General features: G+C 43.3%; 1 protein-coding gene across 2 annotated transcripts; it reads left to right on the top strand.

Annotated features, from left to right (window-relative positions):
* Window positions 1-19,498: 19,498 nt before the first annotated feature.
* LOC138651723 (BAR/IMD domain-containing adapter protein 2-like) lies at window positions 19,499-114,670 on the top strand. Of its 2 annotated transcripts, XM_069742145.1 has the most exons (15): window positions 19,499-19,637; window positions 27,427-27,625; window positions 47,555-47,630; window positions 58,560-58,646; window positions 65,230-65,291; window positions 73,889-73,960; window positions 74,075-74,212; window positions 89,809-89,961; window positions 90,910-91,119; window positions 93,742-93,979; window positions 103,052-103,253; window positions 104,341-104,412; window positions 105,459-105,630; window positions 105,936-105,976; window positions 111,110-114,670. In XM_069742145.1, the coding sequence occupies exons 2-15, from the start codon at window positions 27,578-27,580 to the stop codon at window positions 111,180-111,182; spliced, it is 1,644 nt and encodes a 547-aa protein (XP_069598246.1). In that variant the 5' UTR covers window positions 19,499-19,637; window positions 27,427-27,577; the 3' UTR covers window positions 111,183-114,670. The 2 variants fall into 2 exon arrangements, with proteins under 2 accessions (XP_069598246.1, XP_069598247.1); XM_069742146.1 differs by lacking the exon at window positions 19,499-19,637 and having other exon boundaries at window positions 27,377-27,625.
* The last annotated feature ends 6,790 nt before the right edge of the window (window positions 114,671-121,460 follow it).

A 121,460-nucleotide genomic window follows, 5' to 3' on the forward strand; every position in this document is an offset into this window, starting at 1 on the left:
CTGTTACAGCAGATTATTGCACAGTAACTTTCTGCATATACTTTATTTGGCATGTGTGTATGTGAGTATATAGCAAACAAATCAAGGACCGCCATTTAGCATATTTAGTGCAGTGTTAGCTTACACTAGATACTTGATAGATGTCCCATACTCCCCTGATGATTTGGAATAGATGAAATGTGTTGGGAGACACTATTCATGAGAGAGAGCAACCAATGGTATTTATTATTATTATTATTTATTATTATAGCGCCATTTATTCCATGGCGCTTTACATGTGAGGAGGGGTATACATAATAAAACAAGTACAATAATCTTGAACAATACAAGTCACAACTGGTACAGGAGGAGAGAGGACCCTGCCCGCGAGGGCTCACAATCTACAGTATATGTACAGTTGTCAATTAAGTAATGTACTGGTATAGTAAATATGCTACTCCACTGAGGTTGGACATCTGAACTCGGCTGCAGGAATCGGTGGGATGGCTCCGGTCTCTTGGCTGGGTATAATATGATTGACATTAACATGTACCCACTATGGGAACCTTTAACCCCTTCATGACCTTGGGATTTTTCGTTTTTCCGTGTTCGTTTTTCACTCCCCTCCTTCCCAGAGCCATAACTTTTTTATTTTTCCGTCAATATGGCCATGTGAGGGCTTATTTTTTGAGGGACGAGTTGTACTTTTGAACGACATCATTGATTTTAGCATGTCGTGTACTAGAAAACGGGAAAAAAATTCCAAGTGCGGTGAAATTGCAAAAAAAGGGCAGTCCCACACTTGTTTTTTGTTTGGCTTTTTTGCTAGGTTCACTAAATGCTAAAACTGACCTGACATTATGATTCTCCAGGTCAGTACAAGTTCATAGATACCTAACATGACTAGGTTATTTTTTACCTAAGTGGTAAAAAAAAAATTCCAAACTTTGCTAAAAAAATAAAAAATAAAATTTGCGCCATTTTCCGATACTCGTAGCGTCTCCATGTGACGGAGTCGGCGATGACGTCATTTCCGCCCGCCCGGCCGGATGCGGTAGTTACATGCCGCTGTCAGCATTTGACAGCGGCATTTAACTAGTTAATAGGTGCGGGCAGATCGCGATTCTGCCCGTGCCTATTACGGGCACATGTCAGCTGTTCAAAACAGCTGACATGTCCCGGCTTTGATGCGGGCTCACCGCTGGAGCCCGCATCAAAGAGGGGCTTCTGACTTCGGACGTACTATCCCGTCCGAGGTCAGAAAGGGGTTAAAGCGTATGCCATAGAGGTCTTAAGGGATATATAAATGTGACAGGTAGGCATCGATGAATTCTATATTCCCAAGTGTGACTATATCTGTTGCAGAATTTATTTGAATAAGGTCCAAAACAAAAAAAAGCAAATTCGCCACTGCTGCACCACCGTGGTCTCTAAAACAAATCTACAGAGACCATTCACACACTATGTTCAACATCAGGAGGAGGCATTTCGAGCCCTAAAGATGGTGCTAACTGAGTCACTTGTACTAGCCTATGCCGATTTTTCCAAACCATTTATCCTCTACACTGCTGGAAATCTACAAGGACTAGGAGCTGTGATGTCTCAAATACAAGGCAGAAAAGAGCGGGTAATCGCTTGCGCGAATTGGTCTCTCCTCGACTCTGAATGAAATCCGGACAATTACAGTTCTTTTAAACTAGAATTGCTGGTGTTGGTCTGGGAAATGACTGAGGTTTTTGCTGAATATCTGTCTGGGTCTGAAGTTCTGACAACAATCCTTTAGCCCACCTGGAGAATGCAAAATTAGGGGCTCTGGAGCAGTGTTGGGTTGCCTGGATAGTGAAATATCAGTATAAAATCACCTATCGGAAAGGAGCTGAGAACACTCACGCAGACGCTTTATCCAGAGTGACACATGAATGACCTGGCCACAACAGAGATGAAGAACTGGAGCTGAAGAAATCCCTGCGTTCTGGAACTCCACCAGGAGGATGGTGGCTACCCAGGAACAGCTGCAGACAGCATTCCGAGAATGCACCCTGGGGCAATCCCGTGATGAATGGGTACGACTCCAACAGGAAGATGGAGAACTCGCTCAAATAAGACAGTGGGTGGCCCTGAAACAGCTTCCCCATAAAGAAGAGAGACGCCCTGTCTTCAGGAACTCTGCAGATCCTTCCACATTGTGAAAGACTCCAATTGCCGAATGGCTTGTTGTATTGAAAGATTCAGCTGAGTTGGGAGCTAGGGATCACTTGGCAAGTGCTGCTCCCCAAAATGTTGCTCCACAAGGTGGTCATGGAGACCCACGAAAGAGGAGCTCACTTTGGACAAGAGAAGACATTTCAGTGGCTACAAAAGATAGTTATCATCCCCAACTGAAAGCTGCTGTGGAAGAAGCCTATCGACAGTGTAGGAGCTGTGAGTTAGCTAAACCTCCTGAACAGAGAGCTCCCTCGCAAACCATTCTGCTCCCCTGGAGGTACTGATGATAGATTATCTAACTATAGACCCAGCCTATCGTGGATATGAACATTGTCTGGTAATGACGGGCCACTTCACTAAATTTGCCTTGGTAACTCTAACCCGAGATCAGACTGCTGAATCAGGGGCTCAGGCCATCTGTAGGGATTTCATCCAAGTTTATGGCTGTCTGAAGAGAATAAACTCTGATCAAGGTGCCTGCTTTCAGGGGCGAATAATGGAAAAACTACATCGCATGTAGCAAATTGAGAAATCTCGGACAACGCCTTATCACCCCCAGGGAATTGGAGCCTGTGAACGATTCAATCGAACCTTGATCCAGGTGTTGAGGACGTTAAAGGAAAACAGAAAAGTATGCTGGCCTGACTTTGTAGCTGAACTGGTTTGGGTGTACAATAATCGAGTACTTCGTACCACTGGGTACACACCCTACACCCTGTTATTCGGCGGACTGTGAACAGAGATCCCTGAGTTGGAGTTGGACCCAGAAGAGGACTACCCACGGACGGGGGTGTCTAACTGGGTCCAAGAACATCGTCACTGTTTGCAAACACTACATCGACTTGTGTAGACCACGTTTCGAGAGCTGGAACACCCGGAGATAACTCCTCTACGAGGGACAGCTCTCAAGGTTGGAGATCATGTGCTAGTCCAAGATAAACGTCCACAAGGCAAGTTAGAGTACCGGTGGGAAAAGATCCCGTGCCAGGTTAAACGAAGGATCAAATTTGAAGTTTATGAGATTCAGCTTGAAGGTAAAGAAGATGCCCCCATTAGAGTGGTACATCGGAACATGCTACGTCCTTGCCTCTCAAAGTGTCCTGACCAAGTAGAAGAATCACCAAATACCCCTGAACCGATTCTGTCTGTTGTTGTCGATTCTGATGAAGAAGAATTTCTAGACTTACCGCACGCTGACCCAGAAGGAGAACAGGGGGGTGAAGCTTCTGAATTAGCTGTTCCTCTTGATTTGGGTGCATCCCCATCTTCACCCATTCTACCAGACTCTATCGCCCATGATTCTTTTACTCATTCTGACTTATGACGCAATGAACGTACAACAGCTGGAATTGATCTATGTACGGGCTGACAGGGGGTGTGGCTAAGCGTTACCAGGGTCAACGCAGCACGCGGGTACAAGAGTTGTTGGTGGGAAGGCAGAGCATGCTGCTGAGGAGAAGAAGAGCTCCTGCTTCAGGGACCGTTAGCTGCGAAGACACGCGCCCGGTCGTGAGGGAAATCTACTGCCGGGACTCTGATGAGAAGCCCTCCTTGTGCAGGTTGGCTCCCAGACACCGAGGTGTCAATTGCTCTTTAACAGTCAGTCCTGCGCAAGTGCCGCCTGACAGAGACTGACACAGAGACTGGGTACCGCTCCCTGAATCCCCGGTACGTACTCGTCGAGCTTCGCTTAATATTGACAGGACTGTGGCCTACACATTGCCGGCCACCGGAGTCTCCTTATTGAGGACTCCACGGGACATTTCAAAGACTTAATGTTGCCAGCGAGGAACATATCATCGCCTTCTTCAGCATCACATCGGAACCACGTCTTGCCGACAGCTGTTGGCGCCATTATTTACTCCGGAACCGTTCCTGTCAGGAGGACGCTCGATGGAGAAGCGACTTAATTGAGAACGACTTTCTTTGTTTACCTGCGTTTATTTTTCCCCAACCAAACCCCTGTATTCCCTATTCTGCCCGCATTTAACCTCACATTTTCCCTTTCTCCCTGCATGGAGTAAGACTTTGTTTTATTAAAACCTGTTAACCCTTGATCTGCCTTCTGTCGGTCACTGCATCTGCAGCCTGCTCACACTTTGAACTGGTAATACAAGTGAACGCTACTAGAATTTTTATGTATGTGAATGTTATGTGTAGGAACCCATGAACCACGAGCTATAGGCAACCGTGGATACTCACAGGATATACATAAGATCTAGGACAATCCCATACATGTTAACAAGATTGTATTTTTGAAAAATCGTGTATGAGGGACAGTACATGGTTGTAAATACCATATGCAAAAATATATGGTGGTATTCCGCTTTTTGGTCCATATGTGCACTATTTTTTTTTTTTGTTTTTGCACGGGTGCACTTTATATTTCTCGTATAATGGAAGTTTTAGAGAAACCTATTAAAGGTTATATTTTATTTAATCCGAGACTTCTACTGTTTTGGGGCTTTAGTATAGCCTCTGATTTTCTAAAGTGCCAGGATTTCCCCATGTTGATGCCATACTGACCTTTCCAGGTTACTTTTTTCACTGGTACTATAGTTATGATTTACTCATTTCCCGTTTATTTTGTGTTCAGATTGTGTGTTGTGTTAAGAACTTTAAGGACAATCGATGATTGAATGAAGAAGCGACTTCTTATGTTTCCAATGTGTCGCTACATTAGAGAACATTCACAATAGAGTGTTATATAACACAGAGGACAGAATTCAGGTTGTCATCTTCTCAGTAGGCGGTGATGATTCACAATCCGCAGCATACTTCTATATGAAGTGTGCTTCAGTCAAAAACAAAACTTCACGCTGCTGTTAGATCATTATGCACCATCTCTTTGTAAAACCTTTCCCATAAAAATTCAGCTGTTTCTGCTGCAGACCTCTCCTAATAGAAAGTTACAATTGTCAGCCATGTTACAGGCATGGTGGAGTTTACAAACCACATGACAAGAAGCTGCTCCTCACTTCTCCTCTTCTCCATATTAAATGTGCAGCGCCCCAGAGTCCTGGTCCTTGCAGTAATGTTATTCTTCCACCAGGGGGAGTGATGTTATGTCTGAAGGCAATGAAGGAGATCTTCTGTCCAGGTATCACAACCACAAAACACACTTCATACTCTAGTCCGCCAGGGGGAGCCATGCTTCTATCTATTAGGGCACTCCTCCCACTTAGGTAAAACTGGTGGGTTGGTTAGGAAGTGAGGCAGAAGCTGACTGGAGGGAGTAGGAGAGAGTCAGTGAGTCCCGACCGATATTGGCAGAGGCTGGTTGGAGTGGGTTACAGCCAGCTCCAGACTGCGGCCTGGGGAAGGCGAGGGTACACGGAGCTGCACCTGCATCCCATGCGGCAGCATCCCAAGAAAGAGACATTGAAAGGAATTGTGTTGCAGTGAGTGAGAAACAAAGTCATAGCAGTACCGGTAGCCAGAACACCGAGGGAATAAGGATCTCTATGCCATTACTTCAGAGACTGGCAGGACAGTTGATTCCACGTTGGCTGCCCAACCATACACCCAGGAGGCAGGGTGGCAACTTGTGGGGGCCGGGGCGTCTCTAGGGTTCCTATAAAAAGCCTCAGGCCACCAGTCATATGGGTTTGTCCTATCTGTCAGGGGGACAGAGAGAAAGAGACTTAACATCTACAATAGTTGTGAGGACCTTACCGAGTTGCTCAGCAGAGAGGGACTACAACGCCCAGGCGCTAGAGGAAGGCTATTGAATTCCACCTGGATAAGGGGACTCTGGATTTGCCTTCAGACCGGCCAGACTCTGCCTACCCTGTGGTCCCTACCCTGGACTGTGGATGCTGAAGCCTTCAGTAAAGGTAAAGAGACTGCAACCTTGTGTCCTCGTTATTCACTGCGCTTACATCATCCACCATCTACACTCTGGGAAGCCCTGGGGACTTACTTCACCTGTGGGAAGGTATACCATCTAGCTGCCATAACATCACCCCAGCGGCCCCGTAAGCAGCGTCGGTCACCCTGACCGAATACCACAGGTGGCGTCACAAACATTATCCCTTTAAAGACCTTTCCCCCAATTTATCAACGGACGTTCCCCGAGGGCCACGGACCGGGTCAGCCACCGTAACATCCCCACTGAGAACCGAAGAGGCCCGGCTCCGAGTATCCCACAGCCCTTGGGGGCGCTCCAAATGCATTGTCTCATAAAATGAATTCCTGTACCGGCTTGCTCTAACCACCGTATTTTGGGTCCAAGTGTGATCCAACAAAATATCAGATTGCACTCGGATCAATGTTATGCTATGGGGTGGTGCACAAGTCCAACTTTTTCCTCAATGTGTGCGTGAACACCATCGGACGGATGACATCTGAGTTCAGTCTGATTTCCAAGGACTGACAAAATAGAGAAGATGGAGACATTATATCACACTATAATCAGAGTGTCATTTGTATAATCAACCTCTCAGGTAAGAGAAGATACGGCAGTCGGAACCAAAATATTCTCTATTGGGGCGTATGACTAATAAAGAGAAGTTCTCCACTGGGGACCATTTATAATCCAGGATGGAGAATCACACTGGGGTTCAGTCAAGTACAACTCTAAAAAGTATGAAAATACAACATTAACCACCCAAGGTGGTTTGCACGTTAATGACTGGGCCAATTTTTACAATTCTGGCCAGTGTCACTTTATGAGGTAATAACTCTGGAACGCTTCAACGGATCCCAATGATTCTCAGACTGTTTTTTTCATGACATATTGTACTTCATGATAGCGGTAACATTTCTTTGATATAACTTGCATGTATTTGTGAACAAACAGAAATTTGGCAAAAATTTGGAAACGTTTTCAATTTTCAAACATTAAATTTTTATGCCCTTAAATTAGAGTGATATGTCACACAATATAGTTAATAAATAACAGTTTCCACATGCCTGCTTTACATCTGCACAATTTTTGAAACAATATATTTTTTGTTAGGACGTTATAAGGGTTAAAATTTGACCAGCGATTTCTTTCTTTTCCAACAAAATTAACAAACCATTTTTTTTAGGGATCAAATTTTAAGTCACTTTGAGGGGTCTATATGAAGGAAGATACGCAAAATGACACCATTCTAAAAACTGCACCCCTCAGGGTGCTCAAAACCACATTCAAGAAGTTTATTAACCCTTCAGGTGCTTCACAGGAATTTTTGGAATGTGGGGGAAAAACACTGTTTGGGCGCACGGCAGAGCTCTGAAGGGAAGGAGCACCATTTTAATTTTAAATGCAAAATTTGACAATGAAATGGGACAATTAGAGAACCCCATGTCACATTTCAAAAGCTCCTGATGTGCCTAAACAGTGAAAATCCCCCATAAGTGACAACATTTTGGAAACTAGACCCCTCAGGAAACTGATCTAAATGTGTGCTGAGCACACTGAACCATCAGGTGCTCCAGAGAAGTTTATAACATTGAGTAGTGAAAAAAAAATCACAGTTTCCTCACAAATATGTTTTTAGCCCCAAATTTTGCATTTTCATGGGGGTAAGAGGAGAAAGTGCACCATACAATTTGTAGGGCAATTTCTCGTGAGGACGCTGATACCCAATATGAGGGAGAAAACTACTGTTTGTGCATACGCCAGGGCTCGGAAGGGAAAGGAGCATTTCCTGGAATCATTAGTGGACACCATGTCTCGTTTGCAGAGCCCCTGATGTGCCTAAACAGTGGAAGCCCCCACATGTGGCCCTATTTTGGAAAATAGACCCCTCGTGGAATGTATTTAAATGTGTGGCGAGCATCTTGAACCCCAAGGTACTTCACAGAAGTTTATAACGTTGAGCCATGAAAATAAAAAAAAATCACATTTTCCCCACAAAAATCTTATTTTAGCCCCAAATATTGCATTTTCATAAGGGTAACAGGAGAAACTGCACCATACAATTTGTTGTGCAATTTTTCCTGAGTATGTTGATACCAAATATGAGGGAGAAAACTACTGTTTGGGCGCACGACAGGGCTTGGAAGGGAAGGAGCGTCATATCACTTTCTGAATGTAAAATTTCCTAGAATCATTAGCGGATGCCATGTCCCATTCGAAGAGCCCCTGATGTGCCTAAACAGTGGAAACCCCCACCTATAGTGCAGATTTTACTGTTATGGTGTGTGGGTGCCATGAACCACTGGGAGAGCCCCTGAGTTGTCAGAACAGCAGAACACCCCCATAAGTGACCACATTTTACAAGCTACACCTCTCAACGAATTCTTCTAGGGGTGCAGTGATCATATTGCTATGAAGGGTGTGTCATAGAATTTTATGCCACTGGGCAGTGAAGTAAAAATAACTACATTTTTATCACCAAAATTTAGCTTTAGCCCCAGATTTCACATTTCACACACGAAGTGGCTAAAAATGGCACCATAATTTGTCCCACAATTTCTACTGAACATGGCAATACCCCATATGTGGCAGTACAGTGCTGCTTAGCCACACGGACAGACTCGGGAGGGATTGAGCGCTATTTGCCTCCTGGATTGCAGATTTTCCAAGAATAGTTTACGAACTCCATATACAGAGCCCCTAATTGCTAGAAGAGCAGAATCCCCCCTTAAATGACCCCATTTTGGAAATTATACCCCTTTGAGAATTTATCCACAGGTGTAGTGACGATTTTGACTTCATGGGTGTTTTCCAGAAACAAGCAGCAATGAATGTTGCCATGTGAAAATTGCAAGACAATAAACATGGAATAGCGCAGCATGAGAAGCATCAGGTGGTTTGATTAGGATGTTGCAATGCAAGGTGGGGGGGATTAGCCTCTCATCTGGAATGGTGCACAACTCCGATAGCAGACCTCTCCGTGCAATCCTGAGACCGCTCATGTGCTTCCTGGTCTGGTCACGTGGGCCCAAGATCCAGTCACGTGATGCATCTTCACAGGATGTAACTTCACTTCAGGTCCTGTTGCCTGGAGATGAGCTCTATGGCCCCAAGCTGCTCTAGCCACAATCCCTCAAGGGGAATGTAAACTTTTTTTTGAAAAAATGTGGTCAATTTAAGGAGCGCTATGGCCATAGAGCACACTGCAATAGATTAGTGGTAAACAAACCTTCAATTGAACCACTATGCATTTTGGCAGTGTACAAATACTATGGTGGTGATCCCGGTCTGACGCTGCAGCCTCCCTTCCCAGGCTGGTGCGGTTGTAGGGCGGCGGCAGTGGTACTCCTCTGGGGCGCCGCAGGGGTTGTGATGCTCTGTTCGGCAGCGGGGCTCCGCCGGCATTCCATGAAAGGCCAGATGCCCCGCAGATCCAGTGCCTCGGTGCTCTGGCCTCCGGGAAAATGGCTGCTGGGGGCGGCGCATGCTCAGATTCAGATCTCGGCAACGAGATCTTGGGATACAGGGCAACACCATCACCGCTGCCCCACAGAGAAGCACCGCTGCCGCACAGAGGAGCACTACCACCGCCGCCGCCCCACAGAGGAGCACCACAGAGCACCACCGCCGCTGCCACCCCACAGAGGAGCACCACAGAGCACCACCACCGTACTAGCCTGGGATGGGATTTCCCAGAGGCCACCGCACCAGCTTGGACCACCGAACAAACCCTGTGACCACTCCTCCACCTATGTCAATCACCTCTTGGTAAGCTGAATTCGGACTGTAAGACGGACCCTCATTTGACACATTATATTTTTTTTCCTATTTTCCTTCTGAAAAATTGGGGTGCGTCTTATGGTCCAGTGCGTCTTAGGCTACGTGCCCACGTTGCGTTTTTTTTAAGCGTTTCCGCCTTGTTTTTCCACTGCAGAAACGCTTAAAAAACGCTAACAAAACGCATTCATTAATTTTAATTGCATTCTGCAATTGCTGTGCCCATGCTGCCTATATTTCCACAACGGAAACGCATCGTGTAAAAAAACGCAGCCATATACCTGTATTGCAGTGCATGAAGATAAAAGCATGAAAAATGCAACAAAAACGCCACAAAAACTTGACAAAAAAGCATCAAAATCTGCAAGTGTTTTCCATGGCAAGGGTGTGCGGTTTTGATGAGGAAAAATCTGCTTATATTTTGCAACGTGGGCACATAGCCTTATAGTCTGAAAAATGCGGTGTTTTATAGAAAAAATAATTATTTTTGCATTACTTTAGTCTGAGAGCTATAAATTTCTTATTTTTCCGCTGATGGAGATGTTTGGCAGCTTGATTTTTGCGGGACAACATGACGCATTCAGCTGCACCATTTTTATTTATATCTGTCTTTTTGATCGCATTTTATTCCACTTTTTGGTCGGTGGTATGATGATAAAGCATTGTTTTTTTATGGTGTTCACTAAAGGGGTTAACTAGTGGGACAATTTCATAGGTCGGGTCGCTTCGGATGCAGCAATACCAAATATGTGAACTTTTATTGTTTTTTTTCTTATAAAAAATATTAATTCATTTAGATTTTTTTATTATTAGTATTAGATTTTAAAAAAAATATTTTTACAATACAATTTTTTTTAACTTTTTTTTTAATTTGTTCCACTATGGGACTATCGTTTTTTCCTGGCTGATCGCTTGTATAGCATGGGGATGCAGTAGCATCTCTGTCTATGCAAACTGTCAGCTCTGCACTGAGAGCAGTCACACTTGTCCATTAGGTGGCGCTATAATGCAAATAATTACCGCATTCTGCTTTTATTTCTTAAATATTGTATTTTTAATTTTTTTTTTTAAATCATTCTGAATTATTAATGGTAATCTGATAAATGCTTTGTACATGTAACTTTTGCTGTTACTTTTCAGTTTAATATTTATCAGAATTTTTTGTTAATTAGAAACATTGTGTGTCTGATCCATCAGATATTAAATGGAAATGAACAAGTTAATATTTATGCTGGTCTGTGAACAACATTAAAAAAAAAGTAAAGCCTTTGTTTTACTGACTGATTTTGGTTTATATGATGTTTTCTTCACCATAGTCGTAATATTATGTCTATATAAATCCCTGACCAAATCCGCGTATGGGCTGCAATGTTCTGGCATCCCAGCATTGGAGGAGAGCTGTACATTGGGGTGGAATAGGTGGGCACTATGTAAATTATAATCTATTAATGATAGTTTAATTAAAGTATAAGTCGCCATGTTTTCCGTGGAACTCTTCTGCAGTGTAACATTCCTCTCTGTAATAGCGCCACCTTTGGTCACATATCAGTGCAGAGACTTTTCAATCAAGGTGCGATGGCATGTTTGCAGCCACTGTTCACAATGCTGTAAGTGATGACTGCAGTCTCTCCAGGCATGACTAAAAGCCAGAGACAACCAGGAGGAATAAAGTTAATTTATTCCAGGTAGACAGGCTTTCAGGGTAGATTTAGAATTCCATTGACCTGCAGATTAACCCAATATATGCTGGTTAATAGCATGTGAGGACATAACAGGTTCCATTTAAGAGATGTCACTTACCCTGCTTCTATCGCTGCACCCTGAGGTCCTATTTCAGACAAACAAGAAGAAGAAGTGTTCCCGCACTATTGATTCTAGAGAGCCGGCTATTAAAACAGCTGATGATGTGCTCTTCCGGGGTAGGGGTGATTAAATAAAGAAGTGACTCAGAAGTGGTCAAGAAGAGACTGCCTTCAAACAAAATGGCACAGTATGTGAAGTAAAAAAGCACATATAGGGAGAAGAGTACAAATAAAGCAAGCTATAAAAGTGTTAGACATTTATTAAGGGCATTTTAGGTATTGCACAATCACTTTAAGTTGTATGTATGGACCCTGCACATGTTATACGCTTATTTTAAGATTGTGGGAAGCATCTAATTTCTTATTTGGGTCCCAATTTTAGCCACTAATATAAATTTTCATGCATCTTCTACAAAACAATTCACTTTTGACACAAAATTGCAATAAGGCAACAATACAGTGGGTGTAGTGTTCTGCCATGTGTCTGCTTTCAGAAACCCTTTAAAAATGTAGGTCTTTTTTTGCAGTTTAGGTTTTTTTTGGCATGTCAAAAGTGCAAAAATTGTACAGGCAACAGAAGGCACAAAATTGTCTAAAAAGCCCTAGCAGCGAAAGGCTAAACTAAGAAAAGCAAAATACAAGAGCAATTCCACAGATCCTTCATAAATGGAAGGCATTGATTATTTGGGATCCTTTCACAAACATTGCTATTGGATCCAAAACAGAACTTCAACCTGGCCAATACAAAATGTTAATTTTGTCTTTCCTCTAAGATGAACTTGAAGGATTGTGTGTATTGTGCAGTAGATAATAGTCAAACACTCAATTACTCTTTAATGTCTTTGGTGAGATGAATCAGATTCCCATTCTGGTGCAGTATAAGAATGTTTGACATCCTTTGAAGAGGTGGTTCAAAATAAATTAATTTAATCTAATCTGATTAATGTCATAATTTAACTCTTTTCTAATATTCATTTAATTACAAATTCCCTTTCGTTCCCTTCCTAATCTGTTTTTTTTACTACTTCCTGTTGGATGAAGCTTCCTTTGGGAATCCAAGTGCATGCTGGGATACTCACACGGGATGTCATCATAAGGCAGAGGCTGCGATCAATGCCCCAGTGCCTGTCCCCTCCCTATAACAAAGCGTCGTCAGTGATGTCCTTCAAGAACTGAGATAATCCCTGCTCTATTGTGCATTTGTTGGTTGTCAATTGTGATTTATGCTCAGTAGATTCTTGTCATTGAGCAATATGTGCAGTGACAGTGCACTCCCTCGCCCATTCTGCTGAGAAATGACTAGCTAGCAAGAGAGCGCACTGTCAAACCTCATTGTATGGAGAATACCTGGCGTGTAGGAAAAGCAGAGACCAGCGCCACTGCAAGTGACAATATACAAAGCTGCTGCATACTGCCCCATGCATCACTTTTTTTCAGTTGATTGGTATATGTGCTAGTTTTCAGACCCTCATAATCTCATATTGATGACCTATCCAAAGGTCAAGTCATCTACTATATAATTGTCTAAGGGTCACTTCCGTCTGTCTGTCTTTCTGTCTGTCTGTCACGGATATTCATTGGTCGCGGCCTCTGTCTGTCCTGGAAATCCAAGTTGCTGATTGGTCGCGGCAAAACAGCCACGACCAATCAGCGACGGGCACAGTCCAGAAGAAAATGGTCGCTCCTTACTACCCGCAGTCAGTGGCCGGCGCCCGCATACTCCCCTCCACTCACCACTCACACCGGGTTAATGCCAGCAGTAACGGACCGCGTTATGCCGTGGGTAACCAACTCCGTTACCGCCGCTATTAACCCTGTGTCCCCCCAACCTTTTAGTATTGATGCTGCCTATGCGGCATCAATAGTAAAAAAATGTAATGTTAAAAATAATTAAAAAAAAAAACCTGCTATACTCACCCTCCGTTGTCCTCTGAGCCGCTCGCACCTGCCGCCATCTTCCGTTCCCAGCGATGCATTGCGAAATTACCCAGAAGACTTAGCGGTCTCCGCCTATCGCCGGAACTCCGCTGGATCACAGGAGTTGAGTATATAACTATTTTTTATTTTAATTATTTTTTTTAACAGGGATATGGTGCCCACACTGCTATATACTACGTGGGCTGTGTTACATACCGCTCTGTGCTGTATACTACATAGGCAGTGTTATATACTCCGTGGGCTGTGCTATATATTACGTGGCCATTGTTATATACTGCGTGGGTTGTGCTATATACTACGTGACTGGGCAGTATACTACGTGGCTCTGTGCTGTATACTACGTAGCTGGGCAATATACTACGTGACTGGGCAATATACTACGTGACTGGGCAATATACTACATGGCTGGGCAATATAGTACGTGGCTGGGCAATATACTACGTGACTGGGCAATATACTACGTGGCTGGGCAATATACTACGTAGCTGGGCAATATACTACGTGACTGGGCAATATACTACGTCACTGGGCAATATACTACGTGGCTGGGCAATATACTACGTCACTGGGCAATATACTACGTGGCTGGGCAATATACTACGTGGCTGGGCAATATACTACGTCACTGGGCAATATACTACGTGGCTGGGCAATATACTACGTGGCTGGGCAATATACTACGTGACTTGCCAATATACTACGTGGCTGGGCAACATACTACGTGACTGGCCAGTATACTACATGGCTGGGCAATATACTACATGGCTGGGCAATATACTATGTGACTGGGCAATATACTACGTGGCTGGGCAATATACTACGTAGCTGGGCAATATACTACATGGCTGGGCAATATACTACGTGACTGGGCAATATACTACGTGGCTGGGCAATATACTACGTGGCTGGGCAATATACTACGTGGGCTGTGTAATATACTACGTGGACATGCATATTCTAGAATACCTGATGTGTTAGAATTGGGCCACCATCTAGTCAAGAATAAGTTTGGACAACCATTTTAAAGTGTAACTTTTTCACGAGAACGTGCAGTAGACTCTCTACATCTGCCTTTAGCTCCTCCTCCTCCATCCTCTTCCTTTCTACATAGAATCTTATGAGCAGCAACTGTCATCCTATCTCAGTAACGGGAACATTTGTCGTCAGTGAATAGAGACTTTCCCATTATTGAGGTAAGAGATGACAGTTGGTGCTTATAAAGTTCTATGGAGAACTGTAACTGTGATTTCAGGAGAACTTGCAGCAGAATGGCTGTCTCCGCTTCTAGCTCCTCCCCTCTCCATAGAATTTTAAAAGCACCAACTGCTGTCTCCTATCTCAATAATTGGAAAAACTGTCTTCACCAAATACAGATTTTATCTACAATTTGAGAATGAATGATCAGTCCTGGAGGAGAAAGAAGCAGATTTCTCTGATAAGATATATTACAGCATTTCTTATTTTCAGGTGTACTATTAATTTATGAATTAAGATGACGGTTACTCTTTAAAACATTTTTTTTTGCAGCAAGAATTTTCATTCTCTTTGTTATCTATGATTGCAGTTTTTGCTTTTGATCCATGTTGCTCAATATTGTGGTTTCTGGTGAACGAGACGGTTCATTTTTTTGGCACAAGAATTCCTTTCCCTTAAAGCAGTTTGTGGTGAACCTTTGTGGTGACGGATATATTGTATATGGTGACGTTTGTTCAGAAATCTGGAGTTGAGATTGTTTTGGCCTTATTGTTTGTGAGTCGCCCACCAAGGCGGGGTACTCGGTACCGGGTCCGGTCTTAAAGGGGAAGTCACGGTGACTGCGACCCTGTCTGTGGCCCTGGGCGCCCAATTAAGGGGACGGTCTTTTAAGGGAAAAATGTTTACAAGTCTGTCGTGACGCCACCTGTGGTGCTCAGTCAATAATGGGACCGATGCTGTGTTAAAGGGGTCCTCTGGGGGATGTTATTGCAGCACTGATGGTACACTTCCCACAGGTGAACCGGGGTCCCCAGGGGTCCTAGGTTGTATGGTGGTGATGATGGTTGCCGGTAAATGAGTAAAGGACACAATTTGTAAGTCTTTACCTGGTTTACTGTAGTTGGCAGGCCACAGTCCAGGGCACCGGCAACAGGTACATAGGAGTCCAGGCAGCCCGGAAACAAGCGGAATCCCCTTGGCAAGTCAGGTTAGGAGCCTTCCACTCTGCGCTTGCTAAAGTCCCTTGCTGCCTGTAGTGTTCCAAACAAGGTCCTAATTCTTTCAGTTCTTTCTCTTGTCCTGGGACAGTTACCTGTATGGCAGGCAGCTTGAGCCGTACTTTCTGGGGTCTCTATACGGTGACTCCAGGCTCCAGGATGCTGTTGTGCCACAGGCGTAATTTGGGCAATATCCGTGTAATCCTATGCCCTCCGGTTCTGCTGAGTGTCCTACAGTTTCACTCTAGCCTCGGGCTTCCGGTACCCGGTCTCTGCGCTTCGACTCTGAGGTTTCCCAGTCACAGTTCCCCTCTGAGCCCTGTTCCTCTGCTCTGCTCCTTTCCTGTCTGTCCTTGCTCACAGACTGTCCGTACAAACTGAACCGACTCCTACTCCTCCAAACCAGGATCTTTATCCAGGGAAGCTGCCCTAATACAGGGTTTTGAGCTCCCCCTCCTGGCCTGGATTTGGAAGGTGTTGTTTGTGTGATAACCTGCCAAAGGGAATCTCACTTGTCTCCAGGCATAGCACTACCCTCCCCGACAGGAAGGCAGCACTACTGTGGTACCTGAACTCCAGGGGTGCCACATTTGCTCAGTTTGTCGAAAGAGAACTGTGGCACTGGCACCATGTTGAAAGTGCAGCGCCCCAGAGACCTGGTCGTTGCAGTAGTATCGCTCTGCCACTAAGGGGAGTGATGGTACGTCTGATGGTACTAAAGGAGTTCATCTGAACAGGTATCACCAGCACACATTACACTTCACACTCCGGCCACTAGGGGGAGCAAAAGGTTTTATTTATTAGGCCACTCCTCACACTGGTAAAACTAGGGGTTGGATAGGAGAAGTTAGTCAGAAGCTGACTGGGTTTTGTTCAGGCAACATCCCGTGGCAGGGGGTGTTGCGGGGAAAGATTCAGGGGGGTCCCTGGCAGGCGTGGGAACCTGGCAGGCACCTAGCGACAAGGATAAAACGTTACGGAGCCGCGCCTGCGCTATCTGCGGCGGCATCCAAAGAAAGGACACGAAGCGAAGGATATTGTGGACAGTGAGAAACGAGATCAAAGCACAAAGGAGAGCCAGTAGGAGTTGTGCCTGGAGAACGGCAGCATCCTACTGAGGCGCATAGCCGGTGCCCGGAACACCGAGGAAGTAACTGACTTTATGCCTTACTTCAAATACCGCAGGACAGTTAATTATAGGTTGGCTGTCTACCTTACATCACCTAAGCAGACATAGGGGGCAACGCGTGGAGAGGGGCATCTCTAGGGTCCCGGAAGAGCTCCAAGCCTTCCCGTCAAACGGGTGCGTCCTAGCCATAACAAACCTGGGGGACGGAGAATAGCAAGAACGAGAAAGAACTAGAAAGAACGAGAAAGAACGAGAACAGAAGTTGTGAGGACTATCCCGAATGCTCAGCAGGGAAGCACTACAACACACAGGCGCTAGTGGTAGGCAACGATTTCCACCTGCAAAGGGAACTCTGGATGTGCCTTCGGACCGGCCGGTCTCAGACAGCCCTGTTAACTGTGCTCTGGATTGAGGATCCCGAAGTCACCAGTAAAGAGGTAAAGAGACTGAAACCTTGTGTCCTCGTTATTGACTGCACCTCACACCATCGCCACCTACACCACTGGGAAGCCCTGGGGACACACTTCACCTGTGGGAAGGTTTACCATCTAGCTGCCATCACCTCACCCCAGTGGGCCCCAAGCAGCGCCGGTCACCCTGACCGAATACCACAGGTGGCGTCACAAAACCTTGACAGACTTGTATCACCTTTCATTGGACGCCCCTTAGCAGGGTCACGGACTGGGTCCAGCCACCGTGACAACCCCAGAACTGAGATAGAGAGGACCGGTACCGAGTAACCTGTGGCCCTGTGCCTGGGGGCGCTCCAAAAGCACTTAGTTACGTATATAGGGTGTATAGCCCCTCAAAAAGTCAAACTAGCAGTATACATTTTATTGTTGGTTGAGAAGTTAAATTTTAATCCATATGCAACACTGGCCACTAGCTGTCCACGTGACTCAGATACAACGGTAAAGAAGGACACTGCTTTAGCCAAACCCCACAGCCAGTTCACACATCCAAACCACACTTTTTACCGCCACCACTCGCTGTTTTGATAGACCAGCGAGATACCAACCCTGGGTAACACACTAGGATACGCGCCATCACGCTTTCCAAAGCACCCGATAGATACTTTTCTTGCACTCTGGTATCACAGGATAACACATCCAGGCTTAACTCTCCCTCTTCAAGATTGTGGGTACGTTTAGAGCAGAAGAAAACAAACTTATTAAATTTTAGGCTTATTATACAAATTCTAAGTACAGTGTTTAAAAGGTTACAATATGGTGAAAAAAACAAAAGGGCATACATAGAAGCAAACAGTATGGAGTACACAGGGATAAATGAAGGAACTTCTTACTATTAGATAGTTGAGAGCTTGTTTGCGGAGGACACCTTTGGACAGTATTGCAATACACGTTACTTCTCTTACGGACTGACAATGGATGTGTCTGGATGAGACATTACATAGGATCTCATCCAGACCAAGTAGGGCCTTCTGGTCAGATGAGATGATGATGGGTAACTATATGCATGGAATGTCACAGTTTAGGAAATAATGCTAATTTATTCCATATTTTCCCTTAGAAACCTCTTAGTGAAATAATAAGATCACCATATCTCCGAGTATACTGTAACCATCCTAAACACGCCAACCACAGATTCTACCAGGTATCCAGTGATAGAGATCTGTTTACCCAATTCATATCTTTGCCATAACTAATGGGTTTCAGTACCCCTTGGCATAGTCAACGCTTCCCAATTTGCATTTTTAGAACTTGTGTCCTGATTCTGACTGACAGCGCTCACTTTCTGAGATCAAGCATTACCTGAACTCAATCTGTATCCCTGCTCGTGCACACTGACACTGCAAGAGCCGAATGGAGCGCACACAGTGTCCGTGGTCCCTGGTTCCAGAAAGCAGCTGCCATACACTTGGAAATATAGCAAATGGCGGTCAAATCAGGGAGGAGGAGAGAACGGACAAAATCTCTTACATGCGGCTCCTGATGTCACTCCATCAAAGCTGATAATAATAATAATAACAATAATAATAATTCAACTGTAGCATTGCTGAATTCAGAAAAGTCTAATCTATCCAAATATAAAAATGATTAACCCGATTGGTAAACATCATAAACGGAAAAAAATCATAAATGTTATGGGTTTTTTTTTGGTAACATTAATACCTTTGCATCCTTTGTAGGTAGAATAACTTGCAGAAATCGTAAGTGTACCAAATACTTATTTTCCCCGCTGTGTATGACAGTCCATGAAAATGGGACTGAAATCAGACGGTATCCAAATGTAATCTGATTTTTTTTCACGGACCGATAAAGTTGCATTGCCCATTTTATGAGTGCTATCCTTGAAAAAACTGGACATGTGAATGAAGACATATGGGACATTTATCAACTTTTCTGCCAATAAATTATCATTTCTGATCCTATGACATTTTTCTCTATTAATAATCGCCTTATTTTTTTTTTAAATTTTTTTTAATGAAAAAATCCGGCAATGAGTGATTCTTTGGAAATAAAGCCAATGACCTGCACAACGAAAAGAAACGTGTTAACACAATCTAACCTTACGTCAAATACATTTGTCTTAAAATTGTTTTTTTACATTTTTTTTTTTTTTTTGGGCTTAGTAAAGCACATGCAGGCACGCACTCGCACATAATACTGGTCTGATCTAATATACTTCAGTTCAGATGATCACACTGCAGCACTGTTCTCAGCTGCCAGAGAGTATATTGAATCAGCCCCCTGCAAAAGAAGCTAAGCCCAGGCCTGCAGGCTGGTGGAGGAATGCCTTGTGCGGAGGTAAGAAATGCATCCTTATCATAGAAAATCATGCAGACATGCAAATGCAATATGTGCGAGCCGAATGGATTCTGTGCATGGGGGAAATGGGATTTACATGAGACGTCTGTACAGTATATATATACTCAGGATTCCATGGCTAGAGCCAAAACAATGAACCACATGCTTCAACCACATAGATTTCATTCATAGCATGAAGGATCATGCAGGTTTGTAATCAACGATGATCTGATTGATGGCTGGAGAAGTGCAAAAAAAATAATGTAATCGCACATGATTCACTGCAAGGATTCGGGAAATCTGCCAGATTTTCACATGTTCGTCCTTTCACATTCCCCCACCGGCCGACCCCTCTACTCATATTATTCTCCCCCCCTACACAGGGACAGGTCGTAATGATGGCAGTATCCAGACCCCAGAAATGGGATGGAAGTACAACACCTCTAACTTCACGCAAGGATTGGAGCTTGGTCATGGAAGAGACAATAAAAAACCTAACAAAGTCCAATAAGCTACTTGTAATACATAGCAATGGGCAGGGGGCTAATATTTAACCCTGCTGTTGTCTTCGGTCTGGGGAGACCGATTTTGAACTTTGGTATTTTTGGGGGTGTTCAAGATGCGGTTCTGAAACTTGTGGTTGATTGACTTAAATGAGGATGGGTCGGTCGGCCACGGGTTTCAGAGCCGCATCTTGAATATTTTAAAGAATATTGAAGTTCAAGGTCGGTCGTTTTTGACCGAAGACAACAGCAGGGTTAAAATAAGCAATCTATGGCGAAACCCTAGAGTAAAGTAGCACTCCGTATGGGGTTTGGGTTTTTTTTCCCTCCATTTGGTCACTTATGCCTCTACATTTATTAATCAGCTAGTATTACCTTATGATGTGGTTCCTTTCGACCTGAAAATTCATGGGTTTCTACTTTTCTCGGTGTAAATGTAAAACTTGGTACTCCGCTATATGATTTATTGAAATAGTCTGGAGAGAATCATTTTAACGTTTCGCTCCTATACATGGACCTTCATCAGAAGAAATTGAATTGCAGGAAGAGAAGAGATATGTCAAAATGGAGACGTGTGGATAGCGCTGTAGTGTGGCATCCGTCAGTACTTGTACTTGTACCACACCGCTATCCACATGTCTCCATCTGGCCATATCTCTTCTCTTCCTGTAACCCAATTCATCCTGATGAAGGTCCATGTATGGGATTGAAACGTTAAAATGATTCTCTCTGGATTGTTTCAATAAACCTGGAATAGACCTGGACTCGTTGAAGCACTCAGTGTGCAAAACGGCCGTCGTCCACCTTCTTCTCCCCGCACCCCTCAAATTACCTGCCGTTCCCATGAACTGAATTTGTTTAAACCTTTTATGGAGCAATAAAGACTACGATATCAATGAAAAAGGGTGAGTGCCGCACTTTTTCTTCTATTTCCATCTATTTACTCATTGACTTATGCTGAGCACCTATTACCCGATATTTTGCATAACTGCACGTTGGTCTAACTTACGGATCCACCATACAAATAGTGCATATGACCCTGGTGCCGTTTTTCTTTTTTTTCTTTTTCTTGCTGCTCTCCATTCTGTGACCTCGCAGAAATTGAACTGCACTCAGATGTCATCAGAGTTCAGTCCAAAATTTTCCAGGCATCGATAGACTTGAATGGGCAAATTACATTATCAGCGTCTTATAATGAAAAGGGGAGAGGGGAGAGAATGCTATCAGATACTTAGCAAACCGGTGACCCGGGACCTCACCTTTGTGTTAGTCAGATGTATGGGCAATGGCAGCATTCTAGTCCTATAAAAATATATGTATTTGTCACTATATAATGATGTCGTCCATCCTGGCCCTTTTCTGGTATAATGTCTCCCATCCTGGGCCCCTTTCGGTAATAATGCCCTCCATCCTGGGCTCCTTCTTGCAATAATGACCCTCATCCATGACCTTTCCAGTAATAATAGCCCACCTCCTGAGCTCCTTCCTGGTATAATGTCTTCCATCCTGGGCCATTTCAGCAATAATGTGCCCCATATAGGGCCACTTCCTGGGATCCTTCCCCCATCCTGGTCTCCTTTCTGGCACAATATCCCCCCATGCTAGGCCCCGTTCCTGGTGTATTATCCCCATACTGGGCCCCTTCCTGGTATATTTTCTCCCATCCTGGCCCACTTCCTAGTACAATGTCCCTCGTCCTGGTCCCCTTCCTTATATAATGTCCCCCTTACTGGGCCTTTTCCAGGGATGTCTCCCAAGCTGGGCTGCTCCTTAGTATAATGCTCCCTATCCTGGTCCCATTTCTGGTATATTGTCCCCCCATACTGGGCTCTTTCCTGGGATGTCTCCCAACCTGGGCTCCTTCTTGGTATAATGTGCCCTATCCTGGTCTTCTTCCTGGTATAATATGCACCATCTTAGTTCTCTTCCTGGTGTAATGTTCCCCTTCCTGGTATAATGTCATCCATCCTGGTTCCCTTCTTAGGCCAACGTAGGAGCTAGCAGCACACTAACATTCGCGGGCATGCCAACGTTAGCTGCAGGTCTCTGATGTTCCAGTGCCATGTATTGCAGCCCGGTGAGCCGGTGTTGTGTATCTGGTACTACAGCATCTGTTCCATTGAACTTAATGAACCTGAGAGGCACTATCACAAATGTAGTCAGTTGTGGCGCTAGTATTGCACGTAAGCTGAAATGGTTTTATCATCTTGTACAACCTCTTTTGTCAATTAAAACTTAACGATAAGTGGAGCCGACAGTTGCTGAGATCTGAGTTGAGCTGTCATGTCGTTGCAGCACTCACATCACAGTCATTTCCAATGAGCGCTCACCATGTCCAGGCTGCGGAGGTGATTTCACTCCGCTGGTGCGCTGGTGCTTGGACCTCATGATTGCTTACAAGTAACTACAGTGATCTGATTGGAGCAGACATGTCATTGTGGTATTTGGATCATAATCATTAGCAGGGACTGCACACCAAGTTCAGGCTGTGGCGGTGATTTCATACAATGATGTGTACTTGCCACTGAATGAAATCACAGCTGCAGTCCTTATGCTTGAACCTGATGAGTGCTCACAAGTAACTAGAGTGATCTGAGTGGAGCAGTCATTTCATTGTGGCTGCTCCACTCAGATCACAGTAAAAAGAGATGGATGTTCACCAAGATCGGGCAACAGATCTGCGGTGGTCAGTACACATCACTGGAATAAATTACCACTGCAGCCTTGGTGCCCAGGCCTGGGGATTGCTCACAGCTCATTAATGTGATCTGAACACCGCAATGACATGATGGCTCCACTCAGATCACAATAATTACAGGTGAAAGAGGGGGAAATACAGACCATCACATAGTGCTGGGCTACAATAAAATGGCACCAGGCTCCACTTGTAGCTGATCATGGCACAGTATAGAAGAAATGGCCTGATGACAACTGCAGTCTTCTGTGGCTGCTGTATTTGCAGTGTGTCGTGCTCTGACACTTATGCACGAAAAAATAAAAATGGCAGCATCCAGAGGCTGAGCTTCATAGTTTCAAAGGTTGAAGGTATACATAAGTTAATCAAGTTCAACCTATAACCTAACATGTTGTTTCAGAGAATGGCAAAAAACCCCATGAGGCAGCAGATGCTAATTACTATATATTAAGGGACAAATTACTTCCCAACTCCACATACTGTGAAGAGCAATAGGGTAACAAAGTTTTGACTTTCAGGTTCCATATCTCACAGTCCACTACAGCTTTGAACGTGAGACTAACATCATTTTATAGCTAATCATCTTCCCTATGTCATACATAATTTTGACTTGCAATTATTTAGCATATCATTAGTTATGCAGATTCGTGTCATGTCTCTGCGTTGTTACTGTTTTGCTCCAAAATATCTAACATTTATTTTTTATTATTTTGTAAGTATTTTGTAAATCCACCTTTGGCTTTTAACACTACTTGAATCCTTCTGGGCATGCTCTCAATCAGATTCAACCATGTGTCGACCAAAATTTTCTCCTAGGTCTCTTATACACAATCCCAAAGTTGGTTGACTCACTTGGGTATGTATACAGCTTTTTCTTCAAGTCTACCCACAAGTGTTTGATTGAGTTGAGGTCTGCGGACTGTGAGGGCCAATGCAGCACCTCTACTTCATTGTCATTGAACCATTTTTTTGCAAATCTCAACATATGCTTCGAGATGTTGTTCTGTTGGAACACTATGTTGTGATTTTCACACCCATAGTACTTGAGTGTGAAGTAAATCGCTTTGTAAGATGCTCACATATAGCTGAGCATTGAGACCACATTGATCCTGGTAAAGTATCCATTGCCTTTGGCTGTGAAATAATCCCATTTCATCATGCTTCCTCCACCGAACTTGACATTTCCTTCAATTTCTTGATCTGTTAGACCCTTTTTCCCTTGTTTCCTCCAGCCCCATTTGCACCTATCAAAGCCAAGTCTATTGACTTTCTTCTCATTGCTTCAAATCATCCGTTTCCAATCTGCTACTGTCCACTTTTTGTACTTTTATGCAATCTTGAGTAGACACTTCTTATGACAATATTGAAGATGAGGCTTCTTCACCTTTTTCGGGCCACCATTCCAGACGTCTGTGATCTCACTATTATGAAGCATACGAGCCACCTCCACTGCGTGTTTGTCCTGCCAAAATTGAAAGACCTTGTAATGAGCCGACTTGTTGACTCCGATTTTGCCTTGATGTCCACCTTTTGGCTTCTGAATGCATGGATGGTCTTCTTTTTGTATTCTTCCAACTGTCATGACACTCGCATGATGCAGTTTGACACTTTTCTTGGCCAAGAGACTGCTATAGATGTACTGGATGATGCTGTTTCTCTTTTCTTGGGAAATCATCTTCAGGGCTGCTTCTCGATTCGAACCAATGACTTTTACGCTTGGCAATCAATCTACTAACGCACTGAGCTACTATGTGAGAACAGGTTGTATTTTGTAACATTCAGGAAGAAAAATATTTTTCCACCACAAGGAGCAAAACAGCAACAATGCAGTGGCCTAACAGGAATCTGCTAACTAATCATATGTTAAATAGATGCAAATCAAAATTTAAGTCTGAGATATCCAAGATGATTGTCTATAAAATGATGACAGGTTATGCATTGTGCATGGAGCCAATGGTTTAACTTGAAACTCATGTGCGCAATGCTAAATCTCCATCAGGGTGCCCAACTATCACTGATCTTTAATATTTTTTGGCATACTTATATGGGCCAAAGGAACCTTCTTGGCCCCTCTAGGCTTCAGAATCTGGGAGCGACTGCAGCCCCTGCATTTTTGCTCTATGAGAGAATGTAGATGCTGCATGGCTCCCTACCACATAGTTCTTTTAGAGGTTGAATTCACTCATAGAGAGGCGACCTGCCAGTGGCGGTAGGATAATTGGACTGAGTTTGTTACGTTTTACCCCTGAGAAAAGGTCATTTTTTCTAGACAACCCCATATTTGAGTCATACGGAAGTACAGCACCAACCCATGCCCCTTGAGGTTCTTTGAAGCTTCAGTATTGCAGTGTGCGTGAGGCTCTTGTATAAGATCAGTGTGAATATCCTTCATTTTCCCTCCGGCAGTGTCAACTTTATTAAAGTGTTTCCTGCCGAACACTGCTTCTCTGTCTGAGAACCTTATTCCAACACTGAATACATTTAAAAGTAGCATAAATGTGCAGTTTCTGCCCTATGAATAAAATTTTTCACAAAGAAAATAGATCCTATAAGTGGCGTGTGCATGGGTGTAGTGCGGCTGAGTAAATCCTCCAAACTGTATGGCTACAGCTCCCATGTGTATGGTGTATGGGGGGGTTTATTTAACTTCGGTGCTCCTCTATGATGTCTGCTTTAGCCCATGAAAGCCCCGTTGATTCCATGAAGCTGCACATGTGAAGATCGATAACATAGCTATAATACATATATAGGAATTAAAAGTTTCTGGTACACAGGGGAAGAGGCCCTGCCATCTACAGGATCCTGGGGCAATAAACTGTAGGTTGGGGTGTAGAAGCAGCTCCGGTAATAGTGAAGTAGCATTGGGGTCATTGCAGGCTGTAGACTTTACTGATTAGAAGAGTTTTCAGGTTGTGTCTGAAGGAGTCAAATGTGGAAGACAATAGGAAGAATGGGGGATACTTGGAAAAATTTTGGAGATGATTGGTCAGGATCATTCAAGCTTGGAGGAGAGAAGTAGGTCTTATGAGGACTGGAGATTACGTTGGGGGAGGTATCAGAAAATTATTTTGGAGATCTATGGAGGAGACGGATTATGGACGACTTTGTAAACATCGTTAGTAGTTTCAACTGAATTAGTTGAGGAATTCTGGAGAGGTGCAGGAGTGTTAGTTGGTAGGCCACAGAGGGGGATATTACAGTAGTTGAGGCGGGAAATGATAGGGGCATGTACTGACATTTTAACTGATTGGCGGTTGATTGCACAAGCACTTTAGATGATTATGGAAATTTAGGCACAGCCGGGCATTTGCAATTAGTCGCCCCTTGGCTTTTTTGTTTTCTTTCTGCGTATTTTTAATTTTACTGTATCTTCTGTGGTGATTTGTGGTTACTTGGTAAACTTTTGAACTTTCAATAAAAATATATTTTTACTAATTGTACCTGGTTGCTCTTGTTTCTCCTCATATATATAAACTTTGGGAACATGTAGAAGAGACCTGAGATCAGATTTTGGTCAAGACATGCTTGAATCTGATTGAGAGCATGCACAGTAGGATTCAGGCAGTGATGAAAGCCAAAATACTAACAAAATAATTACAATTTAGATGTTTAGAAGCACAACAGTAACAATGCAGTAACATGACAAGAATCTGCATAACTAATCATATGCTAAATAGTCGCAAGTCAAATTTATGTATGATATCATGAGATATCCAAGATGATGATGGTCTCACGATCGAAGCAGAAGTTGATGGTGAGATATGGAGCCTGAAAGTCAAGAGTTCAAAACATTGCTACCCATTTGCTGGTCAGTGTAGATATAGTGGTGTAAAAGTAGGTATACGGTTGAATCAATGATGAAATTCATCACAACAGATTATATAGGTAAATGTATACACTTATAAGAAGGGTATATATATTTTATTATATTGTTTGTTTATTTCATTTTTGTGTAACGCAGTAAATCTTCCATCAATGTTCTACACCTACTTTTTAGCCACCTTATTCCTCTTCATGTCCATACTACACTGTAATAACTATTTTTGCTGACAAAGCGGTTCCTTAATATCATATAACAAAGTCCACCAGTGGATGAGGCTCTACGTGACTTATTTAGTCAGTGCCCTCTATATAGACGTAAAGTTCCCCTTCATACGAGACAAGCAAACTCTTGTCCAAGGCGACCACTTAGGAAAATCGGAAAATATTCTTTAAAACATAGCTCCATTCATTCCTGAGGACGTGGAGACTTCTGGTTCCAGGATTAAACTGTTTGCAGTGTCATGTCTCCCATTTGCAGGGGGAAATTGGTGTGTGAGGGGAAAGATGAAAGAGTCTGTGGATTAAGTCTAAGGCTTGAAGGTTAAGATACCCCTTTTCAGACTCTCCCAGATGTCTACAGAATGAGCCCCTCCTTTTCTGTCAAGCAGAATCCTCCCTTTATGCAGAGCACATAGTCAGCTGGGTGACAGCCGAGGAAAATTCTGGTTGGCTGGAAGTTTTTTTTTTTCTTTTTTTTTTTTAATTCTGAGCTGTAGAACTTTTGTCTGAGGCTGTTTTCTCCTTCCCTCCCATCCTGTTTCCTCCCCAGGCCCTTCTCCTCCCACCCACTGCCAGCCCTCCACACCAGAGCAGTGGTCAGTGGTCACCATCACAGAGACACCTTCTGTCTCCACATCTCCAGGGATCCAGCCTTGTGTCCGTCATCTAAATCCCATGTGAAGAGCATCAAGCCAAGCAACATGTCCAGGTCCGATGAGGTGAACAGACTGACGGAGAATGTGTATAGGGTAAGTGCTTCTTTGAAGAGACCCTCTCCTCCGCATGTAAGGGGGGTCTGCGCCCTTCGCATACCTTTCATTCTTCTCTTTTGCTTTTATCCTTTTTTATCCCGTTAGTTCGCATTCATTTTCGATGGAGCGGAGCTGAATTTACCAATTAATTTTTGTTTGTTTTTTTTGCATCATTTGTGCACCGTGATAACACATGATCGTTGCCATTTCACAATGATTTGTGCCAAAGGGAAAACTGTGTATTTATATGTAAAATTCTTCTGAAAATCGCAGATTTAGGGCAGACTATCTAACATGGTCACTCTGTAAGACGTTGATACACATTGATACTAAAAGTCACTTTAAAAGTATAAAGAGCCAAAAAAAAGGCAAAATAGCAATGACTTAACAATACAAATTCTAGTTTTCCTCCACGATACTCCTAAGTTTTGCTCACGGACTAATCATCTGCTAATGGGGGCTTTGTGCACGGTTCACTGTGGTCCACTTAACCCTTCTATTATTTTGGATGGGGGGAAGGGAGACATTTTTCATTGTATCCTGACCCTAACCTTGTCCTAAGTATTCCGGGTCATCTCCGTCTATCATTTCTGAAAGTTTCAGCACAAGTTCATCATGCGTCAGTAATGGGCATATTACAGGATGTGTGCTAGAGCGAACGATACATACGTTTCGCGATAAAATGCTTCCCCCGGTGGTTGTAGAAAATTCAATTTTACAAGTAAAATAGTGAAAAATATTCACACAAAAAAACATAAAACCAATGTAATTTCCATCTTCTAATGTTATGCATATAAGATGTATAAGTGTAAAAAGCTCCAATAGGGAGTCAACGTCTCCTCTCCCCATGTGATTCTGCTTTGCTCCGTCTGGAGGCACAGGACACTTCACCATTGCCTGCGGTGGATGTGCTGCAATTGTGTAGATGGTATGTGTCGGCACTGGAGCGTAGCGGTTCATTATTGTCCCCCATTGGCTCAGATTTACTCCGCTTGGAAAAAGAATGTGTCAATGAATAATTAAAATGGGAAACTAAGTTTTACCGGAGTTTCCCTTTACTCTCGATTATACATGCCACACAGGGAATTCCATTGACCGCGTCCTGCCTGTTATTTCCTCTCGTTGCGCGCAGTCATACCAGGACGGGTCGTGTTGCCTGCGTATCACAGGGCCTCATCTTGGCTAACGCTTCCTTGCGTCTCCAGCGTTTAATTGTAGGGGCTGCCAAGGAACTACGAAAAAAAGAAGAGTTTGGATTGTAGAAATAACAGATGTGAATTGATCTTCTTAAATTCCAATGGTAAAAAAACAAAACATTCTAAGTAAATATAAGCCATATGATGCGTTTCTCACGGTTATGGACTCAGGTCTGTTCTTGTAGAGCCCGAAAAATTTGTTAAATGGGGGTATGCTGGTGCAATTTACATAAGGGAGGGTGACTGCCATCTGCATTGCCTAGTTTATAGGCCGTATTTTAGCATCTATGTTATAGCCTTTTTTATGGATTTGTATATTTTCGTATTTTTTTGTATTTTATTTTATTTATTTTCATAGAAATATATTACTATATTATAACAAAAATACTCAAAGATAACAATAAATATTCCTCCTCGTAAGAAAAGACTAATACTAACAGTATATCTATCATACCGGTTTAAATCCATGCATTACGTATTTACTGCATTTTTGGAAATATCGGCTCCCCTTTGTGAGTCGCTAACCCATGTAAGTTGCAGCTAGAGAGACCGCACAATTCGCAGCCTATGGGGTCTTTGTTTGGCCAGCAGTGCTCCCTGAGAACAATGCCTAGGCTGCACGAATATTGAGGACACACCATATGCTGGATGCTGAGATTTTTTTTTTTTTCCTATTGCTTTCTTAGTTCCGAACAGTGAATGGTTTGGGGTCTTCCGAGCTGTATCTTACAAAGTGATAACATGCAGATCCTCCAGCAAGCCATTATCGTACTTCATTAGTAGGCGTCCAACAAGCTACGCTGTCAGTAACAGGTGACAGTCCGGAAATAATGAAGGTCTGGTGAAGATCTAAGTTCTACATGTTTCTGATAAGATGCATGATGTGAGATGCAATTAATTATTTGCATTCTGTGAAATCTGAATTAATTTTCATCAAAATCTCTATTTAATTCCATAATCTAAACTATTTTCTAATATACTTGAATTAAAAAATTCCTAACTGCTCTTTTTTCCCCTACTTCCTTTTTGATGATGCTTCATTTCAGAATCCCAGTGCAAGCTATGGTACTCAAATGAGTCCATCATCAGGGGGCAGAGACTTCCACAACCTCTGCTCCCTACCTCAAACAAAGCGTTATCACCGACGCTCATTTCAGAGGTTTGGCTTGTCCCAGCATGATGTGCACATTGACAGTGCGCGCTGTCGCCGACTCAGATCATCAGTAATGATTTGGCTTTGTCAGAATACCTAGCATGCAGAGTGACTTCACTCGCATGAGTAATGCTGGTCTCTGCACGCTAGGTACTCTTACAACACACTGACAGTGCACTCTGTTGCCAGCTCGTTACTGCTGATCTAAGCCAGTGAGAGAGCACACTGTCAGTGTGCAGATCGCACAGGGATTAGCCCAGCCCCTGAAACGAGTGTCACTAATGACTCTTCATTTCAGGGAGGAGGCAGGGGCTGTGGCAGTGATGACTTGTTTGAGTATCCCTGCATGCACTGGGAATTTTAAAATGAAACGTCACCAAAGAGGAAGTAGGAAAAAAAAACAATTAGTGTAGACAGGGAAGGATAGGGAATTTTTAATTCAAGAATATTAGAATAAAGTTTAGACTATGGCATTAAATAGATAGGGATTTAGGCGAATTTCAGACCACCAATTTAACGATGATATTGACCCAATATAATGTAAACTTAGACTAGACAGTCTAAGGATTTCACACATTTTGTCAAGTATAGCATGAACCACTATGACAAATCTGGCAAATTTTAAAACTAAGTCTAAGTTTGCATTGTCCAAAAATTAGACATTGATTAATATTTCCCACTATGCCCATTAAATCACCACATGGATGGTGGTTCGGCTTTTCTAGCCTGAAGGTCAAATCTGTCTAGTTACTGTATATAACCTTTCACCCAATGCATAACTTGGCAAATTTGCTGTGCAAGACTCTAAAAAAAGTCATCATGATGGCTACTACGGGAACAGGCCAACATGTTGGCTTCATACAGGTTTCTGTCTTCACGCTGGTCTCAGGAACTTAGCTCAGAAACAGAAACCATTTGTTCCACTGTCATTTAGTTCACTACTGAACTGGACCAAACCGTCCAATTCACCGCACGAACCTTGGAGCTGCATATCTCCGACTACACTTTGGTTACCACCAGCCCCTCTCAGGCTGACATTCTACACAGGTTCTACTAGGCCCAACTTTACCCTCAATAACCCTAACCAAGTTTGCACTCCACCCTAGCAGTGCACTTGGCCCATAACTTTTCAGCGGAAGCCCACACTCAGCCCTACAAGCTAGACCAGCCGGCAACTATCCCAGCCCAGTGCCCTGAAAAAGGAGTTAATCTGTTCAAGCCTAACTACCACATAGGCCAGGTCCACACCGATGCTGGCAACTCCTCCTGTAGCTAAGGACCCCATCAATCTCACTGACAGCTGATGTGACAAGTCATAGTGGCTCACCATACTATGAGGCCAAGCTCACAATACATTTCAAAATATAAATGAGTAAATTGTGAAATGTAATCTGAAGGATACAGGTACTAACCAAATAAGCAGCCATATTGTTTTCACCTTAAGGGAGGTAGTATGGCAGCCATATTGCTTGTCCAAGGCTTCTGAGGAAATGCTTGAATTTATTGATACCTTAGGTTGAATTCACATATTGTTGCTTCAAGCGGACAGTATGGAAATATCCCTATCAGAGAAGAGGTGTTGTTCTCAGGTGCTACCTATTGGATGTAGCAATCTTAAACAAGTCTTATCACATGACGTAGGATAAAATGCCTAACTTTTAGGATTGCTACATCCAATAGGTGGCACTAGAGTTCCTCTTCTCTTCCTCTCTGAAAAAGCAATTTGCATATCTAATTTCCCAGAGAAGCATTGTATGGCCTATAAGCCTTTTCATGCTGGCTTGGCTCTCTTACCTCTTAGATCCCTGTTGGAGGCCTCTCAACCAGACAAATCAGATATTTGCACAGATGAGGGGCAAAAACTGTAAAACATGTGTCTGCAAATAGTGTTTGGTTTGGCTTCTTATGCTAAGACATGTGGCAATCCTCTTTTAAAGAGTCGATATTGACTTTTTGGATTGCTAAATCCAAGAGGTGGCACTGAAGACCTGAAGGGGCCACGTGCATATTGGTACACTCTACAAGGAGAAATGTTCCCCCTTAGACCCTCAAACAAAACATGGATGAAAACACTGATGGGATTTGTTTCCTGTCCGATTGCATCACGGACCCCTTCACTGATATGAGTTTGGTCAGCCAATAGGACATGCTTCCCAACAGTTCACAAAAAAATAAGTTATTGTGAAAAAGGCCATAGACTATAATTTGTCCATATTCTTTCCATAAAAAAACAGAAAACAGCACACAGACGTGTTGATGATCCTTTAGTGCCATAGAAAAGCGGACGGACCCCCTTTAAGACCATTGACCATACATGTGATAGATGCTAAGTGCTTTTTTATTTTAGCAGTTTACATGATGTCCCTCAACATTCTCCCATAACATTATGATTAGTATCTGGATTTTGTCGACACTCAGAAGCCTAACCTGTGTATAATCTATGAGCTGTTTAACGAATTGGTGCCCTATTGCAGAAGTGTGAGCATGGACGACCACATCCACCGTGCCAAAGGAGGGCTTACGGGCTGTGATGAGATTATGGAGCCAGAACAAGTCCCATTACTGTTCCCATAGTGGTGCGGCCATGTAAAGTTGGGCAGTGTGAACAGCCTAGCCTACACACCAGGATATCCAACTGCAGGACGCACGACCTCACTACCATAGTTTTATTTTGTGTGAGTATCTTTTAGGTGGATGTGTAGCCTGAAGGCCTAGGATCCCAATAAACGAAATGTGTCGACATCACAAATTAGTCTTCATTAGAAGAATCTTTAGAATTAAACATTTTGGATCCCTTTAATTTAATTTTTGATTTGTGATTCCAGCTCTGAAGCACAAACTGCTGTTTTCAGTAAACAGCTGTTCAGAGCAAGAGGTGAAATGGCAAAAATCACAGATAACGGTATAGACCCGAGGGACAGTGCTTCATGATTTTTCACGCTCAGATCTCCAGGACAACACCTGCCGTGTACTTACAGCTGGCTCGTAATGATCCTCATATATATTTTCTTCAAGATTGGTAATCATGGATTGAATTATTTCCAAAAGACATATGGGGAAATAAAAGTGGGCAGCTGTAGTGTGTAGCTTAGGGTGTACGGACGGAGGGAAGAAGTAGATATGAGGAGTACAATTAATAAATGAGCGACTGCTCTACTGAAGTTTTCATCTTTAATGAGTTCATTGTGATTTTAATAAATATTAATATTAATTATATTTTAATGAATTCAATAGGAGCCAATTTTGTATTGGAAATTATCCTCTGTCTTTGGGTAAAACTACAAAGTATCCAGCTTGTGTATCCTGAATAAATGTGGTATAATTTACCGAACGTAGCCGCGGATTTACAGGAAGAAGCTGTTTTTGTTTGGAGAGGTGTCGTGAAGGATTTGGAGGCAGAAAGCTTGATCCGTAGAGAACGCACACGAGGAAGTTCTAGTTCATGTCTGCTGGTTCAAGACTACAAAGACCACGGAACAAATAATGTCAGCTCAGAACATCCTTGCAAGTTTGAAGCTGTTTGAGACCCCTCGGGCTGTTATGAGGTTCAGGGAAATAATGTGAAATGAGCTGCAGCTATGGAAACCTCTTCCCTGCCACCAGGATTTACGGCTCATCTTTTCAGGGCTGATCGTAACGTTGTTGGCTGTTTTGCTGGATGGATTGTAATTCTCTAAACTCCAGGGAGTCTCTATAGGGAATTCTGGAGCTTGTGTGTATAACTACCGCAGATTAACAAGAATGCTAATGTAAAGTTCATAGCCAGACCTTGGCGGCACAGGAGCATGGTCCGTGATTCCCCAACGCATACGGTGTGCACGATCCAATGCATCTTGTGTGACCCTTACTCTGCACATACAGTATTTACCCTCCGTATCCAATATATTAGTGTTATTATACACAGGGTGCCAACGCTACAGAGACTCTTTGTTAGAGACGCAGCTTGAATGTCCCAGGATAGGTGAGATTGACCAGTGGGTGTCCGACCTCTGTGATCCCCACCAATTTTCCAGAAGATAGATGATATTGACCAGTGGGCGTCCGACCTCTGTGATCCCCACCAATTTTCCAGAAGATAGATGATATTGACCAGTGGGTGTCCGACCTCTGTGATCCCCACCAATTTTCCAGAAGATAGATGATATTGACTTGTGGGTGTCCGACTTCTGTGATCCCCACCAATTGTCCCACAGGATAGATGATATTTACCAGTGGGTGTCCGACCTCTGTGATCCCTACCAATTGTCCCACAGGATAGGTGATATTGACCAGTGGGCGTCCGACCTCTGTGATCCCCACCAATTGTCCCAGAGGATAGATGATATTTACCAGTGGGTGTCCAACCTCTGTGATCCCTACCAATTGTCCCAGAGGATAGATGATATTTACCAGTGGGTGTCCGACCTCTGTGATCCCTACCAATTGTCCCAGAGGATAGATGATATTGACCAGTGGGTGTCCGACCTCTGTGATCCCTACCAATTGTCCCAGAAGATAGATGATATTGACCAATGGGCGTCCGTCCTCTGTGATCCCCACCAATTTTCCAGAGGATAGATGATATTGACCGGTGGGTGTCCGACCTCTGTGATCACCACCAATTTTTCAGAGGATAGATGATATTGACCGGTGGTGGGCGTCCAACCTCTGAGATCCCAACCAATTGTCCCAGAGGATAGGTGATATTGACCGGTGGGCATCCGACCTCTGTGATCCCCACCAGTTGTTTCAGAGGATAGATGATATTAACCGGTGGGGTCTGACCTCTGTGATCCCCACCAGTTGTTTCAAAGGATAGATGATATTAACCGGTGGGGTCTGACCTTTGTGATCCCCACCAATTGTCCCAGAGGATAGATGATATTGACCGGTGGGCATCTGACCTCTGGGATCCCCACCAATAGGCAGAATGTGAACTTATATCCCCAGTGGAGAACTTTTATCCCGGGTCCAAAGTGGAGAGGCAGGTCAGATATCCAAATGCCGCTGCATTCATTCTATATGGGGCTGTGGGAAAAAGCTGAACGCAGCTCTTGGCACCCCCATTGGAAATTAACTGGTCGACCATTCACACTGCGCTTCGTTTTAAGGGAGTAAAAGTTCCCGGTTGTGTCGATCCGTGCGGGTCCTAGAGGTCGGAAGACCACCGATCAACAAGTTATCACCGATCCTGTGAATAGGTGATAACTTCTTTTAACCAGACAAGGCCTTTAAAGAAGAACTCCCAATAATTATTTATTTTTCTAAACCTGTATAAATATGTGTGGTGCCATGTTATGTAAGTGTAATAATACTCATCGATTGTCACGTTTCCCGGTTTCCAGCGCGGTTCCAGCGCCCTTCTCTTCCCAAAACACCTGAATAAAATGCCAACTTGCCGAATCCCGCCTCATTCTCACGCTCTATAAGCTTAAATTGTAAAACAACGTCTGGCTCACACATAAACCTCTATGTGATCTGGAATGCTGTAGGTTTTTTCCGCCCGTATTTTGAGACGTTTTTGCCAATAGAACGCCCTCCAGGGCTGTGAGGTAGTCAGGTATTTAAAGGGATGTGTCACAGCAGTGGTGACCCGGTCCTTGGCCCTGGGCGTCCATGTTAAAGGGACGGTCTTTAAAGGGGTTTGAATAAAGTTTGTAAAAATAAGAAATGTTAGTGACGCCACCTGTGATATTCTGTCAGAGGTGACCGTCGCTGCTAAAAGGGGTCCTCTGGGGAGTGATGGTACTGCAGCAAAGATGGTATAGCTTCCCACAGGTGAAGCTGGCGTCCCCAGGGCTCCCGGTGTGCCCGGCAAAGATGGTGTGGTGCCAGAAACAAACAGAGGACTCAAAGTTGCAGTCCCTCCACCTTGTTTACTAATGGTAGACAGCCACATTCCAGGGTACCATCAACGGGTGTTGATCCCTTTCCCAGGTGAGGTTCCTAAGCCTTCCGTCTCGCGCTGAATACGCAAGTTCCTTGCTGCCTGTGTCTTCCGGCAAGGTCCTCTCTCTCCTGTCCTGGGACAGTATCTGCATGGTAGGTGACTCGAGCTTTTTTACAGAGTCTCTATCACGACTCAGGCTCTGTGTGTTGCTGTATCTTCAGGTTGGGGTGTGGGGAGTCGACTTAAATTTACTGTCCTCCTGTTCTGCTGTGGGACATAAAGTACTACACCGCCTCAGGCTCCCGGTGCCCGGTTCCTGCGCTTTAGCTTAGAGGGAACCCAGTCATAGCTCTCCTCCAAGCTCCTTGTTCTCCTGTGCTTCTCCCCTCTGGCACTTGCTATCAATGCAACCAGTCTGCTACTCTTCTCTCCCTCCTGGAGCTGCAGCATCACATGTGGCTACATGGCCCCAGCTCAGCTCTCACTCCTCTCTCCTCCACTGTCCACTGTCTCTCACCATCTGCCTAACACCTCCTTCAGAACAGAATATATATATATATATATATATATATATATATACATAGGGAAGCTCCCCTGAAACCGGGTTCTGAGTTCCCCCTTGTGGCCTGGAATCCGAATGTGTTGCATGTAGGTGTACTACCTGTTAAGGGGATCTTCCTTGCTTCCAGGCATGACACCACCCTCCCCGAAAGGAAGGCAACATTACTGTGTTACCTGAACTCCTGGGGTGCCACACCAAGGCGCAACATGTCAATTCTATCAGTACTTTTGCAGCGCTATATAACCATTCAAATGAATAAGGGAAAAATGTAAGCAAAAATACTGCAAAACACATGTAAAAACCCGTATATTGTCCTCTCTGGTTTTGTACTATTTTTTTTGGTGCAGAAAAAAAGGGCTGCATAAAAGCCACGTATACCTTACGTCTCTGCTGTACCTTCTACTAATCTGTTTCACATGTTTCTGAGCCTTGGATGCATAAGACGTTAGGCACAGCATGTATCTCATATTATTACAGCACATCTTTTAGACGCAGGTGTGATTTGGAATTGCTTCAGCGACTAGTAGTTCCAATTTTTTTGAGTTGCTCTTTGGCACAGTCTGCAAAATACATGTTATATTAAAAAAAAATGGAGCTGCTGCTCTTCTCTTTTAGAAAAATTGTACTGATAGAAGATCTGTGGAACTTAATATTCTGTAAAATCAATTCATTTATTGTTTTCAGTTAAAAATATAGAAGAGCAGTTGATAAAGCGTGGACGACATCTTTTGTTTGAGCTTTTCTCCATTCAGTCTGCTTCCACGCTGTGTTTGCAATATCCATTTCCCATTAAAAGGTTTATCCAGGACTACAGTCATGGCCAAAAGTATTGACACCCCTGCAATTCTGTCAGATAATACTCATTTTCTTCCTGAAAATGATTGCAAACACAAATTATTTGGTATTATTATCTTCATTTAATTTGTCTTAAATGAAAAAACACAAAAAGAATTGTCCTAAAGCCAAATTGGATATAATTCCACACCAAACATAAAAAAGGGGGTGGACAAAAGTATTGGCACTGTTCGAAAAATCATGTGATGCTTCTCTATTTTGTGTAATTAACAGCACCTGTAACTTACCTGTGGCACCTAACAGGTGTTGGCAATAACTAAATCACACTTGCAGCCAGTTGACATGGATTAAAGTTGACTCAACCTATGTCCTGTGTCCTTGTGTGTACCACATTGAGCATGGAGAAAAGAAAGAAGACCAAAGAACTGTCTGAGGACTTGAGAAACCAAATTGTGAGGAAGCATGAGCAATCTCATGGCTACAAGTCCATCTCCAAAGACCTGAATGTTCCTGTGTCTACCGTGCGCAGTGTCATCAAGAAGTGTAAAGCCCATGGCACTGTGGCTAACCTCCCTACATGTGGACGGAAAAGAAAAATTTACAAGAGATTTCAACGCAATATTGTGCGGATGTTGGCTAAAGAACCTCGACTAACATCCAAACAAGTTCAAGCTGCCCTGCAGTCCGAGGGTACAACAGTGCAAACCGTACTATCCGTCGGCGTCTGAATGAAAAGGGACTGTATGGTAGGATTCCCAGGAAGACCCCACTTCTTACCCCGAGACATAAAAAAGCCAGGCTGGAGTTTGCCAAAACTTACCTGAAAAAGCCTAAAACGTTTTGGAAGAATGTTCTCTGGTCAGATGAGACAAAAGTAGAGCTTTTTGGGCAAAGACATCATCATAGAGTTTACAGGAGAAAAAAAGAGGCATTCAAAGAAAAGAACACGGTCCCTACAGTCAAACATGGTGGAGGTTCCCTGATGTTTTGGGGTTGCTTTGCTGCCTCTGGCACTGGACTGCTTGACCGTGTGCATGGCTTTATGAAGTCTGAAGACTACCAACAAATTTTGCAGCATAATGTAGGGCCCAGTGTGAGAAAGCTGGGTCTCCCTCAGAGGTCATGGGTCTTCCAGCAGGACAATGACCCAAAACACACTTCAAAAAGCACTAGAAAATGGTTTGAGAGAAAGCACTGGAGACTTCTAAGGTGGCCAGCAATGAGTCCAGACCCGAATCCCATAGAACACCTGTGGACAGATCTAAAAATGGCAATTTGGAGAAGGCACCCTTCAAATATCAGGGAACTGGAGCAGTTTGCCAAAGAAGAATGGTCTAAAATTCCAGCAGAGCTTTGTAAGAAACTCATTGATGGTTACCGGAAGCGGTTGGTCGCAGTTATTTTGGCTAAAGGTTGTGGAACCAAGTATTAGGCAGAGGGTGCTAATACTTTTGTCTGGCCCAATTTTGGAGTTTTGTGTGAAATGATCAATGTTTTGCTTTTTGCTTCATTCTCTTTTGTGTTTTTTCATTTAAGACAAATTAAATGAAGATAATAATACCAAATAATTTGTGTTTGCAATCATTTTCAGGAAGAAACTGAGTATTATCTGACAGAATTGCAGGGGTGTCAATACTTTTGGCCATGACTGTATATATATTTTTTACCATGGGCATAAGAACTAAAATGCAGATCGTTGCTACCTACCTGTCTGTTCTGCCCAGCACAGATCTTTGCTGGCACAAAGTGGTCACAGACCACTCCTGCCGGTGTTTCTGTGGCTTCTGCTGACCTCACGTTGAAAAAGCAGCTGCTTTTCTTCTGTTCTGCTCTGCTAACAAGGCGTGACTGCCGATGTCAGGATGATTTACAGCTGGCTCCCCGCTGCCAAACTGCGGGGAGCCAAATGTCAATCAGCATGAAGTTGGCAGTCAACAGAGCAACCCCTGTGGCAGCTGTACCGCCGGTAGGAGCAGTCAGTTACCGCTTTGAGCCTACGCCAGATAGAACAGGCAGGTAGATAGCCTGTTATTCTTTTTACTATGAGATAAACAACTAAAATAGTTCTGGATAACCCCTTTAGGTGTATTTATTGGCCCTTCATCCAATGGAGGGTAAAGGAGATTCATGACGATATGTTATGATAACTTTTTCTCAAGTCTAAGGTGCTATTGCATACAAGAGCATGCAGTAAAATATTCTCCTGATGTATACCTCCAACAGATACTGCAATCGCAGTGGGTGCTTAGGCTGCATTCACACCATCCAGTTGGAGTGCAGTTAATACAAGCTTCATATCTAAGCAAAATCAGGATTTTAGTCTAAAAAAGGAAAAAGTATAGAGTAAAGCAACATAAGTGTAAACTCATGCAGGAGGCAGAAAGCCTGTATGGTGGCACACCCAATGTATCTTCGAACTACAGTAAATTACTACTACAGAGCTGTATAGGATTCTTTGCCACCAATCAATGATCAGTTGAGAGCCGAAATGTAGAGCTGCATGGGTGCCCTAAAACTGCCACGTACAGAGACATATTGAGTCCGTTACCATAAGGCCTTAAGGCAGGTTTCACACAGCCAAATAAATACATTATAGGGTCCCAATTATATCCTGCATGCTTCTATTTAGAGCAGCACAGAACATTTATTGTAGTCTTAATACTGACTCTCAATCACACTTACATAAGAGTATATGGATCAAATACACATGAGAAATATGAATAGTATTTTTGCAGTTGTTCCATTTTTGTGTACATATTCAATCCATTTTGTTAGAATATGGTCATATTGTGTTTATACCACACGTCAGCAGCACCAGCAGGGATTACGTGTGACTTGATTCGAGCGCAACCCCTGATGCTCTATTGACATTAATGGGGTAGACAGTCAGTTTGTGCGTTGTTGGGCCTCTGTTTTGGCAGTATATGACTTCTTGTTTCAAGTCTCTTAGGTGGAATAGAAAAAAAGTAAAATAAATAAAGAAGGTTTTTTTAAAAAAATTAAAAATTAGACGGCGAGGTTGTGGGTCAGGTGCGATTGTGCCTGTTGCTGGAGCTCAAGCAACACGTCTATCTACTACACATATCTTCCTGTCCCACTTTGCAAGGGGGCACGGAACACCACTTCTGAAACCACACCAGTGCAAACAGGTTGTCGGTTGGTTAGCAGATAGTGCTTCCAGCATGCTTGCGAGCACCACCCAGTCTTCCACACGGTCCATTCTTGCCAGTCAAGAGTCTGGATCACGTAAAGATCACCTAGTCCTCACCCTGATCTTCCTTCCCCCACCATGTTGAGTCCCAGGAGAACAGTAATCCCACACTAGGACATTTCGAGGAGCTCTTTACATTTCTTGATTGTCCCTCTTACCCTGCATGGAGGAGATGTGAGGGAGACACACACCATGTACAGCAGGGGGAAGGGTACACTATCAAATGACTGGGCCAATTTCATGACACACTCCAATCATCCAAGCCCTCATGACTGGGTATATTTGACATGGAGGAAAAAGTTTTTAAAGATGGTCAAGTAATACTTGGCTAACCAAACAAGTGTGCTCCCTAATTCCTCTGCACCTTTAAACTATTGGGTCTCAAAGCTGGACATCTGGCCTTGGAGGTGTTCTGCTTCCCTGCCGGTAGCATCTTATCTGAGTAGGTTTTAAGTGCCGCTGGGAGTTCCAAACAGACAAACACTTTCACCTGTGAACTAAAAATGCTAATGGGCTCACTCTGATAAAAATGTACAAAGCCTTAGCCATGACTTTTCCACACCACCAGATAACAGCAGTGAAAAAGCACATATAATACCTGATGAAGGCCGTTGTGGGCTGAAACGCATTGTGTTGTTCTTATTAAAGTGTCCTAATAAATTTGGTACTGAGCAAATGATCTCAACCTTCAAATTATCCTTGTCTTCCGGAAGCGCCTAGAAAGGAAATTTTTTTTTCTCTAACCAGATAACAGCAGATAACAGCAGCACATAAAGTTTTAATCTTCAATATTTGAATGAGGCCCTCCAGTTGTTGCCTTCAAAGGTCCATGGATGACCCTCCTTAGTGGTCTCTGGCTTTGCACTTTGTGCAGAGCCATTATGAGTGTAGAAGCACCACAACTACAATTTCTTAATATTCGAATGAGGCATTAATTGCTGCCTTCAAGTGTGTGTGGATGACCCTCCTTACAGTTTTTTTCTCGCTTTGCAATGTGTGCAGAGCCTTTATGAGTGTAAGAGTACCACAACTACACTTTGTTCACAATATTTGAACGAGGCATTACAGTCAGTCCCTTCAATGTTGTATGGATGATCCTGCCTGCCATTTTTGCCAGGCTTTGTACTGTGTGCAGAGCTTTTGATTATAGGAGTACCACAACTACACTTTGTTCACAATATTTGAATGAAGCACTACAGTTGGTGAATTCAAGGGTGTATGGATGACCCTGCTTGTAATTTTTGGCAGGCTTCGCACTTAGAGTCTAGGAGCACCACTATATGACGATTTGAACAGAATGTGTATGAGGCCCTCCTTTATGTCTAATACAAGGTGTATCTGAGTCCCTTTTCTATCTAATTTTTGTCGGTTCTGGCTTCCATCATAAATTACACTGACATTTCCAATTTTTTTAATAAACATTTCAATTTTGGTTTATTTAAATTATAATTTTTTTAATCATTTTTAAATGTTGCCTTATATACAAGTCATTATTAATGATGAGTGAGTGTGATCGTTACTCGAGTTTTCCGAGCATGCTTGTGTGTTCTCTGAGTATCCTGGGCGTGCTTGTACATTATGTTTGTGTCCCTGCAGCTACATGAATTGCGGCTGTTAGACAACCTGAATACACATGCAGGGATTGCCTGTTTGTTAGGGAATCCACACGTGTATTCAGGCTGTCTAGCAGCCGCAAATCATGCAGCTGTGGGGGACTCACACATAATCTACGAGCACACCCAAAATACTCGGTAAACACCCAAGCATGCTCTGAAAACTCGAGTAACAAGCACACTCGCTCATCAGCTCATCACTAGTCATTATACAGGAAATAATGTTTCTTAACTTTTTTTAAAAAAATGATAAAAACATATGTACTCCAAAGACCAATAAAAAGTTAAGCTCGCCATGTAAAAAACAAGATTTCTCACAGCTCTATTGATGAAAAAATAAAAAAGTTAAGTTTCTCTATGATGAATATGGGGATACAAACCTTTCTTTATTATTTACAAAGTTCTTAATTCTTTTCTAACCACCAAAATATGTATAAGAAATCTATACAAGTTTGTATCACCATAATCATACTTGACCTGTAGAATCATGCTCTCTTTGAATGTAAGGAAAAACACTTGTTTTTTTCCCACCATTTCATCCTGCGTGGAACTTTTTCTCCATTTTTCAGTATATCATATGGCAAAGTGAATGGTGTCAGTCAAAATTGCAACTTGTTTCCGCAGAAAAAGAAACCCTCTAGTTGCTAAACTCCGTGCAAACAAGCTGGACACTATATAAGATAAAAGCTTTCACAGCAGGAGAATGACAGTATGTAGAAAATGCTAAAGTTAATTGCAAACTTGCTGATTATCATGCTGTGTATCTACAAAAGCAATTTAATAACTTGAGAATTCCCCTTTAAGGAAGTTGATTAAAGTGATAGGAAAGTGTTTGTTTATATCCTAAACATTCTATAGTGCATAGTCTTTTCCCAATATTGGGAGACTTCTCTCCAGGCGCTTGCAATGAATGCACTTCACATCAGGTTGCTGTAATAGCTTAGTTATAAAATATTGTCCCTCGGAGGCATAAATCACCTGGAACCTGTTCAGCAGAGATCCAGATAATACAGAGTTGGCTTCCTTGGTTGTTTAAGGAAAATCAGAAGGAAATTCAAAATGCAAGCGTGTCATATTAGTTGCCAGGACTCATTCTTCAGCCAGTCACCTGACCTTCATCCTTCCCTGTAATATCGCACATATTCAGTTTTCATTTTATCTTTTTTTGACAAAGTAAAATTCAGTGCCCACATATACACTGCTCCTTATTAGAAAGAAAACCTCAAATCTGAATCCACATCTGTAAACTAAAAGGAATGGAAGTGTTTGTAAGCATAGTGTAAACCTTGTCTCCCCCATCACCCAACTAAACTTTATTTAAAAAACAAACGTTACTTTTCTCACCCTTCCCAGGTCCATCACTGAGTCTCCTCCGCTGCTCCTGTGTCAATTATTGTCTGCAGCACTAACATTGCATTGTCAGTGCTGAAGCCAATAACGGACCCCAGCAGCGCTGTCCGAAGTGATGACATGAGCTGCTCAGAGCCACTGAGCTCACTGATTAGCTGCAGTGCTGTCGATGGGACATCAGCACTGCAGACAATAACAAACAGCGGATACTCATTGTTGGACCAGCTGAGGGTGAGTATACCCCAGTCTTGTTTGTTTGTTTTTTGTTTTGGTAGGTGTAACAGTTAGGCATGGGTCGCTAAAATTTTGAGATAGACCGACAGTTAAAGAAGTATCAGCATTTAACCCTGCTGTTCTGTTGGTCAAAAATGACCGACTTTGAACTTCAATATTCTTTAAAATGTTCAAGATGCGGCTCTGAAACCCGTGGCCGACCGACCCATCCTCATTTAAGTCAATCAACCACAAGTTTCAGAACCCCATCTTGAACACCCCAAAAAATACCAAAGTTCAAAATAGGTCTCCCCAGACCGAACAGAACAGCAGGGTTAAACCCAAGTGTTGTCAAAGAGAAGCGGTCAGTGAGCTGGTTGAGAAAAACATCCTTGGTATTGCTGGCTGCTGGAGATCTACAACTCTGAAAAAGACCAACTGTGTGATAACTGTGAAGACTTCCGTCCTCAGAAATGAGTTGGTGACACATTAAGGATTGTATGACACCTTCAGCCCTGTAGGATGTTCTAGTGAGGCTTGTCCAAATCTCTCAGTCTTGAAATTTTGAAAGTGGCTTGTACAATTTGGGAGATTGGCTGTTCTGAGGCCGGTAAGGGGGCTCAAGTTCGATCATTTCCTGCAAGGTGGTAGACTGACTGAGAAGAACTCCAGGATAACTAATAGGGGATAGAAGTGGATACCGGAGAGCAATGTCCCTTACTGGTAAGAGCGTTGACTGTGTGATTACCTGCTGAGATGAGATTGAGTGTCATGCTTGCCTGCTTGCTAAGTCGTTTGGAATAATTCCGTTAGCTACTTACATTGTGGTCAAAAGGACAAGCTATGGGTTCTGGGAATGACCATATAAAGTGGCTAGTGCAACTCAACAAGTACTTCCAGGTGGCCAAGCTTCCCCAATAACTTGCAGTAGAACTAAAGGATTGACAAAAATCAGCACCCATACTTGGCACAACCTGACTTTCTGTGGACCAGTAGAGTATTGCATGGTCTGTGCCTCTGCAGAGAAATGCAAGGTTAAAAGGGGTTCTCTTGGACAAACAAGTAATAACCTATCCACAGAAAGTCCGAATACTGGGACCAATCCCTAGATGGGGCACTTTTATCCCTATTAGAATGGAGCGAGCAGCAATGTGCACGTCCAACTACTGCACCATTAATTCTAAACTAAGCCAGCCTATTGTTCTCTTCAGCCCCGTAAGGAATGCATGTAACGGCCGGTTTCTACTACTGCTTAATTCTTTCAGGTATAAACATTCCTTGGTCTGCTGGTTGGTGCAGGTCCACCATCCAAGCTGTCAAGCCTCATTGATCAATAAGTTATCATTTGGATGAGTAATAGCCTGTTGTAACCAGAAAGCCTCTTTAAGTTTGATAACGTTCAAGTTCAGCACATTTAAGACTATTTTGCGACCATCAAGCACACTGTTCCATTGTGTCGGCTTATATCCATCAAGTATCCATGCCTCCTTGTAAAGAAATTAAAGCCTACTGTCATTCACCACAAATTCCGCAAGCACCTCTTGGGCTTCTTTCACACTTCCGTCGGTACGGGGCTGTCACAAAGCCTCGGCGCGACGTACCGACGGATGTTGTGAAAATTCTGTGCAACGTGGGTAGTGAATGCAGTGTTTCAACGCGTCCGCTGCCCACTGTATAATCCCAGGGAGGAGGGGGCGGCGTTCCGACCGCGCATGCGCTGTTGAAATTGCAGGACCCGACGAACGAAAAAACGTTCCCTTGAACGTTTTTTCGCTACGACGGTCCGCGAAATACCGACGCATCCAGTACACGGCGTATGGAACGTGTGTCCATACGTCACGATGCGTCGGTAATACAAGTCTATGTGCAAAAAACGCAACTTTGCAGGATGTGTTTTTTGCACAGAACGACGCATTGCCCCTAAATGACGGAAGTGTGAAAGTAGCCTTAGACAAGCAGCAAGTAACATCTGTGCTAAATGTAAAATCAATACTGTACATTTACGTTTTCATAATTCTTCTGTCATCTATTTTACACTAAAAAATTGTGCTATAGGAATATAGAGAGCAAAGCAAATGTTCGGTATTGATTTTACCAAACCCCATAAATATGGAGGCGGGGAAAAAAAATTATACAAATGTGTTTAAATGCACATTTTTTGAGGAAAGAGTTTTTTTTTAAAAGTGTTTAGGAAAAAAGAAAACGAGGCTACAATTAATTACGCATCCTGTTTGATTATTCTGTATGGTCCGACATTTTCTTTCTCTTTATCTTGCTGGACAATGGCAACTCGTATAGAATAAAGCGTCATTAATACTGGGTGTGAAGGGGGATCATTTTAATAGCTAATGTGGACCCCCTGTATGTTACAGCTGATGTGTAGACGAAAAAATGGGGCTGAATTAGCGATTGAAAATGATTGTTTTTGTTATCTACTGAAAGGGGGGTTCCTACCACATATAATATTGAAGACCTACCCTTATCAATTTCAGATCAGAGGGGTTGTCGCACTTGGCAGCCCCACTAATTATCTATATATATAATTGTCTAAGGGTTTAATTGTCTGTCTGTCCTGGAAATCCCGCGTCGCTGATTGGTCGAGGCCGCCAGGCCTCGACCAATCAGCGACAGGCACAGTCTCTGATTGGTCGAGGCCAGCCGGCCTCGACCAATCAGCGACGGGCACAGTCTGCCGCGAATTCTGGAATCATCATTGTCCTCCACTGCTGTCAAGTGCCGCCATTGTGTTGTCTAAGGGTCTAATTGTCTGTCTGTCTTGGATATCAGCCAATCAGCGATATTAGTGCGGGATTTAAACACCACTGACAGCGCAACATACATACATACATACATACATACATACATATTCTAGAATACCTGATGCGTTTGAATCGGGCCAACATCTAGTCTATATATATAATTGTCTAAGGGGTACTTCCGTCTGTCTGTCTGCAACTTCCATAACGGAAATCCTGCATCGCTGATTGGTCTCGCCAGCTGCCTGTCATGGCTGTCGCGACCAATCAGCGACGGGCACAGTCCGATTAGTCCCTCCCTACTCCCCTGCAGTCAGTGCCTGGCGCCCGCATACTCCCCTCCACTCACCGCTCACACAGGGTTAATGCCAGTGGTAACGGGCCGCGGGTACCGCACTCCGTTACCACTGCTATTAACCGTGTGTGCCCCAAAATTTTTACTATTGATGCTGCCTATGCAGCATCAATAGTAGAAAGATGTAATGTTAAAAATAATAAAAAAAAAAAAACCTGCTATGCTCACCTTCCATAGTCCGACTCACCCGACGGGATCCACCGAAGCAGTCCCTATGCGCGTGGCTGCCGCCATCTTCCGTTCCCAGGATGCTTTGCGAAATTACTCAGAAGACTTAGCGGTCTCGCGAGACCGCTAAGTCATCTGGGTAATTTCGCAATGCATCCTGGGAACGGAAGATGGCGGCAGCCACGCGCATAGGGACTGCTTCGGTGGATCCCGTCGGGTGAGTATATAACTATTTTTTATTTTAATTATCTTTTTTTTAACACGGATATGTGCCCACACTGCTATATTCTACGTGGGCTGTGTTATATACTGCGTGGGCAGTGTTATATACAGCGTGGCTGCTATATACTACGTGGCCAGTGTTATATACTACGTGGGCAGTGTTACATACCGCGTGGGCTGTGTTATATACTGCGTGGGCTGCGTTATATACCGCGTGGGCTGTGTTATATACCACGTGGCTGCTATATACTACGTGGGCAGTGTTATATACCGCTGGGCAGTGTTATATACCGAGTGGGCATTGTTATATACCGTGTGGGCTGCGTTATACACCGTGTGGCTGCTATATACTACGTGGTCAGCAACTATCCAGACTTTTGCCTTCGTATAATTGGAACATTTTTGATAACCATGACATTATGGCTTTATATGGATGAGTGATATCTTCTCCTTTCTTTCACAGGTTATATTAGACCAATTCAACCCAAGTCTTAAGAACTTTGTGACGATGGGCAAGCATTACGAGAAAGCACTTTCAGGTATTATTTTTTAGTTGGACATTTCCAAAATGTATGTGTAATACTAAGTATGGTATATTATTAAAGGGGATGGATGAAAAATACACATTGTCTGTCTAGTATGGGTATGATACAGTCTAGTGGCTTTTCTTTTGATCTAACATTATGTGGAATATGTATAAGTAAATATGTATGCACTACCCACAAAAAGTTAGGGGTATTTGACTTTTGGGCAAAATTTCAGGATAAACCTAAAATGCACACTAACATTTTCAGGTGAACTTAATGTGACCTTCTCTAAACTCTTGGATTCACATGTCTAACTGTTCAATGTTTCAGTACTTTTTTGCACAACTTGCTGTTCTTGAACAAGGAGCTTCATTGTGAACAATGTCCTTCGGAACCGGATGATGACTGTCACACAACTCCAGGCACATTTAAGGGAGGTGAGGGGCACCCAAGTGTCTTGTCAGACCATTCAAAACTATTTACATCAGCGTGGTCTGTGTGCTAGACGAAGGACCAGTGGGCCTCAGTGTTGATCACCAATGAAAGTCGTTTCACGCTGAGCAGAAATGATGGCCGCCAAAGATGCTGGAGACGTCAAGGAGAGCGCTATGCATCAGCCGCCGTTGGTGGTGGTGTTACAGTGTGGGCAAGTGTGCCTAGTTAATATAGAACTACACTTTGTGACAAGCCCCGACTACTGGGATAACATCATTAATCCAGTCACTGGGCCTCTGCCTGAACCACACAGACAACAATGCTCCAGTTCATCGAGGTTGCATCATTAGGGAACTGCTACTGGAGACTGGAGGACCTCAAAAGGACTAACCTGCACTTTCTCCAGAGCTAAATCCTATAGAAAACCTGTGAGATCAGCTGATTCGCCTTTTAGAGGTTCGTAACTCTGTACCCCAGAACCTCAGAGAGCTGAGGACCGCTCTTCTAGAAGAGTGGGAAGCCATGCCTCAGCAGACAATAACTCCACTTGTGAGCAGCAGGAGATGTCGTTGTCAAACTGTAATTGATGCCCAAGGCCACATGTCAAGTTACTGAGACACTGACATTTTTGTTGGGGTATACCCACCACTGTTATTGGCTTTTGTTTCAATAAATTGTTTAAGATGAGGAAATCACCATTGCTGCTTCTGCTTAAGTGCCCGGCTGTCATAGAATATCACTGTATTGTAAACTTTTGAAGTTTTCCAAAAATTTTACCTAAAAGCCAAATATCCCTATCTTTTTGTGAGCAGTGTATATTGTGCAAACTTCGCTTGGTCTCCACTTTGTGGCTGAGTTGCAGCGGTTCCTTCCAATTTTCAATAATGTCACTCACAGGTGATAGGGAAAGATTTAGGAGGAAGAAATGTCATGAACGGACTTGTTACACCGGTGGTTCCTTTTACAGGACCACACTGGTATCAGTGAGTTCTTTACCACCAGCCATTCTGTCACATGGGCCAAATCTTATACACCGGGAGAAATGGGGCCAGATGTTATATACTGGGGTCAATGGGGCCAGATGTTATACACCGGGGGCAATGGGGCCGGATGTTATACACCGGGGAGGCGGAGAAGGGCCGGATGTTATACACCGGGGGCATATTTGGCAGGATGTTATACATCGGGGGCAATGAGGCCGGATGTTATACATTGGGGCAATGGGACAGGATGTTATACACCGGGGCAAATGGGGCCAGATGTTATACATCGGGGCAATGGGGCTGGATGTCATACACCGGGGGCAATGGGGCCGGATGTTATATATCGGGGGGCAATGGTGCCAGATGTTATATATCGGGGGCAATGGAGCCAGATGTTATACATCGGGGCAATGGTGCCAGATGTTATATATCGGGGGCAATGGGGCCGGATGTTACGCACTGGGGAGAAAGGATGGAAATTAAACATTCCAGCTCCCGGTAGCTTGTTTTCACAATGGCCTCTAATAATATATAAGGAGCTGTGTTTTATTAGCGGCTCAAAGCCATTTGCATTACTCTTTTTTTCCTTGAGCCACGCCTGAATAAAAGTTATCGTAGGGTCAAGTGAGAATAACATGTCTCATAACTGTGCCATAGTTACAGCCCATTGAATTAGTCCATTTCTGTAGGGAAAAAAACTTGACATCTATCTGAAGCATGGCAGCAGTATATGAATTTAATTTCTGGTACTTCAGCTATTGGAAACTATTAACATTACACAGAATTTGGCAGTTATAAATGTAGACATATCCAGATACAGTCCAAAGCATTAGAGATATATTAAGAAAAACTTGAAGTTGAGGACGATTGAGAAAGACGAGATTCAAAGTCTCACACGCAACACCCTGATTAGAAATGTTATTGGTGCCGGACGTCCAACACATATGGACTGAATTGTTGATCCTCTTCTGTTAAAGTAAGAAAAACCTACAATGGTCACTGAAATAACTTAAAACTAACAAAAGTCATTTTAAATTTAATGAATATCAACTAATAAAATTCAGACTTTGCTTTTTTGCTTTTGAATTTTGGTTCAGTAGAAATAAAACTAAAAAATAAACTAATGAAAATGACCTGGACAAAATGATGGCACCCTTAACTTCTCAGCCTTTTGGCTAAGATCAAAGCGTAGTATTGTTCGAAAAGGTGGCTTTGGCCTGGGACGCCCTAGTAGATTGATAAAATAATATCTGCACACTGGGTACGCTGCGATGAGCAGTATGGCAAATGGCTTATATCGTCACCTGGTGGAGACCCTCAAAGCTATTAGGCTGGGATAGTTTGAAAGCCCAAGGTGCACAGTGTCCCAGGAGAGGTTACTCTGGGGTGCTTAAACTCTCTGGTCATGGGAAACCCACTGAATTCTATGGCACATTTGCACATCACTTTTCATTGACATTTTCTGAGCACACATCCTTAATCTGGGCCTTCTGGCAAGGACGGGGGAATTTTTAAATTTCTCGACAGAAGATCCAGTCAGTTTTTATACTGTAATTTTAATTGTTTTTCACTGTGTGTCACTTTTTGCATGTGTACTGTGTCAAGGACTTGTTGAGATGCGATTTCCTTATGAACCGCCTAGGGTAGAGGGAAATGGGTGGCCATCAGGTTCCGTTTCCCCCTAAAAAAAACCCAGTCTCCCCTCCTTGGAGTCTAGTTTGACTCCTGGTTTCACTTGGGTGGCAGCTCAGGTGCATGAAGGGAACAAAACTTGGACTTTCCCTGAGCCTCAGCGAAGCAACTAGTCCTGGTCCTTTGCTGTGGCCTTCTGGCTATTATTATTATTATTTATTGTTATAGGGCCATTTATTCCATGGCGCTTTACATGTGAGGAGTATACATAATAAAAACAAGTACAATAATCTTAACAATACAAGTCATAACTGGTACAGGAGGAATGAGGACCCTGCCCGTGAAGGCTCACAATCTACAAGGGATGGGTGAGGATACAGTAGGTGAGGGTAGACCTGGTCGTGCAGCGGTTTGGTCGATCAGTGGTTACTGCAGGTTGTAGGCTTGTCGGAAGAGGTGGGTCTTCAGGTTCTTTTTGAAGGTTTCGATGGTAGGCGAGAGTCTGATGTGTGGCTCCGAGGGATAGATAATGATTTGTCGTAGGCCCTTCTCCTTCTTGGAATAGAACGCATCCTTATGCACTGTTTTTTTTCACGTGGCCCTGTCACATTTTTCAGAGCACTGTGATGAGGATAACACAATCTCAGGCTTTAAAAAAACAAAACAGGAACATCAAGCAATTTGGAGATGTGTTATAGCTTTTACCTTTAACATGCTTGTCGATAATTTTCTTTGTAATCTCCTGAAACAACTCTGTCCTTAGCTTTCTTTGGTCCATGTTCAGTATGGTACGCACCATGATACCAAACAGCACAGTGACTACTTTTCACACTTTAAATAGACGGACTTACTACAAGTTTGTAGACACCTATGATATTAATTACAGGGCAGATACTAGTTTAACATGGTCCTAAGGTCAAATTATTTCAATCTTCCTAGGGGTACCATCTTTTCTTTTTTAAATTTTTCAGTTGAGCCACAATTTAAAATCTATGTCTGATTTTTATTAGATTTAAATTGAAACAGAAGGGTACCAACAATATTTTGTCCATGCATGTACCTCATTGAGTTGTCCTCTTGAGAGAAGCTTCTTAATATCCAATTCAACCATCAACCAGACCAGTCTCAGGAAGTACCTACTGACATCAAGCCTGGCGCTGAGCGGTGGTACCAGTAGTACGGCTTGTGACCACTAGGTCCACTGCCACGGTCAGGTGCCTGCAGCTAGTCAATAAAGACAAGCAGGGAACATCGGAAAATCAGCATTCAGCTGCAGTACAGGCTTCATTTTTTTGGCCAATTTTACATTTGTATTTAATTTTTGCTGATATTTGGGAAAAATGTAACAAAAAATAAAATTGTCTGATTCACATTATTTCTTACATCTGATTTATTATATATTATTAATAGCACAAAATGCCACTAAAGCTATATCTGTATATTGTATTACCTTCTAGTGCAGTGGTTTTTATATAAGGTATGTGTAATTTTGGGTTGGTGGAGGTGCATTGCAGGTGCACAGTTAGGGCCGCAGGTCTATTAAATTCTTTATTTGGCGTTAGTATTTATGCATTTAGTTTGTTATTGTGCCCCTATCCCCCCACATGAGATCTTTGTGGGGAATTATAACAATACATTATTTTCATTATTGCTGATTTTCAATTCTGAAGCTGAAATATCAGCCACAATTACAGTGTGAATACAACCTCCGGACACGCACTGCACAGCTGATATGGATGTGCTAAGACGCAGCAGCCACAGCGGATCGAATGATCAAGTGATCGCCAGGACCAGAGCAGAAAGTGCCACAGCTACTAAAGTATATATTTGTAAATTGCACGAACAGCAATTCCCTAATAGATGTCTATTGTCAGTCCCTTATAATCATACACTATATTGTCCACGGTGTATAACATATGGCTCCATTGCCCCCGGTGTACAACATTCGGCCCTATTGTCTCGGTGTATAGTATATGGACCGATTGTCTAGGTGTATAGCATTCAGCCCTATTGTCTCGGTGTATAACATTGGGCCCTATTGTCTCGGTGTATAACATTTGGCCCTATTGTCTCGGTGTATAACATTGGGCCCTATTGTCTCAGTGTATAACATTCGGCCCCATTAACCCCGGTGTATAGCTTATGGACCCATTGTCCCGGTGCATAACTTTCGACCCTATAATCTCAGTGTATAACATATGGCTATAGCATATGGTTCCATTGTCCCTGATGTATAACATTCAGCCCTATTGTCTCGGTGTATAGCATTCGGCCCTATTGTCTCGGTGTATAACATTCGGCCCTATTACCCCCAGTGTATAACATATGGATCCATTTCCCCCGGTGTATAACATACAGCCCTATTGTACATGGTGTATAACATTCGGCCCTACAGCCCCGGGTGTATAACATCAGTCTCCTGCCATGCCGCCATACCAGCGGAGCCCTGTAATAGGAGCCACCGTAATAAAAAGTCCACAAGTCCGTTCATGACATTTCTTCCTCCTAAATATTCCTCATCGCCTGTAAATGATATTATTGAGAAGTGGAAAAGTTTAGGAATCACAGACCATGTAATGTTATAGTGCGGGGTCACCGAATGCTGAGGAGCAGAAGGCAGAAAGGTCACCAACATTCTGCTGACTCTGTAACTACAGGGTCCAAACCTCTTGTGGTATTAACATCAGCACCAACACTGCGCCCCCGCCGGGAGCTTCATGACCGAGCATCTGCATGCAGCCGTACATCGCTAAGCACAATGCCGAGCATCGGATCAAGTGGTGTAAAGCTGCCACCACTGGACGTTAGAGAAGACGTGTTCTGTGCAGTGATGGAAAGCACTTCCCTGATGGAAGAGTATGGGTTTGGTGAATGCCAGGAGACTGTTACCTGCCTGTCTGTAGACATTGTGAACACTTGTACCTTCCAACTTTGTGGGAACAGTTTGGGGAAGGCCCTATTCTGTCCTCCATGACTATGGTCAGTGTACAAGGTCCATACAGACATGGTTGTGGCAGGTTGGTGTAGAAGAACATGATTGACCGAACATAGCTCGGGCCTCAACCCCAGCAAATATCTTTGGGATGAACTAGACTAGAGATTGTGAGCCCAGCCATCTCCTCCAACATAAGGGTCTGACCTCACACATGCTCTTCTGGATGATGGGGCAAAAAATTCCCAAAGACACTTCCAAAATCTTGTAGAAAGCAATTCCCAGAAATCATCAAGGTGGAACCTATGATTAAGGGCGTTTGTTGTGCCAGAAATGCATCAGGTTTTTAGAGTTTGCTTCACGGATCCACCTGTTTTAATGAAAATCTAAATAAAGAAAACTGTTTTTATCGGATGGATGTGCCAGCAATTTGCATTTCTTATTCTCCTGCATTCTTGGAATCTGGATTCGGCACCCTCCGACAGATATCCCAGTGCCCTTATTTGACAGCAGACGTGGGCAGAACCATATTGTTCTTTTCTCAAGAAGGGACCAACTCCATATCAACGCCTATGGATTTAGAATGGATTGTCGTAAAACCCCCTGGTGGTGTTACGTATAGCTGTACCCATACTTTTGCCCATAAAGGGTATGCGATTTGGCAAGATAAGAAGCCATGAAATCTATAAGTTACATTTACACGAGCATGTTTCTATTTGAAGGCATCTGAAGGTACAAGGAACAATTCCTAAGACAGCCGTCTGGACAAGACAACCCTGCTGTTGTCTGCGGTCTGGTGAGACCGATTTTGAACTTTGGTATTTTTTGGGGTGTTCAAGATGCGGTTCTGAAACTTGTGGTTGATTGACTTAAATGAGGATGGGTCGGTCGGCCACAGGTTTCAGAGCCGCATCTTGAATATTTTAAAGAATATTGAAGTTCAAGTCGGTCATTTTTGACCGAAAACAACAGCAGGGTTAATGAACTGCTATGTTTGTGCTTCAAAACATCCTACAGATTAGGATTCTCCTTGAATGAAGATAATAAAAACCACAAGTATGTCTGGTTCTGTGGCACCTTCCCATAGATTCTCAGCAACCTGTTGGGATCTGTCTCTAATTCTTGTGCTAGTTGGTTACGAAGCCCTGGGGTAGAAAATGCGTGTCGTCTGCCAGTTCATTGTTCAGTGCTAATCACGCTGATCCTGTAAGTCAAGTATTGCTCATAAAGAGTCTCAGACAAGTGCTTATGGCAGGAACTATATTAAAGGAAATGGATTTGTGCTTGCTCTTTGCCGTGCCCTTAGGGTCAGCCTTTTTTTGGTATTGTAAACTCTTTTATTACTAACAGAATCCCCATGCAATTATGTTTTTTGGGTGTAGAGAAGAATCAGTTGAACCAGTTACTAGGTAACACAGATTATTTTATAAGAACTCTGGTGAAAACCTATCTAATGCGCATCCGTTGCTTTAGATGACCTTCCATAACAAGCTGTCATGTGTGTACGTGAGAAATTACACTACTTATGGCTATTTTATGACTTACATTGAGGTTTTTCTTCTTTAGGCACCAAAATTTTTTTTCCTACGCTTGAAGATTTCCTACACAGAAGATATCCTGCTCCCTTAACTTTCAGAATCAATTCATCAATAGCAGGAGTAGCTTGTAGGCAGTTTACCGCAGTACTAACCAGTGTAGCTGTAAATCCAGCAGTAGGGTCTGCGGATTTGTCAATTGTGCTCGTCGAATGTGAAACTGCTGATGTCATTCTTCTACTGGAGATAAGCCACCAGTCAACGCAAACGTTATCACCTCTTCGCTAAATTCTAGAGAGACAGCCCCATTAAATGCCCCCTTCGGTTATTTGAAAATGATAAGTACCTTTTCACAGTTGAATATTAATGAGGCCATGTTCACACAGAGTTTTTTTTCACATGCTTTTTTAGAGCACATCCTTCCCAAAATCCTCCTAAAAAAAACTGCTTCAAAAACTAATGGTAGGCTCATCAAGTTCACTCCTATGGGAAATCTACTTTATGTGAAGAGTTTTTGGAACTTTTTTTTCTTCTCCTGAAGAGGTTTTGAAAAACGTCTGGTGAGGAAGAAGAAAGAACATGTCACTCCTTCAGATCAGCTCCTGATGGAATCTGCTACAATCTAGTCACTGTCCAATCAAAAGGCTGCAAAAAATGCGTCAGAAAAAAAAGCCTCTTATAAAAACTCTTCCAAACCTTCCCGGGAAAAGAAGGAGTATTTCTTGAAGCTGGTTCTGCTTGGAAAATTTGGTTTAAAACACTTCAGAAATGTCTATGTGCACTGTGAGCCTAATAACTTAGACTACTAGCTCCTTCTTAACAGGTTACACAGGAAGACTCTGACGAGCGAGCACTCTTCTCGCTGAGAGACTCGGCCAAGATGGCTGCTGACCGAACATCTAATGCCTATGGGGGCACCCACTGATTAATGGTCTGATTTTGGACATGTCTGATTTTGGACTGCCAACCACTTTGTTCTCCGGGAGATAAGCCACCGTCAGAGATGCCGGTCAGCAGCTTTCTCGTAGAAAACACAGGAGTGCTCAAACGAACAAGCACTTTTGTGTATGGGACGAAGATTACTATGCCTTTAGACAATTCTCGACTGCCCATATGATGATGTTATGCGTTTGGAAGCTTCTGTAGGAGTGTGGAAAGAAACCCATGAAAACACCAGGAGAACGTGCAAAGTTCATGTTTCTAGCAACACATTGTGGTGTCCATTCTTAACTGAAGATATGAGGAGACCACATCCACTCAGATGTTGGCCATCAAAAGGAGACAAAGCTGAAGTGTTGGGCCTACATGGCCTCCAGACGTATATCCTTAGATGTGACTGAATCATGGCATAAGTGCATGTAGTAAGGTCAGACATGGCGGCTTCTGTCGGAATTCTCATTTTACTATGATTTAATTATAGTGCGCGGACCAATTCCTGACAAACTCCGACTTTATTGAGAAACCTGCGCTGTCAGGAAGTGGAGTCACTGCCAGATGGTTCTGACGGGATGAATCACGTTCAGTTATATTATTAATCACTACTAGTCCTGTCATCATTCTTAAAGGGATTTGCTCATCTTCTGAACAGGAGCCTACCACTCCTCCACCTCCCCGCTACCTTCGTGCATTCCTGTTGCATCACTGGTCGAAACTATGCGCACTCAGGTGCTACGAGACTGATGAGACCCCAGAACACCAAAACTTTCTGTAGCATCAAAGAATCACTGCAGCACTGGATCAAGACAGCTTCAGAGCAGCGCTTACAAGATCTATAGGAAAGAGCTTGTAAAAGATAGAAAACCTGATTCACAGAAGACGAGGCAACCTTCTTCCACAGTGCCATGGACCAGTTATCATGGTCATGTGCCCATCTGCCTCATACAGTATGTCCTTGGTCTCCTCTGCTGTGGATGGTATCACTATCTGGCTGGAAAGCTTAGTTTTAAGCACGACTGTAGATACTGTTGAATATCACTAGTATTATGTCCTCCCTGATTTAATTGTCATTACATGCGCTACCTCTATTAAGTGAATGAGTCATCAGACAATGAGCTATTGTTTAAATCAGGTTTCATGTTGCATGTATTTTTTAAATATTTTTGCAAATGGTATTTCTTTCCATATCATAGTGTCTTTTAATAAAAAAATAGTAATCTTGCCATTTTCACACTGACCACTGGAATTGTTTGAGACTCCTATTTCCTGTGATTTCAGGAAGAGTTTTTCAGCAGGCGCATTATCACCAGAGGCAGGATTACAATGACAGGTAACATTTCTTTCAATACAGAGCTGAAAGCACAGGATCATTCACAGATGGTAATGTCAGAGCACCTCCTGCTCCCCTTATAACAGTGTTTCCCAAATGTTGGCCCCTAACTGATCATGGTGTCAGGATTTCCTTCGTTTGGCTCCGGGGATGGAATTATTATGGAGGAGTCAGAAGCTGCCGTAGGTTCTTTCTCCAGTGTAATGCTAAGAAAAACATGATCAGTTGGGGTCCTGAGGACTGGAGTTTGGGAGACACTGCTTTACAGAAACTTTTGCACACACTCATTAGATGCTTCAATAAAAAAGCGTAAGGTCTGAGTCAGTCTGCTGCTGCTAATGTACATGTGAATCTCCAGAAAGAGCAGGAATTAGGAGTCTAGAATAACGAAGTGACCAGTGTGAAAATTGCAAGATTTTTCATTTGTAATTGGTCTATTTGATGAGTTTACTCCTTATCTGAAATGTTATATATATACGGTATATATGTATATATATACGGTTATATCTATATATACAGTATGTGCGTGCATATCTCTCTCTTCTCTATCTCTCTATATATGTATATCTATATATATATATGTGTGTGTATGTATGTATATAGTATGTGTGTATATATATATATACGGTATATATATGGTTATATAATAATAATAATAATCTTTATTTTTATATAGCGCTAACATATTCCGCAGCGCTTTACAGTTTTGCACACATTATCATCACTGTCCCCGATGGGGCTCACAATCTAGAATCCCTATCAGTATGTCTTTGGAATGTGGGAGGAAACCGGAGTGCCCGGAGGAAACCCACGCAAACACGGAGAGAACATACAAACTCTTTGCAGATGTTGTCCTGGGTGGGATTAGAACCCAGGACCCCAGCGCTGCGTGCATATCTCTCTCATCTCTATCTCTATAAATATGTATATCTATATATATGTGTGTGTATGTATGTATATAGTATGTGTATATATATATATATATTTATATAATATATCCTGACGAGCAAAAGGGTAACAATGTTTTGAACTTCTGACTTTCAGGCTCCATATCTCTCCATCCCCCACAGCTCTGAACGTGAGACCACCATCATTTTATAGACAATCATCTTGGTTATCTCATACATAAACATTTTATATGTCTCCTCCTTGTTGCAGGTGTCACTGTTGCCGCAAAAGGTTATTTTGATGCCCTGGTGAAATTGGGAGAACTTGCCAGCATCAGTCAAGGATCTAAGGAGCTGGGTGAGTCGCATGTATTCACAATCTATATGCCCCCCGCTCTTGCTTTTGGCTTTTTACGTCCTACAAATATACTGTGTAAGATCCTTGAAGGTTGGAGATTCATGACCAAGCTGATTACACAGGAAGCGTTGCCTTCCTGCGGAGCGGCAGAGATTCCTGGTGTCTCCTCTCACTTCTAAGTGCTTGGCCGTAGGATATAGGGGGACAGTAACGTGAAGCGCCCGTCAGTGTCTCCTCTGTTCCTTCCTTGACGACTCTGCCAGCTCCCGGCTTTTCTTAATCACATTCCCCATTTTGCAGCCCAGGCAACCTGCTCAGTGCTAGAATGGCATGTGAGGGATGCGCAGACCGCCGGTGCCAGGGTTTCCTGTGGCCTCCCTCTTCATGCCAGGGTTACTTATTTCCATTAACACCTTTTGTTGCCCAAGTGACCTTCATATTGATGCAAAACACTTTGCTGTAAATCACGGTCTCTGTGCGGCTTTCCGTCATGAGGAAACCAGGCAGCATTCAGATCTGGCCATTATACCGCTGCTGAAGCCAATGAAACTCATGGCTTTATATTAAAAAAAATGGCCTCATTGTGGATGGGTCTGAGGAAGTGGAATTAGATTGTGAGTCCCATTGCTAACTGGCATGAAAAGCACTGATAAAGATATATTTTTTAACATGCTGGGAATGTGGTACAATAACCGATTCACACCCCTTTAAAGAGAACCTTTTAGCTGATCATGAGTGGCCACTTTTTGCTCTTATTTTATTCCAGCTGATCCACTGAGTTTTCTGTTTTTTGGATTTTTTAAATCGGCCATACGGTTCCAGAGATATGGGCCTTTTTATTGTAACCGTAATTCTCTTTACAATGGGGTGTGGCTTGCGGGGTTATTATGCAGATCAGCCTAAAGCCACGCCCCAGAGGATCCTATGAGCCACGCCCCCTATTAAAGACCATATAAATTAGTAGCAAGTAAAAAATCACCATATCTCTGGAACCGCATGGTGGATTTAAAAAATAGTAAAAGTGGGTTTATTAGGGGAGCAGCTAGAATAAAATAAGTGCAGAAACTGGGCAATTTTCATCCGGTGACAAATCCTCTTTAAACTCCTCTCTGGTTCTTGTAGTTTGCTTAGATGTCACATGATCAGCCGGTTGGGAAAGGGAGCCCGGCAGGGAGCAGTAGCTGACTTCCAAGGGTACACTACCTAACAACTCTATCTAAGCAGCATAACCCTAGTGCTGATTATGTATATTGCTTAGGTCTAAGGCTGGTTTCACATTTGCTTTTTTTGCCGCTGCGTTTTAGCGCAAAAAAAGCATGCGTTTTTTTCCTATATTTAACATTAAAAACGCATGCGTTTTTTTTGTATGTGTTTTGCCGCGTTTGACGACGCATGCGCCGTTTCTCTGCTTGCATTTTGTTGCGGAAATGCAACATGTAGTAATTTCTAGAGGTGTTTTTTTGCCGCAAAAAAACACATGCATTTTTTTGCGGCAAAAAAAGTATTGCTGTCTATGTAAATGCATGCGTTTTTAAGCACATGAGTTTGGTTGCGTTTTTTAACGCATGCATTTCCATAGAAAAAACAAGGCAACACACTGATAAGCCACCCCCCACCATCAAGGTGATAAAGGGATCCAAACCCTAACCCTAACCCTAACTCTAACCCTAGCCCTAACCCTAACCCTAGGGATGCAAACCCTAACCCTAACCCTAGGGATCCAAACCCTAACCCTAACCCTAGGGATCCAAACCCTAACCCTAACCCTAGGGATCCAAACCCTAACCCTAACCCTAGGGATCCTAACCCTAACCCTAGGGATCCTAACCCTAACCCTAGGAATCCAAACCCTAACCCTAACCCTAGGGATCCTAACCCTAACACTAACCCTAGACATTTCTATTCAAAGTGGGTTTTCTAGTTGATTTTTTATGATTGGTAGCTGTCACACACTAAAGACGCTTTTTATTCCAAAAAATATTTTTTGCGTTATCACATTTTGAGAGCTACAATTTTTCCATATTTTGGTCCACAGAGTCATGTCACACACCCTCTGTAGTCCCATTGGCGGTGTCTGGATCTTGATTTTTCTCTTGTGAAATTTCTCATCATGCGTACCAAAAATGCAAACGCAGGAAAAACGCATGTAAACGCGTAAAAACGCTGCGTTTTTTTAACCGCATGCGAAAACGCATGCGTCTAAAAAACGCAGCGTTTGCACGCGTTTACATGCGTTTTTCACCACCTGCGTTTGCGTTTTAAACGCTGAGTTTTAAACACAAATGTGAAACTAGCCTAAGTTTGGTTTTTGCCCAATTTTCCCAACGACCCAAATTTCAACTCAAAAGTGCAGAACTGGTAGTGCCAAGCTGGAGAGGCACTGAAGTCACAGGAGGGGAGGAAGGCCCACCAAATTAATCAGAGAGTTATAAAAACACATTATCCATGATGCACAATACACATGTGGGTTGGGAGACTGTAAAAAACTCAGTAGAAACTTTTTTCTAATATCTGACCCCACCAGTTACCTGGAATTCCCCAACTGCAGCGTTACGGACAGTAACTGGTGTGGTACTTCCTGCGCTAAGCTCATGGGTCACGTCATACATTCTATCTCATCTCCATTATTCTTATCACCATCCCAACAGGAATATTGTAGAACTAAATCTCCTGTTCCTGTGGAGGAATACCCCAGTTATCTGAAGCGTACCCTCCCGGCCAGGACCACAATGTAATGCCGTAATGTAGCCAGACATGGGCAGCCCGGCCGGGTATTTCAGCTATGTGGGAGTCAGTGATTAGTAATGTCTTAGTCTTCTTACATAGAAGGGAACTAGGAGATAATCTGAGTCACGCTGAACTGTAAGAATGTCATAATTAGGGCCGAACAGTTGGGAACAATATTCATCTTTATTTCTGCTCAGGAGGTAACAATGTGCAGCTGAGGCTGACAAAACTGCAATCTGGTTCTGTCCCATAGTTATTACGCCTCTAAATGAGAAGGAACAAAATCATATAGAGTTAGACCATAATACAGAACATTCCATAATTTACAGAACATTCTACAATCTATACTGTACAGAACATTCTACAGACTATAATGTACAGAACATTCTACAGACTATAATGTACAGAACGTTCTACAGACTATAATGTACAGAACATTCTACAGACTAAAATGTACAGAACATTCTACAGTCTATAATGTACAGAACTTTCTACAGTCTATAATGTACAGAACTTTCTACAGTCTATAATGTACAGAACATTCTACAGTCTATAATGTACGGAACATTCTACAGTCTATAATGTACAGAACATTCTACAGTCTATAATGTACAGAACATTCTACAGACTATAATGTACAGAACATTCTACAGTCTATAATGTACAGAACATTCTACAGTCTATAATGTACAGAACATTCTACAGTCTATAATGTACAGAACATTCTACAGACTATAATGTACAGAACATTCTACAGTCTATAATGTACAGAACATTCTACAGTCTATAATGTACAGAACATTCTACAGTCTATAATGTACAGAACATTCTACAGACTATAATGTACAGAACGTTCTACAGTCTATAATGTACAGAACATTCTACAGTCTATAATGTACAGAACGTACTACAGACTATAATGTACAGAACGTACTACAGACTATAATGTACAGAACATTCTACAGTCTATAATGTACAGAACATTCTACAGACTATAATGTACAGAACATTCTACAGTCTATAATGTACAGAACGTACTACAGACTATAATGTACAGAACGTACTACAGACTATAATGTACAGAACATTCTACAGTCTATAATGTACAGAACGTTCTACAGTCTATAATGTACAGAACGTTTTACAGTCTATAATGTACAGAACATTCTACAGACTATAATGTACAGAACGTTCTACAGTCTATAATGTACAGAACATTCTACAGTCTATAATGAACAGAATATTCTACAGTCTATAATGTACAGAACGTTTTACAGTCTATAATGTACAGAACATTCTACAGACTATAATGTACAGAACGTTCTACAGTCTATAATGAACAGAATATTCTACAGTCTATAATGTACAGAACGTTCTACAGTCTATAATGTACAGAACATTCTACAGACTATAATGTACAGAACATTCTATAGTCTATAATGTACAGAACGTTCTACAGTCTATAATGTACAGAACATTCTACAGACTATAATGTACAGAACATTCTACAGTCTATAATGTACCAAATATTCTGCAGTCAGATTTTAGCATACAACACATGCATGAACACTTTCCTGGAGCGCTTCCTCTCCAGGCACACTGAACACTGTGGCCTTGGGAAGTCAAGTACATAAGCCCCAGACCATGTGACTCCTCCACCATGTGACTGATCACATGATTGTGACATCACACAGGTCCTGTCAGGACACAGTGGTGGCGGCTCTGCAGGTGGAGATAAGGTGGACATCCTCCCACCTGCTCTATGAATATCCACGTAAAATCCGCCCATTTATGCAAGTTTAGTTTAAACCTCACAACACTTTAGAGTGCTGCAGGAAAATATTTTACCAGTGACTTTGTCACAGTATATAACTGGTTGCATAAATTGTAGATAATAATATTATAGATTATTGATAAGTGTCCATGATCTGAACTGTACAAGGTGCACACAATGATGAATATGTGACCCTGACAGCAGCGTGTAACCTGGAGATCGTTTTGCGCATTTTTCTTCTTGACTTTTATGTATTGTTTATGTTTGCAAATCAAGGGCGTAGCAGACATCAGGAATATTTTCACGTGTAGATATTATGTTTCTGCACAGTGATGAGCGAGCGTGCTCACCACTGCTTGATACTCCACTGAATATCGCGGGTACTTGAGCGCTATGCTCAAGTCCCTGGACCTCTTGTTTCGCAGCTGTTAGACAGCCAATAAACATGCGGGGTGTTATGATCCGGTGACCTTGGAGCCGCATGAAACTTTCTCTGGAGTAGGTGGTAACTGTACTGACCGCAAATCCTGAACTAACACCGCAACTAGAAGTAGCCGTGGGGTGTGCCTAACAAACCCTAGACACCTCGACACAGCCGGAGGACTAAATACCCCTATAGATGGAAATAGGAATTCTACCTTGCCTCAGAGCAGAACCCCAAAGGATAGGCAGCCCCCCACGAATATTGACTGTGAGTAGGAGAGGAAAGACACACGCAGGCATAAAACAGGATTTTGCAAAAGAGGCCACTCTAGCTAAATAGGAAAGGATAGAACAGAATACTAAGCGGTCAGTATTAAAACCCTTCCAAAAATAGCCACCGCAGATAATACAAAAAATTCCACCATGTAACTAAAGACGTGGAACGTATATCTGCAACTCCTGAGAATCCAACTAGACAGAGTAAATACTGACACAATCTAAGCTGGACAAGAAAAAACAAATGAATAGCACAGAATTATCAAGCACACAGCATGTGTGTCACAGAATCAAAACCAGACACTTATCTTTGCTGATTTGGCAGCAAGGCAGGAGGAACCAGACAGAGATCCAACACCTCCCAACAACCATGGACAACTGGCAAGGACTAATGAATCCAGCACACCTAAATACCCCAGTCAGAACTGCAATCAGCAGATACACCTGACCAGGACTGCAACCTATGGACAACTGCATTACCACCTACAACCACCGGAGGGAGCCCAAAGGCAGAATTCACAACAGCGGGGCTTGCCGGCCATACACAGTATGCAGTAGTCATGTTGGCTATTAATATTACTATGATTGGTCGGTCTCTTCGCTCCATCGGGTCTTATAGAAAACCTGGTGACTTGATGCTCGGCCTCTGGATCCAGTCCAGAGATAGTTGATATAGGAGGTAGAGCTTAGATTAATGCCCCCCCCCTAAGTATTATAATGTTGAATCCTTAAGTGCCCTTTGTGTGGCACTAAAGGGTGTTTTTAACATTTTTTAAAACCAATTAAATAAATAATTTAAAAAAAGGATCTGACCTTTACTAACCCATGGGCTTGATGCCAGCTGACACTACACAGCTGACATCAACCCCTAAAAATATTACCCTGATTGCCAACGCACCAGGGCAATTGGTAAGAGCCGGGCAAAGTTCCAGAATTGCCGAATCTAATGTGATGTGCCAATTCTGGGGTGGCTGGTATTTTTAGGCTGGGAAGGGGACAATATCCAAGGACCTTCCCAGCCTAATAATATCAATCCACAGCTGTCTGCTTTACCTTGGCTGGTAATTTAAAATAGTCATTTATTTAGTTCCCGGCAGTGACCTGGGAGTCAGGGATGCGTCCAGGGATCTTCCCCATGCTGTCTCATTCCATTTGAGTGCTTTTTCCATCAAGTTCAGAATTTTTCCTGCCCCGCGCCTCCTGTTATGGTCCTCCAGAAAAATGTTCGAGTTTCCCATTGACTTCCATTATACTCGTTACTCGAGTCGAGTCCATCCGATCTTCCGAACTGTTCAATTCCTGCACACACCTTCAAGTTCCTTTCTGCTGTTTAACTTCATGTGATCTGCTGGAAATTTACTAGACCATTTCTATAAATTACAGGTGATACTTTATTTCAAATGGCTGAAGTCCATCGGCAAATCCAAGTCCAGCTGGAGGAAGTTGTAAGTATTTCCTATTACTGGTTAACATTCCATAATACCACTAATGTGCCACCCACTTGGGTTTGCCACCATCCTTTGTAGCCATGAAAGCCACAGTGATAGCTGAGTTGGTCATATTGCATGTGTATATGACTGTATAGGTGCACATACAAAAGATGGACCAGATGATTTTTCAGCCTGATCCTTTTTGCTCTCCCCCACTGCCAGAGCTGTCTGACTCGGCTCGCACGTGTATAGTTTACATCTGCACAAGTATTTGGCAAACAGTTATTAAAGAGAATCTGTCAGCAGGTTTTTTCTACGTAATCTGAAAGCAGCGATGTAGGGACAGAGACTCGGATTCCAGTTATGTGTCACTTACTGGGTTGCTTGGTGCACTTTAATAAAATCCCTGTTTTCTCTGTTCTAGATGTAGCAGAGCTCAGATTGCTGAGCTGTGTAAATCCCCGCCCACACCCCTGATTGGCAGCTTCCTGTGTACACTGCCAATCAGTGGTGGGGGAGGGGTTACACAGATTAGCTGGACTGCCTGGCATGAGACACCTAGTCTTGCAGTGATAATCTCCTGCTAATAAAACACTGATTGTATTGAACCTACAGCAAGCTTCTGAGCAAGTGACACTAGTTTTGGTGGTCTGATAAATCATTTATTAATAAGAAATTTTTAGTGTTAAAAACTCTTAATGGGCATTTTTACTGCGAGATACTCAAAAACGGGTGTTATTAAAAATGCATGTTTCATGATTATCTTGCAATGTTAACAGGCAGCTGATCACCCAGTGAACGAGCAGAACGCTTTTATGGCCCTCATGCAATGATAATATGCCCCATTATGGCTCTTATATAATGATAACATCCCCCATTATGGCCCGCATACAGTGATAATAGCCCCATTATGGCCCCTGCACAATGATAATATCCCCCATTATTGCCCCAATACAATAATAATATCCCCCATTATGGCCCCCATACACTGATAATATCCCCATTATTTCCCCCATATAATGATAATATCCCCTATTATGTCCCCATACAGTGATAATATCCCCCATTATGGCCCCCATACATTGATAATATCCCCATTATGTCCCCCATATAATGATAATATCCCCCATTATGGCCCCATACAGTGATAATATCCCCCATTATGGCCCCCATACAATGATAATATCCCCCATTATGACCTCATATAATGATAATATCCCTCATTATGGCCCGCATACAATGATAATATCCCCCATTATGACCTCATATAATGATAATATCCCCCATTATTGCCCCAATACAATGATAATATCTCCCTTTATGGCCCCCATACAATGATAATATCCCCATTGTGGCCCCATACAATGATAATATCCCCATTGTGGCCCGCATACAATGTTAATATCCCCCATTATAACCCCCATACAATGATACTATCCCCCATTATAGCCACAAGACAATGATAATATCCCCCATTATGACTCCATACAGTAATAATATCCTCATTATGACCCCCATACAATGATAATATCCCCCATTATGACCTCATATAATGATAATATACCCCATTATTTCCCCAATACACTGATAATATCCCCCATTATGACCCCCATACAATGATAATATCCCCCATTATGGCCCCATACAGTGATAATATCTCCATTGTGTCCCCCATATAATGTTAATATCCCCTATTATGACCCCATACAGTGATAATATCCCCCATTATAGCCCCCATACAATTATAATATCCCCCATTATTGCCCCAATACAATGATAATATCCCCCATTATGACCCCCATGCAATGATAACATCCCCATTGTGGCCCCATACAATGATCATATCCCCATTGTGGCCCCATACAATGTTAATATCCCCATTGTGGCCCCCATATAATGTTAATATCCCCCATTATAACCCCCATACAATGATAATATCCCCCATTATGACCCCATACAGTGATAAGATCCCCCATTATAGCCCCAATACAATGATAATATCCCCCATTATGACCCCATACAGTAATAGTATCCCCATTATGGCCCCATACAGTGATAATATCCCCCATTATGGCTTCTGTACAGTGATAATATCCCCCATTATGGCCCCCATACAATGATAATATCCCCCATTATGACCTCATATAATGATAATATCCCCCATTATTGCCCCAATACACTGATAATATCCCCATTATGACCCCCATACAATTATAATATTCCCATTGTGGCCTCCATACAATGTTAATATCTCCATTGTGGCCCCCATACTGTGATAATATCCCCATTATGGCCCCATAGAGTGATAATATCCCCCATTGTGGCCTCCATACAATGATAATATTCCCATTGTGGCCCCCATACTGTGATAATATCCCCATTATGGCCCCATACAGTGATATTATCCTCCATTGGGGCTCCCATACAATGATAATATCCCCCATTGTGGCCTCCATACTGTGATAATATCCCCATTATGGCCCCATACAGTGATATTATCCTCCATTGTGGCTCCCATACAATGTTATTATCCCCATTATAGCCCCCATACAATGTTAATATCCCCATTGCGGCCCCCATACAATGTTAATATCCCCATTGTGGACCCAATACAATGTTATTATCCCCATTATAGCCCCCATACAATGATAATATCCCCCATTATAGCCCCCATACAATGTTAATATCCTCATCGTGGCCCCATACAATGATAATATCCCCCATTATAGCCCCCATACAATGATAATATCCCCCATTATGACCCCCATACAGTGATAATATCCCCCATTATGGCCCCCATGCAATGATAATATCCCCATAGTGGCCTCCATACAATAATAATATCCCCATTGTGACTCCCATTCAATGTTAATATCCCCATTGTGGCCCCGATACAATGATAATATCCCCTATTATGACCACATACAGTGATAATATCCCCCATTATAGCCCCCATACAGTGATAATATCCCCATTATGGCCCCATATAATGATAATATCCCCCATTATTGCCCCAATACAATGATAATATCCCCCATTATGGCCCCCATACAATGATAATATCCACATTGTGGCCCCATACAATGATAATATCCCCATTGTGGCCCGCATACAATGTTAATATCCCCCATTATAACCCCCATACAATGATAATATCCCCCATTATAGCCACAATACAATGATAATATCCCCCATTTTGACTCCATACAGTAATAATATCCCCATTATGACCCCCATACAATGATAATATCCCCCATTATGACCTCATATAATGATAATATACCCCATTATTTCCCCAATACACTGATAATATCCCCCATTATGACCCCCATACAATGATAATATCCCCCATTATGGCCCCATACAGTGATAATATCTCCATTGTGTCCCCCATATAATGTTAATATCCCCTATTATGACCCCATACAGTGATAATATCCCCCATTATAGCCCCCATACAATTATAATATCCCCCATTATTGCCCCAATACAATGATAATATCCCCCATTATGACCCCCATGCAATGATAACATCCCCATTGTGGCCCCATACAATGATCATATCCCCATTGTGGCCCCATACAATGTTAATATCCCCATTGTGGCCCCCATATAATGTTAATATCCCCCATTATAACCCCAATACAATGATAATATCCCCCATTATGACCCCATACAGTAATAGTCTCCCCACTATGGCCCCATACAGTGATAATATCCCCCATTATGGCTCCTGTACAGTGATAATATCCCCCATTATGGCCCCCATACAATGATAATATTCCCCATTATGACCTCATATAATGATAATATCCCCCATTATTGCCCCAATACACTGATAATATCCCCATTATGACCCCCATACAATTATAATATTCCCATTGTGGCCTCCATACAATGTTAATATCCCCATTGTGGCCCCCATACTGTGATAATATCCCCATTATGGCCCCATAGAGTGATAATATCCCCCATTGTGGCCTCCATACAATGATAATATTCCCATTGTGGCCCCCATACTGTGATAATATCCCCATTATGGCCCCATACAGTGATATTATCCTCCATTGGGGCTCCCATACAATGATAATATCCCCCATTGTGGCCTCCATACTGTGATAATATCCCCATTATGGCCCCATACAGTGATATTATCCTCCATTGTGGCTCCCATACAATATTATTATCCCCATTATAGCCCCCATACAATGTTAATATCCCCATTGCGGCCCCCATACAATGTTAATATCCCCATTGTGGACCCAATACAATGTTATTATCCCCATTATGATAATATCCCCCATTATAGCCCCCATACAATGTTAATATCCTCATCGTGGCCCCATACAATGATAATATCCCCCATTATAGCCCCCATACAATGATAATATCCCCCATTATGACCCCCATACAGTGATAATATCCCCCATTATGGCCCCCATGCAATGATAATATCCCCATTGTGGCCTCCATACAATAATAATATCCCCATTGTGACTCCCATTCAATGTTAATATCCCCATTGTGGCCCCCATACAATGATAATATCCCCTATTATGACCACATACAGTGATAATATCCCCCATTATAGCCCCCATACAGTGATAATATCTCCATTGTGGCCTCCATACACTGATAATATCCCCATTATGTCCCCCATATAATGATAATATCCCCCATTGTGGCTCCCATACAATGCTAATATCCCCATTGTGGCCCCCATACAATGTTAATATCCCCATTGTGGCCCCCATACAATGTTAATATCCCCATTGTGGCCCCCATACAATGTTAATATCTCCATTGTGGCCCCACACAATGATAATATCCCCCATTATAGGCCCAATACAATGATAATATCCCCATCATGGCCCCCATACAGTGTTAATATCCCCATTGTGGCACCATACAATGCTAATATCCCCATTGTGGCCCCCATACAATGTTAATATCCTCATTGTTGCCCCCATACAATGCTAATATCCCCATTGTGGCCCCCATGCAATGTTAATATCCCCATTGTGGCCCCATACAATGATAATATCCTCCATTATGGGCCCCATACAATGATAATATCCCCCATTATAGCCCCCATACAATGATAATATCCCCATCATGGCCCCCATACAATGTTAATATCCCCATTGTGGCCCCCATACAATGATAATATCCCCCATTATAGCCCCCATACCATGATAATATCCCCATTATGGCCCCAATATAATGTTAATATCCCCATTGTGGCTGCCATGCAATGATTGTGATTATCTTTACAATTAAAAAAACAATTCCCCTTACATGTGCCCACTCCCATGGTGAGCAGCTAATTATTCCTCCATCATCAACTGCCGGTGCTGGCTTCTGATAGGCCGATGGTGTGTATAGGAATTGCAGGTCTTTCAACTGGATGTGTGCCTGAGGATGGACATCTAGCTGAACATAGCACTGACACTAGCAGGCCTTCTGGCCCGGGCCCACGATCCTAATGCCACTGTCTGAGACTCAGTGACTAGCTGCTACCTGCTGTCCTGTGTGCAATGTCTCATTCTGAGAGGTGAGCAGCAGCATTTTGTGCCGGGTCCGACAGCTCAGACCGCCGCCTTAGGCGAGGTGCTCATCTCGGTCATGGCTGCAGTGGCCTTGGACGGTGGAGCAATGCAAGAGCAGAGATTGTATCACTATGAACGTGTGCAGATTTGCTGTGACAGCCGGGCATCAATTCTTAGGTGACTATCAAACTTTTCCTAAACGTGACAAAACTAAGAAGCAGTAGAACATATCTATTCTGATAACTCGCCAGAGGACTTCTCTTTTCTGGTGACTGGTGGGAATGTTGGTGCTGATAACATTTTCATGGCGGTGCTCGAGGACCAGTACGTGTATGTTTCACGGTTTTGGCCCCGGGTCCGGGCCTGGTGGCGCTACATTGACGATGTGTTTGTAGTATGGGAGGGGCACCTCAGTGAACTCCTGGATTTTCACCAAGAGTTAAATAACATTTTTCCTGAACTCAGTTTTACGATCACACATTCTCAGGAACAGGTGCAATTCCTGGACACACTGGTGTATAAAGTCGGGTCTTCTCTAAAAACGGATCTGTATGTGAAGAGCACTGATAGAAACAGCTTATTACGGTTTAACAGCCACCATCCAAGAAATATGCTTGAGTCGCTACCATGGAGCCAGATGCTTAGAGTCAGGAGGATAGTGGCTGATGACTCACGTCTTGACTCTAGATTGGATGAGATGTGCCTTAAATTTTTGAGTAGAGGCTATCCTGTGAATGGAGTTAGAAAACATGTGGAACGGGCTAAAGGGACATCTAGAGCGGCCATAAGGGAGAAAAAGACTAGGGTTAGAGAGAAGCGGATTCCCTTTGTGTCCACCTTTAATACAGCTAGTGGGTTGATGAAAAATATGATTTTGAAACATTGGCACATTTTGCATCAGGGTCTGCCTGATATTGAAGAATTTGCCCTGCCGCCAATCTTATCCTACAAAAGAGGACGTAATCTAAAGGACAAATTGGTCAAATCCGACGTTGGTCCTACAGTGGTCAGTGTGCAGAGGACGTTGGGCCCCCGAAATTTGGTAATTTTCCCTGTTTAGGATGCGCGTGCTGTGGGAATATGATCAAGGGTGATTTTTTTAATCATCCTCACACAGGCCAGAGGTACTCCATCAGGGAGAGGTACACGTGCACCTCAAGTTTTGTTATTTATCTTATTGTTTGTCCCTGTGGACTCACATATGTGGGGGAGACCACAATGGAAATAAAGGCACGCATCAGCAAGCACAAAAGTACCATCAGAACCAAGATGATGGAGTTACCAATACTTAAACACTTCATTGAGAGTGGACACTCAGTTAGTCAGTTACGATTTAGGGTGATTGATGGCGTGCCTCCTTTCCGTAGGGGTGGGGACAGGGTTAAACTATTAAAAAAGAAAGAACTTAGATGGATATCGATGTTGGGTTCTCGACAGCCTGGGGGGTTAAATGTTGACTACAATCTCTCAGTATGTGTATCTTGATCTATCTTTATATGGTTCGTGTGGCTCACATCCGTTTAGATTGTTTTTAATGTGATGATTGGTATACTACTTATTGCATTTTTTCTAGATTTATGTGAATTGACATATAGTAAATTGGCTGGTCTTCTCCTGTCTGTTGGAGATGGCGTTCTGCCTTCTTGATGGATATATAGCCATGGATATGGCGTTATATTTGTTAAGACGATTCATGTGTATGTCTCCCCATATAGTTGTCCGTCGAGTATGGTGGGTCTGAGCTATTTTTAGCTATTTATGGCCCTATTTAGTGATTGAGGGGTTAATTTTGAGGACCACCTTTAAATATCTTTAGATGGGGGGCTCTAATGTCTTCACATACCTTTTTTGTATGTCCACATGTTTAATGGCATTAGCCCTTTAGTGTGAGCAAGGGTACCGGTGGATCATTAGCACATTTAGTGTGAGCAAGGGTACCGATGGATCATTAGCACATTGCCGTGGGGGCCGGAGGGCGTGTCTGTCGGCTCTCTGTGGCGGCGCTGTGTTTACATGCGCCGCTGGTGAGCCGGCAGGCATGCGTACTCGGTCCTGGGCTTACGTGCGGTATGCTGGGCTGACGCGCGGGTTGGTCATGTGACCTGAGTGGGGGCGGATGCAGGTACAGAGCCTGCAGTGATTCTAGTTTATGGGACGTGTGCCGGTTGGGGTGGGCGTGCCTTTCGGCTGCTTTCGGCGAAGCCACATGTTTTTACATGTTTGGCGCTGCCGTGTGGCCGGCAGGTTTACACACTGTAATCGGATATGTCTAGAGGTGAGTAATGAGAGCCTATGATGTTATTACCTATGTCACTATTTGGTACCATAATGATCAGCCTGGGGGGTGGTTCTATGTAAGCGGATATGGAGCTTGGATTGGCTCCAACGCATGGGCTTGATATGTGTCAGTGCCCTGGATTGGATTTTCACCGGAGACATAGATTGGCTAATTAAGTAGTGATGTGATATGGGTTCAGTGATAGGCAGCTCACGCTCGCAATAGCCCCCATGTGTCCTCTGATAGGCTTACAGGTGACATGCGGTTTTGTTTATTTACTTTTCACCGTTGACATGTGCATATTATTATGAATTTGAACATTATTGCCAATAATGTGGCCATGTGATATGAATGCAATGAGATTTTAATTATGTATGTTTCACTATATATATGTTTTTTATGGTTAATATGATCACCAGTTATTATGTATGCAAATTTTGTAGGCGGACCTGTCAGGTGGTGGTGATCCACTTCCTTTATAAGGCCGTCATTTTGAATATTATGTATGCTTGATAAAGACCCCATAGGGGTTGAAACGTCGCACCTTTGGCACAATAAAGTGTTTACTTCTTTCACCTGGATTGGATGCCGTCCTTCACTTCTGAAACTTTGGTATGTACTCCTCCACTTGGATCCTGTGGAGTTAGGACGAGCAACCATTGTATATTACAGAGTGCTGTCTGCCGCCATTTTGTTGTTTGGTGCTGATAACACTGTCACATTGTGTCACTGTTTAAAAGATGTAATAAGGCACAATATAATGTATTTCTCACTTTTTTTTTCAGCTTAAACTTTTTCACTCTGAACTTCTGGCTCAACTGGAACACAAGCTGGAGTTGGACATTAAGTATTTAACAGTACGTCATTTGCCTTCCGTTCTGTCACATTGTCTATTGTGATATTTGTTCCACCTTCTTGGTATCAGGGGATTGTCACTTTTGAACTGATAGCATTTCCTTGTCTATCCCCAGGCGACATTGAAAAAATATCAAGTTGAGCATCGTTCCAAGTCAGAGTCTATTGAGAAATGTCAGTCGGAGCTGAAGAAGCTGAGAAAGAAGTGTCAAAATAGCAAAAACCCCCAGAAATATGGAGACAGAGAAGTGCAGGTACAGTCATATCCAGAAAAGGCTGTAGATAAGTGTTATTAAAGGGGTTGTCCAGGACTGTTTTTTTTTTTTGTTTGTTAATATGGGCCTAAAAACTAACAGGCAGGTAGTTGCTAAAAGAGGTAACTTCTCTCCTGTTTAACCGGCGCCAGGAAGCTGGATGTCAATCAGCATGACATCATGCAATAGTCATGCTGATTGACATCGGCGCAGGCTTAGAGAGGTCATCGACCGCTCTTGCTATCAAGTCAGGGACTCCATGTCAACAGAACTGTTCTTCTTTCAAGCTGCTGTTTTGATGGGATGTGACTGCTGATGTCATGCTGATTGACCATCGGCTCCCCGCAGTTAGACAGCATGAAGCTGGATGTTAATCAGCATGACCATGCAATAGTCATGCTGATTGACATCAGCGCCGGCCTAAAGAGGTCACTGACCGTTCTTGTTATAAATTCAGGTGCTTCATGCCAAATGAGCTGTTCCTCTTTCAGGCCGCTGTTTTGATGGGATGTGACTGCCGAAGTCATGCTGAGTGACCATTGGCTCCCCGCAGTTAGACAGCAGGGAGCTGGATGTCAATCAGCATGACATCATGCAATAGTCAAGAAGATCTCCAATGGTGATGATGGTGTTGATCAAAGTGCAGTTTTAATAATCTACGGTTTTCAGAGTTAAACAAACCAGTATGACGTCGACAGTCACACACCGCCAACAGAACAGAGCAGATGAAAAGCCGGTGCTCTGACGACGTGATGTTAGCAGAAGCCACTGAATCATCAGCAGGAGTGGTCTATGAGTATGAGCACTCTGTGCACAATAGGCAGGTAGACTCTGCTTACTATCATGTGCCATACATTATTTATGTAACTGATGCAGTCTGTGATTGCTGAGGTCAATGATTGGCTGCAGTGGTCACATAAATTGTTTCTGGAACATGATCACTGCAGGAAGGAAGCAGAGACTGGCAGAGACTATTGGAATGGTCAGAGCTAGAGAGGCAGGGGATTAAGAAGGAAGTAATTTATTCTGTGAATTTCTTTTTTATTCTATGTTACATTTTCAAAAATTCCAGAAAGCCCCTACAAAGGTTGGGCCCTAGGAAGACGACTGTAGGAAGTAGTAACTGATCTTTATGCAGTATATTTAGCGGAGCCTTATTATTCCGAGCAGTGAATATTGGGTGGTGATTGGCAAATGAAAGGAGCCGGAGAACATTTTCAGACTAAATTTTCCAGAGGCTGTGGCAATAATACCTGTAATTCCATAATGGAGACACGAGCAATATGGTCACCACCATCACAGAACCTGCAGATCCTTTGAGATCGGGTGTCATCTTGCTACTTGCTTCCCAGTTTAATCCTAATTGCATCCGATCCTCATCCATGTTTCACTCAAGCATGTAGATAGAACTTTTTTTAATCCATTGACTCTTAACAATGTATCAGTTAAAAACCCGATGGAACTGGGATGAAAAACTGAAGTACAAAGTCTGTTGTCCTAGATTTATCTCAGTCTCCCATGACAGAGAACAGCATGGTAGAAGGAAGGGAAAGCTGAGCAGAATGATATATGGGAGTCTAGTAAAAGTTTTAGAAAAACTTGTATTTTATTTAATGAAATTCCTGGTAATATCAGTGATTGACAGCTATTTCTGCATACAACATATACAGGGAAGACTGTCAATCACTGAGTAGGACCGCCCACTGGACTCATACATATAAACACCAGGGATTCCAATGAATAAAATAACAAAAATTTATATCAATGTGATCAGATCTTCCTTTATAACATCCTGCTTGCAGATCAGACCCCATTTTCAACAGAAAAAGTTCCCTTCAACTTTACTATTAAGTCAAAATATATTGTGTATATTTTTCAAAGATAAGATATTCTGAGAAAATAATAAAAGGGCGTTACTTTATATTTCAGACCTCTTTTAAATATCATATTGCCTTTGACAATATTTAGAAAAAGGTTCTTCCTTGGGATTCTGTGTCCACCATGAGATGACCCTGACAGTTCAAAATTCATCTGGTCATTGCTCGCTTCAGCAACAAATTTGTTCAGGTGGTACAGTCCCCCGAAAGGGCATCTGTGTAGATGAACTGACCTACCGGAGAACAGGAGAATTCCCTGGTGGGCTTTGGCTTCTCCTTCAAGGAAGTCTATAGCGCAGACTTTTCAGCTGCTACGAGGCTTTTGAGTGGTGGAGAACCTGGTGCCACCATCTGGATTTGAGCAGTATCTAAACAATCACGTGACAACCAATCAAATCAGCAAGCGGCGCTGAATCCTAACATTGCGTATCTTATGGCTATACCATTTCCTACAGTGCTTGATCGAACTTAGCCCAGGTCTGAAAATTCCCATTAATGATAATGCATTGGTTTTGTATAGATGTAAGTTGGGCCCTCAGAATCAAGTCCTCTGGTGGGCCCAATGTGCCTCAGTCTGACACTGGTCCCTAATCTACTTAAAGGGGAGGCTTAATTTCTGACAATACCTGCTCATCAAGAGGACAACGTATGGAATCAAACTTCAGGGAAAATTGTGTAGGAATTGGTGCACCCACTGGTGGATTACCACCTCTACGTAGACAACTTCCACACCAGCGTCCCACTCTTCATGTCCCTCTCCGCGAGTACTGCGTGCAGAGACCGGGGAAGACTCCCTATGTCGCAAACTAGGCAACTGCAGAACCCAATGTAGCTGGTGGCCAAGTATAAGGACAGGAGGGATGTCCTAAACCTGACCACAGTATACTGAAATGGCACCTCCCGTAAATTGGTAGCTTTCAAAATAAGGTCACTTGTGGGGTGTTTCTGCTGATTTGGCCCTGCAAATGTGACGTCTACAATCGATTTCACCCAAATTTAATTTATTTTCTTAGAAGATTGCAAATATTCCTATATATTGCGATACTGGACTATATACTGCAGGAGATCAAACAATTGTAGGTTTGTGCCCCCCAGTGGAAATAAAGTGTAAAACAAAAATTCATTAAAATGTTTTTTTTTTTTTAAATTAATGAAAGTTTGAATCACCCTTTTTTTTCCCCAAAAATATTCATCTCTTTTCAATTAAAAAATGAAGACATAAAAAAATATGGACATACAGTTTTGGTATTGATGCATCTGTAAAAGTCCGATGTATGAAAATATACAATAAATTAACCCCGTGGTAAACTGCATGAAGAACAAAAAATCGAAGTGTCATAAATGTCGTTTTTCGGTTCCCTTCGGTTACGGCTCATCGAAGAAGGTGAGAAAAAAGTGCAAAAATTAAAAATGGCCTGGTTATGAAGGGGTTAATGTCGTTCATTAAAGAAGCACTACCATTAAAATTTTAGTTGGCAATACATGTGCAAATATATATGTGTAACTAAGTGGTAATATACTCACTGATCGCTGACTTCCACAGTTTCCAGCGCCGATTCGGTCTTCTTCCGAGTCACATGACTTCTATTCCGACTCCCCGGATCACAATGGGGTCTATGTTGGAGCCAGAAATTGCTCTTAGGACTCACTCGGACATTGGATTTTCCCATATGGGTGATGATTTTGATCAGACTCTGATTAGAGTCATCCGTTTATCTCGTACATGGAAAGAAAAAGAAAAGTTTCTCCACCTTATACTTCTACCAGTCCATGAAAAGCAGACAGCACTCTGATGTCATCCGAGTGCAATATGATTTTTTAAAGGACCCATACTTTTTTTTTTTTTCAGGGACCCTCAGATCAGAATCGGACACGTCTCAGATTTTTCGCAAACCACTTTGTATGAGGGAAAAATTGTACATTTGCACAGCCCCATAGAATATCATAGGTACAAGTGCATCTATGAACACTACAGAGAGCACTTGTACGAGAAAATCGGTGGTGTGCACGAGCCCTTACAGTGTAAGCCTATGGAGCGTCAGCGTCCCACTCACACATAGACCCCAGTGTGATCTGGTGAGTCCCAATAGAAGTCATGTGACTCCGAAGAAGACCGGAGTGGCGCTGGAAAATGCAGAAGATGCCTATCCATGAGGATATTATCGCACTTACACACTCATTTACACAGGTAGAGCCAATAAAAAAATTAAATGGAGTGGTTGTTTATGACAACCCCCATTATCTGGAATCTGTCAGCAGGTTTTTGCTATGTAATCTGAGAGCCCCATGATATAGTGGAAAACAGCCTGATTTCAATGATGTGTCACTTACTGGGCTTTGTGTTGCTGTTTCAATAAAATCAGTGTTTTAACAGCAGGAGATTATCACTACAGGACTAGATGTCTCATGCCTCCTAGTCCAACCACACCCCCACCACTGATTGGTTGCTTTCTGTGTTTTAAACTTTTACATCTTCTTCATTAGGACAAACCACGGTCGCAGTTTGTCCTGATGAATAGGTTGCAAAATTTTGAAACGCGTTGACGAATAAACTGCTTACATCTGGGTTCTACATCTCTTCCTTCTCCTTCACCGGCAGCGCAGATTAACCCATTTGTTTCCAGGTTTTATCACTATACAATATAACCTGAAAGCATCCAATCAGTGGAGTGGGCGGGGTTATACAGGGCTCAGCATTCCGAGCTCTGCTAGATCTGCAGCAGCGAAAACTGTGATTTTATCACAACTGTTGCACCCAGTAAACTAAGTGATACATCACTGGAATCAGGATCTCTGCTGTCAGAATACATAGCAAAAACCTGCTGACAGATTCCCTTTAACATTTTGGTAAGTTTTGCTAATAGTAATACATAGATCGTTATTTTCTGGGGATCTTCAGACTGTTATACAGCCGGTTTATGGAAGCCATGTTCCGTATAACTGTTGACAGAGTAGTTGGAAATACTCAACAATATACATGTGTCTATAAACTGCTGCTCTGGATGTGAAAAGGAGTCGGACTTTATGTCTAACACATGTCCCATAAAACAGCCAAATCCCATTAGTAATACAAGGGCTTTGTCATTCATTGAAATCTTGTGCCGGATCCAGGCAATGGCGCATACCAGCGATTAACCCTTTAGGGCCATGAATGGGGATGTGAGCATTTATGTAGCGGAGCCGTCTAGTGGAACGGTGGCTTATGAGCGAGAGCAAATAAATATAAACAGCCGACAAACAAAGACGGCGAGAGAGGTTTATTCTCCGAACTCAGACTGTGCTCCCTCTGATGAATCAGTATGCGTGGCGGACCGACAATGAAAAGGGAAGAGTCACAGCGGCCACGCAGCATACAAAGTGCACGGCCATAGGCAGGAGGGGACGTTTAATGTCTGTGTGTCGCCATGATGGTATTAAAACCGATGCCGGAGAATCACTGAGCACCAGCGGGAAACAGAAAACTATTAGGCAATGTGCACACGCTGAGGACATGGATGCAGAAATTTAGGTATCATTTCTGCATCTCTTGGCAGGAAAAACACAGCTGCAAAAACACGAGTTTTTGATGTGTTTTTGCCTCCTTTTTGGTGCGTTTTTGCCTGCTCTTTTGACTGAATTGAGTAAAGTCAATGGTGAAAAACGCAGGTAAAAACGCACAGAGAATTGACACGTTGCAGATTATTTTCTGCACCAAATCTGCAAGTCACAAATCTACATCGTGTGCACGACACTTCAGGTTTCTCATTCACTTTACTGGCAGCAAACCTGCATGGCAAGTACGCACCAAATCTGTGTGGCAAGTACGCACCAAATCTGTGTGGCAAGTATGCACCAAATCTGTGTGGCAAGTACGCACCAAATCTGTGTGGCAAGTACGCACCAAATCTGTGTGGCAAGTACGCACCAAATCTGTGTGGCAAGTACGCACCAAATCTGTGTGGCAAGTACGCACCAAATCTGTGTGGCAAGTACGCACCAAATCTGTGTGGCAAGTACGCACCAAATCTGTGTGGCAAGTACGCACCAAATCTGTGTGGCAAGTACGCACCAAATCTGTGTGGCAAGTACGCACCAAATCTGTGTGGCAAGTACGCACCAAATCTGTGTGGCAAGTACGCACCAAATCTGTGTGGCAAGTACGCACCAAATCTGTGTGGCAAGTACGCACCAAATCTGTGTGGCAAGTACGCACCAAATCTGTGTGACAAGTACGCACCAAATCTGTGTGGCAAGTACGCACCTAATCTGTGTGGCAAGTACGCACCAAATCTGTGTGGCAAGTACGCACCAAATCTGTGTGGCAAGTACGCACCAAATCTGTGTGGCAAGTACGCACCAAATCTGTGTGGCAAGTACGCACCAAATCTGTGTGGCAAGTACGCACCAAATCTGTGTGGCAAGTACGCACCAAATCTGTGTGGCAAGTACGCACCAAATCTGTGTGGCAAGTACGCACCAAATCTGTGTGGCAAGTACGCACCAAATCTGTGTGGCAAGTACGCACCAAATCTGTGTGGCAAGTACGCACCAAATCTGTGTGGCAAGTACGCACCAAATCTGTGTGGCAAGTACGCACCAAATCTGTGTGACAAGTACGCACCAAATCTGTGTGGCAAGTACGCACCAAATCTGTGTGGCAAGTACGCACCTAATCTGTGTGGCAAGTACGCACCTAATCTGTGTGGCAAGTACGCACCAAATCTGTGTGGCAAGTACGCACCTAATCTGTGTGGCAAGTACGCACCTAATCTGTGTGGCAAGTACGCACCAAATCTGTGTGGCAAGTACGCACCTAATCTGTGTGGCAAGTACGCACCAAATCTGTGTGGCAAGTACGCACCAAATCTGTGTGGCAAGTACGCACCAAATCTGTGTGGCAAGTACGCACCAAATCTGTGTGGCAAGTACGCACCAAATCTGTGTGGCAAGTACGCACCTAATCTGTGTGGCAAGTACGCACCAAATCTGTGTGGCAAGTACGCACCAAATCTGTGTGGCAAGTACGCACCAAATCTGTGTGGCAAGTACGCACCAAATCTGTGTGGCAAGTACGCACCAAATCTGTGTGGCAAGTACGCACCAAATCTGTGTGGCAAGTACGCACAAAATCTGTGTGGCAAGTACGCACCAAATCTGTGTGGCAAGTACGCACCAAATCTGTGTGGCAAGTACGCACCAAATCTGTGTGGCAAGTACGCACCAAATCTGTGTGGTAAGTACGCACCAAATCTGTGTGGCAAGTACTCACCTAATCTGTGTGGCAAGTACGCACCAAATCTGTGTGGCAAGTACACACCTAATCTGTGTGGCAAGTACGCACCAAATCTGTGTGGCAAGTACGCACCAAATCTGTGTGGCAAATACGCACCAAATCAGTGTGGCAAGTACGCACCTAATCTGTGTGGCAAGTAAGCGCCAAATCTGTGTGGCAAGTACGCACCAAATCTGTGTGGCAAGTACGCACATGAAGTAATTATCCCCCTCTTCTCCTCCTTGGTCAGGCCTCATCTGGAATGCTGTGTCCAGTTCTGGGCACCACATTTTTAAAAAGACATTGAAAAACTGGAGCAAGTTCAGAGAAGAGCAACCAGGATGGTGAGCGGACTGCTAAGTATGTCCTACGGGCAACAGTTAGAGCATTTAGGAATGTTTAGCTCGCAAAAGAGAATACTGAAAGGAGACTTAATTGATAAGGGCTGTCACAGTGTACAGGGATCATCATTATTGTCATTTACACATGGAAATATGAGAAGGAATGCAATGAAACTGAATGGGAGATGATACAGATTAGATATTAGAAAAATCATTTTTACAGTGAGTGGAACAGGCGGTCACGAGAGGTGATGAGTTCTCCATCAGTGGAAGTCTTCAAACAGAGGCTGGACAGAGATCTGTCTGAGATGGTTGAGTGAATCCTGCATTGAGCAGGGGATGGGACACGATGATGATGGAGGTCTCTTCCAACTCTAACATTCTAGGATTCTGTGATTCTATGATTCCTATTATTCTCTTGTGGCCTTCTGGTGACCAGATACAGGCTTTAAAGGAGAAGCTGTAATACATTGTTATTTGTAGGATTATCCCAGTAGGTCAGAAGGTTAGTCCTACGAGAATGCTGTATTCCCCACCAAAGCTTATGTGTATAACTCTCTACAGACTTGCACAACATACTGTACTATCTGCGGACTCTGTATTCTGTTAGTCTATGTATGTATTTTATCATACACTATTATTCTTGTTTTATGATTATTGCAGTCCTGTGTACTGTTTATTCTCAGGAAATGTGCATATAGAATGGAGAACAATGGGGTTTTGCTTTCCCAAATTCCTTTTAAAAAGGAACAAGAGCAATGACATCACATCAGCGCAGGAAATGGTGAAGTGCAGGAACCTGGCAGTTACTCCATCCTACAGGACAGTAACAATGTGAACTGAATATACACAGCTTCCTCTTTCCTTCCCCAAAATAGTATTGTTGTCATAGTCTATGCTTCCTATAAAGTTTTCTTAAGCGGAAATATATATCTATGCTGAGCATATGAGGAGGAGAATAGTACAGCAGCAAAATGGAAAGTCTGAATGGCCAAGGCTGAAACGTGATCAACCATGTTTGTCACCGAGCAGTTGGCACACTGTTTTTTGGGGGGAAATATACTGAACATATGGTATAAAACTTAAAAAGTTTCTCACATAAACCATCATACATTCCAATAGATTACAGATCCATGTTATGTGTGGAGTGGTATCCATAGGGTTAACCCTAACCCTAACCCTAAGGACTCAAAATGATTTCCCCTGGATTTACTATCGGATACCACATTACCGAGGAGTCCTACTCTGGAAAGTAAATGAAAGGCCATATGATAGCACCATATGAGGGCAGATAATGCGATTATGTCTATTTGATAGGAAAATTTGGCAACTCAATGTATAGCCTAATTTGAGATATGAATTAGGTTCAAAAGTAAAATTTTCCGAACTTAAAGAGGTTGTTCACTACTTTTATCATTGATGACCTAGCTTTAAGATTTATGTATTGCTTGTACTATTACAAAAAAATTGCACTTTTTTCATATCACAATCATTATTAATAATAATAATAATAATAATAATAATCTTTCAATATTGACATTGGCCACTGGGGCTATTTTTGACTCATTCTTCCTGTCCTTCCAGGAGGAGTTTTTATCAGTTTCTTTATCATCAGAGCCAGGATTTCTATAACTGATAACCCCGCTATACACAGCTGATAACACATTCAGAATAGACAATGTAAAAGTGGACAAGGCTCCTCTTCCCGTGGGGTCAGGGTCTGACCATCGAGGTTAATGTACATGTGTTGTTTCTTGTAACAACAGGAAGTTAGAGACTAAAAAAGCTCCAAAGGTCAGTGGGGAAAGTGGGAGATTTATTTTTTTATTTTTGGGGGGGAAATGAAAAAAAAAAATACAAAAATACATTCAACACAAAAACCTGAATGAACCCAAAGGTCATTTTCTTATTATATCTTTCCTTTAGGAAAGAGTCCGATGACTATAAAACTCGGACGAGGAACGAAACGCAATGCTCGGACTGACCGTTGGCTCTCCCGACCAGAGAGGGACAGTTGCATAGAAAGACATGCTGTCACACTCGGGTTGGGAGGGCTCGTCCGAGCAATACAACCATCTCTTCCCTTAAGCATGCAGTAGAAGGTTATCACCAGGTTTTCTACAGACCCTAAATTAAATGTTGCTACGCATTCTTCCCCATTTGATGCCGCATTTTTTTTTACTACCGTTCTTGAAAGTGTCAGTCTTCATTGTATTTTTGGGATTGTAGATGACAAGAATTCTTGGGATGAACAGTTGTAGATATCTTTCTTGGAAAAGAGAATACGATCTGGTTGACATCTGTAGAGATTGTAGTATCTGGAACAGATCTTCAGAAATAAAGGGTGGTAAAGACTGTAACATGGAGGTGGAAGTTTTCTGTGAACTTTAGCTGGTTTGGATGTGTAGAATAAATCTGTAATTGTATCTATCATGTATATATAATTATCACTTGGAGCTCTGCGACCTGACAACATAGCCGCCATGTGAGATCATCTGTAGTAGACAGAAGTGAAGGGGGATGTTGCAGCTATGGTTTCCATCAGCTTATGTTGATTTGTCTTGTCGTCATGCATGCTCTTATTGAGTCCAGTTCCTATGGAATCACTGACAGCTTTAACGATCCATTTAGTGATACGCATTCTGGGCTCGGGCATTGCATGTTTATCATCAACATTTTGGATGCGGAACTGTGCAGCTGAACACTGACCTCCGGGTCACCCCTCGTACAGGATCCTGTGCACTGTGATGTGTTGTGATCTGAATACATATTCAAGTCTAATCTGCTTCTGGGAAGGGTGTTGTGACTATCACTATGGCCACCAGTAGAGGTCCCCGTAAAAGTTCTCACCCAAGTTTCCTGGACTCTTGCATTAGTTATTAGTGATTCATTCCTAACACTTGAGGTTACAGTACAAGTAAGATTCACGATTTTAGAAAAGCTTCATGACAACTTGATTGGTTTATGGTGGACATCAGGGGTGGAAAAGTATTGGTGCAACCTGTGTAGCCACACGGGGGCCAAAGAGGTAAGGGGGTCATTTCCAGAGCATCATGATGAGCTTTTGGATTGTTCTTTCACAGGGGTTCTTTTCTGTCTGTGTCCGCTGCCGGTGAACATACCAGGTAGAAGAGACAATAAGAGGATCTACCATCTTGGACCTAATTCTTACCAACAGTGGGGAAATAGTTGAGGAAGTAAAGGTGGCAGGGAATTTAGGAAGCAGCGATCATGCTATCCTTGAGGAGGAAGACCAGCGACGACTCAGACTTTAAGGTTGGACTACAGAAAGGCAGATTTTAATGGACTCGGAAAGAGGGTAGGAAAGGTCCAATGGCTGGATGTTCTAAAGCACAGAAATGTCCAAGAAGGATGGGACATAGATTTTGCTAAATGAAATTTTCACAGCACAATCGGTAACAATCCTGAAAAGAAGGAAGAATTGGAAGCATTTAAAGAGACCAGTGTGGATGACCACAGATTTTAAACACTTGTTAAAAAGAAAAAGTAAAAAAAAGAAGTGTATATTAAATGGAAAGAAGGGGGCTTATCGAAAGAAGAATATAATGCTGTTTAATTTAAATGAATTTAAATCTCCTGGTCGGGATGAATTATATCCTAGGGTAGAACCACTAGCCAGAAACGTAAAAAAATCCTGGAGAACAGAGAAGTCCCAGAAGATTGGAGAAAGGCAAATGTTGTCCCTATCTTCAAAAAAGATGGAGCCAGGAAATTACTGCCTATCCTTTTGTCTTCTGCAAGATAAGCAACCATCAGAAATGTCTGGAAGTGGCTCTTTCACGGAGATCCCAGGAGCTCTTGTCAGACCCATATTGACGAGTACAACCGAAAGTCTAATGCGCATGGAGCCTCGGATTCTAACCCAACAAATGATGTCATGGAAGATAAGGATCCACAACATCCAATTGAGGACGGCGTCTCTCTTATGGAGAACTGGGTGAAATTGCTACCAGATGACCAACCGGTTGAACAATCTAAAGTCTATGGGGGTCTCGAGAATCTCAAAAGGTTTAGTCAGCTGATAACATCATCATCCTCTGTGTCAATTATTTCTTCTTATAAGAAAGGGATTTTATAAGCCATGACCGAAATATTGACTAAAACGAAGAGAATTCAAAGATACTATTTATCCTTGGCCCAGGTCTCAGCTGGAATGCATGAAGAAATGGAGGATAATTGAACCTAGTGGTATCGTCAACACATATTATCCGGCTCAGGCCTTTGATTTTGTGTGTGCCTAGTTCTTTTTGCCTCACTCTTCATTCATTTTTCATTAGCATGTCAGCTGTGTAAGGGGGCTGTAGGGAGGAACAACATTTGGCTCCAGTGATTTAGAAAGGCCTGGCCATTATCTCTGCCTCCCCTTTGTAAACAGAGTCGTCATGGGAACCATTACTTTTGGATCATGGCTTGCCTACTTGAGGCCGGGTTTTGTAGAAGAGCGGTCTGAGGGGGAAGTGAACTGGGGAGGGAAGATGAGACTGGTGCTGGAGGCAGAGAAGAGCAAGGGGGCAATGAATAGTTACTGTTTCTTAAAAAGAATGTAAGGATGCCCCCACCTCTACCCCAGCTTAATGATTTGGTGCCATCCTGTTTATTGAATCACAGATCAGGAGGCCACAGACCTCATTGTAACCCTTTCTCTGTCAAATTGTCCCTCATGCTGGGGAATGCTGTATTCGATCCTGCTCCAGTCTACTGGAGGCCTTAAAGACATCTTCTGACTCAGCAAGGCCTCTTATCATCTTCTGAAATATTTCGTAAAGTTCAAAATGGCTGTGACAAATTGTGATGAGGGCTACCAGATAGCAGCCCACCAGATGCTTAAGTATTAGCTTAGTCAGGGGTTCTGGTTAATAAGCCATTGTCAAGAATGTTATCACTATGGAAGCTAAACAATCTGTGGTTTGTCTCCCATGCTGACACTTTGACATCCTTATCAGTGACTGGCGAATTTTGTTTTTGGAGATAAATGATGTAAAGCCTAAAATTCCATCAACGACACTGTTCACCATTTGAAATTAAGAAAACTATTCCTTTCCTTTTTTTTATGCTTTTTTATCTACTTTTTATCCGCGTCTAGCATCTATGGAATGTACAATATACAGGTCCTTCTCAAAAAATTAGCATATAGTGTTAAATTTCATTATTTACCATAATGTAATGATTACAATTAAACTTTCATATATTATAGATTCATTATCCACCAACTGAAATTTGTCAGGTCTTTTATTGTTTTAATACTGATGATTTTGGCATACAACTCCTGATAACCCAAAAAACCTGTCTCAATAAATTAGCATATCAAGAAAAGGTTCTCTAAACGACCTATTACCCTAATCTTCTGAATCAACTAATTAACTCTAAACACATGCAAAAGATACCTGAGGCTTTTATAAACTCCCTGCCTGGTTCATTACTCAAAACCCCCATCATGGGTAAGACTAGCGACCTGACAGATGTCAAGAAGGCCATCATTGACACCCTCAAGCAAGAGGGTAAGACCCAGAAAGAAATTTCTCAACAAATAGGCTGTTCCCAGAGTGCTGTATCAAGGCACCTCAATGGTAAGTCTGTTGGAAGGAAACAATGTGGCAGAAAACGCTGTACAACGAGAAGAGGAGACCGGACCCTGAGGAAGATTGTGGAGAAGGACCGATTCCAGACCTTGGGGAACCTGAGGAAGCAGTGGACTGAGTCTGGTGTGGAAACATCCAGAGCCACCGTGCACAGGCGTGTACAGGAAATGGGCTACAGGTGCCGCATTCCCCAGGTAAAGCCACTTTTGAGCTACAGAGAAGCAGCACTGGACTGTTGCTAAGTGGTCCCAAGTACTTTTTTCTGATGAAAGCAAATTTTGCATGTCATTTGGAAATCAAGGTGCCAGAGTCTGGAGGAAGACTGGGGAGAAGGAAATGCCAAAATGCCTGAAGTCCAGTGTCAAGTACCCACAGTCAGTGATGGTGTGGGGTGCCATGTCAGCTGCTGGTGTTGGTCCACTGTGTTTCATCAAGGGCAGGGTCAATGCAGCTAGCTATCAGGAGATTTTGGAGCACTTCATGCTTCCATCGGCTGAAATGCTTTATGGAGATGAAGATTTCATTTTTCAGCACGACCTGGCACCTGCTCACAGTGCCAAAACCACTGGTAAATGGTTTACTGACCATGGTATTACTGTGCTCAATTGGCCTGCCAACTCTCCTGACCTGAACCCCATAGAGAATCTGTGGGATATTGTGAAGAGAAAGTTGAGAGACGCAAGACCCAACACTCTGGATGAGCTTAAGGCCGCTATTGAAGCATCCTGGGCCTCCATAACATCTCAGCAGTGTCACAGGCTGATTGCCTCCATGCCACGCCGCATTGAAGCAGTCATTTCTGCCAAAGGATTCCCGACCAAGTATTGAGTGCATAACTGAACATTATTATTTGATGGTTTTTTTGTTTGTTATTAAAAAACACTTTTATTTGATTGGATGGGTGAAATATGCTAATTTATTGAGACAGGTTTTTTGGGTTATCAGGAGTTGTATGCCAAAATCATCAGTATTAAAACAATAAAAGACCTGACAAATTTCAGTTGGTGGATAATGAATCTATAATATATGAAAGTTTAATTGTAATCATTACATTATGGTAAATAATGAAATTTAACACTATATGCTAATTTTTTGAGAAGGACCTGTATATGGTATTAAATGGGGTACTAGAATTAATATTTCAGATAATTATTTTGAGCTACTTGTTCCTAAATTTAAAAATCTGTATAAATTGAATGACCCTTGTGTTGATCACTTAAAAAAAAAAAATCTTAAGGGCACCTTAGTTCATCCATTTTACACGGTGTTTTGGTTTCAAGTATTTTTTTATGTGTTTTTTTTTATTTTGTTACATTTTGTAGTTGCTTTTTTTCTAGCATTTTAAACATTCTGTGTGAAAATATTGTTACAATGTTGACAGTAACATCTAGTTGTGGTGCTTCTTATCTAAAAAATGCCATGAAAAATTGCAGCAAAACTGTGTGATTTCAGCAATGAAGAAGCTCTCCTCCCATCTAAGTTTTTATCCTTTTAATGTATCATAATATAATCATGCTCGGCTGCAAAGTGCTGTATAATACGATGATTATGATGATTACATCATATTTTACAGCACTGTGCTGCCGAGAATGATTATTGATGTTTTTCTTTTACATGCAAGGATATAGGGGCCACCTTCAAGTGCTAAGACTCTGTAAAGGGGCGAAATTGAATTTTAGGATTGCTGCTTCCAATAGGTGGCCCTAGAGTTCCAGTCCTCCAAAAGGCTTTTTTCCTATGGGTGCATCGCATGGCCTATCTCCTCATGCCAACTTGGTGCTCTCCAAAAGGAGAAACTTTATCTCTTAGACCGACCAAAACTGAAGACGAGGTATTTAGTTAACATTTTGAACAAAATGTATGAAGTCACTGCCATGTCATGGGAAACTTCTTCGTGGATCCTTAACTTGTGAGGCTCAGCCCCATATGGTGATCACAATGACAACGCACCAATAGGGGGACCGACCTAGATGCCCCGCAACCCACACAGCAGGGAAAAGCCCCCACGGCTCCAGTTGATGCCACTCCACACCACAGCAACAGCAAACTAACAGGAGACTACAATAGGGGGTCCACCTATTTTGCACTCAGCTTTTTAACTAAGAACACGTGGAAGGTGAGGTTTTTTAATTTATTCACTTGATTTTTCTGTGTGGCGGCCATTGTTGCTGTGGTGCTGCGCTTTTGGAGTCACATGTTCTAAAGCCATGGGGGCTTTGCAGATGAGCGCTGGTGGGGCGCCTAAGTCTCTTGGGCATGGTGTCGCGGGGGCAGTGATTGTTGCACCTTCAAGGGTACGTCTTCCACTAAAAGGTTCGCCGTGATGAGCAGTCAGTTTCATACTGTCTGATTTTTGGATGTGCATTCCAAGTCTTTTTTGCTACAATTATACCTTTATAAATTGTGTGCCGAGACCAAAGCAAAAGTTCTTTGTTCGCCATAAGCGGGTTGTGCTATGGACATTACTCCGAATGGTTTACTGCATAATAAACTGATCATATAAATACTTTGCATAAATGTTTTGCAGTACGTGGAGATCATGAGCACCAAACAGTGTGAGCTGGACAAGTTTGTGGCAGAAGGTTATAAAGCGGCCCTCACTGAAGAACGGAGAAGATACTCTTTCCTGGTGGACCGTCAATGTGCTGTATCTAAGCACTTCAGTAGCTACCACAGCAAGGTACAGAACCAGTGCATGAAAAAGATATCTGCTCTCACCAATGTAGCAAAAACAAATATCAAACCAGTCAAGGCCAGGATCACTGCCTTACTTTTCAGTGTTTACCTTCAAAATGTGACATTGAAGGATGTCTCCGATATATATGCAACTTTATACAGAAAAACCTTCATAATTCCTTATGCCATGTTTTCTTCTATGCATACAGACTACTTTTCTCATTATTAACTCTTACTGTCCAAGTGTATGTCAAAAGGACAACCTTTACACATACATTTAACTTAAAGGAATTGTCCACTTTCAGACAATGTTCATCCCTTGCTGTAGTTTGGTAAAAAAAATATCGAACTCCACTGTACTCACTTTTCCTGAGGGTCTTCCATAGCTGCCAGTATCTGGCATTGGCAGCCACCCCAATGGGGAATGATACCACTGTTTGAAGCCTTTTCTTGATAGAGTTGCTTCTTAATTAATTGGATACGTATTGGCTTTTTCATGGTAGGGAGGTTGGTGATACGGGGCCCTGTTTATGAGGTAGTTGTGGGACCCTATCGCAGATTTATAGAATATCCTATAGACATGTCATAAACGTCTGAGCAAAAAATCTCTGAGGATAAATAGTGAAATCTTTCTGTAAAATTAACACTTTGTGAAGACCACCTTCTTATCCAGGCCAACTCCTAGAAAACCATTCAGAGTAGTGTATGGACTCAATAGAAAGTCTATGAGCTCGAACACTGTCCATGCAGGAGAGTTTGCATAGGTCTTAAGCTTTTTCAAAAGTTGGGTATTTTGTAAGTTTAGTAGGTGGGATGAGTCCAGTTGGTTGGTGTAAGGAGGTAGTAGGAGGCCTACACAGAAGAAGTCTTGGAGATACTTAACTTGTTATTTTCCTTCCATTGAATAATGCTGACTCTTGGGATTTTTCTCATTTTCATGATATTTTAAAAGGTGAAGGAGTTGTTAAGTGCCAAGCTCCCATCCTGGCAGCAGTCATGTACTCAACCCACTAAACTTCCTGAACGTGCCCTGATGCTTGTGAAACAAACAGCTAATGCTTCTACTGAGCCGGTCATCTCAGATCCAGTGCCAAGCACAAAACCCCTGGATGTTCCTCCTGAACTCGCACCCCTTCTCGGGGGAGGACTGTCCATGAATCATGTAAGTGTCTTCCAAATTGCATTCTGCATAGCTGTGGATTATCTGACCTCTGGAAGACCTTGAAATCTAATTAATAGACGTAAAGGCAAATGCTATTCAAATAAATGTGGTCTTATTAATAGGAAGGAGGCACGTAGCTCTACGCCAGATACTTATGCTCTCAGGACAAGTGGATGCTGTCAGGGCTTTTATTATATTGTTTGTATTTTGGGGGGCAGCGAATTAGTGGTGGTTTGAATTAGGGGAAACTGTTTTCCTGTAGTGGAAGAAAACCAAATATTCCACTCCATCCGGGCCTGTTCAGGGTGTGGGTTAGGTCTGAGATGTCACTTTAAATAAGTTTATTGAGGGCTCATCCAGTAGACCATATATTATGATTACTGTCTTTCATTTTGATAGATAGCGCTCGTCCGGAAGTTATGAAATGAGGCTGTGCATACAACCAATTTTTTTCCTCTGACTGAGTGGTCTGAAGAAAAAAATCGAAGCATGCACAATTTGCCTCCTATTATCGGATCTCACTCATGTCCATGGGTCCGTGAAAAACATTGAACCGCACTCAGATGACATCTGATTTTCACGAACAGACTGAATGAAGAAGTTGGAGAATTTCTTTTTCTCTTCTCCACATCCAAGAAAATCGGACCCCACTCTGATCAAACTCTGCCAATTGGACCAGTTTTCTCGGATGAGAGAAAATCGGTCTTGTGACCCTAGCCTTAGACTAAGCATCCAGTCCGAGGCACAGGCAGTGTCAAAGCCTGTAGGAGCCTTCATCACCATGAGGAATGGTTTGGGCACTGCTATGTTTGAGGTCTCCGGCTAGAGGCTCAGAGCCTGTATTAGTGAGGGACATTGTAATGTATAGTTAGAGGCTGGGTTTATATTTGCCCTGTTGATGCACTGGTGTTGCTGTGAATATAGATAATAAGGCTGCTTCTAGTTTTGAACCAAAACTACAATGTTGGAATTAAATTTCATCTTGGGCCAACCCAGAAGATGGCGATCCATTGAACTAATTTGGCCACGAGTTGTCACCTTCCATTGCAAAATGTCTCATTGCGATGGATATATTTTTTTCTTTTTTTCAGTATTTGCCATGGATTTACTGGTTTTACTAAAATGTTTCAACATTTGTCTTTCGGCGGCCAATTATTTAAAGGGGTTGTGTACTACTTGGACAATGCATTCTCAATTACAATTTTCTCCAGCGTAAAATAAAAAAATCTTATGCTGACCTGCGGTGCTGGCGCCAAACCAGTGACATCAGTGCCACGGCTAACCTGCTTCTAACAGCAGTGATCGGAGCTAGCTCCAAATGCCGCTGTTTAACCACTTAAATGCTGATTTCAATCTATGTGATGCAGTGCCAGCGGAGTGACGCGATCGTGGGGTGCCCATGGGTGTCATCACAACCAGGGGCCTCCTGATGTACTCAAGTATTGCGGTATATATTTTTTAACCATGAAACGTTCTAGTTCCGTAGGGACACAAAGAAAATAACTGAAAATTAAAATAAAATGATGTTTTTAATAATAAAAAATATACGGGGTTGAATCACTCTGCATTTTCCAAATCGAAAATAAAGAAATAAAAAAGTAAAAGAATAAATATATTTGGTATTTGCATGTCCGTAGAACTCCAGTCTACACAAATGTAAACTTAATTATTAAGCTATACGTAAACAAGTGTAAAGAAAAAAAATTGGAACATCAGAATTGACATTTTCTGGTCATTTCGATTCACTCTAAAAATCCCCCCCAAAAAGCGATCAAAGCAACATATATAGCATACCCCAAAATAAATATAACCAACAGCTCATCACACAAAAAAACAAGCTCTCATACAACTCCCACAATGGAGGAATCAAAAAATTATGGGACTCCGAAAATGGCAACAAAAAACAATTTTTCAAAAGTTCTGGATTTATTTAAGCACTAAAAAACACATATAAGTTATGTATTGAGATAATCGCAATGACATGTCTCCAGGAAGTTTTATTGCACATCAAAACTCAACATATCAATGGGAAATTGCATTTTTTTTCACCATTTTACCCCATGTGGATTGTAAAGTAATTGGCGTCATTCGAATCTGCATCACTCATCACATTAAAAACGAACCCTCGTCTCGACAGGTTGATGGAAAAAAAATTAAAAAATTACGACTCTTATGAAGAAGTGTAAGGGGAAAAAAAGCACAAAAATTCAAAAGGCGTGATATAAAGAAAAGGGATAGAAATGATCTTATAGACTAACAGATAATATGGAGAATATAATAAATGTCCAACAAACAATTCCTCACCCAATAAAAATTAACCTTTGTTAATACCATTATAAAGGAAACTATCGTAAGGAAACGAGTCCAAAATTAAGAAATAACAGAAGTGCACTCACCGGTCCGGAAAAACACCCATCCTTTATTTAGAACATGTGCAGGTGACAACAGGGAGAATGTGGACAGAAAGGACGACGGCCGTTTCGCGCTGCCGCGCTTCTACGGGTCCCATCAGGAGGAATTGTTTATGTTAAGTGTTGGATGACAATTGTCATGATAAGGCAAATACATAAAATATTGATAGTGACTTTACCATTGATAATAATTGTGATGTTGCATTTATAGCGGATGTCTGTGCAAGAGGTCCTTCCCTTACCTAATGGAGAGAGTCATCGAACTAAAGGACCACGGGACATTGGAAACCCTGTTCATTTAGATTCAATATCACTCAATCAAGTGGTTCCACCACATCCGGCAACACCGACGTCAGTGACACCTCCAACTCCCAAAGCCAATGAATTATATTCATGTACTTTACCAATACCACGCAAGCCGGCCTCCGAGAACAGATTGGCAACGTTAGGTGAGCACTAATATTTTCTTAACAAGTCAAGACCGGGCCATTTTCTCGACCAAGATTATGTTTTTTATTTCATACATGTGGTTTAAAGAAATGTAAAAACTTTTCTCGTTTGGATATTCAAGTAATTTTTGTAGCTTTCTTTTTTTATGACCCATGGGGAATAATTTTTTATTGTTATTTTCAAACTCTCTTCTTTTATTTTTTTTTCCAATATTAGGTGATATCAATGGGAAATTGAAAGAAATATGTGTTTGTATGTGTTTGTTTTTCACTTTTTTGTTTGCATTTCTGTAACAATTATTTTTAGACATTGGAAACTTTTTTTTAATGGTAGTGGATTTAGTAATGGTGGTTTTGATTGTCATCTGTTTATTTTTTTAAATTCATTTATGTATTTTTTTAATTTATTTTTCATTGATTTCACATTTTGTGCCTCTGATTCATCATAAAGAACTTTTGCGGGGGAATTCCAACATTTAAATACTTGTTTTGTTACCTGATTTTTGCTGTAACTGGGGATGATATAAGCCTCCTAGGACACAGCAGCTCCTGCTCCCTCACTATCCACGATGCTCAAATGGTCACTGGGTAAAGAGGAGGACGTGTTGTTAACATTTCCTATAACTATATACTCTACGCTTGTTTAGTGCTGTGTGTAGAGTGATCAGGAATCCAGAATCAGTAAAAAACCATCCCTGCCTTCCCGCCTTCTTCTTCACAAAATATTCAGATGAACTTTTGTTCATGACCAAATACTTATTTTCCACCATAATTTGCAATATAAATCTTGCCAAATCAGACAAGGTGATTTTCTGGATTTGATTTCTCATTTTGACTCTCATAGTTGCGGTCTACCTATGATGTCAATTACAGGCCTCTCTCATCTTTTTAAGTGGGAGAACTTGCACAATTGGTGGCTGACTAAATACTTTTTTCCCCACTGTAGTTTTGTCTAGGTAGGTAACCACTATAGAATTACAATGACCACCACTTGATTACACTAATAAAATCATGTAAGAATGTCAGGACAAGTGCCTTTTAGTATGTGCAATAGAAAACTCCTTCCCTAGTGCTCCACATGGATATTCTAATACAGGGAAATACCAGGGGTGCTCGGGTAAGAAGAGGCTGCTCACACTGCTGTCCAATCTGTCTATCTGATCTAATACTGGAGATACCAGGGGTGCTGAGGTAAGAAAAGACTGCTCACACTGCTGTCCACCCTGTCTATCTAATCTAATACTAGAGATAACAGAGGTAAGAAAAGGCTGCTCACACTGCTGTTGACCCTGTGTTACTTATCTAATACTGGAAATAGCAGGGGTGCTGAGGTAAGAATAGACTTCTCACACTGCTGTTCACCCTGTCCATATGATCTAATACTGGGGATACCAGGGGTGCTGAGGTAAGAAGAGGATGCTCACACTACTGTCCATCCTGTCTATCTGATCTAATGCTGGATATACCAGAGATGCTGAGGTAAGAAGAGACTGCTCATACTGCTACCCACCCTGTCTATCTAATCTAAAACTAGACATAAAAGAGGTGCTGAGGTAAGAAGAGGCTGCTCACTCTGTTGTCCACTGTGTCTATCTGATCTGATACTGGAGATACTAAAGGTGCTGAGGTAAGAAGAGGCTTATCACACTGCTATCCACTCTGTCTGTCTGATCTAATGCTGGATATACCGGAGATGCTGAGGTAAGAATAGGCTGCTCTGCTCACACTGCCGTCCACCCTGCCTATCTGATCTAATACTAGACATAACAGAGGCACTGAGGTAAGAAGAGGCTGCTTACACTGCTGTCCACCATGTCTATCTGATTTAATAGCGGAGATACCAGAGATGCTGAGGTAAGAAGAGGCTGCTCACACTGCTACCCACCCTGTCTATCTAATCTAAAACTAGAGATAAAAGAGGTGCTGAGGTAAGAAGAGGCTGCTCACACAGCTGTCTATCCTGTCTATTTGATCTAATAGTGGAGATACTAAAGGTGCTGAGGTAAGAAGAGGCTGCTCACACTGCTGTCCACTCTGCCATTCTGAATGCTGAGTGGCAGTTGTAAGCTGGAAACAGCTTGACAGTGCATGGCATGGGTTTAATCTCCAGATTATATCAGAGGAGCTTTCTATTGCACATGCTCACAGGCAACTGTCCTGTAATCATTCTACGACAGGTTTCTGTCAGTATAACTTGACTGCAGCCATTTTAATTATATAGCGATTAACTACTGAGCCCAAACGATTGTAATTTGCTAATTAATGGTATCTAGGAATGTAATTTTTTTTAAATGAAATGTCTTTTATTTATTTATTTTTTTCTATTTCTGGACAACCCCTTTAATTTTTCTCTAGCATAAGGAGCAGTTCATTTTTCATAGTAAAATACATTCCTCAACATTAAAATTTAAACACCAAGTAGGAAAAGGCTTGCAATTATGGAATTCACAGGATTAATTGACATATTAGTGATCTGCAAATGAACAAATGGCAAAACAATTTGCAAAACAACTTGATATCAGTGAGATTATTAATGGTTGTTCGAGAAATATTCTCCCACGCTGAATGCACTTGAGCATGGAAATTATCAAGACCTGCTGTTGCCTTTTCCAATTCTGAGCAATGACGCTGAAGGCCACAGCAGTATGTTTAGGTAGTGCAGGCTGCTCACAGCAATATGAGCAACGTTTTGACTAGTTTTGTTAAAGACGTCTCCCTGGACATTTTCGAGAAATGGTTGTACAATGGGCTCCATGACCAAATCAATGAGTACCAAGCCTTAGTGTATCTGAAATAAAGACTAATGGGGTGCAGCTACAGTGTATTATGCTTCCCTATGCCATAATCACGGGGGGTGATATTCCCTGATGAAGGCCTCTTCACGGCATTGTGCACTCGGTCTCCCGTCCAATACGCTATCATTGCATCCAAAACAAAATTAAGCCTCATCGCTTTAGAGGATAGACCTTGATTCCAACTATCTTGTTCCACAATGGTAGTCCAAAATCATGCAAATGACTTGATGGTATGTGGTGACAATGTTTGATGCTTTAGGCTTGGTAAGTGATGTCTAGCTTTACTTGTAATATAGAATGGGTCAATAGCGGAACCAGTGGTATGGCCATTTTTCCTAGTGTCCCAGGAGCCAGTTTTCAACATGACAACACCAAGCCATGTATTGCTTATTCTACCATGAGCAGAATGCATTGACTAACAGTGCGGCCATGGCCTGCAGCATCTTCAGACTTGTCTCCCATAGATTACATCTGAGACTTCATTGGTAGGAACTGGCAAAGGAAGCTGCCAGCAGCGGATCTGGATGATTTGTGCACCCAATGCATGTAGCGTGGCAGAACATACCTTAAACAGCCATTACTAATGTCATTGATAGCTGCCAAGGTACTGTATTTAAATGCCTGTATCTAGTTGTTTGAAAACTTTTCTTTCCCCTTTTTTCGACATTTACATATCATTAACATGCCAATCCATTCTATGATTGTAACAACTCATGGCCTCCCATCCCTCACACACCATCTTACTCACTGCTCCATGTCATGTTGTGTTCAGTCTGTTGCCAGCTCCATATTCTGTGCCTCTGCTCTCTGCATGCTTCCTAGCAGTGTGTATAGGGGGGCGGTGCCAGAACTCTCTGGTTCTTATGGAATCAGGGCGCACTTGTCTAATCTGTTCTGACCAATTACCAAGAGGCCTCCAGTATTTAGGGCAGCTCCACCCTGTGGACTGGGCCTGTGCAATGTGTTTACTCAGTTAGTGTTTTGCTTCTGAGCTGCCAGGCCTTGCTCTGTGTTCCTCCTTCTCTGGAGGCTCTACTCTTTGTCCTTGTCCTTGTTTCTTTGTTCTTGTGTCTTGTCACGTTCCATTGCATTGTCTGAACTTTGTCCTATCTCTGTCTCCATGTCTCCTTGTCTGTGGCTTCTTTCCCTGCTGTGTCTTTCCTTGTGTCCTCTCTCTTTGCTTAAGCTCCGCAGTCTTGTGGCTCTGCCTGCTCTGTACCCTTGTGACTTTGCCTGTGCTCTCTTGCAGCTTTACCTCTGCTCCACACTCCTGCGGTTCTGCTCCGTTCAGTTCAGCTCCACTCCTGCTGCTGCAGGAATCTCTTGCTGCAGCTCCTCTCCGCATTCCTTGTGGTTCCGCTCTGCTTAGCTTTTGCTGCTGCAGAAACCTCTTGCTGCAGCTCTTCTCCGCATTCTTTGCGGTTCCGCTCTGCTTAGCTTTTGCTGCTGCAGAAACCTCTTGCTTCACCTCCTCTCCGCATTCCTTGCGGTTCCGCTTTGCTTAGCTTCTGTTGTTGTACCATCTCTTTCTGCTCTACCACTGCTATCCTCAGCATTGCGGTTCTCTTCCTGTGTGAACAGGTCCCAACCTGTTCCTTCACATTTCATTCCTTCCTGCTTTATTCCATACCTGCATCTCCTGTGTGAACAGGTCCCAACCTGTTCCTTCATACTCCATTCCTTCCTGCTTATTTTCTTACCTGCACCTCTTGTGTGAACAGGTCCATACCTGTTCCTTTATACACCACACCAACCTGCCATTCCTGCCAGCCCAGTGTCTCTGCCATTCCTGCCAGCCTAGTGTCTCTGCCGTTCCTGCCAGCCCAGCTTCTCTGCCATTCCTGCCAGCCAAGTGTCTCTGCTGTTCCTGCCAGCCCAGTGTCTCTGCTGTTCCTGCCAGCCCAGTGTCTCTGCCGTTCCTGCCAGCCCAGTGTCTCTGCCCTTCCTGACAGCCCTGTGTCTCTGCTTTTCCTGCCAGCCCTGTGTCTCTGCCGTTCCTGCCAGCCTTGTGTCTCTGCGGTTCCTGCCAGCCCTGTGTCTCTGTCATGCCTGCTTGCCCTGTGTCTCAGCCGTGCCTGCTTGCCAACTCATCCATGTTTCAGCAGTGCTCATCTGCCTGCCGCTTGCACCTGTCCTAGTGTTCCTGTCTTCCAAGTGGGATCAGCAGCCATAGCCAGACACCACCCTGGAGTAGCACCTGGCAGCTGCCTGCTGCACAAGCCTGACCTCACCATCAGAGGCTCCGGCAAAAACCAAGGCAGCTGTCCTAGTCACGCCCCTTCCAGGGTAGTCTGGTCCGTGGCACAGTGGGGTCACTAACCCTCCGAGCTCACGCCCACCAGTCAGAGCATGAGCCTGACAGTTTGTATCCCATGTCGACCACTTGCAGAGCATGATAAACTCTTTCTTTACCCATACGAGCAACCCGAAGAATTTGTTCCGCTCTGTGTAGTTCAAATTGAGGAGACCTCGGGCCCAATCATAATTTCAAATGCTCTCTACAAGCAACTTCTGGCCTATGAGGAGGAGCAGCGCAACCCAGCTGAGCGGCCTAGGTTCTATGGAAATCCTAAAGAGTGTCAAGGGTTCCTGGAGCACTGCCTGCACTACATCCAGGGGAATGCAGCCTGTTTCCCCTCTGACTGGGTCAAGGTGGGATACATGATGTCCCACCTGGCTGAAGATGCTCTAATATGGATCACTCCCCTTTGTGAAGCAGGGGATCCCATCATCTCAGACTTTGAGGCTTTCCTGGTGGCCTTCCTTAAAGCCTTTGATGTACCTTGTCCAGCTACGCCTACTAAGTCTTCCCTTTCCAGATCCGACAGATGCTCCACACGGGCGAAACCAGTGAGGAAACTGCCACGTCAGACCACAACCGTCCAAAATCCTCCCGTTCCTCTCCTTGAAAAAGCAGATACTCAAATAGATCCCCAAAAGACTGTCAAGAGTGGACTGGCAAAGTACCAGTCTAAGACCAGCCATAAGAAGGGCTTACTATATTGTTGCGGTCGTGAGGAACACCTGGACGGTCTCTGTCCAAGGGATCTAAAGCTCCAGAACCTTGGGCCAGTAGGAGAAACTGCCTTTGGTAAGAATAACTCCCTTCCACTAAAGTCTATGTCTGTTCCGGTGCCTTGTGGGAGTTTCGGCTCTGCAAATATATTCAAGCTGCAAACCAGACGGAGTTTATGAGTGGTTACTGTTCCACAACTCCAGAATCCTGTGAAGGTGTTTGGAGAATGCCGAGCCCTACTTATGAACAGTCCAGTGTCAAAGGGACTACTACAGCTCAAAATCGGAGCATTATATTCAAAGAAATTTGTTTTCCACTTGCTGACCAGTTTGCCCATCGGTCATTCTGAGCCGGGTACTCTTACTGCCCAGTTCGGTCTGAAGACCCAGCATGGTGCTGCATTTTGAAGTACCTAGTCTCCAGAGGTCTTTAGTTCCTATAATGCAAGGTCAGTCTACAGTGATGTCAACTTCTCCACCTGATCTGCTGGTTAAGTCATGGTGTGCTGACACCACTGAAGATAAGGAAGCAGTTGAGCCCTCTCCGCACACCTCCAGCGACAATACCAGTGACCAGTTCCCAGGAACATCCCTGTCACTTGAAAGTTTTCCTCTGGACCATGGGCAGAAGATGCTTCCAGTAAAAATGCTTTCGGGTTCCATGTGGCAGGTGGATGAAGAGGTAGGAACTGAGACCTATGGATCTCCGTTTTTTCCCAATGCAGAGGAAGAGGTGGTCCACTTTTTTCAGAGTAACAGGCTAAATGTGCTTCCTAAATATATGCCTTCTGCTTACAACTGGCTACCTGGTGAAAATACCAAGACAGAGACTTACTCATCCTCTAATCCAGAAGAGGAGGCTTAGTTTTCTCAGGGTACCAGGCTGAAGATGTTTCCTGTACGTTTGCCTCCAGCTTCCATGTGGCCATTGGATCAAGATCCCAAGACAGAAGTGTGCTCATCTCTGCTTTCCACCAGTCTGAAGGAGGAGGCTCAATTTTCTTGTGATGGAGGGCTTAAGTTGGATCCAGTGAAGGTGTCTTCAGTTTCCAAAGAATCAGATAATGTTGAGGTCAAAACAGAAGCTTCCAAGTCCCTGCTTTCTGTCAACCAGATGAAAGAAGTCCTGGGCCTTGTATCGTCAGTGTGGGAAGCTGATCTTGCTAGACTCAAAGAGACTGGGCAACCTATGATCTCTAATGTCATACCTACCTCATGCTACCTGAGGAATGTTGTGATGGCTCTGACTATATGTGCTCCTATACATCTTCTACAAGTAATTCTGGCGGGCTTGAAGAAGAGGGGCCGTAAAAGGGGGGTACTATAACAACTCTGCTGGCATCACTACATGGCCTCCCATCCCTCACACACCATCTTACTCACTGCTCCATGTCATGTTGTGTTCAGTCTGTTGCCAGCTCCATATTCTGTGCCTCTGCTCTCTGCATGCTTACTAGCCGTGTGTATAGGGGGGCAGCTCCAGAACTCTCTGGTTCTTATGGAATCAGGGCGCACCTGTCTAATCTGTTCCTGACCAGTTACCAAGAGGCCTCCAGTATTTAGGGCAGCTCCACCCTGTGGACTGGGCCTGTGCAATGTGTTTACTCAGTTAGTGTTTTGCTTCTGAGCTGCCAGGCCTTGCTCTGTGTTCCTCTTTCTCTGGAGGCTCTACTCTTAGCTTTGCCTTGTTCTTGTTGGTCTGCCCTCCAGGAGGCTGTATATCCTGGTCTCAGTGTCTGTGTCCTTGCTTTGCCTTGTTTTTGTCTGTCTGCCCTCCAGGAGGCAGTATATCCTGGTCCTTGTCTCTTTGTTCTTGTGCTTTGTCTTAGTCCATTGATTTGTCTGAACTTTGTCCTATCTCTTTCTAGGAAAAAACAAAATCCAGCTCACCATACCGACATTCCCAAGAGCTCGGAGCACGGAACCGCTGTGTCAGGGCGTGGGCGAACAGGAAAGAGAAGGAGATCCAGCTCAACGAAATAGTGAAAAATCCATAATTTATTTCACTTAAAATATAGTGAAAGGACAAAACATCAGCATACAAAAAAATTACCTGGACCTTGGTTTTAATTTGGATTTTTCACTATTTCGTTGAGCTGGATCTCCTTCTCTTTCCTATCTCTTTCTCCCTGTCTCCTTGTCTGTGGCTTCTTTCCCTGCTGTGTCTTTCCTTGTGTTTTCTCTCTTTGCCTAGGCTCCGCACTCTTGCAGCTCTGCCTGCTCTGTACCCTTGTGACTTTGCCTGTGCTCTCTTGCTGCTTTACCCCTGCTCCACACTCCTGCGGTTCTGCTTCTTTCAGTTCACCTCCACTCCTGTTGCTGCAGGAATCTCTTGCTGCAGCTCCTCTCAGCATTCCTTGCGGTTCCGCTTTGCTTAGCTTCTGTTGCTGCACCATTTCTTGCTGCTCTACCACTCCTATCTGTAGCCTTGTGGTTCTCTTCCTATGTGAACAGGAACCAACCTGTTCCTTCATACTTCATATCCGTACCTTCACCTCCTGTGTGAGCAGGTCCCTACCTGTTCCTTCATACACCACACCAACCTGCCGTTCCTGCCAGCCCAGTGTCTCTGCCGTTCCTGCCAGCCCAGTGCCTCTGCCGTTCCTGCCAGCCCAGTGTCTCTGCCGTTCCTACCAGTCCAGTGTCTGTGTCGTTCCTGCCAGCCCAGTGTCTCTGCCGTTCCTGCTTGCCCAGTGTCTCTGCCGTTCCTGCCAGCCCTGTGTCTCTGCCGTTCCTGCTAGCCCTGTGTCTCTGCCGTTCCTACCAGCCCTGTGTCTCTGCCTTTCCTGCTAGCCCTGTGTCTCTGCCGTTCCTTCCAGCCCTGTGTCTCTGCCGTGCCTGCTTGCCCTGTGTCTCAGCCGTGCCTGTTTGCCTATTCGTCCAAGTTTCAGCAGTGCTCATCTGCCTGTCACTCGCAGCTGTCCTAGTGTTCCTGTCTTCCAAGTGGGATCAGCAGCCACAGCTAGACACCACCCTGGAATGGCACCTGGCAGCTGCCTGCCGCACAAGCCTGACCTCACCATCAGAGGCTCCAGTGAAAACCAAGGCAGCTGTCCTAGTCACACCCCTTCCAGGGTAGTCTGGTCCATGGCACAGTGGGGCCACTAACCCTCTGAGCTCATGACCACCAGTCAGGGCGTGAGTGTGACAGTGATTACTTGAATCCTATAACTTTTCCTTCTTGGTGTTGTGATTTCAGTGTTGTGGAAAATTTCACCAATGGAATTGAATTTGAAAGAATCTTCTTTATTTTCCCATGTAGTTGAAAATAAGACTCTACCTCGAATCAGTCCTCTGTCTGTGTTGCCTCCCCGAGTGGAACGACGCAGAGTCCAGGCTGTCTTTTCTCACACGGCGGGCGAGAACAGTACTTTGCTTAACTTCCAGGAAGGTGACATTATCCTTTTGTTGGTTCCAGAGGCCAGAGATGGCTGGCACTACGGAGAGAATGAATCCACCAAAATGTGAGTATCATAGAAATAGATTCAGCAGGAAAGATTTGTTTCAGACCTGAAGTTTTGTGTTTTGCTAAAAAACATGAATATTTATAATTTCCACTGAAACTCTGCAGTGAAATGCAGTATAATTATTATTACTATTATTATTTATATAGCACCATTAATTCCATGGTACGGTACTTTGGCTGTGTGACCTGGGTCGCTGCCAAAGTCGCTTGGTAGCCATAGCCTAGCCCCTGTAAGGTTATATATATTTTTGGAGTCTGTTTGTTTATTCCAGTGTTTTAAGATAATTAGGATTGTATCATTTTACCTCAACAAATAAATCTCCCTTACATATCTCCTGTATTACATTTCCCCATTGGTTTGACACTACATCATCCTCCATGTATCCTATACATAAATATGCCTTTGTGTATATTTCTGGCGTGATCATATGGGGGGTCTCATTCCCTGTTATATACACGTGTTCTTTCCGTGATCATATGGGGGGGTCTCATTCCCTGTTATATACACGTGTTCTTTCCGTGATCATATGGGGGGGTCTCATTCCCTGTTATATACACGTGCTCTTTCCGTGATCATATGGGGGGGTCTCATTCCCTGTTATATACACGTGCTCTTTCCGTGATCATATGGGGGGTCTCATTCCCTGTTATATACACGTGTTCTTTCCGTGATCATATGGGGGGGTCTCATTCCCTGTTATATACACGTGTTCTTTCCGTGATCATATGGGGGGGTCTCATTCCCTGTTATATACACGTGTTCTTTCCGTTCGCTTATATCGCTCATTTGCTGATACAGAATTGCCCATTTGCTGCTGCAATGTAAATAACACATTACTGCCCTCTAGTGGAGGACACAGAAATCTGCATGCAAGAGTGAGATTGTCTTGAAGTGACCAACGCAGACAGACTTTTCCCCAAATCACACCAGCATCAATTGGCCTCCATACATATACAGTAGATATGGCCAAAATAAACCGAAGTCTGCTGGAAGAAGATGAACCTTCCTTAAACTGGTTGATTATCAAGCCTTGTGTCTGCTCTGTGTGTAAAAGACAAAATTCAGTATGTTTCTTATTTTATAGGAAAGGATGGTTCCCGTTCTCCTACACTCGTCCTCTTCCACCGGCAGATAATGCAGATAAACTTGGCTCAAAGTAAGACATTTTTTTTCTTTGATTTTTTGCTCAGAATCCGGTTTCTTTTTGTAGGTTTACAAAATATATTGGGGCACTTTTATCAATGCAATTATGTCAGTTTTCAGGAGAAATTGCTTGAAAATTATTGTTAAAGATTATCGGATATGGACACTTTTTGGGGACATTTGTTTTGGATAAAGGAGATGGGTAAAACCGCAAAGTTCTGATAAAAACAGGCAATTTTGCAAGTTACAGCTGATTAAAAATCCTCTCCGTTTTCATGAACAGATCGATTTTAAATATTATGGTGTGTAGCACGTTGCCTAGGTTACCGGCCACCTTGCAGTCCCAGCGTGGTCGGTAAACTAGTCAAAGAGCGCCTGGTTGGTTAAAAAAAAAAAACACATTTCTGCAATAGGGGTCGTTTGGCCTTTCTGTGTTACAGTACATAGCAAAATGCCATCATTAAAGAGGACCTGCCACTTGCTAAAAAAATTGAGTAAAATACCTTGTAAAAATCCTCTAGCTCCCCTGATTTTGTCGCTCTTTTCCGTTTTGTGTTGCGTTGTTCCATTGGTGAGATATTCACATTAGTTGCTTTTGGAGCGCAGTATGTGAAATCTCTGCTGGCAGGCCAGCTGGGCGTCTCTTCACAGCCTTCTTTAGGGACATGCACTTTCACCCCTGCCAGATGCTGCTGTGATTGGCAGCGCCTGGGATTGATGAAAGCCTATGCCTCCAGTGAAACCTCTAAAGAACCACCCGGTTGCACTACAAGCAGAGATTGCACATATTGTGCTCCAAAAGCAACAAATGTGGACATCACTACAATAGAGCGATGCAGCGGAAAATGGAAACGAGGGGCAGAATCGGGGGAGCTGAGCGATTTATGCAAAAGTATTTCAATCCATTCTTTTGAGCAAGTGACAGGTCCTCTTTGAGGACATCTTATCTCAAGGTCGGTAACCCATATCTCTCTTCTCCTTATCTTTTAAGTTAATCAAATGAAACATTTGCCAGTCTGTCTGTGTCCCTGTATCATACACGATCATCCTTTCTTGCAGTTTTCCACTTAGTAAACTTAATAGTAGCAGCACTGGAAATCTGGATAAAATTGGTGTTTCCATTCCTGAATCTGAAAGTGTCCGGATAGAGTCAGTGAGATATACACCCTCACCTCGCACAAGCACCTTCCGACAACGGCCGTACAGCATGATCAGCCCCGACTTGGTGCAAGTGAGTATCTAGCCTCTTCCATTACATGGTCTTAGGGTTCTTGGGTCTTCTGAGTGAGGAAAACTCCGCATTGCATCTCGAGGCTTCATATATCTCTAAGTCATGCCAATGTTCGAGCATTGAGGGTCCCAATACTGTGAGCCTTGCTCTTCGAACAATGACAATATACTACCAATGTCATCCCCTAAAATGAGAAATGCACCTATTGTAAATGATAATGCAGTGGTCTCAGCATGACGTGAGATCGTACTCTTGGGTTTCCCGGGGAGATAACCATGCCATGATGCTTGTCTTTTGTTTTTCAGTTAGCAAATGAATTTGGAACCCCAGGATCATCCCCTTCTAGGTAAGAGGAGAAAGGAAGGGAGAAAATACATCATATAGTCATATAGTAATTACCAAATAAAATCAACGTTGCCCCCCAAATTATGATTTTCTATTATTGGACTTTAGATGTTCAATGTAGAGCTGACTTTGGAGCCAATCACTAGAATTAAATAGCCTATTAATTCTAATAGAAAATATGTGCTTTTTGTAAAATGGTAACGACAAGGGTTAGGATGGGTATAAATAATGGGGAATGCCTCCCGACTCTCTATACATAACATTTTTGACCGAGCGAGCTTACCACTTACACGACTCACGAAAAGTTAGGGATATTTGGCTTTTAGGCGAAATTTATTGAAAATGTAAAAAAGTTCACGCTCGAGTGATATTTTCTTGTGACAGTAGGACATTTAAGTAGAAGCAGCAATGGTGATCTCCTCATCTCAAACAATTTATTGAAACAAACGCAAACAAAATACCCCAACAAAATATGTCAATGTCACAATAACTTGTCATGTGGCCTTGAGCATCAATTATAGCTTGACAATGATGTCTCCTGCTGCTCACAAGTGGAGCTATTGTCTGCTGAGACATAACATCCCACTCTTCTTTAAGGGTGGCCCTCAGGTCATTGAGGTTCTGGGGAGCAGAGTTACAAGACTCTAAATGGCGACTCAGCTGATCCCATAGGTTTTTTATGGGATTCAGGTCTGAACAAAATGCAGACCACTCCATTTGGGGTTCCCCAGTCTCCAGCAGCCGTTCCCTAATGATGCGACCTTGATGAGCTGGAGCATTGTCATCCATGAAGATGAAATTAGGCCTGTGTTGTTCATGCAGAGGCACAATGACTGGATTAATTATGCTATTCAAGTAGCAGGGGCTTGTCACAAACTGTAGGGCAGTTCTGTATTGACTAGACACACCTGTCCACATTGTAACACCACCACAGGCTCGTCTGGTGACAACAGTGGCTGATGCATAGCGCTCTCCTTGATGTCTCCAATAACGTTGACTGCCATCATTTCACTTTCTGAATCAACTTTCATAAGTGAAGAGCACTGAGGCCCACTGGTCCCTCGTCCAGAGTAGATGCTCGCTGACCCACGCCTCTGCCTGGTGGTGTGGTCAGGTACCCTTGCACATCATCTAACACGAAGACCACACTGATTTAAACAGTTTCGAATGGTCTGACATGACACTTGGGTACCCCTCACCTCCCTTAAAGGGAACCTGTCACCCCCAAAATCGATGGTGAGGTAAGCTCACCAGCATCAGGGGCTTATCTACAGCATTCTGTAATGCTGTACATAAGCCCCCGATGTATCCTAAAAGATGAGAAAAAGAGGTTAGATTATACTCACCCAGGGGCGGTCCCGCTGCGGTCCGAGTCCGATGGGCGTCGCGGTCCGGTCCGGCGCCTCCTATCTTCATCAGATGACATCCTCTTCTGGTCTTCACACTGCGGCTCTGGCGCAGGCGTACTTATCTGCCCTGTTGAGGACAGAGCAAAGTACTGCAGTGCGCAGGCGCTGGTTCTCTCTGACCTCTCCTGGCGCCTGAGCAGTGCAGTACTTTGCTCTGCCCTCAACAGGCCGGACAAAGTATACCTGCTCCGGAGCCGCAGCGTGAAGACAAGAAGAGGACGTCATCCTATAAAGATGGGAGGCCCCGGACTGGACCGCGACGCCCATCGGATCGGACCACCCCACAGGTGAGTATAATATAACCTCTTTTTCTCATCTTTTAGGTTACATCGGGGGTTTATCTACAGCATTACAGAATGCTGTAGATAAGCTCCTGATGCCGGTTGGCTTAGCTCACCGTCGATTTTGGGGGTGACAGGTTCCCTTTAAATGTGCCTGGCGTTGTGTGGCATTTATCATCTGGTTCTGAAGGTCATTGTTCACAATGAAACGATCATCATTGTGGGATGTGGCAGAGGATGTCCACTTCTCTGCCTTTCTGTGACTCTTCCTGTCTCTTTGAATCTGTTGCACCCTGCTGATGACACACTGACTCTCTAAGCTCAATGGCCTCATCCATCTGAGAACATCCTGCTTGAAGCCTCGCAATGGCGAGGTACTGCTGATCAATTGTTAGGTGTCATCTTGGTCTCATATCAAAATGTGAAAAAGATGATGAGGACGAATGTTTAATACCAATTCTAACTGAACCCCGAAATGTATTGGCCGAATCATGGATCAAACACCTGTTTTGAATATTTCCATTAAGCTCTTTGTTAGAGAACAGCAAGTTGTGCAAAAAGTACTGAAACATTGAGCAGTTGAAAAAGTTAGAGGGCATTCTAGGATCATCCTGAAATTTTGCCCGAAAGCCTTGTATCCCTAACTTTTGTGAGTCATGTGTAATCGGAGTTAATATTTAACATGTCCGATCCTTCTTTCATCCATTGGGCCAAAGAAGGAGGCACCAGTGCTCATAGGATAGTCAGCCAGTCCAGCTGAAATCGGCACGTCCAGCTGACTTTGCTCTGATATATTTTACACACCTGTCCTGCATATCCTGGGCTCACCTTCCTTCACCTTGTTCCGCTGCCTTTTGTTGTGCTTCACATCGGGTTTTACAGGTTGCCAGACCTGGCTCAGTGGCATCATCTCTAAGATCCTATTTAAGGCCTGTTAGGACATATGATTCTGTGAGGCTCACCTTGTGAATTAGACGCATTAAGCCCCAGATCTGGGTGGGTACAAGAACCCCCAGCATTAGTGCAACTGGCAGAATGCCACATGAGGAGCGAGGACGAGACACCTTCAGAATCTTGGGAGCGCAGAACGGATTAGGTAAAGTCAGCAGGAATAGAAGCAGGTGAAGCACCATGTGCACAGGAGATGGAGTACTGTACACCAAACTAGAATATTAAATCACAGTTCGGAGACACAATATGTGTCCTATTGGGCCTTAAATAGGATCATGGAGATGATGTCACTGAGCCACGCAACCTGCAAAACTTGACGTGGAGCACAACAGAGGGCATTGGAGCAAGGTGAAGGAAGCGGAGCCCAAGATATTTGAGACAGGTGTGTAAGAATATATATGGGGCAATTAGATTCCGTTCCTCTGTTGAACTATGCTAATGTTGGTATTTCTATACTATGACCTTAATAACTTTGCTATAAGTGATGAGCAAATATACTCGTTACTTGAGATTTCTCAAGCACGCTCGGGGGTTCTCCAAGTATTTTTTATTGCTCGGAGACTTAGTTTTTCTTGCCGCAGCTGCATGATTTACATCTGTTAGCTAGTATAAGTACATGTGGGGGTTGCCCAGCAACCAGGCAACCCCCACATGTACTTATGTTGGCTAACAGATGTAAATCATTCAGCTGCGGCAAGAAAAACTAAATCTCCGAGCCCTAAAAAATACTTGGAGGACACCCGAGCATGCTCGAGAAATCACTCATCACTATTTGCTATATATATATATATATATATATATATACAGTGGGGCAAAAAAGTATTTAGTCAGTCAGCAATAGTGCAAGTTCCACCACTTAAAAAGATGAGAGGTGTCTGTAATTTACATTATAGGTAGACCTCAACTATGGGAGACAAACTGAGAAAAAAAAATCCAGAAAATCACATTGTCTGTTTTTTTAACATTTTATTTGCATATTATGGTGGAAAATAAGTATTTGGTCAGAAACAAAATTTCATCTCAATACTTTGTAATATATCCTTTGTTGGCAATGACAGAGGTCAAACGTTTTCTGTAAGTCTTCACAAGGTTGCCACACACTGTTGTTGGTATGTTGGCCCATTCCTCCATGCAGATCTCCTCTAGAGCAGTGATGTTTTTGGCTTTTCGCTTGGCAACACGGACTTTCAACTCCCTCCAAAGGTTTTCTATAGGGTTGAGATCTGGAGACTGGCTAGGCCACTCCAGGACCTTGAAATGCTTCTTACGAAGCCACTCCTTCGTTGCCCTGGCGGTGTGGTTTGGATCATTGTCATGTTGAAAGACCCAGCCACGTTTCATCTTCAATGCCCTTGCTGATGGAAGGAGGTTTGCACTCAAAATCTCACGATACATGGCCCCATTCATTCTTTCATGTACCCGGATCAGTCGTCCTGGCCCCTTTGCAGAGAAACAGCCCCAAAGCATGATGTTTCCACCACCATGCTTTACAGTAGGTATGGTGTTTGATGGATGCAACTCAGTATTCTTTTTCCTCCAAACACGACAAGTTGTGTTTCTACCAAACAGTTCCAGTTTGGTTTCATCAGACCATAGGACATTCTCCCAAAACTCCTCTGGATCATCCAAATGCTCTCTAGCAACCTTCAGACGGGCCCGGACATGTACTGGCTTAAGCAGTGGGACACGTCTGGCACTGCAGGATCTGAGTCCATGGTGGCGTAGTGTGTTACTTATGGTAGGCCTTGTTACATTGGTCCCAGCTCTCTGCAGTTCATTCACTAGGTCCCCCCGCGTGGTTCTGGGATTTTTGCTCACCGTTCTTGTGATCATTCTGACCCCACGGGGTGGGATTTTGCGTGGAGCCCCAGATCGAGGGAGATTATCAGTGGTCTTGTATGTCTTCCATTTTCTAATTATTGCTCCCACTGTTGATTTCTTCACTCCAAGCTGGTTGGCCATTGCAGATTCAGTCTTCCCAGCCTGGTGCAGGGCTACAATTTTGTTTCTGGTGTCCTTTGACAGCTCTTTGGTCTTCACCATAGTGGAGTTTGGAGTCAGACTGTTTGAGGGTGTGCACAGGTGTCTTTTTATACTGATAACAAGTTTAAACAGGTGCCATTACTACAGGTAATGAGTGGAGGAAAGAGGAGACTCTTAAAGAAGAAGTTACAGGTCTGTGAGAGCCAGAAATCTTGATTGTTTGTTTCTGACCAAATACTTATTTTCCACCATAATATGCAAATAAAATGTTAAAAAAAACAGACAATGTGATTTTCTGGATTTTTTTTCTCAGTTTGTCTCCCATAGTTGAGGTCTACCTATGATGTAAATTACAGACGCCTCTCATCTTTTTAAGTGGTGGAACTTGCACTATTGCTGACTGACTAAATACTTTTTTGCCCCACTGTATATATATATATATATATATTATGATATTTACACTTTTTTACCTATACTTAAAATTGTTATCTTCTTTTATTTTTTTTGAAGGACCAACCCCTTTGCTCATGTGAAACTGAAGCGAACAATTACTAACGATCGTTCCGCTCCAGTCATTCAATGACCTTGCGATGTCCTTCAAAAGAGATGCTGCTTCAAGAACAGTCCGACTGAAAAGATCTACTATATATAAAAGAAAACTGTGATACTTGGTCTTTTCTGAAACCAGCAAACAGTAGACGTAACTCTGGAAACATTCTGTGTACAGAAGTCACGAGAAACGTCCCTGCAACGTTGTACGTTGACTTTATTGTCGGATGCATGGCACCGCGCTTTTCTGCGAAAACTCAAAATCAGCTGAAAGTATTCATGACCACGGCAGTATTATACAAATGTGACCTTCTTAGATCAAATGTGCAGATTACGTATCCGCCATACACATTCATAAGGTGACTTAAAATGTGGCAACGCGGCTTACAAATGGGTTCTGTAGGGGCACCATGGGCCAGTTGGCTTTCTGAAGGTTTGGCAACGTTACGATACTCTACAGAATGCAGTCATAGTAAGAAAAGATGGCTGCTAATATTGGCGTAGAACTGGGAATAGTTGTTCTCCAGCTACATACTATCCGAGAAGTGGAAAATCTGACTATAAATACATCTGTAACATATATCACTATTTAATATGTGTTCGACTTCAGTTGCGTGTAGCACACAATGTTTTCTCAAAATGTCTGAGTATGTGCCAAATTTAAGATAAAAGGAGTCAAAAGTATCAATGAAAGAAGTGAAGGTGACGTCCATAGAAAGTAAAAGGAAGTTGAAGAAAGACTAAGGAAGAACGTAAGAAAGAAGAGTGGAGGCCAAGCCTGGAGGCGAAATGGATTCATGAGAACATATGGAAATGGGGGTCAAAGAGGAAGTCGTGTGTCCACCATTACCGGGGCACAAATCTAAGACTTGTACCAAGTAGTAAGACGGAAGCAACTTGATAACTAAAGGCGTAGACACCTTAATTGCGCCTGGACAACCATCTAAAGTGTAGGGTGGCCTCCTGAGTAGAAGGATCGGGCATGTTGAATTACAAAGCTAAATAATTTTGTTTCAGCAGGAAAAAGGCATCTGCCAAAAATGTCTGGCGGCAGCATATTCTGCTCTCCGTAATTAAAACGCAAGCATGCTGAGCTGGGCTGGGCATGCGTGCTTATACGGGAGTCAAACGAGTTTAGTCTGCCATTTTCTAAAGTGTATAGGCTGCAAGTATTTGCTATGCAGGGGCAAAAACTCTGATTTTAGACATGTATCACTTACTGTTTTTTATTTTTGTTTTAATACAATCAGTGATTTATCAGCAGGAGATTATCACTACAGGACTAGGTGTCTCGTGTCTCCTAGTCCATCCTCACCAGCTTTGTGTAAATTTATAGTGTACACAGAAAGCAGCCAATCAGTGGCGTGGGCGGGGTTATACACAGCTTGGTATTCTGAGCTCTGCTAGATCTTCTGCAGAGAAATCTTTTTTATCACAACTGCTGCACCCAGTAAACTAAGTGATACATCGCCGGAATCAGGGAATCTGTCCCTAAAACATGCTGCTGTCAGATAACATAGCAAATCAAATTCCTGCTGACAGATTTCCATTAAGATGGAAAAGAATAACCCAAAATACAAGCTTTCATAGGTCAAAACTGATGATGTATGCTGGAGTGTAGTCTTTGAAGGTTGACTACATAAAAAATTCATATAATTACGCCATGGAATATTGAAGAAAAGTAAAAAGTTTTTGAAAGTTTATGGAAAGTGTAAGATGGTAAATGTTACGTGTTTGCAGTTTCTCTATATGATGGGACAGTTGAATACCGCCCTTGACGAGAGAAAGCAATGTTGTCTGTTTTTTTATCTTTGGGAAAGACTAATAAAGGAAGCCAACCACAGTTAAACATCCTGGGTTTATTTAAAGGGGTTGTCCAGTTTTAAAAAGCCATTTTTCAACTATTATTTTAGGAAATTCTGAAAAGTTTTGTCCCTCTATTACAGACAAGAGCAGACCACTAATTTTAACTGGAACTATGTAAAGCCTAATTTTTGCTGTGGCGGCGCTGCAGGGAAATCGAAAACAGGTTACAGCTGATCGAGGGTGGGACCAGTAAAGGGACAACCCATGATTAACTCATTAAATTGGGGTGCAAATGTAACAAAAAAGGATTGCTCAAAGCAGACAACCCCGTTTACAGCCTGAACATCAGAGGCTGGTATTATTTAAAAGAACACACACTCCAAAATATTTAATAAATATAATTTTAAATATTAACAGGACCTAATATAGATGGTCAAATGTTTTTAGAAACAAAAAATCCTTTTTTATGTAATTTTTACATACATTACATTTGATATGTTTGTATGTACTTGAGCCTTAACCTCAATGTACTGGAGCCCCGACCTCAGTGTACTGGAGCCCCGACCTCAGTGTACTTGAGATCCGATCTCAATGTACTCGAGCCCCAACCTCAGTGTACTCAAGCCCTGACCTCGATCTACCGGAGCCCCGACCTCAGGGTACTTGGGCCCTGACCTCGATCTACTGGAGCCCCAACCTTAGTGTACTCAAGCCCTGACCTCGATGTACTGGAGCCCCAACCTCAGTGTACTCGAGCCCCAACCTTGATCTACTGGAGCCTCGACCTCAGTGTACTCGAGCCCTGACCTCGATCTACTGGAGCCCCGACCTCAGTGTACTCGAGACCCAACCTCGATCTACTGGAGCCCCGACCTCAGTGTACTCGAGCCCCAACCTCGATCTACTGGAGCCCCGACCTCAGTATACTCGAGCCCCAACCTTGATCTACTGGAGCCCCGACCTCAGTGTACTCGAGCCCCAACCTCGATGTACTGGAGCCCCGACCTCAGCATACTCGAGCCCTGACCTCAATGTAGTGGAGCCCCGACCTCAGTGTACTCGAGCCCCAACCTCGATGTACTGGAGCCCCGACCTCAGTGTACTCGAGCCCCAACCTCGATGTACTGGAGCCCCGACCTCGATCTACTGGAGCTCTGATCTCAATGTACTCAAGACCCAACCTCGATCTACTGGAGCCCCGACCTCAGTGTACTGGAGCCCTGTCCTCGGTGTACTCGAGCCCTGACCTCAATGTACTGGAGCCCCGACCTCAGTAGAAAATCCTTGCTGTATATAAAGACTCCATTGTGGTTTGTGCTATATGTTCCCTTAGTTCTCCTCTAGGTAAACCTATTTATATAAAATATTTTGTCCTTTCTGAATCCAAGATTGAGCAATGCATTTAAAGTTATAGCATATGAAGTATATTTCGCTAGCCGTTTTTATTCTTAGATGTTAAGAGAGGACTAAACGATATCGATACTGGACAATGTATAAATTGTAAAAGTATGGGAATTACGTGAAATGCTATTTTTATGGTGAAGATGCTTATAGGCTGCTAACTTAAATTTTCGCCAGTTGGGATCTTCTCATGCATACTCCTATAAGTAGTATGTGGCACAATGTCAATAAATGATCTATTCCTATAATGAGGACATGATGGCCATTGCACATAAAGGTTTTCTTAGAGATTAATAAATCATTTATAAATTGTGACCTTGTGTTGACTCATCAATGACGAAGAACATGTACGCCAATGAGTGGATTCTATAGCGCCTGTAACATATTGTAACATTGTAACATACATTGTACTGTGTTGAAATATTTCGCTAACTGAAGAAATAGATATTGTATTAATCCAGATCGTCGTGTCTTGTTATGACTGAGTGCCATCATTCATTTTGTGGTATATAGTAGCTATAGCTGGAGCCTGAAGAAAAAATATACAGTAGAGTCTTGCACAAAAGTTTTGAGATTCACCCAAATTTCAGTTTTACCAAAGTTTGTTGCTTCAGTGTGTTTTCTATGGTTATCAAAGTACAATAATAAACATTTCAGAAGTTTTTAAACTTATTGACAAATACATTAAGTTTATGCAAAGACTCAAGATTTACAGAGTTGATTATATTTCCAAGAGTAACTTCTCCCAATAATCGAAGAGCAAATTGGTGATGATTATCAACAATCTTAGATACGCAGATACAACATTGATAGCAACAAGTGTAGATGGAAAATAGATCTTATTACTGAGTGTCAAGATGGGATTCTCGAACATCGGACTACTACTCAAGACTAGGGTTGAGCGACCTTGACCTTTTTAGAGTCGAGCCGTGTTTCGCGAAACCCGACTATCTTAGAAGTCGAGTCGAGTGGAATCGGCCGATTATCGCGAAAAGTCGGGTATCGCCCGAAACACGAAACCCAATGCAAGTCAATGGGGGAGCATAGTCGGCAGTGAGTGGAGGCCAGGAAAACACCTACACTGCCCATTTTAATGGCAAAAACATCCATTCTTGTTAAAGAAGCTTGTCAATCGTAATTTACCTTATAATAATTGGAAGGCATTTGAAATTGGGGGTCATTTGGCTAAAGTTGTGGGGGGTAGGGCTGGTTCAAGTAATTAGTGGGCCCAGTAAATCTGGACCACGTCACGGCAGTGGAGCAGGGAGAGGTAAGTATTTCAACTTTGCAAGTGCTGTGATCCTGAGCAAGCAGGGGGGGCCCACTCGTTGGCATTGGCACTGGCACAGGGCCCCTCAAAGTACAGCGGTGTGTTTGCATGGCGGGGGCGCCTCCCACCGGCAGCAACACTTTTGTGTACTATGAGAGGCCCTGTGCCAGTGACGTCGCCAACTAGTATTCCTCCCCCCACCTGATGAAGGAACCTGCACTTTCATCTGCACCTTCCTCTTTGTCCCCGTGTAAGGTGGTATGGTATGCGGGAAGAGGAACCTGACTTTCAGCAGGGTCACAATCTTGCTGTGTAGCGTGCACGGGGAATTTTGCGTTATGGGTCAATGTACCAGCAGACTCATCTATCACTGGCTGGGCAATGGGCAGGATGAGGAGGAAACACAGATATAGGCCCAAAGAATAAAGTGGGCTAAATGCAGTTCAAAATTGGTAACACAGGACTAATCAGGGGGCATTGCAGTGGAGGACAACTGGAATGAGAGGCTGACACAGAGAGTAGGCCCAAATCAGTAAGTAGTCGAAATGCAGTTCAAAATTGGCAACCGTAGTAAACAGGCGGCACAGCTTTGTTCAGTGGAGGAGAACAGCAAGGAGTGGCAGACACCGATAGTAGGCCCCAACCCAACTAGTAGGCCAAATGCAGTCTAACATTAACAACTACTTAACGAGAGCCTGAAAATGGAATGTCAGGACAGGAAACCAGGAGAACAGCAAGGAGTGGCAGACACCGATAGTAGGCCCCAAACCAACTAGTACGCCAAATGCAGTTGTTCCGTTTAACCACAATTTAATGAGAGCCTGAAGATAGAAGTTCAGGAAAGGCAACCTGGAGAACACCTTGGAGTGTAACACACCATCTCTCTACACCCCATACCCAATTTGTAGGCCTAATGCAGCGTAGTTTCCAACAACTACTAAACGAGAGCCGGAAGATCGAAGCTCAGGAAAGGCAACCTGGAGAACACCTTGGAGTGGAACACACCATCTCTCTACACCCCATACCCAATTTGTAGGCCTAATGCAGTGTAGTTTCCAACAACTACTAAACGAGAGCATGAAGATCGAAGCATTGGCGAGGAAACCTGGGGAACACCTTGGAGTGGAACACACCATCTCTCTACACCCCATACCCAATTTGTAGGCCTAATGCAGCGTAGTTTCCAACAACTACTAAACGAGAGCCGGAAGATCGAAGCTCAGGAAAGGCAACCTGGAGAACACCTTGGAGTGGAACACACCATCTCTCTACACCCCATACCCAATTTGTAGGCCTAATGCAGTGTAGTTTCCAAGAACTACTAAACGAGAGCCGGAAGATCGAAGCTCAGGAAAGGCAACCTGGAGAACACCTTGGAGTGGAACACACCATCTCTCTACACCCCATACCCAATTTGTAGGCCTTATGCAGTGTAGTTTCCAACAACTACTAAACGAGAGCATGAAGATCGAAGCATTGGCGAGGAAACCTGGGGAACACCTTGGAGTGGAATACACCAGCTCTCTACACCCCATACCCAATTTGTAGGCCTAATGCAGCGTAGTTTCCAACAACTACTAAACGAGAGCCGGAAGATCGAAGCTCAGGAAAGGCAACCTGGAGAACACCTTGGAGTGGAACACACCATCTCTCTACACCCCATACCCAATTTGTAGGCCTAATGCAGTGTAGTTTCCAACAACTACTAAACGAGAGCCGGAAGATCGGAGCTCAGGAAAGGTAACCTGGAGAACACCTTGGAGTGGAACACACCATCTCTCTACACCCCATACCCAATTTGTAGGCCTAATGCAGCGTAGTTTCCAACAGCTACTAAACGAGAGCCGGAAGATCGAAGCTCAGGAAAGGCAACCTGGAGAACACCTTGGAGTGGAACACACCATCTCTCTACACCCGATACCCAATTTGTAGGCCTAATGCAGCGTAGTTTCCAACAGCTACTAAACGAGAGCCGGAAGATCGAAGCTCAGGAAAGGCAACCTGGAGAACACCTTGGAGTGGAACACACCATCTCTCTACACCCCATACCCAATTTGTAGGCCTAATGCAGTGTAGTTTCCAACAACTACTAAACGAGAGCATGAAGATCGAAGCATTGGCGAGGAAACCTGGGGAACACCTTGGAGTGGAACACACCATCTCTCTACACCCCATACCCAATTTGTAGGCCTAATGCAGCGTAGTTTCCAACAACTACTAAACGAGAGCCGGAAGATCGAAGCTCAGGAAAGGCAACCTGGAGAACACCTTGGAGTGGAACACACCATCTCTCTACACCCCATACCCAATTTGTAGGCCTAATGCAGTGTAGTTTCCAAGAACTACTAAACGAGAGCCGGAAGATCGAAGCTCAGGAAAGGCAACCTGGAGAACACCTTGGAGTGGAACACACCATCTCTCTACACCCCATACCCAATTTGTAGGCCTTATGCAGTGTAGTTTCCAACAACTACTAAACGAGAGCATGAAGATCGAAGCATTGGCGAGGAAACCTGGGGAACACCTTGGAGTGGAATACACCAGCTCTCTACACCCCATACCCAATTTGTAGGCCTAATGCAGCGTAGTTTCCAACAACTACTAAACGAGAGCCGGAAGATCGAAGCTCAGGAAAGGCAACCTGGAGAACACCTTGGAGTGGAACACACCATCTCTCTACACCCCATACCCAATTTGTAGGCCTAATGCAGTGTAGTTTCCAACAACTACTAAACGAGAGCCGGAAGATCGGAGCTCAGGAAAGGTAACCTGGAGAACACCTTGGAGTGGAACACACCATCTCTCTACACCCCATACCCAATTTGTAGGCCTAATGCAGCGTAGTTTCCAACAGCTACTAAACGAGAGCCGGAAGATCGAAGCTCAGGAAAGGCAACCTGGAGAACACCTTGGAGTGGAACACACCATCTCTCTACACCCGATACCCAATTTGTAGGCCTAATGCAGCGTAGTTTCCAACAGCTACTAAACGAGAGCCGGAAGATCGAAGCTCAGGAAAGGCAACCTGGAGAACACCTTGGAGTGGAACACACCATCTCTCTACACCCCATACCCAATTTGTAGGCCTAATGCAGTGTAGTTTCCAAGAACTACTAAACGAGAGCCGGAAGATCGAAGCTCAGGAAAGGCAACCTGGAGAACACCTTGGAGTGGAACACACCATCTCTCTACACCCCATACCCAATTTGTAGGCCTAATGCAGTGTAGTTTCCAACAACTACTAAACGAGAGCATGAAGATCGAAGCTCAGGAAAGGCAACCTGGAGAACACCTTGGAGTGGAACACACCATCTCTCTACACCCCATACCCAATTTGTAGGCCTAATGCAGTGTAGTTTCCAACAACTACTAAACGAGAGCCGGAAGATCGGAGCTCAGGAAAGGTAACCTGGAGAACACCTTGGAGTGGAACACACCATCTATCTACACCCCATACCCAATTTGTAGGCCTAATGCAGTGTAGTTTTTAACAACTACTAAACGAGAGCATTAAGATCGAAGCAATGGCGAGGAAACCTGGGGCACACCTTGGGGAGGCAGACACCGTTAGTAGGCCCTACCAAAGTTGTACCCCCAATGCAGTTTTAAAATTCCTAGAGGCTGAAAACAAGACTATTGACGCTCAGCTTTTTTCAAAGGAACACAGCTGAATTGAGTGGCGCAGACAGACACAGGTAGTAGGACTTAACCCAAAAATGTGGCTCACTGCAGCTTAAAAAAGTTACATGGGTACACAAGCAGCAGTGCTCTGGGCAGTGGAGGACAATTTCAATAGTGGACCGCAGACAGACTTTGTACGCCTACTATTAAAAAAAGGATGCTCTATGCAATTAAAAATAGGTTCCAGGGGTCCACGGGCAGCAGTGGTGTGGTCAGTGGACGAGTATTGGAAGGAGGGACCGCAGACAGGCGTAGTAGGCCTAACATAACAAAATTAGGCTGTAGACACTGTAAAATTGGTTCCAGGGGTACACGGGCAGCAGTGGTGTGGTCAGCGGAGGAAAATTGGAATTAGGGACTGCAGACAGACTTTGTAGGCTGTCCCCTGTGGACCATGCATCCAACACATTAACCCAGTGCGCCGTAATGGACACGTAACATTTTGTGGACATGCCTACTGGTCCATGCGTCTCTTGTCAGGTGCACCTTTCTACTGTTTGATTGCCTGAGTGCTATGACAATGCAGACTTTTTCATGCCGGTGGAGGGCTGGGATGGCTTTTCTCGCAAAAGAAATGTCGACTGGGTAGCTTGAACCGTTGCACAGCGTAGTTCATCTGGGCTTTCTAAATATAAAACAAAGAAAAAAAGGAGGCTACATGCACTTTCAGCTGGTTTCCAGGGGTACACGGCCAGCATTGGTCTAGTCAGTGGAGAACTATTGGAAGGAGTGACCGCAAACAGGCATCGAAGGCCTAACATAATAACACATTGCTGTTGGCAATTTTAAATTGGTTCCAGGGGAACACGGGCAGCAGTGGCCTGGTCAGTGTAGTAGTAGTAGAAAGAACGGACCGCAGACAGGCATCGAAGGCCTAAAATAAAAAAATTGGGCTGGCTGTAGGCAATTTTAAATTGGTTCCAGGGGTACACGGGCAGCAGTGGTGTGGTCAGTGGAGGCCTAGTGGAAGGAGTGACCGCAGACAGGCATCGAAGGCCTAAAATAATAACACATGGCTGTAGGCAATTTTAAATTGGTTCCAGGGGTACACGGGCAGCAGTGGTGTGGTCAGTGGAGGCATAGTGGAAGGAGTGACAGCAGACAGGCTTCGAAGGCCTAACATAACAAAAATGTCAATACAATGGTATTGTCAGTGGCAGGCATTGAAGGATGTCAGCGCATAGACTAAACATTGGTGGAGCTGTGAGATAATTTTGCAAGTGGTAGAGCACTGTTTGAGCTGGGGGGGGGGGAACTGTCTTGTGGCCGGCGGTACAGGCCCAGGGCCCCTCATATTACAACGGTGTGTCTGACGTTGGGTGCGCACCACCACCGCCAGAGACACTTTATTGTACTAGGAGGGACCCAGTGGCAGTGCCGTCGACCAAAAGCGGGCACACCCACCTCTTCAGACAAACAGCACTCTCACGGGTGCTGTCGCCAAGTGTCGATACCACGGCCCCGTGTGGGGAGTTTGGCCATTTAGTGAGGTGTAAACATGTCGTATGCTGGACAATCAGGTGCAGAAAATTACGAGATTGGAAAAGGCATTCAGAATAGTCCACAGGCAAGACCTTTTCATAGGAAAGCTAGGTGTCAGCCGGGCAAGGTGGGGCAAAAGATTTCGAAATCCAGTTGTGGTTCATTTTAATGAAGGTTAGATCATCTACATTTTGGGTAGCCAGACGAGTCCTTTTTTCTGTTAGTATTGAACCTGCAGCACTGAATACTCTTTCTGATAGGACACTAGCTGCCGGGCAAGCAAGCTCCTGCAATGCATATTCTGCCAATTCTGGCCAGGTGTCTAATTTTGATGCCCAGTAATCAAATGGGAATGACGGTTGAGGGAGAACATCGATAAGGGATGAAAAATAGTTTGTAACCATACTGGACAAATGTTGTCTCCTGTCACTTTGAATTGATGCTGCAGTACCTGTCCTGTCTGCGGTCATAGCAAAATCACTCCACAACCTGGTCAGAAAACCCCTCTGGCCAACGCCACTTCTGATTTCTGCCCCTCTAACTCCTCTGGTCTGCTGGCCCCTGCAGCTCGTGTGAGAACGATCACGGGCGCTGTGTGCAGGGAATGCCAGAAGCAAACGGTCAACAAGAGTTGATTGTTTGGTTGCTAATATTAGTTCCAAGTTCTCATGT

Source organism: Ranitomeya imitator, chromosome 10 (genome assembly GCF_032444005.1).
Source record: "Ranitomeya imitator isolate aRanImi1 chromosome 10, aRanImi1.pri, whole genome shotgun sequence".
Taxonomy (NCBI): Eukaryota; Metazoa; Chordata; class Amphibia; order Anura; family Dendrobatidae; genus Ranitomeya; species Ranitomeya imitator.

Excerpts from the sequence above, each read along its gene's own strand:
- LOC138651723 (XM_069742145.1), top strand. The coding sequence starts at position 27,578 with ATGTCCAGGTCCGATGAGGTGAACAGACTGACGGAGAATGTGTATAGG. Across the intron at positions 74,213-89,808 it reads ATGGAGACAGAGAAGTGCAG|TACGTGGAGATCATGAGCAC; the intron begins GTACAGTCATAT and ends AATGTTTTGCAG. Across the intron at positions 105,631-105,935 it reads TCAGCCCCGACTTGGTGCAA|TTAGCAAATGAATTTGGAAC; the intron begins GTGAGTATCTAG and ends TTTGTTTTTCAG.